Source organism: Rhinopithecus roxellana, chromosome 8 (genome assembly GCF_007565055.1).
Source record: "Rhinopithecus roxellana isolate Shanxi Qingling chromosome 8, ASM756505v1, whole genome shotgun sequence".
In the NCBI taxonomy this organism is placed as follows: Eukaryota; Metazoa; Chordata; class Mammalia; order Primates; family Cercopithecidae; genus Rhinopithecus; species Rhinopithecus roxellana.
In genome coordinates this window covers 57,650,066-57,794,244 of record NC_044556.1, presented here as the reverse complement: position 1 = coordinate 57,794,244, position 144,179 = coordinate 57,650,066, and the positions used below count along the sequence as shown (strand labels likewise).

At 38.8% G+C, this 144,179-nt stretch overlaps 3 protein-coding genes, 2 long non-coding RNA genes and 1 pseudogene across 6 annotated transcripts; 2 read left to right on the top strand and 4 right to left on the bottom strand.

The window, feature by feature from the left end:
- Positions 1 to 41,681: 41,681 nt before the first annotated feature.
- Positions 41,682 to 42,016, bottom strand: PYDC5 (pyrin domain containing 5). The gene is given in 2 exon segments (XM_030934927.1): positions 41,682 to 41,876; positions 41,879 to 42,016. Coding segments are annotated over 2 exon segments (333 nt in total).
- Positions 42,017 to 51,547: 9,531 nt separating this feature from the next.
- Positions 51,548 to 93,831, top strand: IFI16 (interferon gamma inducible protein 16). Of its 2 annotated transcripts, none has more exons than XM_010356742.2 (11): positions 51,548 to 51,827; positions 56,346 to 56,630; positions 57,553 to 57,668; positions 58,220 to 58,387; positions 59,804 to 60,226; positions 61,930 to 62,118; positions 74,766 to 74,933; positions 87,781 to 87,948; positions 90,031 to 90,450; positions 92,195 to 92,386; positions 93,486 to 93,831. In XM_010356742.2, the coding sequence occupies exons 2-11, from the start codon at positions 56,366 to 56,368 to the stop codon at positions 93,564 to 93,566; spliced, it is 2,190 nt and encodes a 729-aa protein (XP_010355044.1). In that variant the 5' UTR covers positions 51,548 to 51,827; positions 56,346 to 56,365; the 3' UTR covers positions 93,567 to 93,831. The 2 variants fall into 2 exon arrangements, with proteins under 2 accessions (XP_010355044.1, XP_030792968.1); XM_030937108.1 differs by lacking the exon at positions 51,548 to 51,827 and adding an exon at positions 52,702 to 52,822.
- Positions 93,736 to 96,855, bottom strand: LOC115899271. The gene is made up of 2 exons (XR_004059009.1): positions 96,293 to 96,855; positions 93,736 to 95,258 (listed from the first exon to the last, which is right to left on the bottom strand). It is a non-coding gene; the product is annotated as an uncharacterized LOC115899271 (long non-coding RNA).
- Positions 96,856 to 101,356: 4,501 nt separating this feature from the next.
- Positions 101,357 to 115,783, bottom strand: AIM2 (absent in melanoma 2). The gene is made up of 6 exons (XM_010356743.2): positions 115,520 to 115,783; positions 112,195 to 112,476; positions 107,512 to 107,645; positions 104,840 to 105,259; positions 102,358 to 102,546; positions 101,357 to 101,591 (listed from the first exon to the last, which is right to left on the bottom strand). The coding sequence occupies exons 2-6, from the start codon at positions 112,454 to 112,456 to the stop codon at positions 101,565 to 101,567; spliced, it is 1,032 nt and encodes a 343-aa protein (XP_010355045.2). The 5' UTR covers positions 112,457 to 112,476; positions 115,520 to 115,783; the 3' UTR covers positions 101,357 to 101,564.
- Positions 102,542 to 104,377, top strand: LOC115899087. Its single transcript, XR_004058701.1, has 3 exons — positions 102,542 to 102,828; positions 103,527 to 103,683; positions 104,125 to 104,377. It is a non-coding gene; the product is annotated as an uncharacterized LOC115899087 (long non-coding RNA).
- A 4,260-nt stretch (positions 115,784 to 120,043) lies between the features above and the next one.
- Positions 120,044 to 120,679, bottom strand: LOC104657034 (annotated as a pseudogene).
- Between the last annotated feature and the right edge of the window lie 23,500 nt (positions 120,680 to 144,179).

Below are 144,179 nucleotides of genomic sequence, written 5' to 3'. Positions count from 1 at the left end.
TTAAGTCTCTAATCCATCTTGAATTAATCTTCGTATAAGGGGTAAGGAAAGGATCCAGTTTCAGCTTTCTACTTATGGCTAGCCAATTTTCCCAGCACCATTTATTAAATAGGGAATCCTTTCCCCATTTCTTGTTTCTCTCAGGTTTGTCAAAGATCAGATGGCTGTAGATGTGCGGTATTATTTCTGAGGACTCTGTTCTGTTCCATTGGTCTATATCTCTGTTTTGGTACCAGTACCATGCTGTTTTGGTTACTGTAGCCTTGTAGTATAGTTTGAAGTCAGGTAGCGTGATGCCTCCAGCTTTGTCCTTTTGACTTAGGATTGTCTTGGCAATGCGGGCTCTTTTTTGGTTCCATATGAACTTTAAAGCAGTTTTTTCCAATTCTGTGAAGAAAGTCATTGGTAGCTTGATGGGGATGGCATTGAATCTATAAATAACCTTGGGGAGTATGGTCATTTTCACGATATTGATTCTTCCTATCCATGAGCATGGTATGTTCTTCCATTTGTTTGTGTCCTCTTTGATTTCACTGAGCAGTGGTTTGTAGTTCTCCTTGAAGAGGTCCTTTACATCCCTTGTAAGCTGGATTCCTAGGTATTTTATTCTCTTTGAAGCAATTGTGAATGGAAGTTCATTCCTGATTTGGCTCTCTGCTTGTCTGTTGCTGGTGTATAAGAATGCTTGTGATTTTTGCACATTAATTTTGTATCCTGAGACTTTGCTGAAGTTGCTTATCAGCTTAAGGAGATTTTGGGCTGAGACAATGGGGTTTTCTAAATATACAATCATGTCATCTGCAAACAGGGACAATTTGACTTCTTCTTTTCCTAACTGGATACCCTTGATTTCTTTCTCTTGCCTGATTGCCCTAGCCAGAACTTCCAACACTATGTTGAATAGGAGTGGTGAGAGAGGGCATCCCTGTCTTGTGCCAGTTTTCAAAGGGAATTTTTCCAGTTTTTGCCCATTCAGTATGATATTAGCTGTGGGTTTGTCATAAATAGCTCTTATTATTTTGAGGTACGTTCCATCAATACCGAATTTATTGAGCGTTTTTAGCATGAAGGGCTGTTGAATTTTGTCAAAAGCCTTTTCTGCATCTATTGAGACAATCATGTGGTTCTTGTCTTTGGTTCTGTTTATATGCTGGATTACGTTTATTGATTTGCGAATGTTGAACCAGCCTTGCATCCCAGGGATGAAGCCCACTTGATCATGGTGGATAAGCTTTTTGATGTGCTGCTGAATCCGGTTTGCCAGTATTTTATTGAGGATTTTTGCATCAATGTTCATCAGGGATATTGGTCTAAAATTCTCTTTTTTTGTTGTGTCTCTGCCAGGCTTTGGTATCAGGATGATGTTGGCCTCATAAAATGAGTTAGGGAGGATTCCCTCTTTTTCTATTGATTGGAATAGTTTCAGAAGGAATGGTACCAGCTCCTCCTTGTACCTCTGGTAGAATTCAGCTGTGAATCCATCTGGTCCTGGACTTTTTTTGGTGGGTAGGCTATTAATTGTTGCCTCAATTTCAGAGCCTGCTATTGGTCTATTCAGGGATTCAACTTCTTCCTGGTTTAGCCTTGGGAGAGTGTAAGTGTCCAGGAAATTATCCATTTCTTCTAGATTTTCTAATTGATTTGCGTAGAGGCGTTTATAGTATTCAATAAAATACTTTCTATACCAGTTGGATCTAGGGTTTCCATGAGAAAGGTAAACAGGGAGTACAAGACACAAGTGATCAGAGTAGACATCCAAATCCCTGCAGAATGAGTATAATACCAAACATAAATTATATTCTACTTTCTGAGTATTTACAGGGTACTGGTTTTAAAACCTGCATTCTATATGTATATGTATATTATCACATCCCTTTTTCATAACACAGTCATGAGAATGCTACTCTTAGCCTTATACATGAGAGAAAACTGAAATACACAGGATTTAAAAATATTCCCCAAGTTTACAAAGATAGTGAGTGTGCTAAATGTAAGTTATATGTACTTTAAGTATCTTTTCTTATTTGTTCTTCGTTACACTGCCTTGATGATGTCATTATTAGTCACATTTCATATTTCTAAATCCTGAGGAAATGAGAGGTTAAATCATTTAAGATACTGCTTTTGAGGGCCAAGATGACTAACTAGAAACAGCTAGTGTGCACCACTCTTGTAGAGAGAAGAAAGTAGCAAGTAAATGCTAGATCTTCAACTGGAACATCCAGGTGGACCATTGAGAACCACCAAGAAAACAGCTTTACCCATGGAGAATAGAGAAGAGTAAGACAAGACAATTGCTCACCTGGGAATGGCATGAAGCCAGAGGAGGCTTCTCGACTGCAGAGAGATGGTGAGTGAGTGAGAGTCTCTGTGGACCCATACCTCTGCCACCCTGGGCTCAGGAGATATTCCCATGAGACCATCCCACTGGAGCCTTCAGACTGAGGGGGGAGCTAAGTGGAGCCTGGGCAGAGCCGCCACTCAGGCATACACGGAACCCTTGGAGCCTTGGATCCAAGTATCCTGGAATTAGCGGCTGCAGCTCTGGCAATAGGGGAGGTCAGGCTGCGCCACAGGCCTTCAGGAAAGGAGCTAATTCCAGGGGGCTAAGCAACACTGGACTGCAAGTCTTGCCTCCACTGCACCTCACAGGATAAAGTCCACTAGCCTAGTACTCCAGGCACCCCCCTGCCTGGGCTCCTGGGCTGGCAGCAGATCTGCACTTCTTTGGCATGGAGCTCCCAGAGGGAGAGGCAGCCCACCACTTTTGCTGTTTCACAGCCATTGTCATGGCTGCCTTCAGGCCCTGGAGAGTGTGTGGTGATTAGGGACTGGCCAGATCCCCAGCACAGCACAGATGCCTCATGAAAAAGTGGCCAGACTGTTTTATACGTGGATTCTGGATGCCAGTTCTCCTCACTGGGCAGGACCTCCTGACTTCAGACTCCAGCTACTCTCTGCCTGGGCTATGGTGACTATAGCATCTCTATAATTCCCTGGGATGGAACTCCTAGTGGGAAAGTTAGGCTGACATTTTTCCTGTCTTGCAGCCCTCACACCAATTTCCTTTAGGTTCTGAAGGAAGGGCAGTGATTGGTGATGGGTGGATCCCCAGCACACTGGAGCCACCCCACGGAGAAGTGGTTGGAGTGTTGTAAACATGGGTCCCTGTTCACATTTCTCCTTACTGGGTGGGGCCTTCAGGCCTAGGGCTAGAACACAACTACCCTGCCCCCTCCTGAACACTTCAGTGGAAAGCGGCTTTGCATTTGTCTCAGGAGAAAATCTCAGAGACGACCCACAACTCCTCCACCATTGCAGCTGCAGTGGCACTGCCCTAACTGCGCTTGGGCCATGAAAGAAACAAAGGATCTGGTCACTACACTGGCACCTCCAGCACACAACAGCGAGCACTGGAGAGGAGTCCAGTCTCTCTTTCCTATGAGCTCCCAGCCCCACTCTTCACCAGACAGGGCTCCTGGCTTTGAACTGCAGAACAGCTGCCCCACCCATGGCTAAGCATAATGTCTGCTAGTGGCTCTGTGTTTCCCTGGGGGGTCCCAGAGGCAGTGGTTCTGCCCCAATCCCCTTAGTCCAAGGAAGAAACAAAGACCCCGAGAGTTTCATCTGCACTTCTAGCATACCACAGTCACCATACAGGCAGTGAGGCAGAGTCTCTTCTCCCTATGAATCCTCAGTGCCCCACTCTTCAATGAGCTGAGCCCCTAGTTGTGGCTAGCAATGTAACTGCCCATTTCCTCGCTGAGCATTCCCTGTAGCAGTGGCTCTGCATTTCTCTGAGGTGCAGCTCCCAGAGGCAACCAAAAGCCCCTCTGCCACTGCTGCTGCAGTGGTACTGCCCTGCTGCCTTCAGACTGAGGAGGAGCTGCAGTTGCCCTTAGGAGAAGAACTCAGTCTGTCTCTCTTGTGATCCACCCGTAGCCCTGCTCTTCACCAAACAAGGACCCTCTGGCTTGGACCCCCAGCACAGCTGCCCCATCTTAGGCCAATTGCACTGGCTGATAGCAGCTCCTCGTTTCCCTGGGGTGAACCAACAAGAGGCAAGTGAAAGGCCCTCTGCCATACCACTGCTAAGGTTTCTTCTGCTGCAGCCTCCAAGCTGGGGAGGGAACATAAAGTCTGAGCTCACCCCAGAGCTGCAGTGTGCCAAACCAAGATCGCAGCCAGTACTCAAGTGGGAAAGGAGCCCACACTTTCAGAGCACTGACAGGGAGCATGCCTTGCATATGGCAGAGCAAGAGTCTACCTACTGACCGGTACACTTAAACGCCACCTACTGGATCACAGCCCAAAACTTCAACGCCAAAAATATTTTGCTAATATAGACCGCTGTGTAACCATGGACAAGAATTTAGCTAGAAATTAAAATCCTGCACAAAGCCTCAGCTCTCTAAAAACATCCAGGAAAGAAGGTTTCTAACTACTCAAAAAAGAAACAGTGCAAGAACTCTGGCAATTCAGAAAGCCAGAGTGTCTTGTTTCCTCCAAATGATTGCACTAGTTCCCCAGCAAGGGTTCTTAGCCAGGCTGAAATGGCTGAAATGACAGAAATAGAATTCAGAATATGGGTAGGAATTAAGATAGTTGACATTCAAGAGAAAGTTAAAACTCAGCCCAAGAAATCTAAGAGTTTCAATAAAATGATACAGGAGCTGATAGAAAAAAATGGCCATCAAAAAAAGAACTAAATTGATCTGATAAAGCTGAAAAATACACTACAAGAATTTCATAATGCAATTGCATGTATTAACAGCAGAATGAAATAATCTGAGGAAAAAACCTCAGAGTTCAAAGACTGGCTTTCTGAAATAACTCAATCAGAAATAAAATAAAGAAAAAAGGAACTAAAAAGAATGAAAAAAACCACTGAGAAATATGGGATTATGTGAAGAGACAAAGTCTAGAACTCATTGGTGTCCCTGAAAGAGACAAGGAGAAAGCAAACACCTTTAAAACACATTTCAGGATATCATCCATGAAAACTTCCCCAACCTTGTTAGAGAGGCAAACTTTCAAATTCAGGGTACATAGAGAACTCCTGTGAGATACTACACAAAAAGACCATCCCCAAGACACATAATCATAAGCTTCTCCAAGGTTGAAATGAATTTTAAATGTTAAAGACAGCTAGAAAGAAAGGGCAGGTCATCTACAAAAGGAACCCTATCGGGCTAACAGCAGAACTTTCAACAGGAGCCTGAGAAGCCAGAAGAGCTTGGGGCCTATATTCAGCATTCTTAAAAAAAAATAATTTTCAATCAAGAATTTCATATACAACCAAACAAAGCTTCATAAATGAAAAAAGAAATGAGGTCCCTTTTAGACAAACAAATGCTGAGGGAATTTGTTACCACCAGACCTGCCTTATAAGAGATATTGAAAAGAGCACTAATTATGGAAAGGAAAGAACATTACCAGACACTACAAAAACACAATTAAGTACACAGAATAGTAAAGCAACCACACAAACAAGTCTGCATAATAATCAGCTAACAACACAATGACAGTATCAAATCTGCAGATGTCAATATTAACCTTTAATGTAAACAGACTACACACTCCACTTAAAAGGCACAGAGTGGCAAGCTGGATAAAGAAGCGAGACCCAATGGTATACTGTCTTCAAGAGCCCTATCTCACATACAATGACACCCATTAGCTCAAAATAAAGAGACAAAGAAAAATCTACCAAACAAACAGAAAGCAGAAACAAAAAACAGAGGGTGCCATCCTAATTTCAGACAAAACAGACTTTAAACCAACAAAGAGTTAAAAAGACAAAGAAGGGCATTTCATAATGGTAAAGGCTTTGATTTAACAAGAAGACCTAAATATCTTGAATATATACACACACAACACAGGAGCACCTACACTCATAAAACAAGTTCTCAGAGACCCACAAAGAGACTTAGATTCACATACGATAATAGTGGGAGACTTCAACACCACACTGGCAGTGTTAGATTGATCATTGAGGCAAAAGAAATAGCAAAGATATTCAGGACCTGCACTCCATACTTGACCAGATGGACCTAATGGACATTTACAGAACTCTCCACCTAAAACAACGGAACACACATTCTTCTTATTGCCACATAGCACACACTCTAAAATTGACCACACAATCAGACATAAAACAATCCTCAGCAAATTCAAGAAAACAGAATCATACTAGCCACCTTCTCAGAACATAGTACAATAAAAGTATAAATCTATAGTAAGAAAATGGCTCCAACCATACAATTACATGAAAATTAAACAACCTTCTCCTGAATGACTTTTGGGTGAATAATGAAGGCAGAAATAAAGAAATTCTTTGAAACTAATGAGAACAAAGATAAAATGCATCAGAATCTCTGGGACATTGCTAAGTCAGTCTTAAGAGAGAGGTTTGTAGCACTAAGCGCTCACATCAAAAAATTTAAAAGATCTCACATTAACAACCTGACATCACAACTAGAACTAGAAAAACAAGAACAATCAATTCGCAAGTTAGCAGGACACAAGAAATAACCAATATCAGAGCTAAACTAAAAGAAATTGAGGTGTAAACAAAACATACAAAAGATCAACAAAGCCAGGAGTTCATCTATGGAAAAAATTAATAAGTTAGATTGCTAGATAGAATAAAAAAAGAGACAAGATCTAAATAAACACAATTAGAAATGACAAAGGGAAATTACCACTGACCCCACAGAAATACAACAATCCTTCAGAGACTACTATAATCACCTCTATGCACACAAGCTATAAAACCTAGAAGAAGTGGATAAATTCCTAGAAACATATAACCTCTGAAGACTAACCCAGGAGGAAATTGAGTATCTGAATAGACCAATAACAAGTTCTGAAATTGAATCAGTAAGGAAAAGTCTACCAACTAAAAGTAGCCCATGACCAGATGGATTCACAGCCAAATGCTATCAGACACATAAAGAAGAGTTGGTATCATTCCTACTGAAACTATTCCAAAATTTGGCGAGAAGGGACTCCTCTCCAATTCATTCTATAAGGCTAGCATCATCCTGATACCAAAAGGCAGAGACACAACAAAAAAAGAAAACTTCAGGTGGTTATTCTTGATGAACACAGACGCAAAAATCCTCAACAAAATACAAGTAAACAAAATCCAGCAGTACATCAAAAAACTAATCCAACACAATCAAGTAGGCTTTATCTCTGGAATACAAGATTACATACACAAAGCAATAAATGTGATTCATCACATAAACAGAACTAAAATCAAACGCTACGTAATCACCTCAATTGATGCAGAAACAGCTTCCAATAAAATGCAACATCCCTTCCTGTTAAAAACCCTAAATACTCTAGACATTGAATAAACACACTTCAAAATAATAAGAACCATCTCCAGTAAACCCACAGCCAACATCATACCTTATGGACAAAAGCTAGAAGCACTCCCCTTGAAAACTGGAACAAGAAAAGGATGGCCTCTCTCACCATTGCTATTCAACAGAGTACTAAAAATCCGGGCCAGAGGAATCAGGCAAGATAAAGAAATAAAAGGCATCCAAGTAGGAAAAGAGAAAGTCAAAATATCACTTTTTGCAGATGACAAAATCCTATACTTAGAAAAACCCATAGTCTCTACAGAAAAGCTCTTTGATCTCATAAACAGCTACAGCAAAGTTTCAGGATACAAAATCAATATACAAAAATCAGTACACATTCCTATAAACCAACAACATCCAAGCTGAGAGTCAAAACAGGAATGCAGTTCCATTCACAATTGCCACAGAAATTGACAAAAATATTGCTTGTATTCATCAAGGTTGGAAATCACCATACAATGTTTTTTTCTAGAGCAGACTATTTGTGGGATGAGAGGGTTTTCTTAGAATGTAGTATGTTTTGTATATTGTCTCTTATGTGATAGCCACTGTGTACATCACTTTGGATCCATTTTTCTCATAATCTTCAAATCAAAATAATGAGGCAATCATTTCATTTTTTAGATGAGGAAACTGAAGCTTGGAGATGTTAGGCAATCACAGAGAGGCTAACCAAGGAGGTAGTTATTGTAGATAATTCCTATCTACAATTAGAATTACAAAACACTGTTCAAAGAAATGAGGGAACACAAACAAATAGAAAAAGTTCCATGCTCGTGGATAGGAAAGATCAATATTATTAAAAATGGCCATATTTCCTAAAGCAATGTACAGATTCAATGCTATTCCTATCAAACCAACAATGACATTCTTCACAGAATTAGAGAACACTATTTTAAAATTTATATAAAACCAAAAATGAACTTGAATAGTCAAAGCATTCCTAAGCAAAAAGAACAATGCTGGAGGTATCACTTTACCCAACTTCAAACTATACTACAAGGTTACAGTAACCAAAACAGCATAGTACTGGTACAAAAACAGACACATAGACCAATGGAACAGAATAGAGAGCTCAGAAATAAGGCCACCCACCTACAATCACTGGATCTTTGACAAAGCTGACAATAACAAGCAATGGGGTAAGGACGCTTTTTTTAATAAATGGTGCTGGGATAAGTGGCTAGCCATATGCAGAAGATTAAAACTGGACCCCTTCCTTACACCATATAGAAAAGTCAACTCAAGATGAATTGAAGACTTCAGTGTAAAACCTAAAACTATAAAATCCCTGGAAGATGACCTAGAAAATACCATTCTTGATACAGGACCTGGCAAAGACTTCATTTTGAAGACCCCATAAACAATTAAAACATACAGGAAAAAATGACAAATAGGACTTCATTAAACTAATGAGCTTCTGCACAGCAAAAGAAACTACCAACAAAGTAATCAAACAATCTACAGAATGAGAAAAAAAAAATTGCAAACTCTGCACCCAACAAAGGTCTGTTATCCGGAACCTATAAGGAATGTAAACCAATTTACAAGAAAAAAATGAGCCACCCCATTAAAAAGTGGGTAAAGGACGTGAACAAACATTTCTCAATAGAAAACATACACATGGCCAACAAACATATGAAAAAATACTCAATGTCACTAATTATTAGAGAAATGCAAATCAAAACCACAATGAGATAACATCTCACACCACAGTGACTGTTATCGAAAAGTCAAAAAATAACAGATGCTGGTGAGCTTGCACAGAAAAGGGAACACATATATACTACCAGTGGGAGTGTTAATTAGTTCAGCCATTGTGGAAAGCAGTGTGACATTTCCTCAAAGAACTTAAAACGGAACTCCCATTTGACCCAGCAATTCTAGTACTGGGCATATGCCCAAAGAAATATAAATTATTCTACCACAAAGACACATGCATGCATACGTTCATCGCACCACTATTCACAATAGCAAAGACATGAAATCACCCTAAATGTCCACCGACGTTAGACTGGATAAAGAAAGTGTGGCACATGTACACCATGGAATACTACACAGTTACAAAAAACAAACAGATCATGTCCTTTGCACCAACATGAATGGAGCTGGATGCCATTATCCTAAGCAACTTAATTCAAGAATAGAAAATCCAATGCCACATGTTGTTACTTATAAACGGAGCTAAACAATGAGAACACAGGGACCCAAAGAAGAGAACAACAGACACTGGGGCCTACTTGAAGAAAGACGATGGGAAGAGGGAGAGGATTAAAAAACAAGTCTTAGTGGGTATCAGGCTTAATACCTGGGTGACGAAATAATCTGTCCACCAAACCCCTGTGACATGCAGTTTACCTATATAACAATCCTGCACATGTACCTCTGAACCTTACAGTCAATATTCAAATCCAGGCTTAATGAACTCTAAAACTTAAGTATTTCATGGTCATATATTGCTTCCAGAGTCAGAATGTAGATGTCAAAATTTCTGAAATATTTTTCTATATATTTAAAGTTAGACACTGTTATGGCTTGAGTTTGTTTCCATAATTCAGGTTCTGCAAGGCTTCTCTTGAGAAATTAGGTAACTGTGACTCACTATCTCATTCTTTGTCTTTCACTGCCATGTTAAGGCCTATGGATCAGATGCCTATATCTTCAGTGAATGGGCAGGCAACTTGAAGCTAAGGTAAAAGGAAAACTGAGTCACTATCCTCCAATCTAGTATATTACCCATTACCAAACGGCACTCGGACCAACCTTCTTTCTGCATCCCTAATACATGCGTACCAGTTGAAGACAGGACTCCTATGTAAGGAGTTCTCATTTTTTCATTTTGTTTTGTTGCTGCTTTTGTTCTTATTGACTGGTCTATTCCAATAATTCATATTTCTCTGTACACTTTCTAAAATTACTATTTGTGGATGGTGATAACAATCTAGCCTCTTTGCCATCTTACTTCAGGTGGTTAGATGAATCCCATTCCTAGTCATTATCAGCTCTGATCCATTTATTCTCTGCTACAACTTTTAAAGACAATCCATTTTCTGATGCATAATGGCTTAGACATAATGGAGTGACAGTTTCTAAGTTATCTTGTCTAAATACATAATACAGCCATTTCTACATTCATAGGAATTATTCTGCTATACATAAAATCCCTTAGATACAATAATTTTAGAAAGAGGCACGTATCTCCATGGCCACCTACACCTAAATGCACCATGGACCTTTTCTGCTTTGGTGACCCACTCAAAGGTTGTCTCACCATTCAATCTATGATTCACCAGCTGAGCAGGAAAGACTTGCCATTTTACTCATTTTGTGTATGATATAGGTTCATTATGCTTTGGGATCTAAACTCCGAAGAAGACAGAAGCATGACCATCTGTCATGACTCATCTAAAGCACAGATCGCAGAATGGCATGAGTCATGATCAGGGATGGTAGTAGGGAGAAATTACTATGAGGAAAATAATCAGCAACTATTTAAATTAATATCCAACCAAAGCTAAGATCTTAGGCATCCAAATTCTGCTACTGTAATGAAAATGTTTTTATTTATATTTTATTATGTATATTTAATTTTTAATGATTTAGGGGGTACAAATGCAGCTGTGTTATATGACTAACTAGCACAGTGATGAAGTTGGGACTTTTAGTGTATCCATCACCTGGATAGTGTATGTTGTAACCATTAGATAATCTCTCATCCCTCACCCTACTCTCACACTTCCATCTTTCTGAGTCTCCAATGTCTATTATCACACTGCCTCTATGTCCAATATCACTTCTTGGCCTTTCCACTAAGATAACTGTAATATTTGATCTTCTCAATTTTGACTTATTTTGAAGAGGTACTTGTTCAATCCACTTTTATCAATGAGATTAGACTACTAACTTTGGTAGAAGGGAATAGAGACTAGCTTATTTAATATTCTCCCCATACCTCCTCAGTGAGATTTTCTACAACTGGGTCAACATAAAGCATAAAATATCTGTGAATAGAGCAAACACACAAACCCTGCATATACCATAACAATGAAAATAATAATGATATTTCTTCTTATTGAGCATGTACTGGATTCTAAAGTAAAGCTATGTTTATTACAAAATTTATAGCATATATTCTTTATTGTATATCCATGAAGATGCAACATATATCCCATTTCACATATGAGAATCATGAGGTTCAAAGCAGTTAGAAATCTCTCCGAAGTTAATAAAGATAATTAGTGTTAGATGCAAGATTCATATTCAACTTAGTCAACTAAAAAGTTTTTGTAGTTTAGGGATTATGTTTCTTCCAGTGTGAGAGTAAATATTAAAATATCTGTAATGTATCAGTAAGCATTTCAAATAGTGTTGAATTTTACATTTGGTTTTATAATCCAGACTCTTGAAGCTTCTAAAACAGGATGAGGTACGCAAGATGACTAGGGTTTGTTGTCCTCACTAGGAAACCATCATAAGCAAACAGATCTTTCAGTACTTTTCTTCCATCTCCTTAAGGACAAAAGAAAAATGCTGTGGAAATCTACAAGTAGAAATAAATGAGGACGATTTGATATTGGAAGTAGAACGTACTTAAGTGCTTCCCTTCGTGACATTAGAGAGAGTCACATATGATTTTCCGGACACCCACTATCCTTACATTAACAAGGTATAAAAAAAGACAGATACTGGGAATGCCCTAGTGAAATCTGGAATGGTTCTGATTACTGTTGGGAATCCTGAAGGATTTTGGATACCTGATGCACCTCACTGGATAACCAGAACCCTGACTGGAACTGTGCTTTAAGAGAGTGCTGATAGCAAAATGAAGATCAGTATGCACAAACAACTGACAGCTGAGATTTCTGGGTCCTGAAGTGCAAATTACAGGAATCCTTTGTGTATTTGCTTGATGAAAATGGCTTCCATCCATTTGGCTAACATTGTTCTGAAACTTCTACCCTTATAACCTAGAAGGTTATTTAACAAAAATAACTCCAGCAGAGGTGCTTGACCAAGTTAGCCTAGACGAGTTTTCACCAGAAACAGAGCCAAGGCCCAATCACACACCTATAGAATTTCAGTCAATAAAATGAAGGATGAATGCCATTTGTGAATGTGCAGGTGAAGAGGTTAGGATATCTAAAGTTATGCTGTTTTCCAGAGAAAATGCATGAGGGATGACAATGTAAAAATAAGAAAAGAAAAAATAAATTTAAAAAAATAAAACAGATGATGATATAGATATAGATGATATAGATAGATATAGATATAGAGGCAGATATATAATCAGGCTTCATCTCATAGTGAAACCATTAATCAGAAAAGTCAATCTTTTCCTCAGAACACAGATGCCAGAGTCACCCGAACATATGACTCCAATAAGTTAGTATCCTCTCAAAAGTGGATAGTCTGCATAGGTAAGCTTCAGGAGTCAGAGAACCTCCAACTCTGAACCATCCTCAGATGTCACAGAAAATGTCACCAACCCCACCTGGTAGTTCTTTAACCAAAGTGCCAGCTTCTTGTTGCCATTCTTTGTGCCTCCCTTTTTTATAATTAAAGGGATAATCAGTATCTTGATAGAGCTTTTCAATCAATACCTGATTAAATACAGTTTTTTATTTTACTGTATTTCTCATTCATCTATTAAGTATGTAATCAGAGATGCTACTAGATTCTCAGATTTTTATGATTTACAAGGGATACATTAATAAAATCATTCCTGACCTAAAGACATTATTGTGATTTATGGTCCAGATATAGAGAAAGAGTGGAGGAGAGTATACAAAGATGAAGAAATACAAGAGTGTGTTCCTCTCTTACATTTTATTGTTCATTCACAGCTTTCCCCTTTGCTTCAGAATCATAACTCACAGTTTATTTTCAACATTCTTACTCTTTCCTATATGCGTTGTTTCATATATGGTACTCCCTTTGTCTGGAATCTTTTTCTCCTATTCCTTCCCTGGCCCTTATATATTTCTGGGCCAGCCTAAAACTGTCCTCAAGCAAGACCTCCTGATAACCCCATCCAAAAATAAGACAGATCATCTCTTTGTGTCCTTCACATGTCCATTTTTTTCCTTTATAATACTTGTCACCACAGTAATTATAGTATATTTTCAACCCTGTAAGTAATTGAGATTACATATACTACCTGCTCAGGTAAGTAAAAACAAGGGTCCGTGAATGAGTTTATGTCTGTGTGTATCAAATCCTATACCACACTACATTTTACTTACCAGTAAGTTGGACTGTGTAATCACCTGCCTCTGTGCCACAGCACCCTCTATCAGCAGTGAACAAGAAGTCAACTTACAGAAAGAAAAGGGGAGTATTAAGTCATTATTCTCTCATTTAGTTTTTCACCCAGGCCCCAAGATCCACACTGACACAGCCTACAGCCTCAATGACTCCCCCACACCTATGAGTTGAAGACAGACTTATTCTTTACAGGAGTTTGCTATATGTGATTGGATTTTTCTTTATTATTTTGTTATTGTTACCCAAAGTTCATATTTTCCTGAAGAGTGTCTACAGATTTTATCTGGTGGATCAGTAAGCAGGCAGTGTGTTTTTGTCATCTTGGCAGAAGTGGCCTCAAATAGACCCCATGCCTAATCATTGCCAGCTCAGATCCATTTTCTCTTATACTATAATGCTAGTTTCTGTGTATGCTGAAATGTGGGTTAAGAAAACTAAATGTATGCCAGCATCCAGAGAGATTAGCGGAGAGAAGATTCTATAAAAAGGGATTTTGACAGACACACACAGACACACAAACACACGTATTACATCCAACTTATATAGGAAACTATTAAGCAGAATAAACAGTTCTTTCTGTCATAAAGTGAAAGACTAAAGTACCCAAATTTATGACTCCAGAAGGATGAAGCCCACCCAGAAGCACAGTCACTGCCTGCAAACTTTAGAATCATCTCACCAACTGTGGCCCCTCCTGTTTCTTCTGATACTTTCACCAACCGCCATCCAGCAGTTCCTTAAATAAGGTACCACCTTTCTATTTCCATTCCTGTACCTCTAAAATATAATTGTAGGGGTAATCAGAGTCTTCAGAGGGATTCTCATTTAAACTCTGACTATATATTATTTCATTATTTTACTACATTTCTCATTCATTTATCAATATATAATTGGACATGCCACTTTATTCTAAGTCTTTCAATACTCACAAAACATGCATTCATGAAATCATTTCTGTCTTCAAGAAGATTACTGTTTTTCACTGGTGCAAATATAGTGTATGTGGGGAGGTACCCAGACAAGGAGAAATGAATACAACAGTATGTTCGTACCTTCCATTCCAGTTTCCTTTCACAATTTTCCACTATGACTAATGACCATAACTTAGGATTGATATTCAAAATCCCTATTTCTTTACATAGCTAGTGTCTTGACATATGCTGCTTCCTTTGTTTAGAATCCCTTACTCTCATCTCTTCATTTGCCCCAATATATTTCTGGGCCAAAATCCCCATTCCTCAGAAAAACACTGCACTGATACCCTCCTCCTGCCATAGAACACATCATGCCAAGGTGTCCTGAATATTTCTCTTTATTTTATTTAGAGCATTTATTAAAATTCTAATAATAGAGTGTTCTTCAACCATACTTGATAATAAGTACAGCTTGTAGATTTCTTGTCCAGGAGAGCATCAGACAAAGGTGAACTAATGAATTCATATCTCAGTGTTCCAATGAAATCCCAGGCTGCTTTTGGCCATGATAGGACCAGTGGAGTCATCTCCACCTAGGGAACGGAAGACTGTGATCTACAGTGAGATGGAAGGTGATGAAAGAGAAAGGCAAGAGGAGAATCATGTCACCACTCTTTTAGTTGAAGACATGTCACCATACAGACTAGTTGAAGACAGATAACCTATATACAGGGGTTCTCAATTTGTGGTAGTTTTTTGTTTGTTTATGTTTTTGTTGTTTTTGATAAGCCCAAGAATCATATTTTCCTCAATAAATTATACATAATTTATTTGTGAATCAAAGCTAGCATGTCCTCTTTAGCCATCTTGGCTTAGGTGACTATGGATGGAACTCCTATGTAGTCCTTACCAGCTCAGACCCACTTTTCTGTTACTTCATAGACATATTTGGACATCCCAGGACTACATTCTGGAAAAGAACTTATTTCTCCTACATTTTGGCTTTGAAGGGACTACACAAAGTTTGCCTACATTCTACCATTTTAAATATGCATTATGGTCTGTTTCTATAGCCATTAGATTTATTTGACTGCATCTAAACCTCCCTTAGCCCAGGAATCCCAGCTAGGGTCCTATGTCTCCTACACCTAACCACTCATCTAGCCATTTCTTCTTTAATATCTAGCACTTCCACAGGAGGCCTGGAAAATACATCTGATTACTTCCTCCGTGTTTCACTAGTTCTGAAAGAAGTCCTTGCTTTTATATATCATAAGTCACCCCAAAGTGATTGTTTGCATTATTAATTAATTATTAATGATTCATTTGTATAAATTTTTCTATGCTTTTGGATTTAAAGTCAAAAGCAGACCATTCTTATTTTTCATCTTTTGTCATGAGTCTCCTAAATCAAAGAACCCAAAATGGTTAGGAAAACAAATGGAGATATTACTGGCTCAGAATTACTATATGAGAAAAAAAGACACTATTAGTTTTATCCCGAATCACTACAACTTTATCTGGGGTTTCCACAAGAGGGTCAACATAAGTCATAATTCATTTGTGGATCAGTCTGACACACAAATTTTGCATAGTTTTTGAAATAGCAATGAAAATAAGATTTTTCTAACTGGGCATCTACTGGGTAAAGCTGGAAGTGAAAGTTATGTTTTTATGTATATGATTGCATTTATTCTTCAATACACCTCTATGAGCACAGTAGGAAGCCCATGTTCCAGGGAAAAATGTATTCTGCTCTAGACAAGTTAAGTTTGAGATTCCCACAGGACATCTAAGAATTATCCATCTGGTATATAGAGCTTGAACTTGGATAATTTTGGCTGGGCCTTTTATGAATTACGTCAGTATAGACATAGTTGTTAAAACAGTGGATGTGACTGAAAGTGCCTAATAGAATAGAAATAATGATGCCTCTCATTTACTGAGTATGCCAAATGACTCAGGCTATTCTAAGGGTTTTTCAATAATTATCTTCATTAATCCTTTATAATCCAATTGTTTCATGTATTAACTCATTTAATTCTTTGTGGTACACAATGAACAGAAGAGGGAGTTAAATTTGAGGGTGGTCAACATAGCTCATAACAGTCCTAAATTACCAAGGATGTCCCTAAGCAAATCAGAACACAAAACTAGCTGTCTTTAGTGAGAAACATCTCTGTGTAGATGGAGATGGTTGGATCTACATGACAAAGTTTATGCTGTTTACCACATATAATCATGTGGGATTCCTGGAAAAAATAAAGGTTAATATTGGAAGGCAAAAAGATCAGAATAAAGGCTAACACATTCAGACACACAAAAACGCAAAGGCTTTCTGATTGTTCCAGTTCTCAGGGCCATTTGTCAAAAGTCCCAAGCCTTCCTTGACAGCAGTTGCACCAGGAATACATTTTGTATGCTCCTCCTACCTTTCTGCCCAATGACAAGTTTTCCTTTAGCCCTTGTCATTGGACACACTAGCTCCTTTCTCTATCCTGTTGTTCCCTGACATCTCCTGCCGTTTCACTTGGGCTTATGCTGGGTAGGAGTGAATATTGCATTTCATGGCCCCAACAGAGGGGGAAGATGTGACTCCAAGGACAGGAATTCATTAAAGGAGATAGGTGAGAATGAGAAAAGAGTCCTTCAGATGGAAATAGAAGAAGAGATGTGGCTCACAGGGAGGAGAGGCAGTGTGATTGAAGAAATAAATATATGACCACCTGCATCTCAACTGGTTTATTTTTGTCTCTTTATGCTTCAAGGTCACCAAGGACAAGGATATCAAACAAATACCATTCAATCTTTATTCCAGTGTGGAAATTTTGCCTGAAGTCCTCCACCTAAAAACCTGATGCCACTGGTAATGATGTTTATGAAGACAAGATCGAAGCACAGAATATAATATATGTATATATATATATATATCTGGTTGAAATACAATATATACATATATATATATACACACACACATACACACACACACACACACACACCAGCTACTAATTCTAGGAAATGGAGTATTAAGGGTGCATTTTATTTCATTAGTTTTACTTTTATGCATTTTCTTCATATCATATTTTGCATTCAGAGTTTTCATAATTTGAAAAAAAAAATAAACTTTTTTCTTTCTAAAAGAATGCTTCCATAGGAGTTCTTTAATCTGTCTGTGAGTTATTTAAAAGCAAATAAACTGTGGCCTGCAAGTCAGGGTGGGGCACACAGATTTATAGTTTGGATGGGATCTTTAAGGAATAGGCCCTGGTCAAGACTGAACTGACTGTGCCCTGCCCAAAGAAACCAGACCAAGGGGGCAGGTAAGGGTGAAATCCAGCCTATGATTCTGTTGCAAGCACTGTGTCCTGGGAAGGAGTTGCTCTAGCCAAAACTAGAGATATCTTTTCAGAATTGGACTCCTGGAGGGGGAATAATTGGGTAATTTGCTTGCCAAACCAGGCACCTTCTGGTGATGTGCATGAAGGCACTTGCCTATGTTAAAGGAAATCCTGGCCCTGTTTGATGTAAATTACCTGGTTCTGTACATTTCCTTCAGCACCAACAGCTCCTCAGGAGCTCTCCAACCATATTTCCTCTTCTCACATTCCATTGTATGAATCCATCAGAAAGTTGCCCCAGGCAGACAGTTAACTCAGGCAAACTGAAGAATAATTAATTTATTTTAGAGTAGAATGGCAGAAAGTCGGTATCTAAAATTACAATGTATTTATAGATCATATATTTGGTACCTGCTACAATTATTTTGTGTCACTTAATCGTCACAGTAGCTCTAGACAGTTGACAGTTTTCTCCTTTTTACTCTCCATATGTAAAGAAAAAAGGGCACAGAAAGCAAATTTACTTTCCAAGTGACACTTAGGTGGTCTTATATAGTCCTGATTTAACATCCAGGCCTGTTGTTCTGGCTTGGATTAGGTGTGCTAATGTTAGGAGAACAGGGATAAGATGCCAATTAAACAATGAATAAGACGGATTCCACCTAAGATGGAGAAAGCTGAAAAGAGCCTCACTCTCACCCTTATAATTATGAAAAAGTAGATAATTGCAAAATCATAATCTTCTGTACTCATCAGAGAACTGTGGTGATCTGAAGCTATATATGCCCAGTTAATCTAAGGAAAAGAGACATTAAAGTTCTGCCTTTATGGTTTGGGACAACAATCCAAGGAATAAATATAGTTGTTTTTTTTTTTCCTCTTGCCCTGCACCTTTCTGATTATGTCTTTTATGAGACATAAAGGTAAGAAGGTATGATAGATTCAGATACCATGAATAAGTTCTTTTAGACATTCTTTGTTGCCAAATATCATTGCTAATATTCATATGTGTGTGTGTGTGTCTGTGTGTGTATGAAATAATTTGATTCATTTGGGAAAATCAAATTTTGAAGGATGTTTTGAAGCCACTGAATTGTTTCCTCATGTGCAGTGAAAAAACTGAAATTCAGAGATTGAGTGAAGTAATCAAAATCACATCATTCAGCTAGTTAGGAAACAGATTTCATCTTGAGAAGATGTCACAAACTGCTAAAACATCCTCCAAATTCAAATTTGACTTATGGACACTGAACAAATAACTGCTTTATATACAAATGATATTGGTATTCTGAGCTACTCAAATACATAATATTCATATTACTTTATGTAAACTAGGTATAATTGACCACTCTTGAGTATGTAGATGATGGTAATTAAGAGTTAGAGAATGAGTCATTTAGGTGCTTTGTCTAATGTGTTTGCTGATTTCTCCCTGAAATTGTAACTTCTAAGGACAGTCATGTCTGTAAATGAGATAAGAAAGGAATTATCTTCCACCCAAAAGAATTAGCCTGTTCACTGTGTTTTAATTTAACCAACTTCAACCTCTAATGCCTTGACCCCACTCTATCTTATATTTTTATATCTTACCACACATCAGAGCTCCTACTTGGGACCACAAGTAAGTGAGAATCTGGGGCTTCCCCTAACTTTGAAATGTGTGAACCAAAGAGAAAGACAGAACAGCTCACAGAGATCTAATCTACCCTCATAGACATTTTAGAGATCGGTTTGTACCAAGTGGTTCTCTGCAAGAGGCAGAGAAATAGCTCTGAGAGGATCTCTAGTGTTTTAGCAAATGATTGTGATTGGAAGAGGCAAACCCAACACTGTCGGCAATATTATTTCTCTAAAACCACATAGTGAGGTATGTATTAGAATTTTATTATGATAAGAACACATGAGAGCAACCACTTAACAAATTTCAAGTTTACAATACAGGATTAGGAACTACAAGCACAGTGTTGTGCAGCAGATCTGCAGAGGTTATTCATCTGGCATATCTGAAATTGTATGCCCATCGAATAGCAGCTTCCATTTCCCCCTTCCTCCAGCCCCAGCCAACCACTATTTTATTTTCTGCTCCTATAAGTTTGGCTATTATAGATACTCTACATAAGTGGACTCATGCAGTATTTATTCTCTTATGACTAGCTTATTACACTTAGCATAATGCCCTCAAGTTTCATTCATGCTGTAACTATTGCAGAATTTCCTTCTTTAAGAAAGAATAACATTCCTTATCTGTACACCTTATTCCGCATTTTCTTATCTATTCATTCAAAACTGGGACATTTAGGTAGTTTTCATAGCTTGTCTATTTTGAATAATACTGTGATATACATGGGAGCACTGGTAATATCTCTCCAACTTCCTATTTTAATTATTTTGCATAAATACCAAGAAGAGGAAATCTTTGGGTCATATGGTATTCATATTTTTTCTTCCAACTTTTATTTTAGATTCAGGGGCTACACGTGCAGGTTTGTTACATCAATAAATTGCATGTCGGCTGGGATTGGCATACAAATGATTTTGTCACCCAGGTAGTGAGCACAGTACCTGATAGGTAGTTTTTCAGTCTTCACCCTCCTCTCATCCTCCACCTTGAAGTAAACCACCAGGGTCTATTGTGCTTCTTTTGTGTCCTTGCATACTCAGTGTTTAGCTCCTACTTATTAGTGAGAACAAGTGGTATTTGGTTTTCTGTTCCTGTATTATTTTGCTTCAGATAATGCCTTGCAGCTGCATCTAGGTTATTGCAAAGGACATGATTTTTTTTTTTTTTAATGGCTCTGTAGTGCACCATGTTGTATATGTACCACTTTTTATTTATCTAAACCACTGTTAATGGCCATCTAGATTGATTCCACGTCATTACTATTATGAAAAGTGCAATAAGCATACACATGCACTTTGGGAGGCTGATGCGAGTGGATCATCTGAGGTCAGGAGTTCGAGACCAGCCTGGCCAACATGGTGAAACCCCGTCTCTACTAAAAACACAAAACCTTAGCCTTTTGTGGTGGCAGGCACCTGTATTCCCAGCTACTTGGGAGGCTGGGGCAGGAGAATCGCTTGAACCCAGGAGGCGGAGGTTGCAGTGAGCCAAGATCGCGCCATTGCACTCCAGCCGGTGGGACAAGAGCGAGACTCTAAACCAAAAAAACAAACTAACAAACAAACAAAATACAATATACATGCATGTATCTTTTAGTAGAACAATTTATATTCCTTTAGGTATATGCCAGTAATGGGATTGCTGGGTCAAATATTAGTTCTGTTTTAAGTTATTTGAGAAATCTCCAAACTGCTTTCAACAGTGGCTGAAGTATTCAGCAAATAGCATCAGGATCACTGGCTAGCTGTATGCAGAAAATTAAAACTGGACCCCTTCCTTTCACCATATAAAAAAAGATAGCATATAATTGGCATTTCCACCAGCAATGTATAAATGTTCCCTTTTCTCTACAACCTTACCAGCATCAGTTATTTTTTGATTTTTTAATAACAGCTATTCTGACTGGCATGAGTTGGTATCTCCCTGTGGTTTTGATTTGCATTTCTCTATTGATTAGTGATATTGAGCATTTTTCACATGCTTGTTAGTTGCATGGATCTTCTTTTGAGAAAGATCTATTCATGGCTTTTGACCATTTTTAATGAAGTTGTGTGGTTTCTGCTTGTTGATTTGTTTAAGTTCCTTATGGAGTCTAGATATTATACCTTTCTCAGAATCATAGTTTGCAAATACTTTCTCCCATTCTGTAGGCTCTTTTCATTCTGTTGATAGTCTAATTTGCTGTACAGAAGATCTTTAATTAGATCTCACTTGTCAATTTTTGGTTTTTGTTATTACATTTGCTTTTGGAGTCTTTGTCATGAAGTCTTTGCCAACACCAATGTCCAGAATAGTGTTTCCTAGGTTTCTTCTAGGGCATTTATAGTTGTAGGTTTTACATACATAAGTTTTTTTAACTTTATATTAAGTAAATTTTTTATATGGTGAAAGGAAGGATTCTAGTTTTAATTTTCTGTATATAACTAGCCAGTTATCCTGACACTATTTTTTGAATAGGAAGTCCTGTTTCCATTACTTGTTATTATCAACTTCATTGAAGATCCAATGGTTGTAGGTGTGCAGGTTTATTTCTGGGTTCTCTAACCTGTTCCATTGGTCTATGTATCTGTTTTGTTCTAGCACCGCGCTACTTTGGTGACTGTAACTTTGTAGTATAGTTTGAATTTGGATAGTGTGATGCCTCCAGCTTTGTTGTTTCTGCATAGTATTATTTTGGTTATTTGGAATCTTTTTTGGGTTCCATATAAAGTTTAGAATAGTTTTTCTAATTCTGTGAAAAATGACATTGGTAGTTTGATCAGAATATCATTGAATCTATAAATTGCTCTGGAGATTATAGTCATTTTAACAATATCGATTAGAATGGAACAATATCCATGAGAATGGAATGTCTTTCCATTTGTTTGTATCATCTCTGATTTCTTCTAGTAGCATTTTGTAACTCTTGTTGTAGAAATCTTTTACCTCCCAGGTTAGCCGTATTCCTAGGTGTTTTATTCTTTGTGTGGCTATTGTGAAAGGAATTATGTTCTTGGTTTGGCTCTCAACTTAGGTATTATTAGTTGTATAGAAATGCTACTAATTTTGGTACATTGATATTGTATCCTGAAACTTTGCTGAAGTTGTTTATAATTTCTGAGAAATTTGGGGCAAAGGCTATGGGGTTTTCTAGGTATATAATCATATTATCTGCAAAAGGAGGTAGTTTGACATCCTCCCTTTCTATTTGGATGTCTTTTATTTTTTTTTCTCTTGCCTGACTGCTCTGGCTAGAACTTCCAGTGCTATGTTGAACCAGGAGTAGTGAGAGTGGGCAACTTTGTCTTGTTCTGGTTCTCAAGAGGTATGATTTCAGCTTTTGCCTGTTTGTGACATGATGTTGGCTGTGGCTTTGTCATAGATGTCGCTTATTATTTTGAGATATGTTCCTTTGATACCTAGTTTGTTGACAGTTTTTAACATGAAAGAATGTTGAATTTATTGAAATCTTTTCTGCGTCTATTTAGATAATCACATGGATTTTTGTTTTTTTTTTTTATGTCATAAATCACATTTACTGATTTGCGTATGTTGAACCAACTTTGCATCCCAGGAGTAAAGCTTACTTGATCGTGGTGGCTTAGCTTTTGCTGTGCTGCTGGATTTAGTTTGCTAGAATTTTTTTTTTTTTTTTTGAGGCCTTTTGCATCAATATTTATCAGGCATATTGTCTTGAAGTTTGTTTTTTTTTTTTTTCCTTTCTGTTTCTGTCAGGTTTTGGTATCAGAATAATACTGACCTCATAGAATGATTTAGGGCAGACTCTCCCCTCCTCAATATATTGGAATAATTTTGGTAGGATTGGTATCAGTTCTTCCTTATCTATCAGGTATAATTCAGATGTGAATCTGCCTGACCCATGGCTTTTGTTGGTTGGTAGGTATTTTATTATAGATTCAATTTCAGAACTTGTTATTGATCTGTTTAGGTAGTCAGTGTCTTCCTGGTTCAATCTTGGCAAGTTGTACGTTTTCAGGAATTTATCTATTTCTTCTAGATTTTCTGGTTTTTCAGCATAGGAATGTTCATAATGGTTTCTGAGAGTTTTTTGTATTTCTGAGAGTTCCATGGTAATGTCCCCTTTGTCATTTCTAATTGTGTTTACTTGGATCTTCTCTTGTTTTACTGTGTATTAATCTGGCTAGTGGTCTATATATCTTATTCTTTCAAAAAACCAATTTTGGTTTTCTTGATTATTTTTTGTGAATTTTCACATCTCAATTTTATTCAGTTCAATTTAGGTTTTGATTATTATTTTTCTTCTGCTAGTTTTGGAGTTGGTTTCCTTTTGTTTTTTCTAGTTCCTATAAATGTGACGTTAGGTATAAATGTAAGACATTTCTGACTTTTTGATGTAGGCCTTTAGTGCTATAAACTTTTCTCTTAACACTGCTTTAGCTGTGTCCCAGAAATTCTGATATGTTTTATTTTTGTTTTCAATAGTTTCAAAGAATTTCTTGATTTCTGCACTAATTTTATTTCTTACCCAAAAGTCATTTAGGAGTAAGTTGTTTAATTTCCAAATACTTGTATGGTTTTCAGAGATCTTCTTGGTATTGATTTCTATTTTTGTTGCACTGTGATCTGACAGTGTGGTTGATATAATTTCTGTTTTTCGAATTTCTTGAGCACTGCTTTATGGCCAAGCATGTGGCCAAAAATGTATGCAGCACAGAGTATGTGCCATGTGCAGATGAGAAGAGTGTATATTCTGTTGTTGTTGACTGGAATATTCCTTATATGTCTGTTAGGTAAATTTGGTCAAGTGTGAAATTTTGTTCCTGAATATCTTTGTTAGTTTTCTGACTCAATGATTTATCTAACACTGTCAGTAGGGTGTTGTATTCTCCTACTATTATTGTGAGATTAGCTAAGTCTCTTCATAGGTCTCTAAGAACTTGTTTTATGAATCTGGTTGTGCCCGTGCTGAATGTACACATCTTTAGGATAGTTAAGTCTTCTTGTAGAATTGAAGCTTTTATCATTATGTAATGCCCTTCTTCATCCTCTTTGATAGCTTTTGGTTTAAAGTCTGTTTCTTTTTTCCCAAAATGAAGGAGCAACCCCTGCTCTTTTTTGTTTGTTTTCCGTTTGCTTTATAGATATTCCTCCATCCATTTAAGTCTGTGTCTTTACATGAAAGATGGGTCTCTTGAAGACGGCATGTAATTGAATCTTGCTTCTTTATCCAACTTACCATTCTGTGCCTTTTAAGTGGAGTGGTTAGCCTGCTTATGTTCAAGGTTAATATTGATATGTAAGGATTTGATCCTGTCATAGTGTTATTAGCTGGTTGTTATGTAGACTTGATTGTATAGTTGCATATTGTGTCAGTGGAATATTTACTTAAGTGTTTTTTTTCTTTTTTGTGGCAGGTAACAGCCTTTTGTTTCCATGTTCAGCACTCCCTGAAGGACCTCTTATAAGGCAGGTCTAATGGCAACAAATTATCTTAGTATTTGTTTGTCTGAAAAGAATTATGTTTCACTTATAAAGCTAAGTTTGGCTGGATATGAAATCATGGTTAGAATTTCTTTTGTTTAAGAATGCTGAATGTAGGCCTTTAATCTCTTCAGGCTTGCAAAGTTTCTGATGAAAGTTCCACTGTTAGTGTGATGAGAGTTCCCTTTGTACATGATTTGCCTCTTCTCTCTTGCTGTCTTTCATATTTTTTATTTGACTTGATCTTGGAGAATTGGATAACTATGTGTCTTAGGGACTGTCATCTTGTGTAATATCTTGCTGGGGTACTCTGAATTTCCTGAATTTGCATTCCACCTCTCTAGTAAGGTTGGGTAAATTTTCAGGGACAATATCTTCAAATATGTTCTCCAAGTTCCTTGGTCTCTCTCCCTCTCTTTCTGTAATGCAAATCAGTTGTAGGTTTGGTCTCTTTACATAAACTCAAATTTCTTGAAGTTTCATTCATTTTTTATTATTTTTATCTGACTTTTATTATTTTTATCCTTTATTTTTATCTGACTGAGTTGATTTGGAGAACTGATCTTCAAGCTCTGATCCTCCATTTCTGCTGTTAGTACTTCCAATTATATTATGAAATTTTTATAGTGAGTTTCCAGCTCTGATAGATTAGTTTGGTTCTTTCTTAAAATGGCTATTTTATCTTTAAGTTTTTGTATTATTTTATTGGGTTTATTAGATTCCTTTGATTGGGTTTCAGCTTTCTCCTGTATTTCAATGATCTTCATTGCCATCTAGACATTGCTGGGTAGCTAGCATGGTAGTTTGGAGGTAAGACACTGGTTTCTACAGTGCCAGAGTTCTTGCACTGGTTCTTTCCCATCTGTGTGGGCTAGTATTTTGATAGTCTTTGCAGTTGCTGTCCTTTGGATGGGGCTCTTTTATTTTATATTCTTTGATGCCCTTGAGTGTTTAACTGTGCTATAACTGTGCTATAACTGTGTTATAAGTTGGGTTTAGTTGATAGGCTTCGGTTTCCGGATAATTTCATGGGGCCAAGGATCAGCTCAGCACTGTTAGGCTGCGTGCTGTACCCCTAGGGATCTGAAACTAGGCCAACACCTTTTTTTCCTGACCACTTGAGGTAAAGGACCTGCTGCACTGAAGGGGCTAAGGTGTTCTCAGTCCACTGGCAAAACTATCTATTTGGGGACATGCTGGCAAAAATGCTTTGGTGGCACAGCAATTGTGGGTCAGTGCAGCCAAGGCCATGCTTCAAGTGGGTGCAGCCAGGCAGAAACTCTAAGAGAGGCCAGCAGATGGGGGCACTCTGATCAAGCTGGCCCCACCCTTTGAGCAGATAGCTCATTTCCATCCAGCCCCTGCAGCCAACAAAGGCTAAAGCCACCTAGAGGAGTATGGCGAGCCTTAAGGGATGGGCATCCATGTCCATGCTCCACTGCAGCCAATCCTGTGCCAAATCCTCTGTCTGTGCAATCTGGAGTTCTGTCTCTGATAACTCTCCTGGCATTTCTCCTAGCCAGCTCAGATGTCTGTGGGAGTTACAGGATCTCCTACAGCTAGGATTCTGGAAGTCCATGATGAGAGTGGGCTACTCTACAACTGTTCCACTGAACACTTTCCCACATTTTTAATTTTTTAAGAAATCTTAATAATGTTTTTTTTAGCGATTATACCATTGTGCATTCCCACAAATAGCATATAAGGGTTACAATTTCTCAACATCCTCAAAAAGATAACACCTGTTATCTTTTTTGTTTGTTTGTTGATAAAAGACATCCTAACAGATGTGAAGTGATGGGATATTGTCAGACAGTCTTCCAAAGTGGCTACAACAATTTACATTCCCATAAGCGGTGTAGAAAAGTCCTAATTTCTCCACATCCTCATCAACACTTGTTATTACATAAGTTTTTATTCTAGTCAGCCTAGTGGGTATACCCAACCTAATAGGTATAAAGTGATTTGCATTTCCCCGATGACTAATGTCAAGCATTTGCAAAAATACTTATTGGTTGTTTGTATATATTCCTTGGATAAATTTCTATTCAGAGTCTGTCTATTTTTTAATTAGGTTGTCTTTATTATTAAGTTGTATACTTCTTTATATATTCTAGATATAAGTCCCTTATGGAATATATGATTTGCAAATATTTACTTTTATTCTACTGGTTGTCTTCTCATATTCTTGATAATGTTATTTGATACATAAAAGTTTTTAATTTTAATAAAGTCCAATTTATATATTGTTTGCTTGTGCATTTGGTATCATATCTTAGAATCTATTGCCAAATCCAAGGTCATGTGGATTGACACCTATGTATTATTCTAAGATGTATACAATTGCAGTTCTTCTTTTTTTTTTTTTTTTGAGACGGAGTCTCACTGTCGCCCAGGCTGGAGTGCAGTAGTGCGATCTCGGCTCACTGCAAGCTCTGCCTCCCGGGTTCACGCCATTCTCCTGCCTCAGCCTCCTGAGTAGCTGGGACTACACGCCCGGCTAATTTTTTTGTATTTTGAGTAGAGACAGGGTTTCATGGTGTTAGCCACGATGGTCTCGATCCCTTGACTTCATGATTCACCCTCGGCCTCCCAAAGTGCTGGGATTACAGGCGTGAGCTGCCGCGCCGCGCCGCAGTTCTTAAATTTAAGAGTTTTGATCCATTTTGAAATAATTTTTTTCATATGATATGAAATAATGAATCCAGTTTATTATTTGTATATGACTATCTCATTGTCCCAGTATAATTTGTTGAAAATGACTAGTCTTTTCTTATTAGAGAGAAAGCTGCAATACCCGTTAATTTTTAAATAGTGTCTTCCTGGCAAATGAGCAAATTAAGATGAAGTCTTTACATTGGGCCTCCATTTCATATGACTATGCCTTATAAAAAGGGAAAATTTGAACACAGAGAAGGACATGCTATGGAGAACACCATGTGAACATAAGAACAGATATTAAGGTTATGCATTGATAAGCCAAAGAACACTGAAGATTTTCATCAAACCACTAGAACCTACTGAGTAGGCACAGGACCGATTCTTTCACAGCCATCAGAAGGAATCAAATCTGCTGATGCTCAAATCTGCTGACTCTTGATCTTGGACTTACAGCCTCCAGAACTGTGAAACCATAAATTTCTGTTGTTTAGGCCACCTAGTTTGTGGTCTTTCCTTTTAGAGGCCCTAGAAAAGGAATAGTTTGGAAAAGTGACATGGGGTACATTGTAACAAATACCTAAAAATGTGGAGATGGCTTTGGAACTGGAAAATTGGTATCAGCTGGAAGAATGAGGTATATAATATAATGGGTTTAAACTGGAAGAATGAGGTATAATATAAATGAGGTGTAGTATAAAAAGTGTAGGTTGCCTTGAAGAGATTATTGGTAAATAGGGACATTAAAGGAGATTCTGGTATGGACTTAGAAAGAAAAATAAGACAGTCAAAGAGAAAGCCTCTATGATCTTTTAGAATAAACGTGTCATCATCAACAGAATATTGCTAGAAATGTAAATGTTAAAGATGGTTCTGATTAGGTCTCAGGTGGAGATGAGGTATATGGGAAGAAAATGGGAAGAAAGGCAATCTTCATTATATAGTGAGAAGGGACTTGGCTCTCTTGGCTGTATTGTGTTCTGTTGTGTAATGAACTCGGATATTTAGCTGAGGAGACCTCTAAGTGCAATGTTGAAGGAATGCCCTAATTTCCTCTTACTGTTTAAAATTAAATGAGGAGAGAGATAAACTGAAGAGAAACATTTTTGAGAAAAATAAATAAGAATTTGAATACAAGCATTTGAATAATGCTTATTCTAGTCACATTGCAGAGAGAGAGACTCTGAAGAGAATACCAAGAGACACCCCCCTTGGGTGTCTGGATTGCCACTTGCTAAAGAGATCAGGTATATAACAAGTGGACACCATCAACCATCTCAGCTGACATGCTGTCAGCTTGTACCAAAGTATGCTAAACATCGATCCAAAGAGCCTTAAACTCTAATATAATTTTCTCCATTGGTTTTTGGACTTGTTTGAGACCTGTATCCCTTTTCTTCTGTCTGGTTCTTCCCTTTTAAAATGGAAATGTCTATGCTATGCCTGTCGGATCATAGTATTTTTAAAAAGATAACATATTTTCTAGGTTTTCAGGTTCACAGATGGAGAGGACTTTTGCCATGGAATTAATCATATCTTGAGTCTCACCCATATTTATTTTGATATTTAGTTGAGATTTTGGACTTAGTTAATTTTAATGAATGAGTTAAGATATTGGGGGATATTGGAGTGAGGTGACTATATTTTGCATTTCATCAGGATATGAATTAGTGAAGGTCAAGAGTGGATTTCTACTGGTTGAACTGTATCCCCCCAAAGTTTGTGTGCTCAATTCCTCACTTCTCATATCTAAAAATATGACTTTATTTGGAAATAGGCTCATTACTGATACAGTAAAGTAAGCTGAGGGCATTAGGCTAATTATTGTCTAATTCAATAATGCTGGTGTCTTTATTTTTTAAAAAGGGAAATTTTTTTAAAATTACAGGTGGAACATCATGAAATGATGAAAGTAGAGATAAGAATAATGCATTCATAAGCCAAAGAACACCAAAGATTTCTGGCAAACCACCAAAAGCTAGGGAAGATACATGAAGCAGTTGCTTTCTCAGAAGAAATCAAACCTACTGACCTCTTGATCTCGGCTTAATTCCTCCAGAGACAAGAAATAATAAATTTCTGTTGCTTAAGGCACCCAATCAAAGATACTTTGTTACAACAACCCTTTAAAACTAATACATTCTTAAAGGACCATCTTCCTTTTCATCAGAACATTTATCCCAGTTTATTGCATTTATTAATTTCCTGCTAAGAAAAATAACTACCTTCCAAGTTCGAGTATAATTTCCGTAAAACTTGGATTTGTTTTTAATTTCTTCTTTTATCTACAGAACCTTAAAGAGTCTCTGGTAGCTATTAAAAACATAATAGAATGGATAAATGGATAAATGGGTGAATGAGTGAATGGCATGCTGGCTTCTCATCAATGCTTCTTTAACATAGCTGTAAAATTTGGCTTAAGTCCCTAGGCTCTATGGCCAAGTTCCATTTCATCATGAATAGTCAACTTCCACTCATGATTTGAACATGACCATGTATCAAGATGGCCAAATTTAATTTTTTAAGGCACTCTGTGACAGAAGAGGATAAGAGAAATTGTTAGATATGGTTTCTGATAGAACATCAGCAGTTCTATCAGAAACTGCTTCTTCAGAGCAGGCTGAAGAAACAAGGTGATCACCTTGCATTTAACAGAAAGAAGAATGATTTAGTTATTCGATTAATTTAATATGACTGTCTAGAGGTAGAATGAGTGTATTATAACATGGAGAATTCTCTCTTGTGACCTTTCTTTTTGGGAGGTCGTCATAGTCTACTATTTCTTTTTTTCTTTTTTTTTTAATTTTCTCAGTTGACAGATAACATTATATGTTTTTATTGGGTACAATATGATGTTTTGAAGTATATATACATTGTGAGGTGGTTAAATCTCACTGCTTAACAAATACATTACCTCACAGCTATCATTTTTGTCATGAGAAGACATAACATCCACTCTCCTTATATTTTTCAGTAATATATTTCATCTTTAAAATATTTCATCTTTAGTTATATTCACGTTGCCATGAAATAGATTTCTTGATATTTATTCCTCCTATCTCACTATAATTATGTATCTTCTGACCAACATTTTCCCATTTCTCCCTCCCCTACAACCGCCGTAGCCTCTGGTTACCACCACTCTACTCTCTACCACTATGAGATCAACTTTTTGAGATTCTACATATGAATAAGTGATATGGTTTGGCTCTGTGTCCCCACCCAAATCTCATTTCAAATTGTAATCCCTGTAATCCCCAAGTGTCATGGGAGGGACTTGGTGGGAGGTGATTGGACCATGGGGGAAGTTTCTCCCTTGCTGTTTTCATGATAATGACTGAGTTCTCACAACATCTGATGGTTTTATAAGTGTTTGACAGTTCTTCCTTCATACACTCTCTCGCCTGCTGTCATGTAAGATGTGACTGCTTCCCCTTCTGCCATGATTATAGGTTTCCTGAAGCCTCCCAGCCATGTGGAACTGTGAGTCAATTAAATCTCTTTTCTTTATGTCTTTTTCGTATACACTACCTAGTCTTGAGAAGTTCTTCAGAGCAGTGTGAGAACAAACTAATACAATGAAATCATGTGATATTTTTCTTTCTGTGCCTGGCTTATTTCACTTAACAAAATTTCCTTCAGGTTCATCCATGTCATCACAAATGAAAGAATTTCCTTCCTTTTTATGATTAAAAGTATCATATTTTGTATATATACATTTTCTTTCTTTTTTGGGGGGGCTTGGGGATTTTTTTTTTTTTTTTTTTTTTTTTTTTGGCATTTGGGAGATATCATCTTCCTTCCCCAGGAGAGGGCAGAGAGAGTTGCCTGGATGTTTACGGGCAAATGGGTGCGTCAAAAGCCCATGAAAGCAAGTAAGATCATTGGGGATCATGTGGTCTTGTGTTCAAGTCTTATGTGGTCCCCACCTTTCTGAGTTTTTAAGAATAACAGCAGAGGTTGCAGTAAGCTGAGATGGTGCCACTGCACTCCAGCTTGGGTGACAGAGTGAGACTCTGTCTCAAAAAAAAAAAGAAAAGGAAAAGAAAAGAAATCATCTTTGGCCACATACGGTGGCTCATGCCTATAATCTTAGCACTTTGGGAGGCCAAGGTGGGTGGATCACTTGAGGCCAGGAGTTCAAGACCAGCCTGGCCAACATGGTGAAACCACCATCTCTACTAAAAATACAAAAATTGACTGGGCATGGGGCAGATGCCTATAAGCCCACCCACAGAGGAGGCTGAAGAGGGAAAATCGCCTGAATCCGGAAGGCAGAGGTTGCGGTGAGCCAAGATGGTGCCATTGCACTCCAGCCTGGGCAACAAGAGTGAGACACTGTCTCAAAAATGAAACAAACAAACAAAAAAACAACAGGATAACAAACACAAACACAAGTCTATTACATAGTTGTACATTTATCAGCTTTGTCTTTAAATGCAAAGGCTGACCAAAAAGCTAGCAGTGCTGCAAATGTGATGCCCACACCAGCACCTCAGGGCTCTGTTCTCTGTTTCCTTTATCAGTCTGCACATGTGTAGACCTGCCTCACTCCATTAGGGCAGTAGGCATATTCCATCCACCTGTGCTAGTTGAGTAAAGCAAATGACCTCTGACCTGGTTTTCTCTACTGGCCTTTCACTTTAGAGCTCAGTAGTGTATGTCAAGTTTGTTCACTTGAAACACACACGCACACACATATACACAATTTGTCTCTGACCAAGGCCAGAGACAGGTACTTCAAAGCAGGAGGGGTGGGGTAAGAACTTTATGCTGAATAGATTGACTAAACATACATATTCAACAGGTTACAGAAAGAGCAATAAATATTCATGAAGGTGGTTGCCCAAAACTGTGGGAGCCCATCTCTCGCATCAGCATGACCTGGATGTGAGACATGGAGTATAACATTTTGGAACTTTAAGGTTTAACGACTGCCCTATTGGATTTTGGACTTGCGTGAGGTCTGCAACACTTTTGTTTTGGTCAATATCTCTTATTTGGAACAAATGTATTTACCCAATGCTTGTAACCCCATTATATCTAGGAAGTAACTAACTTGCTTTGGATTTCATAGGCTTATAGGTGGAAGGGACTCGCCTTGTCTCAGATGAGACTTTAGACTTGGACTTTTGTGTTAATGCTTGAATGAGTTAAGACTTTGGGGGACTGTTGGAAAGGCATGACTGTGTCTTGAACTGTGAGGACATGAGATTTGGGAGGAACTCTGAGCTAAGTGATAAGGTTTGGCTCTGTGTCCCCACCCAAATCTCACCTTGAATTGTAATAATTGCCATGTGCCATGGAAGGGACCCAGTGGGAGGGTAACTGAATCATGGGGACCGTTTCCCCCATGCTGTTCTTGTTATAGTGACTGATTTCTCATGAGATCTGATGATTTTATAAGGGGCTTCCCCCTTTGCTCAGCACTCATTCTCTCTCCTGCCGCCCTGTGAAGAAGTGCCTTCCACAAAGATTGTAAGTTTCCCAAGGCTTTCCAAAGCATGCTAAACTGTGAGTAAATTAAACCTCTTTCCTTCACAAATTGCCCAGTCTCAGGTATGTCTTTATTAACAGTGTGACAAAGAACTAATACAAGTTGGTACTGGGAAAGAGTGGAGTGCTGCTGTAAAAATAACTGAAAATGTGGAAGCGACTTTGCAACTAGGTAACAGGCAGAGGTTGGAAAAGTTTGGAGGGCTCAGAAGAAGATAGAAAAATGTGGGAAAGTTTGGAACTTCCTAGAGATTTGGAAGGCTCATAGATAGAAAGATGTGGGAAAGTTTGGAACTTCCTAGACTTGTTGAATGGTTTTGACCAAAATGCTGATAGTGATACGGACAATGAAGTCCAGGCTGGTGGTCTCAGATGGAGATGAGGAACTTTTTGGGAACTGGAGTAAAGGTCACTCTTGCTATGCAAAAACACTGGCAGCATTTTGTCCCTGTCTTAGAGATCTGTGGAACTTTGAACTTGAGACAGATGATTTAGGGTATCTGGTGGAAGACATTTCTAAGCAGCAAAGCATTCAAGAGGAAGCAGAGCATAAAAGTTTGAAAAATAGGCAGCCTGGTGATGCAATAGAAAAGAAAAACCCATTTTCTGGAAAGAAATTAAAGCATGAAGCAGAACTTTGTGTAAGTAAGGAGGAGTCAAATGCTAATCACCAATACAATGGGGAAAATATCTCCAGGGCATATCGGAGACCATAAAGGCAAACCCTCCCATCACAGGCCTGGAGGTGTAGGAGGGCAAAATGGTTTCCTGGGCTGGGTCCAGGGGTCTCCTGCTCTGTGCAGCCTAGGGACTTAGTGCCCTGTGTCCCAGGAACTCCACCCATGGCTAAAAGTGACTAGTGTAGAGCTCAGGCTGTTGCTTCAGAGTGTGCAAGCCCCAAGCCTTGGCAGCTTCCATGTGATGTTGGGCCTGCAGGTGCACAGCAGTCAAAAATTGAGATTTGGGAACCTCTGCCTAGATTTCAGAGGATGTAGGGAAAAGCCTGGATGTCCAGGAAGAAGTGTGTTACAGAGGCAGAGCCCTCATGGAGAACCTGTGCTAGGGCAGTATGGAAGGGAAATGTGGGGTTGGATCCCCCACACAGAGTCTCCACTGGAGAACTGCCCAGTGGAACTGTGAGAAGAGGGTCACTGTCCTGCAGACCCCAGAATGATAGATCCACCAACAGCTTGCACCATGCACCTGGAAAAGCTGCAGGCTCTCAATGCCAGCTGTGAAAGTAGCCAGAAGGGGGTAAAAAAGTCACAGGGGTAAAACCAATGGGGACCCACCTCTTGTAGCAGCATGACCTGGATGTGACACATGGAGTCAAAGGACATCACTCATTTTGGAACTTTAAGGTTTAATGACTGCCCTATTGGATTGTGGCCTTGCATGGGGCCTGTAGACCCTTTGTTTTGGCCAATTTGTCCCATTCCTAAGGGGTGTATTTACCCAACGTCTGTATCCCCATTGCATATAGGAAGTAACTAACTTGCTTTGGATTATACAGACTCATAAGCAGAAGGGACTTGTATTGTATCAGATGAGACTTTGGACTTGGACTTTTGTGTTAATGCTGGAATGAGTTAAGACTTTGGGGGACTGTTGGAAGGGCATGATTGTCTTGAAATGTGAGGACATGAGATTTGGGAGGAGCCATGGGCTAACTGATAAGGTTCAGCTCTGTGTCCCCACCCAAATTTCACCTTGAATTGTAATCATTGCCGTGTGTCATGGAAGGGACTCAGTGGGAAGTAATTGAATCATGGGGACAGTTTCCCCCATGCTGTTCTTGTGACAGTGAGCGACTTCTTACAAGATCTGATGGTTCCATAAGGGGCTTCCCCCTGTGCTTGGCACTCATTTTCTCTCCTGCTGCCCTGTGAAGAGGTGCTTTCCGCTATGATAGTAATTTTCCTGAGGCCTCCCAGCCATGCTGAACTGTGAGTCAATTAAATCTGTTTCCTTTATAAATTATCCAGTCTTGCATATGCCTTTAGCAGTGTGAGAATGAACTAATCAATGGTCTTGACACATGCACATGCATATTGAACAAACATGCATGTAGCATATGACCCATGTTCACTTTGTGGTGTAGAGTTAACATTGAAATGTATTACAATTAGAACATATACATCAAAGATCTTTTCAGGACACAAAGGTACACAAGTGCACAGTCTCTGCAAACTGGCAAGCCAGTCCATGTTTGGTCATCTTCTTATCAGGATAACAATATTGAAATCAGTCTTTTGTCCAATCAAAGCTGTAGCTATGGCTGATGGAAGAGGGGCTCAGTTAATCAGCACCTGTGAGATGGACGAGTTTTAATAGTTTTAATATTGCTTATTTTAAGGTCAATGCTTGTCTAGTTGCTAGAGATTTAAAAAAAATAACTTTGGCACAAACCATAGTTTATCCTTTTTTAAACTTTTATTTTAGGTTCAGGGATACATGTGCAGGTTTGTTAAATAGTTAAACTCATGTCACAGGGGTTTTGTTGTACAGATTATTTTGTCTGTACAACAGACAAAATTGGGTACCCTAGTACCCAATGGTTATTTTTTTTCTAATCCTCTCCCTCCTCTAACTCTCTACCCTCAGGTAAACCCCAGTGTATGTTGTTCCCTTCTTTATGTCCTTAAGTTCTCATCTTTTAGATCCTGCTTATAAGTGAGAACATGTGGTATTTGGTTTTCTGTTACTATGTTAGTTTGCTAAGGATAATGGCCTCCAGCTGCATTTATGTTCCCACAAAAGACATAATCTTATTCCTTTTTATGGCTGTATAGTATTCCATGATGTATATGTACCACATTTTCTTTATCCAGTCTACCATTGATGGGCATTTAGATTGATTCCATGTCTTTGCCATTTTGAATAGTGCAGCAATGAACATTCACATGTGTGCGTCTTTATGGTAGAATGATTTATCTTCCTTCATGTATGTACCCAGTAGTGAGATTGCTGGGTTGAATAGTAGTTCTGTTTTTGGCTCTTTGAGAAATCACCACACCTCTTTCCACAATGGCTCAACTAATTTATACCCCACCAACAGTGTATAAGCATTCCTTTTGTTCTACAAGCTTGCCAGCATGCTATTTTTTGACTTTTTAATAATAGCCATTCTGGCTAGGGGCAGTGGCTCACATCTGTAATCCCAGCACTTTTGGGGGCCAAGGTGGGTAGATCACCTGAGGTCAGGAGTTCAAGACCAGCCTGGCCAACATGACAAAGACTTGTCCCTACTAAAAATATAAAAAGTAGCCGGATGCAGTGGTGGGCACCTGTAATCCCAGCTACTAGGGAGGCTGAGGCAGGAGAATTGCTTGAGCTTGGGAGGCAGAGGTTGCAGTGAGCTGAGATTGTGCCACTGCATTCCACCCTGGGTGACACAGTGAGACTCCGTCTCAAAAAAAAAAAATTAAAAACAAAATAATAGCCATTCTGACTGTTGTGAGACATATCTCATTGTGGTTTTGATTTGCATTTTTCTCATGATCAGTCCTATTGAGCTTTTATTCATGTGCTTTTTGGCCACACATATGTCTTCTTTGAAAAACATCTGTTCATATTCTTTGCCTGCTTTTCAACAAGGTTGTTTGTTTTTTTCTTGTAAATTTGTTTAAATTCCTTAGAGATGCTAGATATTAGACATTTGTCAGATGCATAGTTTGCAAAATTTTCTTTTATTCTATATATTTTCTGTTTACTCTGTTTATAGTTTCTTTTGCTGTACAGAAGTTCTTACATTTAATTAGATTCCATTTTTCACTTTTTGCTTTTGTTATGATGGCTTTTGGCATCTTTGTTATGAAATCTTTGACCATTCCTATGTCCAGGATGGTATTGCCTAAGTTGTCTTCCAGGATTTTTATAGTTTTGGATTTTACACTGAAGTCTTTAATAGAGCTTGAGTTGATTTTTGTATATGGTGTAAGGAAGAGGTCTAGTTTCAATCTTCTGCATATGGATAGCCAGTTCTCCCAGCACCATTTATTAATAGGGAATCCTTTCCCCATTGCTTGCTTCTGTCAGCTTTGCCAAAGATCAGATGGTTGTAGGTGTACGGCCTTATTTCTGAGTTCTCTATTCTGTTCCATTGATCTGTGTATCTGTTTTTGTACCAATGCCATGCTGTTTTGGTTACTGTAGCCCTGTAGTATGGTTTGAAGTCAGGTAACATGATGCCTCCAGCTTTATTCCTTTTGCTTAAGAATGCCTTGGCTACTCAGGCTCTTTTTTGATTCCATATTAATTTTAGAGTAGATTTTTCTAGTTCTGTGAAGAATGTAATTGGTAATTTGATAGGAATAGCATTAAATCTGTATGTTGCTTTGAGCAGTATGGCCATTTTAATGAAATTAATTATTTTTATCCATGAGCGTGAAATGTTTTTCGATTTGTTTGTGTCATCTCAGATTTCTTTGAGAAGTGTTTTATAACCTTCATTGTAGAAATCTTTCACCTTCCTGGTTAGCTGTATTCCTGGGTATTTTACTCTTTTAGTGGCAGTTGTGAATGGGATTGCATTCCTGTTTTGGTGCTCTGGTTGGCAGTTGTTGGTGTATAGGAATACTACTTATTTTTATACATTGATTTTGTATATTAAAACTTTGCTGAAGTTGTTTATCAGCTGATAGAGCTTTGGGGTTGAGACTATGATTTTTTAGATATTCATGTTATCTGCAAAAAAAGATAGTTTGACTTACTCTTGCCCTGTATTGTTTTTTCTCTTGCCTAATTCCTCTGGCCTGTACTGGAAGTACTAGAACATTGTTTATTCTTTAAGTGTTGGAGTTCATGAATTAATCCTTGCCTGGCATGGCCCTAGGTCCTGTGTATCATTTAGTATTTTTTCACCATGAGGAGTCTGTTCTGTCAGTTTGATGATCTCTGTTTTAACAATGCTGATCAGTTGTTGTGTCTAAACCATAAAATGGAGGCAGGGTATAATGAGGTGTGTCTGACCTCCCACCCAGCATGGCCAGGAACTCAGTTTTCATATTTTCCTTGGGTCCCCTTGGCCAAGAAGGGGTCTGTTCAGTCAGTGAGGAGCTTAGGATTTTACTTTTGGTTGATAGGCCACACGTCTTTCTCCATACTTTTTGTATGTGTGAAGCAGTCTTCACTTACCTGACACCCAGGTGTTTCTAATTTAGGGGTTCATCAATCCTGCCCTGTCAGGTTCTGTAGATTCAGCTAGAACTGGCCAGAGCTGCTGAAAGCATTGTACATAGCCTTCCTCACAAAGGGCCATTTGTCTGGCCACTAAAACCTTTTGCACTGAATGTGCACTGATTCTGCCTGGATGTCCTTTCTACCAAGTACCGTCTTACCCAAATCACACTTTCAATTTCCACAGACTACCCTGAGAGCACAGACCTGGGCTTTCTTCCTCTGTCCAAAAAACAGTTTTATCTTCCCAGTCAAACTGAAACACAATTGTCTATACTCATGTCACATGTTCCAGAAAAGAGTACCTATCTTAATTGAAAACCTTTGAGTAGTGGGCAGCCTTCTCACATTTGGGTGATGACACTTGGGCTGGAACTGATTAAATTTCTGGTCTGGTGTTGACCATATGGAAAGGGTCACATGAACTTGGCAATGAAAGAATCCCATGGTCTGTTCTGCATTCTGCCGTAATGGAAGTTAGCAATGAGGTCCAGTGATTTTTCGTATAAATTTAAGTGCATCTGTATGTCTGTCAGTGTGTGCCTCCAAATATTCTTTATCCATTGATCCACTCATGTACACTTAGGCTGAATCCACATGAATCAATGTGAATTGTGAATAGTGCCATTCATAACTGTGAATGGTGCTGCAATAAATATGAGAGTATAGAGAGCTCTCCAACATACTTATTTCACGTCTACTTACTATAAACCCAGTGGCAGGACTGCTACATCGTATGGTATTTCTCTTTTTCATTTTTTGAGGTGCCTCCATACTGTTTCCCATAATGGCTCTTTACATTCTCACCAACAGTGTAAGGAGCTCCCTTTTCTCCATATCCTTGATGACATTTGTTATCGCTTGTCTTTTTGATAATAGCTGTTCAAACTGGGAGGAGGTGAAATCTCATTATGGCTTTACTTTGCATTACCCAATGTTTGGTGATGTGGAGCATTTTTCATATACCTGGTAGCCATTTGTATGGCTTCATTTGATAAATGTCTATTCAGGCTTTTGTCTACTTTGTAATCAAGTTATTTTATTTTGTTTTTGTTTATTTTATATCGAGTATTGAGTTCTTTGAATTCCTTACATGTTTTGAATAATCACATGAAGAAGAATAAAATTAGACTCAACTCTCACAACATGTGAAAGTCACTCAGAATGAATTAAAGACTTAAAGATAAGATCCAGAACTATGAAACTACCAGAAGAAAACATAGAGAAAATGCCTCAGGACATTGGCATAAGAATTGTTTGAAGAATTGTTTGAATAAGACCTCAAAAGCACAGGCAGCAAAAGCACAAATGGAGAAATGAGATTACATCAAACTCAAAAGCTTCTGCACAGTAAAGGATACAATCAACAGAATGAAGGGACAGCTTACAGAAGGGGATAAAATATTTGTAAACTATATATCTAACAATATATCACTACATTTCAAGCAATAGAAAGTCATAGACTCTGTCAGGGATAGTGTAGAGGAATGTCTACTAAGAATTAGTAAAACTAACTTTCAAAGGTAATTTAGTTCCATGAAACTGGTTTCAGAGAGGTATGAAGATAAAGTCTCCCTTCTGTGTTGAGAGTACAGGAGGAAAAACAGAGTCAAGGGAGGCCAAGGGAATCAGCCTATAGTTCTACCACATCTCATCAGCCGTATTTCATCTTACACACAGTGGTACAAATGCAGTATTTGTGGACGAGTATGTCTGCCCACTGTAAATCTCTTTTTCATTGATAATCATGTGCAGATGTCTCACTTATTATTTCATTTATCATTTTCAACTTTCTATGTTAATCTTACAACACTTTTATAGAATTTGATCATAAGCTCGCTCAGCTTCCTTTTTCCAGGCTTAAATGTGCTCATATTTTGTCATCTGTCTCTCCATCTACTGACCTTTCCCATAAAATAATTATTAATTTTCTTCACTAAAGATTTCTCCAGATCTCCTCTATCTTGCATGAGGTGAGGTCGTGGGTAGAATGCTATACAGTGCTCCATGTGCAGGCATAGCAATGGTTATGCAGAAAGAACTTTCAACAAGGAATGAAAGTTGAAACCTACAGAAAATACAACAAAAAACTGGTTTCCTCCAGGGATAGTTAAGGATAGCATGGGGCACAAATAAATAAATTTGCTATTTTCAAAGTAGGCCTAGGAGTGATCTAGAATAGAAACTTAGAGCTGTAAAGGAACTTAATTGATTTCTGCAGGTCGGGTAGTTGCTTCCGCACATTATGTGAAGTTACTGCCACCTTCTGGCAATACCTAAGCACTACACTTTCTGACTTTATAATGCATAAGACAACCAGCCCTTTCACTAAAGCGCCTTAAATATTGCCTAACAGTTTTTATCTGTATAGAACTATGGCTTATATCATCACTTACACGGTCTCATCTCGCCTTCATAGAAATCATGTGAACGTAGAAACCATGTTATCCATGTTGCGTGCCTGCGTGCTCGCGCGCACGAGCGCCCACACAAACACACACACACACACACACACACACACACACACACACACACACAGCAAAAGATGTCATAGGTTTTGCTGTTAGAGTTGAACTTAAAAATCTCTAAATTGTTACATTTGGAGGCTCTCATTTTGGGGGATCCTTGTGTGAGATGCTCCTTTGTTGGTCAATTTTAATCATACAGACATAAATAAAGGATATATTAATTGCACATAGAGAAAAAAATCAGAAATGTAAGCAAAATGCAGATAAGATGGAGACATTCAATGATTTGTCCAATGATATAAAAACAGGTTTTGTGTGCGGGTAGCTTATGTTGTCATTAGTGGAAGGAAATAGAAGGATAAATAATATTTGAATTTGAAAGAGCGGATGTATGAATACAAGACTCCCTTGAAGAAGAAAGGATGGTCTGGGACCACAGCAGGCAGGGGACAGGGAGAAGAATGGGCAGGCTGTATGGGAGAACAAAATGACCTAGTATCCCCGTTTATTTTTTTCCAGTGCTATGATTTCTTTCCTTTCTCTTCAAATCTTTGGTAAACCGTGTAAAGGAGGTTTTGAGAAGTTAAGATTGAAATTCCAAGTTCATGTTCGCTGCAACTGAACTGGAGAAGAGAAAAGATGACTAATGGAAGTGGCAGCCTAAGGGCTGGAACAAGAGATGCAAACAAAGGCTGGGTTGGATTTGTGGAATTTGTAAAAAACACTTCCTAGGAGTGATTTTTCCGTAAAAGAGGGTAACGAACAAGGCTAGTGTACTAAGTTAGCAAACAAATTCCAGCAGCGTTCCCTGGGGGACTTTCATGCTGAAATGCAATCCCTAGTGTTGGAGGTGGGGCCTGATGGGAGGTGTCTGGATAACGGGGTGGATCCCTCATGAATAGCTTAGTGCCATCCTGTTTCCCTCATCAATAATTCCCAGAAATGCCATGAAAGGAAAGGCCAAGTCTTAACTGAGATGTGGGACTCCCACATATACCCGTTTCCACCTCTTCCCGAAGACTTTTTGCCACAAGCATATAATTCAACTTCTGAAAAATACGGTCTTCCTCACTGCAGACACCAGGCCAGCATTTTAAATCATCAAGTTGGCTACTTGTGCTCTGTTTCCAGTGTGTAGTTTGCCTGTGGCAATATTAAACTCATCTGGAAGAAAGAACTTACAGCTATCCAGTTCCTCATCAGTGATGTTATCCAGGCGGGTTAGCAAGAGTGTCTCCTTAATATTTACTCTCCATCTCATGACTTTTGGATCAGCTTATAAGGAATCCAAACTATGTAAGATTATGCCACCAAAAGTGATTCAACGTTCAAAATAAAGCAATGTGAGCTGTTACTATTTTTTAAAGGGAAAATAAGATATTTATAGTATACTAAAAGAGATTTTGGTGAAATATAAGAAAGATCTTTTTAAGCAAGTTAGTCCTTCTTCCTGGGAAAGACATCTTCAGAGGGTACAAAACACCTCCGGAATTCTTAGAAAATGGGATCCATTTTCCTGATATTTTTAAAACAGAGTTATTCAGGTGTAACTGACATACAACACAATGCATATATTTCAGGGGTACAATTTAAATTTTTTGACATGTATACAGTAGATAAAGCTCAATTTTTCAATTTCTTCTTTCATGGATCATGTTTTTGGAGTCATATTTATATGGTTTGGATATTTATTTTCTCCAAATCTCATGCTGAAATGTGATTCCCAGTGTTGGAGGTGGGGCTTGACGGGAAGTGCTTGGCTCATGGGGGTGGATCCCTCATCAATGGCTCAGTGCCATCCCCTGGTTGATGAGTCAGTTTTCCTCCGAGTCACATAGATCTGGTTATTTAAAGTGTGCAGCACATTGAAGACCTAATGTGACTAGTAACCCATTAGAAGAAAACAGGATAATCTCACTATGTTGAGGTAAGGGACGGTGCCTTAAGCACAAAAGGTACAAGTCAGGAAGGAAAAGTTTATTAAATTTGACTGCATGTAAACTCTAAATTTCTTTATAAAAAAGAAAAAATAAACATAACAAATACTTCCAAATCCTGAGAGAAAACATAGGCAATGTATATAATTCAGATTGCATGTAGAACTACACATTGCCTTATTTGTACAGCACATGTGAAAAATGGACAATAGATATGAATAACCACATGACTCAAATGCCCAACACACATACGAATAGGTGCTCAAAATTACCAGTATTTAGTAATTTTACTTTAAAAGTAGCAACCTATATGGTAGAGGACTTCAGCCAAGAACAAGAAAGGATGTTTATGAACTGAAGATAACCAACTGTGACTTTTAGGGGAGGCTCCCATTGATAGACAATGTTAATAAATTCTGAGTTATTACTTTTAATACGAACTTATTATTTTTTCCTATAGGCAGGTGATAACTAGAGAAACTCCACTTATACATGTAGAATGTATAAGTGAAAATGGAAAGTATTATAAGGAACATTTTCAAAATAAGGAACACATTTCAAATACTTAAAATGATTAAACCACCTGAACGTTCCAGTCTTACCAGTGAAAGAAAAGAAGGAAATTTGCATTTCCTGAGCATCTATTATACGCTAAACACAGTCAACTCAGCATGTTTCCTACTTATCTTTAAGAATGCAACCTTCCTATAATCCTATTATGTGCTAACATTCACATATCAATAACAATTTATATATAAGAAAATTGAGACAGCTTTTATCACATAAATATAAAATTTACATTTTATTCCATGATATCTGTTTACTTAAAACACATTTTAAAGTATTTGCTATAGGGTAAAATGTATACCCAAAGAAAATGCAGACAATTGATTTGGTGACTTCATGACCCAGGGGTGTACACACTGTAGTTGAGAAGCATGGCCCTGTACCATGCATAATAGCTGACACTGGATAGCACCTTACTGTGTACAAAGTGCTTTCACACAGAGTCTGGAAGATACAAGGAAAAGAAAACCTTGAGGGAGCATATAATTATCTCTGGATGGGGATGATAATTCCTATCTCTGGGTTGTAAATACACAGCATGGTATGCCTGATACAAGACAGTTAGCATTTATTATAGTCTCCCAATTACTACATTTTAAATTAGGTGGCATGAGTTACCTGAAACCAAACAGCTAGTAAAAGACAGTACAAATTACCGATTCAAGTCTTCTGAATCCAGGAGCTCTGCTTTTTCTTATGCCAACTTCCTGCTTATCATACAGAGAATATGGAATGATTCCCTATTTAAAAAATTTAAAAAGGAAAGAAAAATAAAACTAGTGTTATTTGCTTCCAAAACACCAACCCTCAGATATATAGTAGTCTTATAATTGAAGCATTAGCAATTCTTTTCTTTGTCAAATCATTTATTTCTTTTCACCTAGAATATTGGCACAGCTTGCTCCTTCACTCTGTTCAGATTTCTACTTAATTGTTTTTTTCTAAGCTCAACCTTCAATGAACGCATGCTGCACAATAGAACATGATACCATTACTGTCTATTACCTCATACCTTTTATATTTCTTCATAGTACTTATCTGCTTGTAATATATAAGCATTGTATTACATATGACATTATAGTATAAATGCTATTGCTATTTGTTTATTGTTTAATAGCCAGCCTACTGAAATAGAAGTACCTTGTGGTCAAGGATTTGTGTGCTTTTTATTGCTGTACTCCTACCGCCTAGAGTAGTATCTTGCACATAGTAGGTTCTCAATAAACATTTGTTAAATAACATATGTTGAATCAACTCTCTAGGCATCCCATCTAAGACTTCAGCCCGGGGAATCTCTAATTCCCAGGCTCCATTCATCCATATGGCTTGATTACTCAAGAGCCAGAGTTGCCTGAGAATGCATAGAGCAAGTGTCCTCACTGCACATTCCTGAAGAGGGATGTTCAAGCCAGAAATAGCATAGATAAAAAGCAGAATTATAATCAAACTGATTTGTTTTTCTAAGACCAACAGAGCAGGGCACAAAAGAACCAGCGGGTAGGCAAGGGTAGGAGCAAAACTGCAAATTTATTTTTGGTCACCTAGCTTCAGGGGAAGAAGGTGGGTAGGGAGAGGTCTGTCGGCCTCCGGCAAAGAAGGCGGACAGAGTCCCCGGTGGGGCTCTCCGGCGGGGTTCCTGATACAGTCCCGACATCCCGACAGGAGTGGGGCAGGGAAGTCAGCTTGGCTCACTGGCCGGGAGCGGCTTTTCTAGGAGTGGGAGGGCAATAGGCGGGGCACAGGCGTGTCCGGGGCATTCCGCAGGTGCGACCAGGTAAATCTTGGTCTCTTCGGATTGACGTCACCTGGTGCATGCCCGGTTGGTCTGCACCTTCCCTGGGCGCTGGCTGCATTTTTGCGCACGCGGGAAAAGTTGGTGATGAAGAACCCGGAAGTGCACCATCTTGCCTCCGTTCGTCCAAACACAAACCACATCTATCTACTTGTAGAATAATTTCAAAAGAGAGCAAGGTTAAGAAGGCTTTTAAAAATCCAAGGGATTATGCCAAATATATAACATATATATAATAAACGTGGAAAATTTAGAAACTTCCGTCTCTGGTGGGAGTAATCCAACTTCCTATGGTTCCACTGTGCAAATTACTCTAGATTCTAAGAGGGAAGTAAAACATGGTGAATTGCAAGGAAACTTCAAGTAATTGAATTTGTGTGAACTTTCAGACTAAGCTGATAGAAAAATGCGTGGTTTATTTTAATGTTTCTGCTATTAGTTATTTTTTTCACGGCAATTTAACTGGTGAATCCAATATCTATTTAGACAATAACTGTACTTTTATTCTGGCTATGTCATTAATATTCTGCAATTACAAAATCACATAATACTTAAATTACTGCCATAAAGCTAAGAAGAAATAACTTGCCATATTCCAAATTTCTAAAGGAGCTTGATCTCTGTTCCCTTCTCTGTTTTGCTCTTTTGTGATTCTTAGGCTGGAATCATGTTTTGGCTCTATCAGCCTAAGGAGCAGTTAGCCACCTGTTACTGAGTTAGGGAACAAAAAGACCAAGGCGATAGGTATTTGCACCATTAACTTCTCCCATCTTGTATGTCCATAATTCTGTACTATTATTTTTATTTTTGAGACGTAGTCTCACTCTGTCACCCAGGCTGGAGTACAGTGGCACGAGCTCGGCTCACTGCAAGCTCTGCCTCCCCGGTTCACACCATTCTTGTGCCTCAGCCTCCCGAGTAGCAGGTACTACAGGCGCCTGCCACGCCCAGCTAATTTTTTGTATTTTTAGTAGAGACGGGGTTTTACCGTATTAGCCAGGATGGTCTCAATCTCCTGACCTTGTGATCGGCCCGCCTCAGCCTCCCAAAGTACTGGGATTACAGGCATGAGCTACTGCACCTGGCCAATACTGTATTATTTTGCGTTTCTGACACTCATGACTTGATACCTTAAACATTCAAACATATAGAAACACTTATTTGTGTGAACAGCAGTTTCTTTCCTTCAACCAAAGATTGTCAATCCTTAATCTAAAACATGAAAGGAAATAAAATTCAAACACTGCTTCTCCATTACTTGTAAATTTTATTTCTCTCTTCTTAATATATTAACACCCAAATTTGAGCAAAAATATTAAGGATGGATGTGGTGGCTCACGCCTGTAATCCCAGCACTTTGGGAGGCTGAGGTACGTAGATTGTTTGAGCTCAGGAGTTCGAGATCAGCCTGGGCAACATGGCACCACTTTATCTCCAAAAGAAAAAAAAAAAAAAGTTAAGAAATCAAAATTTCAATTAATTTTGCCCTTATTGCTAAGCAAATCTGAGTAAATTATAGATTTTAGTAATTTGGGGTAAGAATTCCCAAAACCAGCAGGGCGCCGTGGCTCATGCCTCTAATCCCAGCACTTTGGGAGGCCAAGGTGGGTGGATTACTTGATGTCAGGAGTTTGAGACCAGCCTGGCCAACATGGTGAAACCTTGTCTCTACTGAAAATACAAAAATTAGCCAGGCTTGGTGGTGCATGGCTGTAATTCCGGCTACTTAGGAGGCTGAAACAGGAGAATCACTTGCACCCGGGAGGCAGAGTTTGCAGTAAGTCAAGATCGTGCCATTGCACTCCAGCCTGGGCAACAGAGCAAGACTCCATCTCAAAAGAAAAAAAAAATTCCCAAAACCAGATGTTTAGGAGTTCATTATTGACAACAGTAGAGAATCTCATCTTCAATTTTAGCGATAAATTATATCAAGGGAAATTTTGACAGCCAAAAGTGAAGTCCTGAAATGAAACAGAGCAAAGAAATTATCAATCTAGTAAAGATCCTCAAACAATGCTTTCTGGAGAATAGTTTTAGATAAAATAAGCAAATAAAGAATGAAGATAGCAGAGATAAAGCCGGAGAAGTAGAAACTATCAATGTTTTTTACTCCCTTCAAAAATAATGTTGAAACTTAGTACCCAATGCAACAGTGTTGGGAGATGGGGCCAAATGGGAGGTATTTAGATCATGAGAGTTTCACTCACATAAACGGATTAATGCTACTCTTAACAGGGGCTTGTGGGGGTGAATTCACCCCATTTGTCATTTGAGGACACAGCAAGAAGGGCCTCACCAGTTACTGATGCCTTGAGCTTGGACTTCCACCTCCAGAACTGTGAGAAATACATTTCTGTTCTGTATAAATTGCCCAGTCTATAGTATTCCATTACAACAGCACTATACAGACTAAGACAGTGGGAAAGTATGCGTGTCCATTACAGGGAGGGTCAGAGAACAGTTTTCATGAGGCAGAAACTTTTCATTCATATTTTCTCCATGTGACATGCAATACACATGAGATGACTGATGCCAACTCTGGCTGTGTACAGTAGATCATGACTGGTTCACATCACTCCCAAGGTTTCCATATGTATTCACTCTCCTCTCCCACCTCAACACTGAGTCTCTTTCTTATTCCATTCCAAAGTAAAGAGGTCGACCCTAGAACTACAGAAGCCCTTTCAGCCAACAGAGTTGTCTGGAGTTTATGGCATTAGTTTTGGGCAACCGGAAAAGTAAAATACAAAACTGCAATACAGAAACTACAAAATTTCAAGTAAGGACTGGCTGAGAGAAGCATTCAGATTGGAGAGGAAGGAATGGCATTGTTGTGAAAATGCGTTCTGGGAACTGACCTCAAATTGAGTTATAGGAGGCTGCAGTCCCACTGGAAAATGCATACTGGCGCCAAGATAACTGCTGCTTCCAGGAACATCCTCCCCCTCCTTAGCAATGTGTAACAGATTGAAGGAAACTCAAACAATCCCTTTAAGCAGGAAGTAAATAGATTAAGAGAGCAACCAGATGGCTTAAGGCACTATCAATATAGCTATCCCCACCCCTCAGCCCCCTACTGGCTTTTCCTTCCTCTTTTTTTCTCATTGTATGAAAGACTACTCATACTTGCATTGCGGAGGAGGAGATCTGCCTTCTCTTACTCCCACTTAAGACTGCCTCCTATGTAAGTTTCTCCTGACTAGATCTTTGACTACCAACCAGCGTGGAGTGGTCTGCCTCTTCTTTGGTCTGAGCTTGCCTTGTGCTTATATAGGGTGGTTCTTAGTCCAGCAGGGCATTTTCCCAACAGCCACCTAACTATTTAACTACATTCACCCTTGGTGCAAGTACCAAAAAAAAAGAAAAAGAAGAAAGAACCAAGGCGATAGGTATTTGCACCATAAACTTCTCCCATCTTGTATGTCCATAATTCTGTATTATTTTGCATTGCTAACACTTATCTCAGTTTGTCTATAGAATTGAATTGGCCTTTAGCCCTATCATATAATAATATACTTTAATTTTAATCACAAAATACATATGTTAAGTAGAACACAATCTGGGACATACAAGATAATACAGAAAAAAAAAAAAAGGATGTAGTGGGGAAAAGGAAACAGCACAAAACCAAGTATGATGAAAGAGATAAACTTTGACTTCTAATTTCAACTGAGAATCAATGGACAAAACATCAAAGCCAATATCTGAAATTCATGGTTTCATTCATGTAAGAGTTGGAGAGACAAATGCTAGTATTCCAAAAAAAGAAAATAATTGAGTTTAGGCTTTGGGAAAATCAGATTCCTGTGTTTTAACCGCAAGTGTCCAGCCCCAGCAGGAAGCATGAGAACCCAAACAATGCCCTTGTGCTAATACTGTTAAGTGAAGAATCTGTAAAGAGATAATGAAGAAAATGACATTCACATAAGCTTAAAAGGATATGGGTGTCTTGCTAAAGAATAAAATGTGTGTAGAAATTAGTAAATCAAGGAAGAAATTTTGCTTAGCGGTCAAGTGCATGGGCTTTGGAATAAGATGGATCTGGTTTGAATCTGGCTCCAACACTAGTCGCTTAGTTTTTGGAAAATAGCTTCAATTATTGCTACACACTGGATTACGTTACCCAAATTCTATGATGAAGCCATAACCTCCCAATGTGATGATATTTGAAAGCAAGGCCTTTGGGGGGTAGTTTATGAGGGTAGGGTCCTCATAATGTGATTAGTACCCTTATAAGAAGAAGCATCAGAGGGTGCTCTCTCTCTCACCACGAGGTGAGGACCTTGCATAAATATGGCCATCTGCGAGCCAGGAAGCGGGCTCATACCAGAAATCAAATTGGCCATCCTTGATCTTGGAACCCTCAGAATCCAGAAGACCCAAGTCAACTAAGATAGTAGTCTTCTCTAAAAAGGGGAAACTTTGCTGCATAGGGTTGATTTGAAAAACAAGTGAACAATGCATGTACCACAGTCTATTGCATCATGAAAAAACAATATGCAATAGGTCTTATTGTTCTTAGCAAGGTAAAGACATTTGCAATACTGACAGGAGAAATGTCACCTACAAATACTCCAAAGTGTGAAGTGACATAAATGTTTCTGCACAACTAAAACTCTGGTATATGTGGAACAGTATGGAAAATGAGGCCAGAAAGGTAAAATAGTAAGCTGCTTTTTGTCATAAAGAGGGAAATTGAACCCTCAATTGTTAAAAAAATAGGTACACAATTGAGAGATTTTATTCAAAATAATGCCTGATTAATATAAATTTAGTCACTTTAATAATGTAGCTACATAATTTATACATATATATTCACACATTTTCACTTTATCAGAAATTTTTGTATATTTTTCGCTTTATCAGAAATTTTTGTATATTTTACTAATGATTTTTCTGTATGATAGCACAAATTACCATTGTTGGCCACTGCCACAGAGTAGGGGAAAATGCACATTTTTAAGCATTTCTGTCTTCATCTATGAAAATTTCATCTTTGCCATATGAATTATGAAGCATTGTCCTGAATTGCCCTTATTGGTGACAGCAATTTGTGTGTTGTATGCTGGAGTCCCAATTGAGGACATTACTGCATATAAAATGATTATAAGTAAAAGGCAGAAAATGTTTTGAATGGTCATAACTTCCAAGGGTCCTCTACCCTTTGACTTCTGGATTGGGGTTCCCAATGACCGCCCTAATATCCTTCTCTACCTACTGCCTTAAGGCCAACTCAGTGTATCCACATGGGCATAACACCTACTGCCTTAAGGCCAACTCAGTGTATCCACATAAAGAACAACCTAAAGCCAGTAAAAGATCACCATGAACACCCAGAGGTGTTTATGGCTGTCATTCCAGATCCTCTTTGCTTTTTCTTGATTTATTCCTTCTTTGATAAAGTTATTCATGTGGTTTCAAATCCAGAATTCAGCTATCCACTTCATGGCCCTAGTTTGGATTAAAACAATCAGCTTTCTCTTGCTCTGTAGATGGCCTTGAATAGTACATATTAACTGTCAATGGGGCCCCTTTTCCACTCATGACCACATCCTGCTTGCAGATCTGCTGCTGGGTTAACACCACATCATCTGCTAGTTGACGCCATTTAGTTAACATCCGGGGGTTACAGCACTCTAAAGGGCATCCATTGTCCTTAACAGAGAAAAATGCACTGCTGAGCAAAGGATTAAACAGGCTCCTCATGCTGCCAGAAGTTCAGTGCATTTTCCGGGATTTTCAAGGCTTCGATGCTGTCATATTGTGAGCCCACTATCCACTTGTGTTTATCCATGAATAATGCAGAAAACATGAGCAATCATGAATCTAATCATTGAAGTAAAGTAACCTAGTCATAGTCAAGAGGACAGCTAGTGTTAAACTCCTTCATATAAATTTGAGGAAGGGTTTACATATTCTCAATGACTTTCTGATCTGGAAATCCCCAGGTTTGTCAGTTATTAAAAATTGGATGAATAATTCAGGTAGTATTTAAACAAATAGCGATTTCATAGCAGATGTTTCCCCATCCAGAAGATGCAGTAAAGTATTGGTAGCAATAGATGCTCCTACCAAGATCTCCTCCTGCCACTGCCACTCTGTGCACAGGAAAGGAGGGAGAAGAAGCCACCTTCCTTCTCTTATATTTGAGCATCTTTTAAGGGAATATAGGTCTCTAATGACCTACATGTAAGTCTGCTGGGTAAGGAAGTTCTAATGTTGGAATTCCTTTTAGCTATTTAATTTTGTGGAAAAAAACTTATTTATTTGTATTTATATACATTTATGAGGTACAACTGTAATTTCCTTACATGGACATATGGCATATTGGGGAAGTCAGAGATTTTAGTGTACACATCACCTGAAAAATGTTCACTGTATCCATTAAAGTAATTTCTCAACCCCCACTTCCCCTCACCACACCCTCTAGCCCTTGCCAGCAGGAAACTGTTCATTTTCTCTGACTAACAGAAACGAAAGCTAAAAACACTGGTGGGAGGAGTCTCCACATTGCTCCTATTCCATTCTCTCTGGGGCAATAGCAGAATAGGAGCAAGCCAGCACTAGTCAGCTAACTGACTCAATCAAGGCCTTTTTTCCTTGTTATCTTTGCACATACTTCATTTTCTTGGCGTTTCTGAAGATTACAACATCCTGCGGTTCCGTTTCTGGGAACTTTACTGATTTGTCTCCCCCCCTCGCACAAAATAAGCATTGTTTTCTGCATTGCTGAAGATCTCAAGATCTGGACTAGTGTTGAAAAAATTTCCAGTGAGGTGAGTACTGTTGCTTATTTTGTAAATGTGATCTTTTTCCTTCCTTGAAGTCCCCAAAATCACAAGGGGACAATCAGTGTTCGTTATTCAGGGTCATGGGATGATGGGAGTAGGGCTGGGTATTCAGAAAAGTTGCCGAGTTGCTTGATATGAATCCTTCATTTACTTAGGAAGATAACAGGATTCTTTTGTTCCACCACAACTGAGGACTGAACAAGAGAAAATGCATTTTGACCACTGCAGATTTTAAAACTAATTCTCTGAGTGTGTATTAGCGTAAGTTGGTACTTAGAAGAGGGCTTTGGTTATTTTGGCTGGAAGAAGCATTGGAAACTTGGTAGCTGTGGTGGGTTCTCAAGATAGTGATGTGAAAAAAGTATCATGAAAGAATATTAAGTAAAAAACACATCTGAACATAGAGGTGTATTATATGACATCATCTCAATTTTACAAAACATGAGAACAAATGTACACATAGAGTAGAAAATTTTTTTAAGTTTCACAAACACAGTTATTCATGGTACATGGTGTCTTAATATTTTCATAAATATGTTGATCTTTTACTTTAGCTCCATTCTACAGCGGGAGCTAGGGGCAGAATTTCAGTCATTTTGGAATTACTCTCTGCCCTCCTGAAAGTTAATGATTTTTTTTTTTCCTTGTGGCAGGGTATAGGGGAGTGGAGGGGAAGTCAATTAGGAAAAGGTTACTATTGCTTACTTTTCAAATTTTTAAAAGATGTTTTCTATAGCCTGGTACAATGTTCATGTGTGCTTAAATGGAATGTGAGATTTTTAAATGTTGATTTCAGAATTTTATTAGATAAATGTTAAGTTTATTAATTGCGTTGTTCAAATTTATTATGTCATTACAGATTTTTTTACCTTGTTCGTTTAGTAATTGAAACATAAACTGAAATCTCCTATTATAAAGTTTGCTTTTTCGGCCAGGCACAGAGGTTCACGCCTGTAATCCCAGTACTTTGGGAGACCAAGGTGAGCTGATCACTTGAGGTGTCAGAGGTTCCAGACCAGCCTGGCCAGCCTGGCGAAACCCCACCTGTATTAAAAGTACAAAAATTAGCGGGGTATGGTCGTGCATGCCTGTAATCCCAGCTACTCAGGAGACTGAGGCAGTAGAATTGTTTGAACCGGCAGGCAGAGGTTGCAGTGAGCCGAGATTGTGCCACTACACTCCAGCCTGGGCGAGTGAGCAAGACTCTGTCTCAAAAAAAAAAACTGTTTTTTTTCCTTGTAGTGCTCTCACAATCACATATATATGTGTACATATAATATACATTCACACACAAATATATGTATATATAATCATGTACACAAACAGGTACATACATATAAATATATGTGCATGTAGTGATGTCTGTGCATGTGTGTATACGAAGAGAAATATATACTAATTATAGTACCACGAAGCACTATAAAATAATAAATAATATCATTAGATAAATTAGATAAATTCATAACTAAAACTGTTATAATTTCCCAGGCATTGAACCTTTTATCGTTATGTGGTATCTGAAGTTACTTTTGGGCTTAAGGTATATTTAAAGTTACACAAACATAGATAAACTGGCTTTCTTTATTTATTCTTTGCAAGATAATTTTTAACAGTTTTTTTCACTTTTTGTTAAGAACATGTATGTAGATTTCTTAAATCAAATTTGATGAAAGTTGTCAATTAACAGGTCAGACCTTTTAGGTATATGCTGGTAATTAACAATCTGCTATTTTTTCTTCAATTTGTGACAAATTTATATCATCTCACTATCTAAGACAATTGCTTTAGTGTATTATCATGTTCTTTTTCTTTCTTCCCTTTACCATGCTGTTGGAATTTCTGTTTCTCTTCTCTTTGATCAGGGCTTTCTTTTTAAGGCATTAGGAGCACCTAAAAAAGTTTATTTTTCACTCTTTTTATCTTTTGGCTGGCAGCATTTTTAATTTTATTCATTGTTTTCTTATTAAATATTATTTCAATAGATGTTTTCTTGTGGCATGAGTCTTTGTCTTGCAAAAAGACTGCGGCCCTGAGTATCACAAAATAATTTTTGAGACTCTTCTATTTAAATATCATTGTGCCTAAATTAAAACTCTAAATGTAAAATTCTATTTTCCCTTAAGACAAGATGAAAGCACCTCTTCTGTGCAATGGAGCTAGATACATTTTGAAATTAAGAATCTGGAGGCTTCAGAAAGGCTATTTAGTGTATATATTCTAGATACTGTCTTACTGGAAACTCCACTGGGATATAAATAATTACTCCAAAATCAAAAACACTAATATTGCAAAACAAAACATGTGAACGTTCACATTTAAGTGAAATAAAGATTATACATAGCCTACTGTCATCCCAAATCTGGTTTTATTTTGCAAATAAATCGTGCTGTCACACTTGTTTAGAAACATGTGCTCGGTGCCACAAAGAAAAACCAGCACTTAAACAGGAAATTTCTCAGCAAAGCGTATTTGCTTCTACAGAAGGATGCTGCCTGCGTCAGTCACAACACACTGTCTAAGCTGACCAGATTGGCTACTGCTTTAAATTGTACAGGGCTAATTAGGCAGGAAGGAAGAGACTGTCCCTTAACAATTAGGCGGGAAGGCATGTCTGGGGTGCGGCAAAGGAGGGAAGGGTTGTTTACAGAACAAGAAAGAACAGGAAAGTTTGAAGAGGATCTTATTGTTTCTAGCACACTCACAAAATAAGTCAAAACTTTCCACTGAAAATTTTTTTTTTGGTTTTGCAATTGATATGGAACTTTGGACCAGTATTATATAAAAACGATTCCATTGTCCTGCTTCGGACAGTTTTGATGTAGCGATTCACTTTCAATTTGATTCTTGAATCTTTGTAGGTGATCTATGCCTCATCTGAAGGCTTACAGAGTAGTTTTGTTTATTATATTCTTCAGTTTGACTATAATGTGTTTTTGTATAGATTTTACCTTCATTCTCTGGACCTTTTCAATCCGAGGAGCCTCCTGTTCTCATAAGAATGGAGCAATTTTTTTTTTTATGGAATCTCGCTCTGTCACCCAGGCTGGAGTGCAGTGGTACAATCTCCGCTCACTGCAACCTCCATCTCTTGGGTTCAAGCGATTCTCCTGCCTCAGCCTCCTGAGTAGCTGGGACTGCAGGCGTGTGCCACCACACCTGGCTAATTTTTTGTATTTTCAGTGGAAATGAGGTCTCATGATGTTAGCCAGGATGCTCTTGATCTCTGGACCTCGTAATCCGACCGCCTCGGCCTTCCAGCATGCTGGGATTACAGGTGTGAGCCATCGCGCCTGGCCCAATTAATAGCCCCTGAAATTTAAATATCTTGGTTATACAAAAGATACACAAAGACATCATTCCCAAACTTTAAAAAATTCATTAATTAAAAATTTTTGGAATCCATATCTTGCACTGTCATCATGGAAGTGTACAGGTGTTAAGAGGTCAAGAGGAGTGACACTCTGTCCGTAAGGGGACTCTGAAAAATCTACCAGGAGACAAAGCCTCAGTTGAGTCTTAAGGTTGTATGGGAAGTAGTCAAAGAAAGAAATGTGGGAATGGCTTTCAGGGCAATAAGAAGGAACTAGAAAAGTCATGAGGCATGAAGACGCAAGGCGTCCAGCACCTTTGTGAAGCATAGATACAAGGAATACAAAAGTACTAGGAGCAAAAACGATGCAGCTTATTCAGCACTTTCTGAGACAGTATAGGAAGCAAGGAATTTTTGGAAAGAAAAAGGAGAAATATTGAAGGATTTCAGCGGAATATAAATGTGGCTTATCGAGAGAACACTGGTTGTGCAAAAAGAAATAATTAGACAAATCAAGTCTGAAATAAGAAAAATAAAACAACCAATAAAATAATTTCAGTGAATAAATACTGTGATGCTGCACTAGAAAGCATGCGGATTTTCAGCAAAGTGATGGTTTTATGGGTACGGAGAACAGAAGCCATGGTCTAGCACCAAAGAAGGGAGGATGCTAATGACAGCCAACTAGGGAAGAGTCAAGGAGAATAGTGTCGGTGCCGCAGCATGAAACTGTAGCGCTGTAGCAGAAGGTTATTCACATAAGGTGGGAGGCTGCAGCCCATTTACACCTAGGCCACTCCAGTCATACTGGGTGTGGGAAGATTTAAGAAACAAAAGGTGGGATCTGGGGAATAGGCTCCAGCCCTAGTAAAGGATAAGAAGAGGAACCAAGGGCTTTGACACTGCAGAGCTCACACACTAAACACTGAGACAATTGCTTGTTCTCAGACCTCCCTGTAACAACTGGACCCAACTCAACTATTCTCATTCAAAGGGAAGAATTTCTTAGACATTCCTAACACAGCAGTTCTCCACTCAATTTCTACAGTAACACATTTGGTCTTAGTAAGTCCCTCTTTATCACACATATTCATGAACAACTCTTTCATATGGGCCACTGACTCACATAGGCATACATCATCTTTTAAATTGTCTTATACACGTGTAACACTGTATACCATTTTCTCTTGTAGGCTCACTTATATCTGTAAAGATGGAAAAAAAATACAAGAACATTGTTCTACTGAAAGGATTAGAGGTCATCAATGATTATCATTTTAGAATGGTTAAGTCTTTACTGAGCAATGATTTAAAACTTAATGTAAAAATGAGAGAAGAGTATGACAAAATTCAGATTGCCGACTTGATGGAAGAAAAGTTCCGAGGTGATGCTGGTTTGGGCAAACTAATACAAATTTTCAAAGATATACCAACACTTGAAGACCTGGCTGAAACTCTTAGAAAAGAAAAGTTAAAAGGTAATTGGGAAGAGGGAACACCCATTCCCTGCAACCATCCCCAAACCCTCCCCAACCTTGATTAGACCCCCACCTCGGCCATACTTGAGATGTGTTTTCCCCAGTTTGTGACTCAACTGCTGAGACAATGTGGGTACTTCAGAGGCCAACAAGTTGACAACTTAGGGCATTCCATTACTGTTGTGGATTGATGGATTTCAGCGTGTCTATTTGGGATCAGTGAAAGAACAAAAGTGAGAGGGAGTTGAAGGGGGACTGAGACTTCTAGTACATTAGAAAGCTCATATAATAATAAAATCATAAAAATTGTTGTTTAAATTCAAAATATGTGCATTTAGTCAATTAATGTATCTGTTCTATTGAGACTATTTAACCCTTTATAATTTAAAAAAATGCAGTACTTAAATGTGAGCCTGCCTCTCAGAAGTGTGATCTCCCCTCTTGTTATATCAAGTTAAAAAAAAAAAAGGATTTAAAAAAGTCTAAGTTCAAAATCAGTATATCCTACATCATGGAAACCTTTGACTGGTTTCTATAATTTAAATAGCTTACCTGGGGAATGTGACCTATCAGTCTGTGTCATGAAAACATTTGTTTTTAAAAGGAAATGATAGGAGAACTACACTGTGAAAGGGTTGACTGAAGCACATGGAGTTCAGAGAACAGGAAGCATGTGCTCAGTGCACAGGGGAGGAGTGAGGAAAGTGCTGAGGAGCATGAGTCAGTGCCTGTGCCTATCTTGTGACTGCTGGCCTCCTTGAGGCCAGGCTGGGCTAATGCAGTAGAGGTAGACTGAAGCACAGCTGAACCCTCAAGCAGGAACTGAGAGCAAATTGTATTGAAACTGCTTCAGCTGTCGGAGATCGTTTATATGTCGTCTTTTTTTCTGCATTGGTTGTGAATAAAATTGAATCTATTCCAGCAAAACAACTAGCCCCATCAAGAAAGAGGAAGAAGGGAGTCGATCCTGCTTCACCTGCACCCTCCACAAGTGGCACTGTCAACACTGAAGGAGTAGAGGCAACTCCTGGAGCTCAGGTAAGCTTCAGGGAGAGGAGCAGGCTTCCAGTTCCACAGAGGAAGCTCTGCTATGGCTCTTCCACTCAACTTCTCCAGCAGGCAGTTATTTCTTCCATGCTTCCCATCAAGTTTCAGATTTACCAAATTGTATGATAACTTAACATCTTTTTGATGATCAAAGCAATGAGCCAAACACATGAATAAATATAATGTAAATATATATAACATAAATGTGATACCTTCGTTCTTGTAGAGTGGAGTGTCAACGTGACAGTCAGGTAAGTAAATACTTCGTCCATGTGTATAAAAACCTAGTTTTTCTAATCCCAAGTCAGCACATCCCGTAACAGAAATAATTAGAGAAATAATGTGTATAACATTCTCCTCTTTCTTCATTTAATGAAACCATCTATGCCCACCTCTTACAACTGACCAGAGATGGGCAGCAAGCTCTCAAGTTTCTAAGAAACACCTTCTTAGGAATAATGAAACCACTATCCAATAACGAAAATGTGCTCTACTTCAATTGGCACTGAAAACGAATAACAGAAAAATCAAACCACTTGCAGAAAAGAAAAAAAACAACCAAAGAAAAGGCTGGAACGAAAGGGAGTAAGATGTCCGAGAAGCAGACTCAGCCTTCCTGTCCTGCAGGAGCCGGCTTGTCCGCAGCCGTGGGCCGTTCCCCACCTCCCAAGACCTCATCATCAGCTCCACCCAACACTTCCTCAGCTGAGGTACACTATTCCTGGTCCCGTTTTGCTTTGTTTTTTTCAACCCAAAGTAAAGGACTGATTTCATCTGTTACTTAAAAATTGCATTGATAATTTGCTAGTTAATCAAATGTTCGTATTGAGAAATCACTACATTTTGATCTTTTGCTTCCACAGGGATACTTGATGAACTTGACATTATCTGTGACTGCAGGAAGTTTTCTGTTCTGTGTTGTCTGGGGAAGGGAGAGAGAGCTGTGGAGTACAGAACTGTCAGCTGTGGGCTCGCTGTCTACTGTATTCTATGTCAGACCTCTCCAGCACCTGCTAGTTTGTGAATGAGGTTATCCATACCTTCAGCACTTTTTCTTATAGATTAAACAACCCTCCTGCATTAAAAGTGTTCTATTGCAATTCAAGGAGACTGAGATGTTAAAGAGAAAATACGTTAAAGAAAACCCACTCTGAGCCCCAGGTTTCTGTGAGCATGCTACCTGCTAGAGCCCTGACACTGAGAAAGGCTACGGTAGTGGGAATGACACTCTGCAGAGTGTCTCCAGTCTGAGCCTACTGAGAGGATGGCATTCTGAGGGGTTTATCACACATGTGTTCTCACCCGCTGTAAGCTAACTGAATCTTGGGTAGAAACACTACGAGATGTGCTCTTAAAATTGCCCTGTCTACACTGGTGATAACTGAACACTCTTCATGTCTGTAGTTTGTAGTGGGCACCATTTTTCATTTTAAGTGTCATTTAACTTTGTCTATTTTTAGGCTCTGGCACTTTAAGCTGGTAAGAGAAATAGTATAAGAAATTATTTCATTCTAAAATTTATTATTTATCTATTTACTGTTGTTGTTGTTGTTGAGACAGAGTCTCGCTCTGTCACCCAGGCTGAAGTGCTGTGGCACGATCTCGGCTCACCGCAGACTCCACCTCCCGGGTTGCTGGGATTACAAGCGCCTGCCACCACACCTGGCTAATTTTTGTACTTTTAGTAGAGCCAGGGTTTCATCATTTTGGCCAGGCTGGTCTCGAACTCCTGAACTCAGGTGATCCACCCGCCTCGGCCTTCCAAAGTGCTGGGATTATAGGTGTGAGCCACCGTCCCTGGCCCTAAAATTTATTTTAAGTTACTTCATGACACTGGCTTTCAGTATCCACTGGTCTTATGTTGCTCTTATGCTTTATTTCTTAAGGATGATTCTGTTTAGAGAAAGGTCGTCTTTTCACTATATGGTCTCCTCTATTACTTCCTTTTGCTATTATACCAGTTTAAGGTATCATCTGCCCTGGCTAGCAATCCCTGTCTATCCTGACTCCAGCTCTAAACATCCGTGCCAGTTTTGGGGCCCTATGTTATACTGAGTTCACTGAATAGCAGTTCTGTATTTCTCAATTAGACATTTTTCTTTGTTCTCCTGTGCTATCATACGCAGAACCCGAAAACAGTGGCCAAATGTCCGGTAACTCCCAGAAGAAATATTCTCCAAAAGGGCCCAATGATAGTGAAGGTACTGAGTACAACGAAGCCATTTGAATACGAGACCCCAGAAATGGAGAAAAAAATAATGTTTCATGCTACAGTGGCTACACCAACACAGTTCTTCCATGTGAAGGTTTTAAACACCAACTTGAAGGAGAAATTCAATGGAAAGAAAATCATCGTCATATCAGATTATTTGGAATATGATAGTCTCCTAGAGGTCAACGAAGAGTCTTCTGTATCTGAAGCTGGTCCTAACCAAATGTTTGAGGTTCCAAATAAAATCATCAACAGAGCAAAGGAAACTCTGAAGACTGATATTCTTCACAAACAAGCTTCAGGAAATATTGTATATGGGATATTTATGCTACATAAGGTAAGTCCTCAAAATTTTTTTGTTTCATTTTTCCACCAACACCTGAAATTAAAAGCCTTGATGTGTGAGATGAAGCTTCGCCTATAAACTGGATATTAGAATCCAGGACTCTGAAGACGAATGGCAGGTGGATAAAGCCTTCTCTGAAGATAAGACTGGGATTAGGGGACCTGTTAATGTTTCTTTCCCAAGTTCTCCATCCCAGAACACTAAACTTTAGTCTTTACAGTAATGTTCACTGAGAAACCTTAAGACTTTATCAGTTGTTATTATCTATGCTAAGTGATCAAGGACAGTGTGAGGTCTACATCCATACACATGTAATACTAAGTTTATCCCTTTGGTTGTTATCTCTACTGTCATAAAAATCACATTGTTTTTATTTTGAATGAAGTATTGTCCTCTGAGGCTTGAGTTCTGGTTGTGACAGTCAGAATAAGAAATAAATTGACTGGAAAACTCATGACTGGAAAACAAATGCAGAAAGTAGGTAGGACAATGTTCTGACCAAATGAAACTAATTCATCATAAAGAAATGGAACAATTGGGAAATACGAATTTGGATGATACTTGGAAAATCAGGTAATCTAAATTTGTCATTTATATATAAGTAACCAAAAAAATAGAGCACAGAGTGCTTTTCCTGAAATGCTCCAGTCCAAATTCATGAAACTAGTTAGCATGAGATATTCAACCCCCCAAAAAAGCATCTATCCTCTGCTATTGATTCAAGCAATTTCTTATCTGATCAATATTCACTATCCATTATATTTGTTTCCTAGAACAAGCCATTTAACCTGCATTACTTTCTGTACACATTCTTTTTGTTTGTTTGTTTTTTGAGACGGAGTCTGGCTCTGTAGCCCAGGTTGTAGTGCAGTGGCGCGATCTCAGCTCACTGCAACCTTCGCCTCCTGGATTCAAGCGATTCTCCTGCCTCAGCCTCCCGAGTAGCTGGGACTATAGACGTGTGCCACTACGCCTGGCTAATTTTTTGTATTTTTAGTAGAGATGAGGTTTCACCATGTTAGCCAGGATGGTCTCGGTCTCCTGACCCTGTGATCTGCCTGCCTTGGCCTCCCAAAGTGCTGGGATTACAGGCATGAGCCACTGCGCCCGGCCTATGTACACACTCTTAAAAAGATGATTCTTATAAACCCAATTCTAGAATGATGAGTAATAGCGAAAAGCTGGAATGTTTGAGCTCAAGGACTTGGTTTCAGGAGGGGGTACAAATATTGAAAGAGACTCAGTAAACGCAGAAGGTAGAAAAAGTAATTAGAGAGTTACTAAAAGCTTGCTTTTTCTTACAGATTCCTCATCATTCACTGAATAAACAGTTGTAGCAGATATCCATTGTTTTTGCATAGGGCCAGAGACCTAAAAAGGCTATCAGAGATTTCAGCTTCCTCGGTATCAAGGTGCTATGGGAAGCATAGCTGCCCTGGAGGTGAAAGCAGTAGAAATTTGGAAGAAAACTCATTGTTCTAGAACTCTCATAGAAATACCTCAGATAGGAAAGACTTAAACAAAAAGGATATTGAGGGAGGGCTCTCTGCAAAGATCTGGCCTAAGATATATGCATATCTGTACTAGGAGTTGCTCTCCTGCATCTTGTTTAACTCTCTTACAAGGGACTTTAGCCCATATGTGGTTGTTATTAATTACATTCTCAGGAACAGAATATTAATTTTCTGTTACAGAAAACAGTAAATCAGAAGACCACAATCTATGAAGTTCAGGATGACAGAGGAAAAATGGATGTAGTGGGGACAGGACAATGTCACAATATCCCCTGTGAAGAAGGAGATAAGCTCCAACTTTACTGCTTTCGACTTAGAAAAAAGAACCAGATGTCAAAACTGATTTCAGAAATGCATAGTTTTATCCAGGTGAGAATTAAATAGGCAAATATTAGTTTTCCAAAGTGGAAATGATTTGCTTTAAGTTTTGGTAAAAACAAATTTGTAGATTTTTTTATAGAGTTCAGCAGGAGGCATGAGAAAACAGATGTTCTCCTTGTACTCACATTTCCTTTTTTAAATTATTTTTTTTCTGGATGGAATGATATGATAGGAAGGATACAATTTTAAAAAGAAAGAAAAGCTGAACTTTATTGAAGAAATTAAACTCTGAATTTTATATAAACTTTTAAGTGATTGTAGGGTTGGGATTTAAAATTACATGTTTTCCATTTGTGAATTCGAAAACGTCGTGTGTGTGTATGTGTGTGTGTGTGATACTTTCTAGTTTGTAACATTAAAATACACATATGTGTGTATTTAGTGATCCATAAAAATACCTAGTTTGAAAATTAAAATTATTTGCAGTGATCAAAATTATGTCCCACTGACAAAGTTGTATACAAAGGAGGCTCTCTAATTTGTTAATTTGAATTCAAATATTTACCTGTTAAGTTTCCTTACAGTACATGATTTTACACTGTTGCCATTTTGAATGTTTTTAATTATTTATTTCAGTAGGTTTTTGAGAAACAGGTGGTGCTTCGTTATAGGAATAAGTTCTTTAGTGGTGATTTGTGACATTTTGATGCACCTCGTCCAAGCAGTGTACACTGTACCCAATGTGTAGTATTTTATCCCTCACCCCCTCCCACTCTTTCCCTTGAGTCCCCAAAATCCACTGTATCATTCTTATGCCTTTGTGTTCTCGTAGCTTACCTCCCACTTATAAGTGAGAACATACAATGTGTGGTTTTCCATTCCTGACTTACTTCACTTAGAATAATCGTCTCCAATTCCATCCAGGTTGCTGTGAATGCCATTAGTTTGTTCCTTTTTGTGGATGAGTAATAGTATTCCCTGGTGTATACATACCCCATTTCTTTATCCATTTGTTTACTGATGGGCATTTGGGCTGGTTCCATATTTTTGCAATTGTGAATTGTGCTGCTGTAAACATGCATGTGCAATGATCTTTTTTTGTATAATGACTTCTTTTCCTCTGGTAGATACCCAGTAGTGGGATTGTTGGATCAAATGGTAGATCTGCTTTTCAGTTGTTTATTTATTTATTTATTTATTTATTTATTTATTTATTTATTTATTTTTGAGATGGAGTCTCGCTCTGTCGCCCAGGCTGGAGTGCAGTGGCGCCATCTCAGCTCACTGCAAGCTCCGCCTCCCGGGTTTACGCCATTCTCCTGCCTCAGCCTCCCCAGTAGCTGGGACTACAGGCACCCGCCACCTCGCCCGGCTAGTTTTTTGAATTTTTTAGTAGAGACGGGGGTTTTCACCGTGTTAGCCAGGATGGTCCCGATCTCCTGACCTCGTGATCCGCCCGTCTCGGCCTCCCAAAGTGCTGGGATTACAGGCTTGAGCCACCGCGCCCGGCCAGCTTTTCAGTTCTTTAAGGAATCTCTACACTGTTTACTACAGTGGTTCTACTAGTTTACATTCCCACCAGCAGTGTAGAAGTGTTCCCTTTTCACCACATCCATGCCAGCGTCTATTTAAAAAATTTTTTTGATTATGGCCATTCTTTGCAGGAGTAATGTGGCATCATTTTGTGATTTTGATTTGCATTTCCCTGATCATTAGTGATGTTGAGCGTTTTTCCTTATCTTGTTGGCTATTTACATATATTCTTTTGAGAACTGTCTATTCACGTCCTTAGCCCACTGTTTGATGGGATTGTTTGTATTTGAAATGCTTGTTCCCCGGTGCCATAAAGAAATAGTATTTGAATATAAATTTAGTTTTTTCAGCAAGGCCATTTTTATAGTTTTTGTAGAAAGGGTACACTAGCCAGCAGTTTTGCCACAAGAGTATACCAAACAAAGGAGACAAGGTCATTTATAACCAGATGCATCCACCCTACTGCTGCATTCAGTTTCCATTGGCTGAGACGGGACCTCACATTCTGTATTTATCCCAACTGGCTAGCAACTTAGAACTTTTTAAAAGAGGCAAAGGCAGAGGAGAACAAAGGAAGGTGGAAGTAACTTGTGGAATGTTGAGAAAGGTAAAAAAGCCTTTAAATAAGGAAGAGGAACAGGCTATGACCTAATGCTTGTTTGGATCAGTATAAGCGTGTTAGGTCAAATATTTAGGCTAAATTGTGAGAGCTAAGAACATAAAGTACATTGATTTTTTATTACAGCTAGCAGATATTTAAGAATGTTAGTACAGGTCTTTGAATACATTTTGCCTTTAAGAGAAGTTACTATTTATTTCTAATTAGATGGGGAGGAAAATTTTTAAGGAGGAACCTCTACTTTTTTATAATTTCCCCTCTTCTTATTTCATAATTCTTCTTTAAACTTGTTTAATATGTTTTGACTTAATTGTTTTGTTTGTCCTTTTAAGAGAAGTCATTTTTCAGAAGAGGGTGGAAGACAGTTAGGAGCTACCTCTGTAAGAGTAGCAGAGATAAGTTTTTGTGTAAAATTTCGAAGGCAGGGAATAATATAACAGCCTACAAGAATAAGTACACCAATAACAAGAGCGAACAAGGTGAGAATTGAAGTTAAAAATTTTTTTATCCACTGAACCAATGTTTTATTATTTTAGAAAAAGGGTTATTTATTTTAGAATTGTTGGCAAGTTTATCGGATAGGGCTGTTAATCCTTGTAACACTTTTGTTATAGTTTTATCGGGGCAGTATTTTTAGGAACAAAGGTATAACACTGAGTTTTAATTATGACCCAAACATCTTCTTATTTTGCTAATATTATATTTAAAGCTATTTTATTTTTCTGGGCCATCTGGCTGGTAGGTCCTAATTGCTTAGCTTTCTCTTTGATGGCGTCCTCAGTGTAATTTATGAATCGTTGCTGATCGTAATAGATATAGTTTATTTAGTCTACTTTTTATTTTTATTTTTATTTTTTTATTTTTTTTCTAAATAAACATTAAATTTTATTGAAGAATGGAAAGAAAAGCTACTCTCGGAATCACTAATTGTTGGTCCCTTAATTGTATGTATTTTTCTTTTTTTTTTTATTTTTTATTTTTTATTGTACTTTAAGTTCTAGGGTACATGTGCATAACGTGCAGGTTTGTTACATATGTATACTTGTGCCATGTTGGTGTGCTTTTTAAAAAAATTTATAGTTACTTACCAGAACAACGTGGATTTAAATTCTGCAGCTATTTGATTTTGTGCTTTACACTTATTTGGCACTTCTCATAGGACCTTAATAGTATTATGTAAACCTAAGGATTAAAGGACTCATGAGGAGTTTCCTTTGGCCTGCCGTGTCTTGTTTTTACTTTTTTTATTTTAGATTGGTGAAATACCAGGGTGAAGGGGATAGCCAATTGATTAGAGCATAAGTACTGCTCCAATTATTTGGCAGAGTGTCTAGTAAAGGTCCTCTACAGTACCACCACACATTTGCTTGGGGATGGCTAAGTGTGGACTGATGGACAAGCTCTTGGAAAGGCTTGAGCTCCTTGCATCATTTTATGCTTCTAAGGAACACCAAATTTTCTTCTTGCCATGAGAGGCAACTAATAAACCTGGCATTCAGAGGTGGAAGCCAGACTGCCCTCGGGGACAGACCCCCAGGGTGTTGAATTTCAGGAAATAGCAGATAGAGAGCTCGGCATGATGGATTATCCTAAGTCATGGGATTTTGCAAGACAGCCACCATACAGTCCATTTCTGATCGATGAGGAGACCATCTGAGTAGAAAGGGGATAATCTGAACCTCTGGCCTTCTATGCATACAGGCATAATAATCATTTTTGTTTAAAGTGCAAACAGAATATTTAATTCATTCCAGCCAGGCATTTGCATCTTGATATATTGTCTTGATGACTAAAGTCTGTCTTAGATCCCTTATTTTTACAATAGACACCCTAGTTTTATTATTGATATAGGAGCAACCATTGTGGGATCTAGAACAGAGCCTACCAAAGAAGGGGAAGATGGGGGAATAACGCGTATTTAAAAAATACCTAGGGGGTCTTTTTCATTTATGTTAATCCCCGTACCATAGAAGCGACTAACGGCAGGTCTAGAGTTAGTTAAGGTGGAGGTGGTGATAAAGAGAAGGACAGGGTGCCAGTTAGAAGGGGTAGCCCTTTTAGTGAAGTAGATGAAGGGTTTTAGATCTGCACAAACCTTTTTTGTGGAAGTATAACTTTGCTCTTGAGTAGTTTAAAGGATGTAGTCCCATTTATTACAAGGTTGCCAGGCTGTAGGAGCAGAAAATCGGTGTCTTGGCTGCAGGTGATCACAACGTTGAGTGCTATGGGTAACTGTCAATTAGAGGACCGGGACATAAATATTTGTGTGAAAAGGCTAGCTGTCGTTAATCTTTGTTATTTCCACAAAGTATGACAAAACAAGCATTAAAGGCAATGGTCTAAGGTGAGTTAGACTTAGTTACATTTATAACAAAGGAGCTAACAACAAATTTTAAAAAGAAAAAACAATAAAAAAGATATATTTAAATGAAACTTTCTTTAACTTTAACTTTAACTTAGTAGGGCTTAATCTTAGTACGGTAAACCATAATTCTAACGAAGAAGATGTTTTCTTGACTCGAGTATGATGGGTCCATTCTTCCTCAGCTGTGCAGATGGCAGTCTCAGTGGTTAACAACAAAAGATAGGGTCCTTCCCAGGCTGGCTCGAGGTTTTTTTTTTTTTTTTTTTTTTTTTTTTTTTATCTTTTAATAAGAACATGGTTTTCAGGCTGGTGCTGGTGTACTGGAAATTCTAGGGGTGGTACCTGTGCTAAAAGACTTTTAGTTCTGAGGGAAAGGAAAGTGGAAAATAGGTATATAATTTTTGTTGCATATCCCGGGGCTTGAAGCCCCATGGTGACCCTTTCCACTCCATTCTTGCTCAGGGCCGCCCAAAGGTTGCCGTGGCCCTGCCCCGTCTTGAGGTCTTGGCCTTCTTGTGGCCTTTACCACCCCTGCGTGCTATGGCCTTGGGGATGAGGGGTACTGTGATTTACCCGGCCATCCTTGGGACTTAAAAAAAATAAACACCTTTTTATATTTGACTATTTTTTGTGTACTTTTATACTAAATAAGCTAAATTTTACCTTTATAGTAATGTGCTATTAATGTTAAATTTAGTTTTAATAATATCTTGTAGACATCATTTATTCAATTTTAATGTCTGACTATAAAGTAAAACTTTTATAGACTCATTTTAATTTTTTATATTTGTTTTTTTCTTACTGATTTGTTTGAAATCTTCATAGATTCTGGATACTAATCCTTTGTCAGATGCATAGTTTGTGAATATTTTCTCCCATTCTGTGGGTTGTCTGTTTACTGATTGTTTCTTTTGCTGTGCAAAAGCTTTTTAGCTGAATTAAGTCCCATCTATTCATCTTTGTTTTTGTTGCATTTGCTTTTGGGTTCTTAGTCGTGAAGTCTTTGCCTAAGCCAATGTCTAGAAGGGTTTTTCCGAAGTTTTCTTCTAGAATCTTTATGGTTTCTGGTCTTAGATTTAAGTTCTTGATCCATCTTGAGTTGATTTTTGTATAAGGTGAGAGATGAGCATCCAGTTTCATTCTTCTACCTGTAGCTTGCCAATTATCCCAGCACCATTTGTTGAATAGGATGTCCTTTCCCCACTTAATGTTTTTGTTTGCTTTGTCAAAGATCAGTTGGCTATAAATATTTGAGTTTATTTCTGGGTTCTCTATTCTGTTCCATTGGTCTATATGCCTATTTTTATACCCAGAACCATGCTGTTTTGGTGACTATGGCCTTATAGTATAGTTTGAAGTCAGATAATAGGATTTTTCCTGATTTCTTCCTTTTGTTCTTTTTCCTTAGTTTTGCTTTGGCTATGTGGGCTGTTTTTTGGTTCCATGTGAATTTTAGGATTTTTTTTTCTAGTTCTGTGAAGAATGACAGTGGTATTTGGATGGGAATTGCATTGTATTTGTAGATTGCACTTCATCAAGTGTATGTATATGCCAAAATTTATCAGATTTTATACTTCCAATGTATGCACTGTGTTGTATGCCAGTTATGCCTCAATAAATCCATTTTAAAAACAACAGGAAAATGTATCCTGTTTTCTTCTTTTGTTTTGTTGTTTTGTTTTGCTTTGTTTTTGACGCAGTCTCGCTCTTGTCCCCCAGGCTGGAGTGCAATGGCGCGATCTCAGCTCACTGCAACCTCCATCTCCTGGGTTCAGGTGATTCTCCTGCCTCAGCCTCTTGAGTAGCTGGGATTACAGGCACTTGCCACCACGCCCAGCTAATTTTTGTATCTTTAGTAGAGACGGGGTTTCACCATGTTGGCCAGGCTGGTCTCAAACTCCTGACCTCAGGTGATCTGCCTGGCTCAGTCTCCCAAAGTGCTGGAATTATAGGCATGAGCCACCGTGCCCGGCCAGTATGGTCATTTTCACAATATTGATTCTACCCATCCCCGAGCATAGGATGTGTTTCCGTTTGTTTGTGTTGTCTATGATTTCTTTCAGCAGTGTTTGCAGTTTTCCTTGAGAGGTCTTTCACTTCCTTGGTTAGGTATATTCCTAAGTGTTTTGTTATTTTATTTTATTTTATTATTTGCAGCTGTTGTGAAAGTGGTTGAGTTCTTGATTTCATTCTTAGCTCGGTTGCTGGTGGTGTATAGCAGAGCTACTGATTTTCATACTCTAATTTTGTATCCTGAAACTTTGCTTGAAACTTTGCTGAATTCGTTTACCAGTTCTAGGAGTTTTTTGAATGAGTCTTTAGGGTTTCCCAGGTATATAATCATATCATCAGCAAACTGACAGTTTGACTTCCTTGTACTGATTTGGATTTCCTTTATTTGTTTCTTTTGTCTGATGCTCTGGATAGGACTTCCAGTACTATGTTGAATAGAAGTGGTGAGAGTAGTCATCCTTGTCTTGTTCCAGTGCTTATGGGGAATGCTTTCATTTTTCCCTGTTCAGTATAATGTTGGCTGTGGGTTTGTCATAGATGGCTTTTATTACCTTAAGGTGTATCACTTCTATGCCAATATTGCTGAGGGTTTTAATCATAAAGTGATGCTGGATTTTGTCAAATGCTTTTTTTGTGTGTGTCTACTTAGATGATCAGGTGATTTTTGTTTTTAATTCTATTTGTGTGGTGTATCACATTTATTCACTTGTGTGTGTTAAACCATCCCTGCATCCCTGGTATGAAACTGACTCGATCATGGTGGATTATCTTGACATGCTGTTGGATTGTGTTAGCTAATATTTTGTTAAAGATTTTTGCATCTATGTTCATCAAGGATATTGGTATGTAGTTTTTTTGTTGTTGTCGTTATGTCCTTTCCTGGTCTTGGTATTAGGGCGATACTGGCTTCATAGAATGATTTAGGGAGGATTCTCTCTTTCTCTATCTTGTGAAATAATGTCAATAGGATTGGTACCAATTCTTCTTTGAATGTCCGATAGAATTTAGCTGTGAATCCATCTGGTCCTGGGCTTTTCTTTATTGGAAATTATTTTTTATTACCATTTCAATCTCACTGCTTATTATTGCTTCATTCAGAGTTTCTATATCTTCCTGGTTTAACCTAGGAGGGTTGTATATTTTCAGGAATTTATCCATCTCCTCTAGGTTTTCTACTTTATGCATATAAAGATGTTCATAGTACCCTTGAATGATCTTTTGTATTTGTGTGATATCAGTTGTAATATTTCTCATTTTGTTTTTAATTGAACTTATTTTGATCTTCACTCTTCTTCTCTTGGTTAATTTCACTAACGGCCTATCAATTTTATTTACTTTTTCAAAGAACCAGCTTTATGTTTCATTTATCTTTTGTGTTGTTCTTTGTTTATCTGTCACAATTTCATTTAGTTCTGCTTTGATCTTTGTTATTTCTTTTCTTCTGCTGCATTCTGGTTTGGTTTGTTCTTGTTTCTCTGGTTCCTTGAGGTGTGACTCTAGATTATCTATTGTACTCTTTCAGGGTTTTTGATGTAGGCATTTAATGCTATGAACTTTCTTCTTAGCATCACCTTTGTTGTATCTCAGCGGTTTTATAGGTTGTGTCTCTATTATCGCTCATTTCAAAGAATTTTTTAGTTTTCCTTTTGATTCATTATTGACTCAATGATCATACGGGAGCAGGTTATTTAATTTCCATGTATTTGCATGGTTTTAAGGTTCCTTTTAGAGTTGAGTTCCAATTTTATTCCACTGTAGTCTGAGAGAGTACTTGATATAATTTCAATTTTTTTTTAATTTTTGAGACTTGTTTTGTGGCCTATTATATGGCCTATCTTGGAGAATATTCCATGTGCTGATGAAAAGAATGTATATTCTGCAGTTGTTGGGTAGAACGTTCTGTAAATATCTGTTAAATCCATTTGTTGTAGGGTATAGTTTAAGTCCAAAAATTTTTGTTTGTTGACTTTCTGTCTTGATGACCTGTCTAGTACTTTCAGTGGAGTATTGAAGTCAACCAGTATTATTGTGTTGCCATCCATCTTATTTCTTAGGTTTAGTAGTAATTGTTTTATAAATTTGGGAGCTCCAGTGTTAGGATTGTGATATTTTCCTGTGGGACTAGTTCTTTTAGCATTATATAATGTCCCTCTTTGTCTTTCTTAACTGCTATTGCTTTAAAGTTTGTTTTGTCTGATGTAAGAATAGCTACTCCTGCTCCCTTTTGGTGTCCTTTTGCATACAGTATCTTTTCCTACCCCTTTATCTTATGTTTATGTGAGGCCTTATGTGTTAGGTGAGTATCTTGAAGACAGTAGATACTTAGTTGGTGAATTCTTACTCATTTTGCCATTCTGTACGTTTTAAGTGGAGCATTTTGACCATTTACATTCAGTGTTAGTATTGAGATGTGAGGTACTATTCTATTCATCATGCCATTTGTTGCCTGAATATCTTACTTTTTTAGTAGTGTGTGGTTGGTTTATAAGTCCTACAACATTTATGCTTTAGATGTTTTATGTTCTATTTTGGTGTATTTTGAGTATTCATTTCAAGATTTAGAGCTCTTTTCAGCAGTTCTTATAGTGCTGTCTTGGTAGTGGCTAATTCAGCATTTGTTTGTCTGAAAAAGACTTGATCTTTCCTTCATTTATGAAGCTTAGTTTCACTAGATACACATTCTTGGCTGATAATTGTTTTGTTTAAGAAGGCTAAAGATAGTACTCCAAACCTTTCTAGTTTGTAGGGTTTCTGTTGAGAAATCTGCTTTTAATCTGATAGGTTCCTTTATAAATTACCTGATACTTTGCTTCACAGCTCTTAAGATTCTTTTCGTCATCTTGACTTTAGAATGCCTGGTGATTATGTGCCTAGGTGATGATCTTTTTTGCAATGTATTCCCTGGGTGTTCTTTGAGCTTCTTGTATTTGGATGTCTAGATCTCCAGGAAAGTCAGGGAAGTTTTCCTCAATTAATCCCTCAAATATGTTTTTCAAACTTTTAGATTTCTCTTCTTCCTCGGGAATACCAGTTATTCTTAGGTTTGGTTGTTTAACAGAATCTCAAACTTCTTGGAGGCTTTTTCGTATCTTCTTTTTTTTTTTTTTTTTTTTTTTGAGACAGACTTTCACTCTTATTGCTCAGGCTGGAGTGCAATGGGGCGATCTCGAATCACTGCAACCTCCACCTCCCAGGTTCAAGCAATTCTCCTGCCTCAGCCTCCGTAGTAGCTGGGATTACAGGTGCCTGCCACCACGCCCAGTTAATTTTTTGTATTTTTAGTAGAGACGGGGTTTCACTACGTTGGCCAGGCTGGTCTCGAACTCCTGACCTCAGGTGATCCACCTGCCTCAGTCTCCCAAAGTGCTGAGACTGGAGGCGGGAGCCATTGTGTCCAGCAGCTTTGTTCATTTTTAATTCGTTTTTCTTCATCTTTGTCAGATTAGGTTAATTCACAAACCTTGTCTTCAAACTCTGAAGTTCTTTATTCTACTAGTTTGATTATATTGCTAAGACTTTTCAGTGTCTTTTGGATTTCTCCAAGTGGGTTCTTCATTTCTAGAAGCTGTGATTTTTTTTTTTTTTTTATGCTATCTATTTGTTTGGAGATTTTTCCATTCATTGCCTGTAACATTTTTTTTTAAATTTATTTAAGTTGGTACACCTTTCTCTGGTGCCTGCTTGGGTAGTTTAATAATCAACCTTCTTAATTCTTTTCTGACAATTCAGAGATTTCTTCTTGGGTTGGATCCATTGCTGGTAAACTAGTATAATCTTTTGGGGGTGCTAAAGAACCTTGTTTTGTCATATTACCAGAATTGTTTTTCTGCTTCCTTCTCATTTGGGTATACTATGTCAGAGGAAACATCTGGGACTCAAGGGCTGTTATTAGGATTTTTTTTTTGTCCCACAGGGTGCTCCCTTGATGTGGTGCTCTCCCCCCTTCCCCAAAGGATGGGGCTTCCTGAGAGCTGAACTACAGTGATTGCTATTTCTCTTCTGGATCTAGCCACCCAGCAGATCTACTGTGCTCCAGGCTCCAGGCTGGTACTGGGTAGTGTCTGCAAAGAGTCCTGTGATGTGGTTCATCTTCAGGTCTCTCAGCCATGGATATCAGTACCTGCTTCAGTGGAGGTGGCAAGGCAGTGAAGTGGACTCTGTGAGGGTCCTTGGCTTTAATTTTGTTTATTGGGATAGTTTTGTGTTGGTTGTCCTCCAGCCAGGAGTGGAGCTATTAAGAGAGCATCAGCTGCAATAGTATAGGGAGGATACAAGCTTGCCTTAGGGTCACTTGGATAAGATTTGGGTTTCTCAGGTGGTGGGTGGGGCCTCAGAGCTCCCAAGAGGTTCTGTCCTTTGTCTTCTGGCTACCAGGGCAGGTAGAGAAAGACCATCAGGTGGGGGCAGGTTCAGATTCCCCTTGGACAGGGATAGCTGTGCCTGCTGTAGGGGATGGGGTGTGATTCTCAGGCCAATGGATTTATGTTCCCAAGGGGATTATGGCTGCCTCTGCTGTGTCATGCAGGTTGCCATGCAAGTGCTGGAAAGCTGGCAGTTACAGGCCTCATCCAGTTCCCACACAGCCTGAAAGGCCGATCTCACTCCTACCATGCCCCCACCAACAGCACTGAATTTATTTCCAGAGAGCAGGTGAGCAGAGCTGAGAATCTGCTACCAGCCTCCCAGCCGAGAAAGCAAGCAGGACTTTCTACCTGCCCTGGTAGCCAGAAGACAAAGGACATAATCTCTTGGGAGCTCTGTGGCCCCACCCACCACCTAAGAAACTCAAATCTTATCCAAGTGACCCTAGGGCAAGCTTATATCCTCCTTGTATTATTGCAAGTGATGCTCTCTTAAAAGCTCCACCTCCTGGCTAGAGGACAACCAACACAGGGAGGTTTCAAGCCTCCTGCCTGCTGTGGCTTCTGTGCTGGTGTCTGCACTCCCAGTTCACCCCCTCCCCTGGGTTCTGTCCAGGAAACGGTGTTCCATCGAAACTTCACCTGGAAGTTTTCTTCTCCCTGTGGTCTTTCCCCAATTCCACTGGCAGCCCTCCTGAAGGACCTTTGTGAGACAAAGTCAGAAATGACTTCCCTGGGGACTGAGAGAGCCCACAGGGCTCTTCCTGTTACTTCCTGTACCCCTGAATTTTGCTCAGCTCTCTAAATTCACCTCAGCTCCAGGTAAGGTCAGATCCTTCTCTCATGATCTAGACCTTCAGGTTCCCCACTGAGGATGTATGTTCAGAGGTGGATGATCCCCTTTCACACTTTCACACTTTGGGCACTCATGGTTTTTTGGCCGTCTCCTGGAGCCTGCAGCAGCAATCCATTTCCTTCAAAGATGCCATTTTGAATATCTTCACATTTAAATAGAAAAACCTATTAAGATATATTAAGAGAATGATGTTCCTAATAGGCTTCAAAAGGATATAAAACTCATGGTAAACAATAAAATATTTGAAGAAATTAGGAGGGTGGGGAACCAATATAATGCAGTGGTCCAAAGCAAGGGCTTTGGAGTAGGACAGACTTGGTCCACATCTGGCACATTAGCTTCCTGATATTGGGAAAATAACTTAAATATTTCTCATAAGATTGGTTTAAAAATTAAGTGAGATAATGGATATACATTTCTTATTCCATTGCCTTGTACGTTATGGGAAATCAACATGCAATAGGTCCTATTGCTCATAGCAAGATAAAGACGAGCATTGGAAAGATTTCTAGGGAGAGAAGATATCACATGCAAATGTTAAAGTGTGAAACAGCATAGTGAGTTCTGTATAACATTGGTATATGTAGAAAGATATAGGAAAATGATACAAGACAGGTAAAAAGCAGCCCTCCAACAAGCTGGCTTTTGTCATAAAGATAGGAATGGAGTCTCCAATGTAAATTTACTCCAAAGTAAATTTACTTACTCCAATATTATCAGTAAGTAAATATTGAAAGATTTTAGGAAGAAGAATGCTTGATCATTTCACATTTCAGCAAAAAAAAAAAAAATTCTGACAATTGTCTGGAGGGATACATTAGAGAGAGACCATGTTTGGAAGTAATCAGACCTATTAGAATCTAATAAAGGATGGTATTCTCACAAATGAAAAGATGTTGTGCTTCCTCTAATATTGAAAACCATTAAACAGAAAATGAATACTTTCAGGTAAAGAAAAAAACAAACCCAAGAAACAATGACCCCAAGAGCATGAAGCTACCCCAGGAGCAAAGTCAGGTTCCAAATCCTTCAGAGGCCAGCAAAACCTTCCCTGAGAGCCATCTTCAGACTCCTCAGATGCCACCAACAACTCCATCCAGCAGTTTCTTCATCAAGGTACAATTTCCTGAGTCCCATACCTCATTTCTCCCTATCATAATTTACAGGGATCATTAGACTGTTGGAAGAGCTACTGCTGTAATCTCTGTCTGCAATCTTGGTATGAAATTATGCCACTCAATCATTTGTTGAATTCGTACAGTGAGATAGCACCACATCATAATCTTTACTATCTAAAAGGCATTCATTTATATAATGATTTCTAACTTTAACAGGATTATTCTTATATTGCTCCCATTGTAGAGAGGGTAAGAGAGAATGGCCAGGCAAGCAGAGATGAAGACAAGAGTGTGTTCAGATCCTACATTCCAGTTCCTTTTACCCATTTCCTCTTTGCTTATTAGTAATGTTTCTGATTTTACTTTCATAGTTCCAAGTTCCTACCCCCATTACGTATTTTGACACATGCTATTTTCTTGATGGGTATCTATTTCTCCTATATCATCACTGGTGGGAATCTCCTCAAATTTTATGTGCCAACTTAAATTTTTTCCTCTGGCAAGTTCTCACTGATACAAGATACTGGAACTGATGAGTCCTCCCATTCTTTGCTTTCACCGGGTCTCCTGTCAATGAGATTAAATTACTAATTTCATAGACGTGAACAGAGACTTACTTCATAATGTGTTCTCCATACTTCCTTGGTCTGAGATTTTCCTTAACAGGGTCACCATAGCTCAGGTTATATCTGTGGACCAGAGAAAACCTACAAATTCATCCTAGAACATAGAGTAACAATGACAATAATTCTATTTCTACTTTTTGAGCACTTAACTAGATGTTGGTTCTCATGTGTTGTTCCTGATGTACATTATCTCATTCTCTCTTCATAACCATTAGGAGGAGGCTAATTCTGCCCCAATTCACAGAGAAGGAAATAGAGGTACGCAAAGGTTAAAAATCTTCCTCAAGCTTTCAAAGAAAGTTAAGAGTCATTATTCGTATCCAGTCTTATTTAAACCCAAAACTTGAAAAATTAATGATTATATGTGGCTTTAGATGAGGAATTTATATATCCCATATCAGTAATTTATTTACTGGTTGCATAATGGTTGCATAGCACACACTTTGCAAACCTTCTGAAAACAAATGTGGTGACCATGGTGATCAGAGTGTGTTCTAATAAGTAAACCACTCTCCAGAAGTAGAATCCTTTCATTCACCTTTCTAACAGAGTGCATTTTCTATATTACATAACTGAATGACAGAAGTGATAGAACTATGGAAATTAAACTAGTATTAATAAATTTTTAAAAAGATTTAAAAATAGTGAAAATAAAGGAAGTTATACTTCCTTGCCCTTGGTAAAGAGTATTTTTAAAAAATCACTTACTTGGTAATGCTAGGGTAAGTTCTTGCATATTTCTAAATACATTTGAGAACTCTGAAGGATTCTAGCTGGCTGATGCAGACTACAAAATAGCAGAATTCTGCATCTGCAATTGTGAATTTTAAAGAATGTTTCTAGCAAAGTGATGATCAAAACATCTAAAGCAACATAGAGAAAGAGTAATTTTATCAAATAAAATTTATGTGATTAAATTTCTCACTATTAATTAAGTATATTCATTGAGACCCTACTAGTCTCTGTGTCTTTTGATGTTTACAAGGTATGCGTTCATGAAGTGCTTCCTGACTCAAGAGGATTACTGTCTTTTGTTGATCTAGGTTTGGAGAGAGATTGTGGGAAAGTAGCCAGATGGAGGAAGATGAATACAAGAATATGTTCATTATCTTTATTCCAGTTACCTTTCATCCTTTCACTTCGTTCATGACCACATTCCAGGTTTTATTTTAAACTATCCATGGTCTTTTGAAAATCAGAAGCTTTGCACATAGATTGCTTCTTTTGCTGGGATCACTTTCTCCAGTCTCTTCTCTAACTCAACTCTCCACAGGCCCCAGCCTAAATCCCTTCCTAGAGCAAGTCCTCACTGGCACCCACATTTCAGACTAGATGAGATCCTCCCATTGTTGGTTCTCTCTGGTTCTCCATTTATGAGCTTTCCTAGCTCCCTTTACTTTTCCTAATAGCATTTAAACAACTGGAATGTGGGAGTGATTTTCTCCTTTTCTATGCCGTAAGCTCAGATGGTAGGTAGCATCTACCCCAGAGGAATACAAGACAAGAGGGGAAAAAGTCAGTTCATGCTATGTACATCAATTCTTATTCCAGATTACCTTTTGCTCAGCAGTGATATGACCCTTGTAGTCACCTGCACTGAGGGTTCAGAAGCCTGTACCTGTGGTGAAGGGGCAGGAAACTTGGAGGAAAAGCAAAAGGAATTAAATCATTATTTTTTACAGTTGTTTCTCACCCAAGCCCCAAGCTGCATTCTGACCCAGTGGCAGATACTTGCAGCCATCATGTACACGTCTTGGAAGAGAAGCTTCCTATATTTAAGGATTCTCTATTTTGATTTTTGTTTGTTTGTTTGTTTGTTTTCATTGTTGTAATTTTTAGTTAGCTTCAAAAAGCTGTATTTCCCTCCATAGTTTATGCAGGTGTTGTTTGAAGAACAGAACCTACGCCTTTTTGCCATCTGGGCACAGGTGGCTATGGAAAGAGCCCTTGCTCAGTCATTGCAACCTAAGATCCATTTTATTTGTGCCTTTTCAATGACTTAAGTGGCATCTCCAAACAACTATGCTTTTATCACTCATATTTCTTTGAAAGGATTATGTGAGAATTTCTAAGTCCCACCTGCTAAAATATGAATCACAATCCTTGCTACAGCTGTACAAATGATTGTGCTGTATGTGAACTTCCCTGGAGCACAGGAATCCCAGGAGGATCGTATGCCTTCATGGCAGCCATGTATTCTTGGGTGTCCAGCTATCGCCTGTAAATACAGTGTCTAACTACTTTCTTGGTGACTCCTCAGATGAGCATAGTCTTGTTCCACTGATCATCGGGTTTCCTCAGATTTTCTGTATGGTATATGTTCTATATTCATTGAGATTTAAAACCAGCAGCCTACTCTTATCATTGATTTTTTTCTGTTCTGTACACCTAAAGCAGGAAACACAAATTGACATGAATCAGGAGCAGGAATGGGAGGGGAGATAATTACTCTGAGAAAAAAATTACATAGTGATTTAAAATATTATTCGACCAAAGATTATATTTTTCTCATCTAATTCTACTCTTGTTACGGGACTGTTTAACTGAAATGAATCTGAGAAGATAATACTCCAAGGTGTTCTTGCCAATAAGTGGCAGAAATGAATAGAGAAATTCCTTTAATAAAAAGCTTCCCATACCAATTCGATCTAAGGTTTCTGTCAACAAGGTAAACAGAATAGGAGACAGCAGTTAATCAGAGCACACATACAAATCCCTGCAGAGACAGTGTAATAACAGTAACAGAAAGCGTATTTCTACTTTTTAAGCACTTACTAGGTGCTGGTTTTAAAACCTGTGTTCTTTATGTATATTATTACATTCTTTCCTCATAACAGTCATGATTGATGCTATTCTCAGCCCTCATTTTACATAAGAGACAACCAAGATAGAGTTTTAAAATATTCCCCAAAATTCACAGGCAGTGAGTGTGCTAAATGTAAATTATGTGCACTTTATGTACTTTTTCTTATCCATTCTTCCTTACATCACCTAGATGATGTTATTGTTAGTCACATTTCACATTTCTTAACACCAAGGATCTTAGAGGTCAAAACTTTACTCAAGATAATAATGATTTTTAGTGTTAGAGCCAAGATTCAAATCCAGCCTTAATGAACTCTAAAGTTTCAGCATTTAATGATCACATATTGCTTCCAAAGTCAGAATATAGATGTTGAACTGTCTCATATATTTACATATATTTAAAATTAGACATTGTTTTTGTTTGGATTTGTTTTCATAATCTAGTTTCTGCAAGGCTCCTAAGGAAAAATTACATGCTGTAAGTCTCTGTATCATCCTGTGTTTTACATTGCCGTGTTAAGGCCCCTGTGTTCATCTACACCCAATAATCAGATGCTGTATCTTCAGTGGAAGTCAAAAGAAAAATTAGATGACAATTTTCCAAGCTAGTGTCTCATCTAGGTGCCACTTGCACTGTGACCACACTGTTTTCTAATCACTCGTCCCTGTGTACCAGTTGAAGACAGGTCTCCCATGTACAGAGTTCTCAATTTTTCATGTTGTTTTGTTGTTGTTATTGTCCTGACTGGTAAATTCCAAAATGCATATTTCCCTATATACTTTCTAAGAGTTTTATATGTCGTATAGTGCTACCTATCATGCCTGTTTGCCATCTTGCTTCAGGTGGATAGATAGAGGCTGTGCCTAGTAGAGTCATTATCTGCTCTGATCTTCTCTGCTATTTTAAGGACAAAATGGGACACCTCAAGACAGTCAGTTTTCTGATGCATAATGACTTGAAAGAAAGTTAGTGACAGTTTCAAAGTTCCCAATTGCCTAAACATGTGATATAGCAATTTCTGCAGCCATAGGAATCATTATGCTGTGCCTAAAGACCCTAGGACAGGGATTCTAGAAAGAGACACATGTCTCCATGGCCACCGATGCTTAATAACACAATGCATTACTTCTGCTTTGGTGACCAGCCCACAGGTTGTCTCACCACTCACTCTAAGATTGACCAGCTGAGCAGGAAAGCATTGTCCTTACTCATCATGGTTTCTCCCAAAGATTTTGTGTATGATATGGGTTCATTGTGCTTTTGGATTCAAAACCTGAAGAAGACAGAAGCATAACCTTTAGTCATGACTCCTCTGAAGCATAGATCACATAATGGCCTGAATCATGATCGGGTATGGTAGCAGGGATTAATTACTATGAGACAAACAATCAGCTACTATATTAAAATATTACTCAAGCAAATCTATGATTTTAGGCATGCAAATTCTGCTGAAATAATGAGAATATTTGTTTCAACTTATTTTGAAAAGAAAATTACTCAAGACAGTTTTATCAATGATATTAAGCTGCCACATTGTACAAGAGAATAAAGAGGCTTTTTTGGTAATCCTCCTATACCTCCTCAATCAGGAGCTCCCTATAACTGGGTCAACATAAAGCATTAAATATCTTTAAATAGGGCAGACATTAAGAAAAAACCTGTACAGAACATAAAATAACAATGAAAACATTTTTCTGCTTATTGAGCGTTTATTGGATGCTGGTCTCTGTTCGTTACAAAATTATGTCATATATTCGTCACTGTATCTCCATAAAGATACAATTTTTATCTCATTTCACATATGAGAATCATGAGATATCTAGAGGTTAAAAATACCATTCAGGCTAATAAAAACACTGTTAGAGTAAGGATTCATATCCAGCTTTAGTCAACTAAAAAACTTTGGTAATTATGCAAATATATTTCTTCCAGTATGGGACCGTATATATTAAAATTTCAGTCATATATCCACAAACATTCATATATGTAGTGCTGAATTTTGCATTTGTTTTCATAATCCAAATGCTACAAGCCAGAATAAGGTGCATAAGGGGCCTATAGGGTTGGGTGTTCGAAGCTGTAATCAACAAGCAGGTTTTATAGCCCCTTTTTCAATCTATTTAAGGACCAGAGAAATATATTTTATAGATGAGTCTCTATATATTGGAGATGGTTCTCACTCTGTTGCCTAGGCTGGAGTGCAGTGACTCAATCAAAGCTCACTGCAACCTCAAACACCTGGGCTCAAGGCATCCTCCTGCCTCAGCCTCTCAAGTAGCTGGGGCTAAAGGTGCACGCTACCAGGCCTGGCTAACTTTTAAAAATGTTTTGTAGAGATGAGGCCTCACTATATTGCCCAGGCTGATCTTCACCTCTTGGCCTCAAGTGATCCTCCTGCCTCAGCCTCCTGAGTTGCTGGGATTACATGCGTAAGCCACTGCTTGCAGCTTAAATGTTCTTAAAAGTCTTTCATTAGTGACATTAGAGGAAGTCACACATGATTTTCCCGACACCCTCTATCCTTACTTTAACAAGATGTAAAAAGACAGGTGCTGGGAATGCCCTAGTGGAATCTGGAATTACCCTGATTACTGTCGGGAATCCTGAAGGATTCTGAATATCTGTTGCACACCACAGGACCAACAGAATCCCACCCCTGGAACTGTGCTTTCAGGGAAAGCAAAGGGAGGATCAGTGTGCCCAAACAAGCAACACATGAGTTTCCTGGAACCTGAAGTGCAAATTACAGAAGTCAATTTGTGTATTTGCTTGATGAGAATAGCTTCTATCACTTTGGGTAATGTTGTTCTGAAATTTGCTGCCCTTATAAACTGGGAGGGTTATTTAGCAAAAATAACCTCAATGGACGGGCTTAACCAAGTTGGCCTAGATAGGTTTTCAGCAGAAATAGAGCCAGGACCCAATCACACACCAATAAAATTTCAACCAACAGGATGAAGGCTATAATACTGGTTTGTGAGTGTACAGTTGAAGGAGTTAGGATATCTAAATTTACACTCTTCTTCCATAGAAAATACCAGACAGATGACAGTGAGAACAGAATAAAAGGAAAAATAAGAAAACCAAACATATACAGATGTAGACATGGATATATTAGGTTTTTGTTTGTTTGTTTGAGGTAGAGTCTCACTATCACCCAGGATGGAGTGCAGTGGCATAATCTCGGCTCACTGCAAACTGTGCCTCCCGGGTTCAGGTGATTCTCCTGCCTCAGACTCCCAAGTAGCTGGGACTACAGGTGTGCACCACCATGCCTGGCTAATTATTGTGTTTTTAGTAGAGGCGGGGTTTCACCATGTTGGCCAGGCTAGCCTTGAACTCCTCACCTCAGGCGATCCTCCCGCCTCGGCCTCCCAAAGTGTTGGGATTACAGGCGTGAGCCACTATGCCTGGCCGGGTTCTATCTCATTCTGAAAACCACAAGACAGAAAAAACTCAATCTTTTCCTGAGAACATGGAGGCCAGAATCAACCCAATTGATGACTTCAATAGAATAAAGTCTTCTCAAGACTTGAGACTGCATCTGCAAACTTCTGGCTTCAGGAAACCTCCAGGAGTGAGCCATCCTCAGACTTCACAGAGAATTATGTAAACCCCATCCAGCCATTCCTTAGCCAAATCACTAGCTTACTATTATCATTTGTGCCTCCTCAAAGGCGTATTTGCATTGTATGATGCAATGGAAACCATTGCTGAAGAGGTACAAATTAGTATAAGCATTTTGAAAACCAATTTGGTGCTATCTTAAACCTGAAAACATGCATACTTGCCAATGCTGCAAATCATATGAATGAATAAAACGTATACAGATAGTCACAGCAGCATCACGTGAACTGGAAAAATCTTGGAAGAACCCATAACCTACGTCAAGAGAATGGGTAAATTAGGGAACATGATGTTGAATTGAAATTAAACAAGCTGCAGATGCATGCATCACAGATGCATATGAGGCATATAATAATTGGAAAAAGCAAGTCACAGTAAATTTTAAATAGTATAATAACATTTTTGTAAACTCTGAAACTAATAAAACTAAATATCATATTGCTTGAGAATAAATGCCTTGTGTGGTAAAAGCTGTTTTTAGAGCTTTTCATCATGATTCAAGACTGTCCTTACCTCTGGGAGCTAAAGCTGGTGGAGGATGCGTTCAGAGAGAAGCATGTTGGTAATCTTTTCTTTCTTAAATTGTTTGAGTGTTTTCATAGCTACTCATGCTACCAAGTATGTAGTTTTAAATGCTGAACAAAAAATTTTATGTTCTAAATTTAGAAATATACTCCTTTCAATAAGATTCCATTACTACATGTGGCATACTTAAATAGAGAAACATTTTTAATAAAATGATTTTCATCTTACCTTGATCTGGGGTATCCATCAACAGAGTCAACATAAAGCATGGAAAATGTGTGCATCAGGCAGAAATTCAAATACTGCACAGGCCATTATTAACAATGACAATAATTATATTTTTGCTTATTGGGCATTTACTAGGGTCTAGGCTCTAAACTTATTAGTTATGTATATTACATAACTTATTCTTCATTACAACACCATAAATATGATATTGTTAGTCTCAATTCATATATGAGAACACTAGCATTCATAGTTTTGGAATAATGTTTCTTCCAGTGTGAGAGAGATTTAAAATTGTCTCTAGTATATTTATATGTATGTGTACACTAACATTTCAGAATAGACGTGTCAGGCTTGGGTTTGTTTAATAGCCTGAACTCTGCAGTCTTTCAGTGATGGAGGAGATGCACGAGAGTGGTTAGAGGCTGTTCCCATCAGAGAGCCACAGCACTGCAGCAGGCTCCTGCAGCCCTCTCACCTACCACTTTTTCGGCAAATGGTGCAATAGAATTATATTAGTGAAAGCCAGAAGTGAGAAAAACAATGACAAATGGACATCACATGTAAATGGTTAGAAATGGGTTTTCACGCCGGGCGCGGTGGCTCAAGCCTGTAATCCCAGCACTTTGGGAGGCCGAGACGGGCGGATCACGAGGTCAGGAGATCGAGACCATCCTGGCTAACACGGTGAAACCCCGTCTCTACTAAAAAATACAAAAAAACTAGCCGGGCGAGGTGGCTGGCGCCTGTAGTCCCAGCTACTCCGGAGGCTGAGGCAGGAGAATAGCGTGAACCCGGGAGGCGGAGCTTGCAGTGAGCTGAGATCCGGCCACTGCACTCCAGCCTGGGCGACAGAGCAAGATTCCGTCTCAAAAAAAATAAAAGAAAAGAAAAGAAAAAGAAAAGAAAAGAAATGGGTTTTCACTATTATAATTAATGGTAGTCAAAGTATATGATTTTGCAACACTCTGACCTCACTTGAACAAAGTATAAGAAGCCAGCTACTGGGAATTCTCCAGATGGAACCTGGAACCCCTCTGATTTCGACTGAGAATCTTGACGATTTCAGTTTGCCTCATGTAGACAGCAAGGGCAACATAATCCTGCCTCTGGAACTGTAGCTTCGAGAGAATCCTTGCAGCCAAAGATCACTTTGCTGAACAAAATGGTGGAGAGGTTGGTGTATTAGAGCCTGAAGAGCAGATAGCTGCTACCTGCACGTGTACTCATTTGATGAGACAGGTTTACCTATAAGTACTCCTCATTTTGGCTGATTTTCCTCTGATTCATGCTCCCCTCATCACCAGGGAGGATTATCTACCAAAAAATGACACTAAGAGGTGTGCTAACTAAGCGGTCTCACATCAGCATACAACACAGATAGATCCAAGAATCTAAGACCAGTGAAAGAAACTTCAGTCATCTGAGTCTTGACCATTTCAGACTGAAGACCATAATCCTGGTCCTGTGTGTGCTGAAATATGGGCTGAGGAAACTAAATGTCAGTATAGTATACAGAGATATTAGCAGAGGGAAGAGCCTATAAAAAGGTAGATTTTGAAAAAATCATATATGGAGCCCATACCTACTTGTTAATAGTTCAAATCCATTTTTTTTTTTTTTTTTTTTTTTTTGTCTTCTACTTCAAAGACATAAGTGAATATCCCTGGAAAATTCTGATTCCTCATACCTACTGGCTTAAAAGGGACATGTGATGTTTTCTTAGGTCCAACCCTTCTAAAATAAGCAATGTGTCCATTCCTGTAGCCATAGGAGTTATTCTGCTGCACCTAAACCTCCCTTAGCTTAGGAATCTTAGCCAGGATCATATGTCTTCTACCTCCAGTACAGCCATTTTCCTCTGGTGTCCAGCCAGCCCCACAGGAGGCAAAACCTGTCTGACCACTTGCTACATGATCCAGTAGCTCTGCAGGAAATCTTTATTCTTACTGATAATAGGTTCTCTCACAAATTTTGTGTGTGATACAGATTATTCCTGGTTTTGATTAGAAACTAGAAGCATAACTTTTTATATTTGATATCTTCTGCCATGTCTCCCTTAAAATAAACAACACAAAATGGTTTGAAATATGAATAGGAATAATTGCTATTTTTTCTGAGTAATAATTCCCCCAGTATTACTATACCAATGTGTTCCTCCTCTACATTCCAGTTTTTTTTCAATCCTTTCTCTTTTGCTGTCTTACCATATATCAGAGTTTAGTTTCAGTATCCATGCTCTTAACCACAGCAGGGGTTTTGATACTTCCTTTGATGTCAGATTTTTCCATCTCAGTTCTCTCCCCAAATATCTTCAACCACAAGGTACCAGTCTAATCTATTCCTTGAGTAAGTTCTCACTAATACCTTCCTCCCAGAATAGATCTTATTTTCTCACTGTTTGCCTTCATACGTACCTTTCTATTTCTTTACAGCATTTATCATAGCTATAATAAACCTATGACTTCCTTCCCTACTCAGCAATAAAAGTAGGTTATAGGTACCCTTTCCTAGAGGAAGACAACACGGGTGGGAGAGGGAGTTTACACTTGCGTGTATCAACTCTTATCCCAGCTTGTCTTTTGTTCTGCCCTGATTATCACCCCCTGTATTACCTACAATCCAGCGCTATGTGGCCTATACCCAAGGCGAATGGGCAGGGAAGGAATGGGCAGGGAAACACTGACCCACAGCAACTTGAGAGCTAGGAAACTCTAAGATTTACATTACTATTCTCCAATGTCGTTTCTCGCCCAAGCCCCAAGCTGCCCCTGGCCCAGGTTGCAGACCTCAGCACCACTCCACACACATCAGTTGAGGACAGGCTTTCTCCATGCAGGTTTTCTCAATTTTTATATAGTTTTTTTTTTAGTTATTAATTTCAAGAATTCATATTTCCCCTTATATAGTCTTTCCTGGTTCTTTGTGGGCAGAGCTAGCTGCTTGTAACTGTTGCCATCTTGGGACTTGCCATCAAGGCCACAGGTAGAGCCCATGTGTAGTCATGAAAACCTCAGGCCCACTGTCTCTCTGTTACTGCAATGACATATATGGACATCATAAGACAACTACTCTGTCCATACATACTGGCTTGGAACTTTCTAAGACCTTGCCTGCCTAAATATGCAGCACAATCATTTCTACTTGCATAGGAATCATTCTGCTGCTCTGAAAGCACAGGATCCAAGGCAGACTCATCCACCTAAACACCGTGTAGTCATTTCTTCTCTGGGATCCAGCCATCTTCACAGGAGGCCTGCAAAAATGGTGTCTGACCAGTCAGTCTGTGATTCACTATGTAACCCGGAAATCCTTGCTCTTATACATTGCAGCTTCTCCCAAGTAGTTTTTCTATAATAGAGTTCCTTTTGACTTTTTAATTCAAAGTCAGAAATAGATTATTACCTTTGATTTATGCTGTTAGGTGTCCTGAAGTGAACAGCACAGAAGGGCATAATTCACGAACAGAGTAGGGTGGAGGAGGATTTACTCTGAGGGAAAACAAATGCTTGCACTTTTAAAATATTATTCAAACAAAGATTATAATTTCATCATCCAAGCCGGGCTATCATGATGACAGTTTTAAGATTTCATTTATTTTTAAAAGATAATATCTCAAGACAATCTTGTCAATAAAATTACATTGCTACACATGGCAGATCTGAATAGAGGGGCTTCTCTCATATTATGCTTCCTATATTACCTCCATACAAGGTTTCCATCAACAAGGGCATCATAAACATGAAATATCTGCTCATCAGAGCAAACATGCAAACCCCTAATAGATGGTGGAAAAATAATAGCAACAAAGATTTATTTATTGAGCATTTACTGAGCTCTGGACTCTAAAGCCCATTCTTTGTACACTTTACCTAATTTATTGTTTATAACATCATACACAAATGCTATGGCTAGTCCCATTTCACATGTGAGAAAACTGAGGTGCAAAGAAATCTTCCTCAGGGTCATACAGATAGTATTAGGATTCGAATGCAGCCTTATTGAACTTAAAATGTTAACATTTAAAATGTGAACATTTAATGAGCATAGATTGAATCCACAGTAGGTGTGCAAATGTTAAAATGTCTGCAATTTATTTTTAATCAATTTTGAATATACAGTGTTTTGTTTGGGGTTTATTTCCATAGTCCAGGTGCTCAGTGGTGGTCAGAGACTGTTCTAATCAAGAAGCTGTTCTCCATGTGAGCTCACTACAAGCAGTTCTTTTGTGTACCTCTCTATCAACAATTGCCACTTAAAAAATTAGGTTACTGAATGGCAAAACTGCTAAAAAAAAAAAAAAAAGTGCCAAATTGGCCAAATAGGATGAATATTTTTTGGACTTCCATTAGTTTAATTAAAGGTAGTCAAAGTATGTGATTTTAGAGATATTCCCCAATCTTATTTGAAAAATGTATAAAAATGTGGCTAATGGGAATGCTTTAGGTGGAATATTAAATTGTTCTGAATGCAGCTAAAAACCCTGAAAGATTCTGATTGCCTGACCCACACTGTAGAGATCATAGAACCTTGCCTGAGGAATTACGAATATCAGAGAATCTTCCTGTTATGGCTATGATCAGAGCTCCCTAAAGATGGAGATCTGGTTTTCTTGTATGCTGAAGAGCACTTGAGAGAGACTGGTTTGTGTATCTAATTGATGAGAAAGGCCTAGTTAATAAATGTCCATAAATGTAGCCAACTTTATTGTAAGTCATGCTGCCCCCAAAATAGCCCTAAGAGTTGTACCTGACCAAATAACTTAGTCCAGTTTTACAGGACGTGAAGACTGAGTATTCCATCCCCAAACAATGCAATTTCAGTTATCTAAGTTTTTAATCCTGATTGGGATGAGAGAAGGCTGAGTGATAGAAGAGTCTGAATATGTGCTATTAGTCCTCCTCGAACTCAGGGAAAAAAAGAGAAACTGGCAAAGTGACCATCCTATTTAAAAAAGAAAAAAGGAAAAGATGTGTTTCATTTGATCTTGAAAAACATTAACTAGAAAAAAAGAACAAACATCTATTTTCCTTTAGAAAAGTGAAGACACAATCACCAAAATGAATGACCTCATGAGGATGCAGATACTGAAGGAAAAGAGTCATTTTCCAGGACCATTCATGACCAGCATTGGCACAGCTGAGAGCCATCCCCACACTCCTCAGATGCCTCCATCAACACCAAGCAGCAGTTTCTTAACCACGGTACGAGTTCCCTCTTCCCAATATGTCCCCCTTGCTACAATATAATGACAAGGATTAACACAACATTGAAAGCACTTCTCACCAATCCCCTACTACATACAATGCTTTATTTAACCAAGTCAGTCATTTATTTATCAAGTGTGTATTTTGAGGTCCTATCCAAAATTAAAATTCTATTATTATCATCTCTATTCCATAGCAGGTATAATTAGATGTTTGTTTAATTTTATTTTTCTTTTGGCTTACATTTCTGTTTTTCTCTCAATACACCATGAAAATCATACCTTAAGGTAGAATAAGGTGGGAAGAAACAGAGCCAACCATAACACTATCACTGATTTTTTCCCTTTCATTTATTATAACTCAAACAATATCTTTAAAAATTTAGGAAAAAAGATACATAAGCAAAAATAATTAACTTTTAACTATCAGAAATCTCTATCTAATGCCCCCTTTCAGTACATGGTCTTTCTGATTTTATACCTTTCATTATGTATATACAAAGAGTCTTATTTTCTGTCAGAGTAAATCACACTCATATATTTTTCCATAACCCATTTTTTTATTAATATATCTTGAACTGCCATTCAGTCATACAATATACATTTAAATTATTTTATTGCACCAGAAAAATTGCAGTTATTCCATACATTATAAAATGATCCTACATTATTTGGCTTTATGTTGTTTCCAGTATTCTGTGTATTTACAATGAACAGTATAAGATCACATGCCTCTCAGATCTTTCATTGCCCTCATAGTAGCTTTATAATTATTTCCTTACGTCCTGTGCACCTTGTGTCAGGGTACTGATGTCATGGCTATTGTGAGCTGATTTGATACTAATTAACTTCATTGGGAATGGGTTTCCTAATGCTATGGAAAATTTGCCACATTGATGAGTTCATTAGAGTTAAATCCATCAGAGAGTTAAAGCCATCACTCACAGGTGGCCGATATAATCTTCCAGGTCAGGTCACATTGCTGGTCTGTGGAGGCAGCCATCCTGCCTCCATGTTCTGGTCTCTAAGGCTCCCTTGATCCCTTCTTGCCTCCATACTTCATCTTCCAGATCAGCAGCCTACCCTTCAATTCAAAGTCCTCTTCTACAACTCAGAAATAGTGCAGGCTACTGTGGAGACAGGAGGTTAAAGAAAAGTCCCCTCCTGCCTAATTTTCCAAGTCCATGACTCTTTTTAGTTCCTGCCGTTATTCAGATTGGACAGCATCTAACCTGGACCCCTTCAGATTAGGGAAGTTCATGGAGTCTTCCAGTGGCTGCCTCAATGACGTTTTTGCAACAGAGTGCTGCTTCATTGGAAAGGGCTTTGTGATTTGGGTCTTTAAAATGCCCCTATCTACTAGAATGAGTCCCAACTGAAATCTCATGAAATCTAAGGTTTGTGATTGAGACTATTCCTTACTCTGACTGCTATTAATAGTGATTTTTTTCTCTATGTTTATTTTATTTTGTCGCTGTCATATTAGGCAGGAGGGGACTTTTCTTTAACCTCCTCTCTCCACAGTGGTCTGCACTATTTCTGAGTTGTAGGAAAGCACTTTGAATTGGAGGGGCTGCTGATCTGGAAGAGGAAGTATTGCGGCAAGAAGGGATCAAGGGAGACCTAGCGACCAGAACATGGAGGCAGAACAGCTGCCTCCACGGACCAGCAGTGCTCAATGTGACCCGACCTGGGTAGAAAGAAGTAAAATTGAGATTCTTTTAAAATCTCATCTCTTTTGGGAGTCACTTCATGGCAGCTTTGCCTTTACCCTCTGCTTCCCCATACCTCTTGATAGGGGATATGCATTTTCTTCATGGGTTAATTCTCATCAAAAAAGAAATATTCTTCCTTCCACTCTCATAAAACAATGACGATGATAAAATCACTCCTTAAATCTTTTTCATTTCTTCCGTTGCCTTAATTATACTATCTCAGTGATCTCTGTCTAGTTTTCCCTACTTCACCCAGTTAAGGTGATACTTGATGACCAACACTGAGACTGGGATGACTCTCACTAGAGAGTGACCCTGTATTTCCTGTTTTAATTGTGCCTGTGTTTTGGTCTCTACATTCTAAGTTGAAACCAAGACTGAAGATTGACCCCAAAGAAGTTTCCATAGAAGACGGTGTCCGGAGTGACCTCAAAGAAGTGATGGTGCTGAATGCAACAGAATCATTTGTATATGAGCCCACAGAGCAGAAGAAAATGTTTCATGCCACAGTGGCAACTGAGAATGAAGTCTTCCGAGTGAAGGTTTTTAATATTGATCTAAAGGAGAAGTTCACCCCAAAGAAGATCATTGCTATCTCAAATTATGTTTGCCGCAGTGGGTTCCTGGAGGTATATCCTTTAACAGTTGTGGTTGATGTGAATGCCGACCGAAAAATGGAGATCCCACAAGGATTGATTAGAAGTGCCAACATAACTCCTAAAATCAATTATCTTCGCTCACAAACTAAAGGAAGTTTTGTGAATGGGGTGTTTGCGGTACATAAGGTAAGCCCACACCATTGTTTTATAAAGTTTCTCTTGAAACCCCAAATTTTTAAAGTCTTGTCAACTGGAGTTTGGTCAACTTACTCAACACAGGAAATCAACCCCTTCACCCCTCTCCCAGCACTAGAGATAACTGAATAGAGTTCATTTCAGGATATGGGGTACGTTATATCTCAACATTCCTCTTCTTAAGGTGTCACCATGCAAGTTATTTAGAAAGACAGCACTAGGCCGGGCGTGGTGGCTCACGCCTGTAATCCCAGCACTTTGGGAGGCCGAGGCGGGCAGATCACGAGGTCAGGAGATCGAGACTATCCTGGCTAACAAGGTGAAACCTCGTCTCTGCTAAAAATACAAAAAATTAGCCGGGCGTGGTGGTAGGTGCCTATAGTCCCAGCTACCCGGGAGGCTGAGGCAGGAGAATGGCGTGAACCCGGGAGGCAAAGCTTGCAGTGAGCCAAGATCATGCCACTGCACTCCAACCTGGGTGACAGAGCAAGATACTGTCTCAGAAAAAAAAAAAAAAAAAAAAAAATGAAAGACAGTCACTAGGGAACTTGGCATTTTATTAGCTGTGATGATCTATTCACAGCCACCCTTGTCCAGGGCAGTGCAGTTTATATCAACACACATATCCTTAGAATTTTGTTTCTTTGAGTTCTGCTCCATCTGCATCAATGACAACTTAATTTAATTGTGAACAACAGAGTTGCTCTCCCAAGCCTGAATCCTGATTGTGACAATCAGAGTAAGAAATCAAATAGACTGCTCTGCTTTAGAATGCAGCTATGTCTAACAGTTACCTAAAATTCTGATCATTTGGACTTTAAAGTGTTCTTGCCTCTTCTCATTCATTAATTCATCAGGAGATTGTTGACCAACTGACTTCAGCATTAAATAATAAGAAAAATACGAAAGCAAAAAGACTAGAAAAGTCACATAGCTTAACTGTTCAATTTATAAATAGGGGCAATAAAATGCCAAAAAAAAAAACTTGGTGAATTCTTAGGCTTACAGTGTGCCTTTCGGTTTCAACACATCATGTAAATATTACGCTTAGCGGATTTAACGTCTTGTTTGAAGTACTGTTTCGTACTCCATTATATATGTCTTCTAGGGTGGCTTACTTTTAATTGTGCTGTTTTCTGTACACTCTGTTTAAATGACTGTACATATGTATGTGGTTGTAGAATTAATGAATGAAGTAATGAGCTACAAACCAGAACAATGTGACTAGATGGATGATCTAGATTTGAGATCTGGGCAGATTGGCAAAGAGTGACTATCTGGAGAAGAAAGAAGGAGTTACATATTGAAATAACAGTCTACTTAATGAGAACTCGCAACATTCTTTCTCAAACTTGTACAGAGCCATGAAGAGCCTCTATTATCTGCTCTTGGGCAGGTGTGAAAGATATCTACCAAAGTAATCAGATTTTTCTGTATCCAGGCTCCTTAAAAAATCCCAGCTATGCTGATGTGGAAAGAGGAAAAATTAGTAATCAATTTTTTTCCTAGAAAAACTCCAGCAGATAAATAAGTTCAACAAAAGAGGCTCAAGAGAGGATTGGAAAGACAGGATTCACAGACCAAGTGTCTGAAGCTATTTGGTACCTGTCATTCAGGACCTCCAGCTCTATTTACTCTATCAAAGACCAAAGTTTCCAGAAACACCCTGTATTTCTCATAGATTGGAAAATTATTGATCCAGTTTCAGAAGATAAGTGTCAATTTTCTTTTGCAGAAAAATGTAAGGGGTGAATTCACTTATTATGAAATACAAGATAATACAGGGAAGATGGAAGTGGTGGTGCATGGACGACTGACCACAATCAACTGTGAGGAAGGAGATAAACTGAAACTCACCTGCTTTGAATTGGCACCAAAAAGTGGGAATAACGGGGAGTTGAGATCTGTAATTCATAGTCACATCAAGGTTGGAACTTTATGGGAACATCATTTTTCCAAAGTGGCAAATCGTTTTGTTTATACTTTAAGAAAACTAGACTGCTACTATTACATGGAGAGTTTAGCAAGTGGGAAAGGAACAAAGCCTTGCACTTTACTGGGTGTAAACTTTCCATCATTGTTTTTGAAGAAGGATACTTGTAATCATAATACAAAAAATTAGAGAGACTTTCAAAGGCTATGATACCTAAGTTAAATAAGAAAGAATTGGTTACTTTTACCACAGCATGGAGATAATTTAACAAGAATTTGGGTTTGGTTAGGGCACACTTGTTTCAAATGCTGGCTCTGTGATTTTCTAGTTGACTAAAGATTTATCACTAGGAACCTCAAGTTCATCATTTGTGAAATGGGAGAAATATTGTCTACCACAGAGGGTCATCAACTTAGCTCACAGCAGCCCTAAATTACCAAGAATGCATCTGAGCAAATCAGATCACAAAGGTACCTGCCTTTAGTGAGATAGATACACTGGTTTACATCTGACAGAGGTAGTTGGGTCTACATAACAAAGTTCATGCTTTTTGCCACACTGACACACACGTACATGTGGGATTCTTGGAACACTAACAAAGGCTAATATTGGAAGGCAAACAGTTCAAAACAAAGGCTGACATATTCAGGCACACACATGCTCTCAGATTGCTCCATGTTCGAGAACATCAGTCAAACATTCCAAACCTTCTTTGATAGCAATTGCACCAGGAATACCTTTTGTACTCTCTTCCTTCCTTTCTGCCCAATGAAAACCTTCCCCTTAACTCTAGTCAATGGGTGCACCAGCTCCTTTCTCTCTTCTGTTGTTCCCTGACATCTCCTGCTCTTTCACTTGCACTCATGCTAAGTAGGAGTGAATATCTCATTTCACAGTCCCAATTAAAGAGAGAGGCATGACTCAAAGGTCAAGAATTTATTAAAGGAGACAGATGACAGTGAGAAAAGAATCATTTAGAAAGGAATAGGGGAAGAGATATGGTGCATGGGGAGGAGATACAGTGTGACTGAAGAGAGAAATGTGGGATCACCAGCATCTCAACTGGTCTGTCTTTATCTCTTTCTCCTTCAAGGTCATCAAGGCCAGGAAAAACAAGAAAGACATATTCAATCCTGATTCAAGTATGGAAACTTCAACAGACTTTTTCTTCTAAAATCTGAATGTCATTGATGGTAATGTTTATGGAGATAAGGTCTAAGTGCCTAAAAAATGTACATATACCTGGTTGAAATACGACACTATATATACACACCACTATCATATATACCAGTTGTTAATCCTATGGAATGGGGTATTGGGAGTGCTTTTTAAATTCTTTATAGTTTTTTTTTTTTTTTTTTATAAAATGGCATATGTTGCATCTTCAACTTCTATAATTTGAAAAAAAAAATAAACATTACCTTTTTTGTGAAAGGAAATTCTTCCCCAGCAGTCTTTTTAATCCATCCATGAGTTGCTTAAAAGCAAATAGTTTGTGGTCTGCAAATCAGGGTGGGGCACACAGGCCTCAAGCAATATTTGGATTTATACTTTGGGTGTGATCTTTACAGGGTAAAGCCCTGGTCAAGAATGAACAGGCTGTGTTCTGCTGAAAGAAACCAGGCTGAAGGGGTAGGTAGGGTGAAATCCAGCTTGTGGTTCAGTTGCCAAGCGCTGTGTTATTGTTTTAGCCCAGAGCAGTAGATACCTTTTCAGAATTGGTCTCCTGGAGGGGGCATATTTGGATAAATTTTCTGCCAAATAAGGTACCTTCTGGTGATGTGCATGAAGGCACTTGTCTGTGTTAGAGGAATATCTGGGCCTGCCTGATGTGAAATATCTGGCTTTATGCATTTCCTCAAACACCGACTGCTCTTCAGGCACTTTCAAACCATATTTCCTTTTCTCACAGTCCACTATAGTGATCTGATCCATTAGAAAGCTACCCTAGGAAGAGCTGCATTATGCAAACACTGAAGATAATTAATTTTATTTAGATCAGAATAGAATAGCAGAAAGTATGTATCTAAAACTAAAATTTAGCTAAATTTATTGATTATATATTTGGTACCTGGTACTTTGCAATTATTTTGTGACATGTAATCTTCATATTAGTTCTAGAAGGTTGATTGTTTTCTCCTCTTTACTCACCCTATAATATGTGACAAAGACGGAATAGAAAGGCAAAGTCACTTTCTTAATAACCCTTAGATGGTAAATTAGAGAGCTTGATTTAGAACCCAGGCTGTTGTTCTCGTTTGGGGTGTGTGCGTGTTAGGAGACGGGTGTGGGGATGTGGTGGAAGCTGTGAGGGATGGAATGGGGAAGTCTACTGTTGCAGGACTTTTCCTTAGTTCAGGTAGACATGGGAGTCCTTATCATGTGGCCATGAAAAGTTAGGCTCACAGACAATTTGAAGCATGAGGAGGGGAGAGTTTATTGGGTGAAAAAGAAAGAGGGAAATGGTCCCTCTGCAAAGCCAGACTCCCTGCTGGTGTGCTTCCCACCTCGCAGTTTGAATTTCAGGTTCCACCCAGGAAGAGGAGGGGCCGGGCTCTTCCCCACTGCAAATGGCACAAACTTATGGGGCTCCACCCCAGTGGACACTCCTCTCAGTGTACAGGCTGGAGTTTCTCTGGGGACCCCTTCCCACCTGGCTGTCTCATTGCCCCCTCTAAAGAAGTGCATCTAACTGCCATTAGAATAAGGATAAGGATGAAGACCGATCTCAACTGCTTCCTGCTGACAGGGGGCGCTATTTTGGCAAAACAGCAGTCAAAGTCCCTTAGAGGCCTATTTAAGGGTTCCCAGCAGAAGGGGCCATTGTCCGCCTCTCCAGTTTCATGACTGTTTGGAGTTTGATGGCCTGGGAAGAAGAGACAAACTGTATTATCAGAAAACATGTATCTAAATAAGGGGAGGGGTAATGACAGCTCAAAAATCCTGAGGCCTTTTATCACTTTGCACAAGGAGAGGGAGGCCACAAGCCCAACCTGGTTTAAAAAAAAATTTAAAAAAAACAAAAAATCTTTACCCTTTAGCCGGCATGTTGGGCTTCTGGGTTCCCTTCCCCTGAGCTCCATCCGAAGCTGACCAGTTTAAGGTTTGGGAAATTAACTCTTCCCAGTTTGGAGGATGCATCTGACGGGAGTGTCCCATAGTACGGAGACACAATTGCCTATCAGTGAAGAGAGAACTGAGGGGGAGAAAGGAAAAATGAAAGGTATTTTTTCAAAGGAGTCCTAAAGGTTCAGGATGCTTCAAAAGGGGTACAGACTGAAAATGAATGGTTACTCATCTAGAAAGAGGGGAGCAGGCATCCCTGGTTCCCGTCTCTTCCTAGCAGATACCCGGGGTACATGAGGAAGAAAAGGAAGAGCATCCTCTTTCCCTCTTCCATCCTCACATCCCCAAGTCCCAGCAACCTTGGCAGGCACCACCATGGGTGGTAAAGCGGTTTGTACCCATGAAGCAGGGGGGCCTAGGGATAGGAATTATCTGTTCTACCAATGTACACCCTACCTCCCCTGCTGTCAATAGCCTTGATTCCCTAGATCTCATTTATGAATTGAGTTTGGGACAAAAATGTGTCTTGAGGGATGTTGCATGGACTCCTTATCATAAGCTGAATGCTAAACTGAAATTGTGGAATTGAGTCCTCCTGCAACAAGGAAGAGAAAAGGATGTCTTGTGACACACCTAGATAACTGGTGGCTATAGTTATGCTTGCTAGGATTTGGGTGCATGGTGCTTGGCTTTGGTTAGCTCCCTTGATCTTACTTTCCCAAAAAGGAAACTTTCACATGATGGGCATCCTATTTATTCCCATCACCTGGCAGGATTTTGCAGGATTATTGCTCAGAACTAGGATGCTGATCGAGATTTTAACATTACCCATACCTTTTGTACTTTCTGAGCTGTAGCTGGAGCTTGCTGGTTGGTTCACAGGAACAAGCAAGGTTCATCTAAAATGTAGGTAAAAACTTAAAAACAACGAATGAGTTTAGAATTTAATGGCAAATGTATGATAAGTTTTGAAACACAATTTCTCTCTCTCCGTTCTCATTTTTGGAAAACAAAAACAAAAACAAAACAACAACAACAATAAAAAACATAAATCATGATAGGACTGAGTTGTTTGCAAAATAGATTGTAGTCTTACACTTGGTCCGATTATTTGCATAAAGTGCAAGAAGAATAATTATTTCTACATAGGCCTTTTGGATTGGATTTGATGGAACTCTGTTTCACAAGGAGTCTCAGATAAGACCTTTTAAAGCCAAGCCCAGTTATGGGTTTGTATCCTCAAATGCCTCTGAGGTGAGTGATTCTCTTCTCTTAAGGTCCCAAGATAAACTTGGAGTTCTTGGACCTGTTAGAAAGTGACATTCTTAGGCTGGGCACAGTGGCTCATGCCTGTAGACCCAGCATTTTGGGAGGCCAAGGCCGGCGGATCACTTGAGGTCAGAAGTTCAAGACCAGCCTGGCCAACATGGTGAAACTCCATCTCTACTAAACATACAAAAATTAGCCAGGTGTGGTGGCACATGCCTGTAGTCCCAGCTACTTGGGAGGCTAAGGCAGGAGAATTGCTTGAACCCGGGAGGCGAAGGTTGCAGTGAGCCGAAATCATGCCACTGCACTCCAGCCTAGGTGACAGAGCAAGATTCTGTCTCAAAAAAAAAAAAAAAAAAAATGGAGTGTGAGATGAAGCTGGCCTCCTTGACCTGGGGAGGAAGAGACTCCATGGGGCCATGGCAGAAAACACAGCCAGATGGGAGGCTGAGGCAGGAGAATGGCATAAACCCAGGAGGCGGAGCTTGCAGTGAGCTGAGATCGGGCCACTGCACTCCAGCCTGGGCGACAGAGCGAGACTCCGTCTCAACAACAACAAAAAAAAAACAAAAACACAGCCAGCCACCTGGAGCGCCTTGGGCTCAGTGTCCCAGCCTCAGCAGGGAGGGGAGGATGGTGAGGAGCCACTGCTCACCCGTTCATCTGTAAAAAGGAAGTAAAAGGCCATGGAAACTGAGGTCAACTGTTCCGACCCCTGGAAGCAACGAGGGTGGGGGCATGATTTCCCCTATCCTCAGAAGTCTGAGGATGAAAGGCTCAGAAAGGAGAGGGAAAAAGTTTCCTTGGTCTGCATCTCACTAACCAATTCTCAAGCCCCACTTTGGGCACCAAAAATGTGGGACTTTTCCTTAGTTTAGCTAAAGACAGGGTCCTTATCACATGGCCATGAAAAATTAGGCTTACAGACAACTTGAAGCATGAGGAGGGCAGGGTTTTTTGGGTGAAAAGGAAAGGAGGGAAACAGGGATGGTCCACAAAGCCAGGGTCCCTGCTAGTGCACCTCCCGCCTCACAGATTGAATTCCAGGTTCCATCCAGGAAGAGGAGGGGCCAGGCTCCTCTCCACTGCAAATGGCGCAAACTTGTGTGGCTCCATCCGACTGCACACTCCGCCCAGTGTGCAGGCTGGAGTTTCTCTGGGGACCCCTTCCCATCTGGCTCTCTCTCTGCTGTGAAGGTCCAAAGCTATCAATGCCCAATAAGGAAAAGAGGCATTAAAGTTTACCATTGTGGTCTGCGTCAAAGAGTGAAATAATAAAAATGTACTGTTTTACACCACCTTTCTGCTTACGTGTCTTTCATTATAGTAGGCTTAGATGCCAATTAGTCATTTTTATATTTTTTTGCCCAATGCTATTCTAATATGTATATACACACACACACACACACACACACATTTATCTGTGTATGTATATGTGTGTGTATATGTGTTTAAGATTATCTTGCTCATTTTGGGAAACCATATTCTGAAGAAACTTCAGATGCTACAGAAGCCAGTTTTCTCACCTACAGTGAGAATACTGAAGTTCAGAGAGATTGAGTGAAGTGGTCAAAATCACAGTATCACTCAGCTAGTAAGGAACAGACATCATCCTAAGATGTCATAGACTGCTAAAACTGCCTCTAAATTCAAATTTGACTTAATGAACACTAAGAAAAGGACTGCTTTATACACAGGTGATGTTTGTATTCTCAGCTAGTCTAATATTTCATATGCATATCACTTGATGTAAGCTTTCTGTAATTGCCTATTCTTGAGTATGTGGATGATGGTGATTTGGAGTTAGTGTCATTTAGGAGGGCTACTACATCCTGGCCTTTGCTTACTTTCCTTAACATCATGCTGATTCCCCTTCGAACTGTACTTTCTAAGGACAATTTATGTTTAAATGAATTAAGAAAAACATTACCCTCTGCCCAAAATAATTTGCCTCTTCAATTTTGTTTTCACTTAAATAGCTTCATCCTCTGATGCCTTGACCGCGCTGTGTCATATTTTTCCACCTTACCACATATCAGAGCTTCTCCATGGGACTCAAATCAAGTAGATGAGAAGCTGAAGCTTCCCCTAGATCTGTAGTGTGTAGACCAGAGAGGACAGAACAACTCATAGCGATGCTAATCTGTCCTCATAAACATTTTACAGACCAGTTTGTACCAAGTGGTTTTAAGGTATGCAATAGCGCTAAAGCCGACATTTTAGGTTAAATACCTGTATGTGGAATTACTGGGTCAAATAATATGAACATAATTACTAATAATGTTGCCAAACTAATATTTCAATTAACACTTCTGAGGACATTTTCCTTAATCATATCATCATCACATTCACAAATCCTGGACATTATTAACCTAACGGATAAGGAATATTCATTGTTTTAAAGTCCCTGATTTCTGTGGGTCTCTTTAAAAAGTGTCATCTTTCTTATTTGTTTTAAAAGCAATAGGTATTTATTCCAGAGAAATAAAAAAAATCAACAGAATATCAAAAACATCCATAATTCTATCTTCCAACTTGATGCATGTTTTCCATGTTTATCATGGCATAATCTACAATCATACTTACTCTTATTAATGGAAATTTCTGTGAATTTTTACAAATGCATGTAGTCATGAAACTACCACAAAAGATAGAGAATAGTTTCATCATGACAAAAATTTCCTTCCTGCTGCTTTGTTGCCAGCCTTCCTCTCAACTCCAAGCTCCTAGAAACTACTGATCTAGTCTTTACTATACTTTTGCCCTTTACAGAATGTCATAAAATGAAATCAAAAATGTAGACTTTTGAGTCTGGCTTCTTTCACTTAAAGATCTATCCATGTAGATGTGTGTGTCAGTAGTTACTCCTTTTTATTGCTGAGTACAAGTCAATTATGTGGATCTACAAAAGTTTGCTTATTCAATTTTCAGGTGAGGGATAATTGAGTTTTTTACATGTTTGCATAATTACAAATAAACTTTCATGAATATTTACATGTAGATTTTTGTGTGAACATACATAATTATTTCAAGTGGATAAAAAAACTTAGAGCAAGCTCGCTGTGTCATGTGGTAAGCGTATGTTTAAATTTATAAGAAATGTCCAAACTCTTTTCTAAAGTGACTGTAAGACTTTTCATTCCCACCAGCAATACATAAGAGTTTCAATGGTTCTGTATCCTCCTCAGACCTTAGCATTGTGGATGCATATTAAGTTTTTTAAAATGGACAAACTCTTTTGCATAAAGGTTATACCATTTGACATTTCCACCAGCAGTGCACGACAGTTTCAGTTTTTCCAAATCTTTGTCAGCATTTGGTATGGATAATCTATTTTAATTTTAGCTGTTCTAATAAATGTATAATGGTATCTCACTGTAGTTTTAGTTTCCATTTCCTTAAAGATGAATTATGTTGAGTGTATTTTTATATGCTTATTTGACACCCACGTATCATCTTTTTGCCCATTTTAAACATTTAATTGGATGTTCTGCAATTATTGAATTTTGAGTGTTCTTTATAAATTCTGGATAGAGGATCTTTTGTTTTTTCGAGACAGAGTCTTACTCTGTCACCCAGGCTGGAGTCCAATGGCGTGATCTCAGCTCACTGCAACCTCTGCCTCCCGGGTTCAAGTGACTCTTCTGCCTCAGCCTCCCGAGTAGCTGGGATTACAGACGCCCACCACCACGCCTGGCTATTTTTTTTTTTTTTTTTTTTTTTTGGATTTTAGTAGACACGGGATTTCACCATGTTGGCCAGGCTGGTCTCAAACTCCTGACCTCGGGTGATCCACACACCTCGGCCTCCCAAAGTGCTGGGATTACAGGCGTGAGCCACTGTGCCTGGCCTGGATACAGGGTCTTCAGCAGCTATATGACTAACAAATATTAAGCCACAATCTACTGTTTGCTTTTCAATGCTCTTAATGGTACCTTTTGAAGAACAGAAGTTCTTCATTTTGATGAAGTTCAAATTATTAAGCATTTATGTTATATAGATTGTGCTTCTGGTGTGATATCTAAAAAATCTTTCATCTTTGCCTAGACCAAGATCACACAGATTTTCTCCCATGTTTTCTTCTAGAAGTTTTATGGTTTTAGATGCTTATGAAAAGCCAATGATCTGTTTGGACTTTATTTTTGTATGAAGAGTGAGGAATGGCTCAGATTTGTTTTTTTAAGTACAGGTATCTAATTGTTCTTGTACTTTTTTTTAGTCTTTTCTCCATTGAACTGTGTTTGTACTTTTGTAGAAAATCAATAGACTGTAAATTTACAAGCCTAGTTTTGGCTCTCTAGTTTTCTGTTGGGCTTTATGCTTATTCTTTCTCCAATAACACAAATTGTCTTATTATTTATATACCTTTTAAAATATTTCTAAATCATTGCCCTATGGGACAAAATATACATTTTTAATTATGCAGTATCTACTTTCAAATAATACTGTGCTGCTTCACATGTTGTACAGGATCTTCTAACAGTATACTCCTAATTCTTCCCTCTTGTATTTTGTGCAATTGTTGTCACGTAGTTTACTTTTAAATTTGTATAAACATGTAATACATTGATAAAGTATTTTTGCTTGAGACAAGGGATTGACAAACTAAATGAGATAGTGGGACTGTAATGAATGAGAAACAGATGTTTATTGTGATCATCTGTTGATATTCTGAATTTGTTTATCCAGCAATTATCCTATCCCAATTTGGTGGAAAGAGGAGCCTGTGAACTGCTGCTCTCAGGTAACTTACAATCTGATTGAAGAGGATGTATTACGTATTCTTCAATTAAATGCTGCTTAGACCAGTTGGCTTGAATTGGTCCTTTTTATTTCTCTATGTTTTTTTACTGGCCTTAATAACCTGGATGGAGAAAAAAAAAAATGCAGTCTGAGATGCGGTCAATGAGGGGCTCCTCCTCTGTTTGCAGTCACTATGGCCTTCTAAAGTGTATATCATCTTCTGATAAAATTATTTTGTTCCCACCCTTCTATACATTGGTCTATCTTGGATCATACTCCCAAAGTGAATATCTGACCTGAGAAATACACTCCAACTTAGCAAGGTCATATATGCATATATGCTCAAGTCTTGGCCTCCACTCCTACAGAGACAGCAGGCAGTGCAACCGACACTGAGACTTGGGGAAGAGCACCAACTAGTGGCAGGAGATGGGTAGGAGGGTGTGGTGGAAGGTCAAGAGTAGGGGTTTACATGGACTCAAGTGCCCTGAACTATGGTAGGTACAGGCGTGGTGGGACTGGCTAGGGAAATGTGTCCTCAAAGTATCTATTGTCTGTCTACTTTCAAAGACATTACTCAGAATGACTTTTCCAACTCTGGGCAAGGTTTCTGCTTTAGACTTGTAGTGTTACTGAGGAGCTCTTTCTTGGGCTCTGTGTGCATAACAGTATGCGCCTCTGCCTTGAAAAGCCCATGTTCTCTTAACTGTGTATCTAGAATACGTGTTTCCTAAGAGGGAGGTTCCTCAGTTCTGGGAGATGGACGTGTACTAAATATCAATGTCTTCCATTCCATATCCTGTTCAATGGCTCCAGTCCAGCTTTCTGACAGAAAGCAAAAAATATCACCCCCTTGGAGAGTTGACTTTGCTCCATGCAGTTCCCACCTTTATGATGCCATGAACTCCAGATGTCAGCTGTAGTTTTTCTCCATTTTTTGACAGTGTGAAGAATGTAAGTCGAACCTTATCTCCTTCCTTACATTTCATTGTGTCCTCGTTTCTAACCACCAATACTTCCATTTCCCCAGTCTTATCACTTAGGTCAAATAATAAATTTTTCTTCTTTTCTGTTACCTGTAAAAGAAAATCAACACCCAGCCTCTGATAATCTGATTAAGGAATGCCACATCAGTCACACATCAGACATGCCAGAAGAAGGCTCTAAAAAGAAATACAGTTAATTCTTGAACAACACAGATTTTACCTGTGCAGGTCCATTTATATGGGAATTTTCCTCTGTCTCTGCCACCCCAAGACGGCAAGACCAACCTTCCTCTTCCTCCTTCCTCCTCAGTTTACTTAACATGAAGACAGTGATGAAGAACTTTATGATGATCTACTTCCACTTAATGAATAGTCAGTATATTTTCTTTTTTATAATTTTCTTAATAACATTTTTCTCCAGCTCACTTTTTAAGAATATAGTATATAATGTGTATAACATAAAAATGTGTTAAGTGACTGTTTATGTTGTCTGTAAGGCTTCTGGTCAAGAGTAGGCTATTAAGTAGTTAAGTTTTTGGGGAGTCAAAAATTATATGCAGATTTTCGACTGCTCGGGGTCAGCAGCCCTAATCCCTACATTGTTCAAGGGTCCACTTGAAGAAAAAGTTTCTGCTTTGAAACTAGCAGGTATATATCTAATAGATGTTAGCAAGTTCACACAGAGGAGGCAGACGTGTCTCACTTAGAATATGCTGTCTTCTATGCCCATCTTTCCAGTCCCAAGCTCCCTTCCTTTAGGAGGAGGCCAGGGTGGCCCATAGAAGCAACAACTGCTGGATAGAGAGGATGGAGCTTCTCCAGGGCCAGCAGCCAGATTAGTCAGGGGAAAAAAGAAGACCCTGAGGTTGGAAGAGAGCTATTTTTTTTATTTTTTTATTTTTTGAAACAGAGTTTCGCTCCTTCACCCAGGCTGGAGTGCGATGGCGCAATCTTGGCTCACTGCAACCTCCACCCCACTGGGTTCAAGCGATTCTCCTGCCTCAGCCTCCAGAGTATCTGGGATTATAGGCCCTACCAATACACCTGGCTAATTTTTGTATTTTTACTAGAGACAGGTTTTGCCACGTTGGCCAGGATGATCTGGAACTCTTCAACTCTAGTGATCCACCCGCCTTGGCCTCCCAAAGTGCTAGGATTACAGGCATGAACTGCCGTGCCCAGCCTGAAGACAGCTATTTAAAACAACCAGTCCAGGAGAGACATGAGGTAATGATGCAAGACCCAGCCGAGAGTCTAGTAAGTAATCAAAGACAAGAAATAATTCACAATCAAGTCTAGATCAAAAGGAAACAGGAGGTTGGTCAGTTATTTAGGAGATTGATCGTATTTAGCTTTAATTTTATGGACTAAATCAATATATGTTAGTGGCCAGATTAGAAGCTGAAAACTGGGATAAAGAACATGACTTTCCTATCCAAGGTCATTTTACACTTGAGTTTTCCAGGAGGACTGGAGAGTCTTCCTATCAATTCCTTCTAAAACTAACCCAGGGCAGCAGAGGTTGTTCTGAGGCTCTGAATGCAGGGGCAGCAGGTTCCCTCTCTATGGTTCTTCAGGTCCTGCCCTAGACCAGAAAAAGTCATTCCACAAGGCTAGTTCCCTGAGGCTTAGAGTCATAATACTTTATTATTTCTCACTTCTATTAAGTCTCCTCAAGGAGCACCTCTGCCCGGCCACCCCACCGTCTGAGAAGTTAGGAGGGCCTCTGCCCGGCCGCCCCACCATCTGGGAAGTGAGGAGGGCCTCTGCCCGGCCGCCCCACCGTCTGGGGAGTGAGGAGCGCTGTGCAACCTTGCAAGTGTGAAGTGACAGCCTTGTATGTGATCTTTTCTGCCTTCCCCAAGTTTGCATTTTCGACATTAAAGTTTACTTTTAATTAAAAATAAATAAATAAATAAGTCTCCTCAAGCTAACTCTTTCTTCTGTTTTCTTCATTTAATCACATTAATCACAGTTCTTTAATCCTGCCTTGCATATTGGTTTTTCAGGTCAATTAATCTGGTTGATTACTCAACTACACTTATTTTGCATTCACAACAATAGTCACTTAAAATAAAGATAATACGGACAAAGTACAAAAATAACGCAGAAATAAAAATTATGTGAATGAACTAATTCCTTTTTCAGAGGCTACTGCGATAAGAGTAAGTTGAAACAGGATTGTGACATTTTTGACAATAAAAACAATTTTTGAGTTTTTGTATTAATTTTGGCATGTTAACTCTGCAGTTCTTTAGAACTTTGTATTTTTTTAGTTTGTCTATATAGAAAGACATTAAAACCATTTCTAAAGTCTCTTTAAGATCAGATGGAAAATACGTTATTCTTACTAATCAATATGAAATTAGATATGAAAACTTACCTTCTGGACTACAAACAACCCATTCACAATTGTTCCAAGGGGCTGAGTTTGAAGCGTGTTGATCTTTGGGGTTTCACCAGCTTTTCTGATAATGTTCAGCGGGACATTAACCTTTTGGTCAGATTTAGCATCTAACACACATGAGGTGCTATTTACCTCTAAGAAACCACTGTGCTGATAATATCTTGATATTATAATCATTCTCTTTGGAATGAATTTATCTTTCAGCAGTGTATTAAAAACTTTTACAAAGAAGAATTCCTTCTCTGTAGCCACTGTAGCATGAAACATCTCTTGCTTGCCTTCTTGGGTCTCAAACGTGAAGGGCTTTGTTGCTTTCAGTACCATAACCGGCAAACAGTCTTTCTGAAACCCTTCTCTGATAGATTCCTGCTGGGCCACCCTCTGTTCCTGCTCAGGCTGAAGACAAGAGAAGAAAGATATCAGCTGTGAGTCAAAAAGGTACTATTGAGAGGACCTTCCTTCACCCACAGTGCTAAGCCTCAGGAAGTCACAGAAGACAGGTGGAATCAAGGGAAGAGACACAGAAGGAATAAGAAGAGACTTGAGGCCTAGAATGATCTAGATGGAACAGAGAGTACAGAAGGAAGATTTCAACTCCTGTATTCAGATAAGACGGTGTAACATGTTTTGGAGGTAGGATCCCTGAAACTAAATCCTTGCTTTGCCATGTGCTATATAAAAAGACTTCATCAGATTTCTGAAATATTGCTAAGCCTCGGGGTAAATCTGATAAATCTGATTCCATCTTCTATGATTCCATTCAGGCATAATATATCCTTGTTTCTCTATCCAATACTATCCTAAACATTCATTTTACTGTGGTATAAAAGTAAGGGAGCTCAGTGACCTGCACAGGGCTCCCCAAATTCCTAGGGAGGTGTTGTACGTAACAAAATGTAGATTATGTTTAATGTGAGTTAAGGGGGAGACCTAGGTCAGAGATCTTACAAGTGAGTTAAAGGAGAAATTTAAAAGGAGAATTCATACTACATTTATGGATTTACCCTTAAATAATGAATTATGCACTAAGGTTTACATTTAAAAAATACATCTTATTATTTGAAATTATAAAAAAAGAAATAATTTAAACATCTAAAAAATAGATTTGGTTAAACAAAATATGGTATAGTCACAAATAGATTACTATGCAAATATTAAAAATGCTTTAGAGAAATAATATGATAAACTGTTATAACTGACTCAATAAAGGGAAAGGTCCTAAACAGATAAAAAATCTCTTTCTTTTTGGTTAAATAAGTAGTTAAAGCACACACACAAACACAATACAGAGGTATTTACCAACATCAATATATTTTTTTCCTAGATGATACAATTATAGGTAATTTTATTCGCTTCTGTGTGTTTTTTATTTTTCTGAATTAACAGAGATAAGATACCTCTTTTGGTTTGTTTTGGGAGAAAATACTACTTTTTAAAAGCAACCTGCCATCTAGAACCAAATGGAAATACAGGGAAAAACAAACAGAGGCATAAAAAGTCAAGTGTAGGAGTCTCTGAAGGCTGTCTCCGATGTGACCTGAAGCTTGGGCCAGTGGAGCTTGGGCCAGTAAGGGGCCCTGATGGGCAGTATAACTGACTGCATGTGGATTAATGCAGGGAAAGGTCAGCTCCACTGAGTTCCACTACAAAAGTCCTTCTCTTTGGTCCATGTATCTTTAGTTGAGTCTTCCAGACTGAATAATGCATATTTTCATTACTGGTGATGGAATCACACCATTTATACTTGAACCTTGTTTTCTGAAAAATCCAGAAGTTTCTGGGCCAAACCCAGAGGAAATGGCTCCTCTAGACAAAGAGAATGAAGTATGTGTCATCAGTTTCTAGAGCTCACACAGTTATAAAATGGTGTAACACCTGCTTCATAGGAAATGAAATTGCATGTGTGGTGGATTCTGTGTTGAGCCTTTCCGATATTGCCTGCCACTCCCTCAGGACTAAAGTGATCATTCTTACCAATGAGACTCTCCAGGCACTACTCTCTCAGCTAAACAGGGCCACCTCACCTTGTCCATGCAGGTGTATAAAGGGCTTTTTTACATTACTTTTAAAAAACAATTTGCTGTCAAGAACTAAGGGAAAATACAGGGGAAAATGAACAGAGGCATGCCAGGTCAAGTGTAAGAGTCTCTGCATTGGATCTCTGATGTGACCCGGAGCCTGGGCCTGTGCAAACCACAGAGTCCCCCACAAATCTTGGGAGCCCTGAAAGGCATTCTCAGCTCCTGAGCTCCCAGTGGGGTAGGCCAAGGCCTCTATTGCAACTACTTTGGACTTGACATTCTTCCTCTTCTACTCCTTTCACTTCCTCACAGATATTAATTCTGAAAGTGTTCTAAAATAGACTTCCTGTAAACAACTGTCTATCTCAAAGTTTTCTTCTTATAGAATCCAAACCATAACGGAGTGTTAATGTGTCCAGGCCCTGACAGAGATTAGAAGCTCAACAGGTGTTTAATCTGATTAATCAGAGGTAGTTCTTGTTTTTGTGACTCAGAGTGTTTTTCACACTGTGGCCTTAATTCCTTTATTTGCATTCTGTGAGATAAAGAACAGAGAACAATGTGGGAAATGACAGTGACAGTGATGCTCTTACAAGGACAAAGACCACTCCACTCTCCTCATCCTACCTTAACATGAGGAGAGACTTTTGGTGCAGCACGTTGCTTTGTGACATCATTTCTGATGGCTGCAGATGCAGCAGGACTCATTTCAGCTTGACTTAGTGGCTTTGGTTTTGTTACCGATTTGTATTTCTTATCAACTGATTAAAAAATGAAAGACATGGCCAATAAGCATATAAACATATGAGCAGTGCACATTTTCAAATGTCACCAGAAATAAATACTAAAACCATATTAAGGTATCTTCAAGAGCAGTTAATTTTTCTTAAAAAAAAAAAAAAATCTTATTTTAAAATGAAAGAAACTGGACCTGGCACAGACACCTGTAATCCCAGCACTTTGGGAGGCCAAGGCTGGAGGATCGCCCGAGGCCAGGAGTTTGAGACCAGCTTAGTCAACATAGGGAGACCCTATCTTTATAAAAAATATTTTCAAAATTAGCCAAGTGCAATGTCACATGTTTTTAGTCTCAGCTACTTGGGAGGGTGAGGCAGGAGGATAATTTAAGCCCAGGAGTTCAAAGCTCCAGTGAGTCGTGATCACACCACTGCACTCCAGCTTGCATGACACAGTGAGACCCTCTCTGTCTCAAAAAAAAAAAAAAAAAAAAAAAAAAAAAAAAAAAAAAAAAAGACAAGAAACAAAAGAAACTATGAAGTCTTAGTCTTAAATTGGTATAACACTTTGGAAAACGGTTTGGGACACTATTTATTAAAATTCAATATCTACTTACCTTAACATCCAGTAATTACATTCACAGGTGTACAGTCAAGAGAAACACACATACAAATACAAACATACAAAGGTAAGTACATAAGGCTTATAATAAATATTCATAGCAGCATTTTTCACAATGGCCTCAAATGACTAAAATAACAATCAAAAATAGACCAATTCTCTCTCTATATATGTATATGTATATGAGTTTATATGTGTATGTAATTATCAATGAAATGGAATCTTATGTAGTAGTGAAAATGAATAAATTGCTGCTATGAAACAAGGGCTGATTTCTTTTTTTTTTTGAGGTGGAGTCTCACTCTGTCACCCAAGCTGGAGTGCAGTGGCCCAATCTCGGCTCACTGCAACTTCTGCCTCCCAGGTTCAAGTGATTCTTCTGCCTCAGCCTCCTGAGTAGCTGGGATTACAGGCTCACGCCACCATGCCTGACTAATTTTTGTAGGTTTTTAGTAAAGACGGGGTTTCACCATGTTGGTCAGACTGGTCTTAAAACTCCTCACCTCGTGATCCGCCTACCTCAGCCTCCCAAAGTGCTGGGATTACAGGCATGAGCCACCGCACCTGGCCACAGATTTCTAAGTATGTTCTACAAAGCCTTGCCTTGTCCTTCTATTGAGGGACCCCATCCTGCCCTCTGAAGACTCTCTGTACTCCAGCCATACTGGCCTTCTTTCAGTCCTCAAGCAAGTCAACCCCTGCTGTCACAGGGATTTTCACAGTGTTCCCTCTGACTGAAGCTACCTTTAACTCCTATGCATTTTTCTTAGTGCAAGGTCGCTTAGTGCTTAGTGCAAGGGTCGCTTCCCTATGGAACCCACTTTGACCAACACCAACTCTAACTCCTGGCTTATGTTAATGCTCCTTTGACACATGCTGCTGAAGAATCATCTTCCTTTCCATTAGAGCATTTGTCTCAGTTAATTACACTCATAAATTTGCCTGTAAGAAAAATATCTACTTTCCCTTTAAAGTATAAGCTGTATAAAATTTGGATTTGTTTTTAACACCTTGTTTTATCATAAGAACCTAAAAGCTTTCCTTGTACCTACTAGCAATTCAATAGATATTTACTGAATGGATGAAGAAATGGATGGATGGGTGGCATGTTGGCTCCTCCCTAATGCCTACAAAATGCAGTTGTATACTCTGGCTAGGCTCCTCCATGTCTATGGTCAGGTTATATGTTATTGTGAAAAGCCAACTCCTAGTCCTGATTTTTAAAAAGACCATGTAACAAGATGGTGGTGTTTGATGACTTAAGGCACTCTCAGGCAGAAGAGGGCCTGAGAAATTATTAGATGTCATTTCTGATAGAATTTGAACAACTCTGGGCTGAAATAGCAAGGCAATCACTTTGATTTTACTAAAAAGAGAAATGATACTGTTTTATGAGGTAGTAGGTACCCTGTCATTACCTTTCAAAGACCAGAAAGTGCTTGACTGTCTGACAGGGATATTGTAGCAGGATCTCTGCTCTAGAAAGAAGTTACACTAACCTTCCAATGATAAGTTAGTTCCATGCAACTGGTTTCAGAAAGGTATGCAGATAAAGTCTCTCTTCTATGTTCACAGCATCGGCGAGAAAACAGCATCAAGGAGGCCAAGGGAATCAACCTACCATTCTACCACATCAAATCAGCCATATTTCATCTCACACACAGTGGTACCAATATTTGTGGACAAGCTTGCCTGCCCACTATCAATCTCTCATTTGCCTTAATAATCAGGTGTACATTGTTACTGATTATCTCATTCATCATTTTCAGCATTTTATTTTAATCTTGCAGGACTTCTGTAGACTGTGATCACATTTTCTCTTAGCTTCCTTTTTCTATGCTTATGAGTCCTTGTATTTTCTCATCTTGCTTCATACAAAAGCTTCTCCTGTCTACTAATTATTGCCTCTGTCTTCATGAAAGATTCTCCAGGTATCTTCTACCTTCCATGGGGTGAGGTTGTGAGTAGAAGAGCATATAGCACTCTACATGCAGACATGCAATGGCAACGGAGAAGGATCACTTAACCAAGAATGATAGTAACTGTTCAAAAAAATAAAACAAAAACTTTTCCTACAATAATAGAAATAGCATGGACACACAAAAATTTCCTACATTCAAAAGAGGCCTAAGTATGTCCACGGATGGAATTTGAGAGCGATGAAGGAACTCAGTTGCCTTCTTGTAGAGCGCGCAGGAAGCATACTTTGTGTTTTGTTGTTGTTGTTGTTGTTGTTGTTGTTGTTGTTGTTGTTTGAGACAGGGTCTCACTGTTGTTGCCCAGGCAGGAGTGCAGAGGCGTGATCTCAGCCTACTGCAACCTCTGCCTCCCGGGTTCAAGTGATTCTCGTGCCTCAGCCTCCCGAGTAGCTGGCATTACAGACGCCCGCCACCATGCCTGGCTAATTTTTGTATTTGTAGTAGAGACAAAGTTTCACCATGTTGACCAGGTGGATCTCGAACTCTTGACCTCAAGTGATCCACCTGCCTTGGCCTCCCAAAGTGCTGGGATTAAAGGCATGAGCCACTGCACCTGGCCCAAAAGCATACTTTGAATCCTACAACTGTTACATTTGGAGACTCTCATTTGGGACAGCCTCTGGATGATCTCTCCTGAGTTTCCAAGTTAGTCCCAAACTGGATCTTTTTTAGATAAGTAGAATAACAAAATCCCAGAATCATTAGAACAGCAAAATGGGGAGAAGATTGTAGCAGGGGAAATTTTGTGCTATCCTGGTCAAAGAGAAGAATTAATTCTTGATTTATTGCCAAAATAAAAGATATTTCTAAATATCTCAGCCTATGTTTGCCAATATGCCTAGATTCCTGTCTCATCCCAGATAAGAAAAACACAGAGCAGTTGGTTACATGGAAGTAACATGGGTAGTTACTGCCATCTAAGGGCCATCTTAAAGAACTACACCTTCTAACTTAACAAAGCCCGGGAAAACAACCACTCCTTTCTCTTTAGTGCCTTAGAAACTACCTAACAGTGCCTTAGAAACTGTATAGAATTATGGACGTACATAGTATCACTTACGTGGCTTCATTTAGCCTTCTTATAAACTATGTGTGAGAAGCCATGTCACCCGTGTTGTACACCCACAAATGCTATTAAAAGCTGTTGTAATCTTTGCTGTTACGGTTTTACTTTGAATCCTAAAACTGTTGCATTTGGAGACTCATTTGGGACAGTCCTGGAGTGATATGCTCCTTTGTTAGCTCTTTTTTGTTCTTCAGACATAAAGCCGGGACGTTATCAATTGTTCTTAGTAAACAAAATCAGGAATTTAAACTAAATGTATATAATTCGGATGGAGATGATGAGTGATTTATTGAATAATGTAAAAAAAGTCTTTTTGTTGTGGGTAATTTATACTGTCACTGGAGATAGAGAGGAGAGAAAATCCCTGAAGGAGGATTCTCCTTCGCTGAAGGAGGAGGAGATCATCCCCTAAAGAAAGAAGCATAGTCTGGGACGATAGAAAGCTGGGAAACAGAGAGTGATAAACAGACTGTGTGAAGGAAAAAAGGTGCTCAATATCCTGGTTTACAGTTTTCCAATGCAATAATTTATATTTTCAAGGCTTCAGTAGAATGTGAGAGCATTACATACTGTGGAAATGGAGTTGGGAAAAGTTAACTTTGAAATTCTACATCCATATTCACTGTAATTGAACGGGAGACAAAGATGGGCAAGGAGAAAAGATGATAAATGGAAGTGGTAACCCTAAAGGCTGGAACAAGAGATGCAAACAAAGGCTGGAATGGATTTGTGGAATTTGTAACAAATACTTCCTACAAGTAAAAGGGGGCAAAGAGACAGGTGCACTAAGTTAGCAAACAAATTCCAACAGCGTGCACTGGGGGTCATATCCCAGGGACGCCATGAAAGGAAAGACCCAGGCTTGGCAGAGAAAGGGACGAGGCAGGTGCGGAACTACCACATTACCTTTCTCCTTCTCTTCCTGAAGACGTTTTGCCAAAAGCATGTAATTCAACTTCTGAAAAATATGAATGGTCTTCATCACTGCAGACACTGCACCAGCATTTTGAATCATCAAGTTAGCTACTTGTATTCTGTTTGCACTATGTAGTTTGCCTGTCGCGATATTAAACTCGTCTGAAAGAAAGAACTTAAACCTATCGAGTTCCTCATCAGTGATGTTATCCAGGCCCGTTAGCAAGAGTATCTCCTTATATTTACTCTCCATCTGACGACTTTGGGATCAACCTATAAGGAATCCAAAACATGTAAGATTACAACACCAAAAGTGATTCTACATTCAAAATAAAGCAAGGTGAGCTATTAATATTTTTAAAGAAAAATAAACAAAATGTTTGCAGTAGTAAAAGAGATTTGAACGAGACATAGGTAAGAACTTCTTAAGCAAGGTGATCCCTATTCCTGGGAGAGACATCATCAGAAAGTATACAACCCCTTTGGAATTCTTAGAAAACAGGATGCATCAGCTGGGCATGGTAGCTCACGCCTGTAATCCCGGCACTTTGGAAGGCTGAAGCAGGTGGATCACCTGAGGTCAGGAGTTTGAGACCAGCCTGGCCAATATGGCAAAACCCCATCTCTACTAAAAATACAAAAATTAGCTGGGCATGGTGGTGGGTGCCTGTAATCCCAACTACTCAGGAGGCTGAGGCAGGAGAATCGCTTGAACCCAGGAGGCAGAGGTTGCAGTGAGCCAAGATTGCGCCATTGCACTCCAGCCTGGGCGACGAGCAAAACTTTGTCTCAAAACAAACAAACAAACAAACACAACAACAAAAAGGAAACAGGATACATTTCCCTTTTATATTTAAAATAGATTTATCGAGGCATAACTGGCATACAACACAGTGCATACATTGGAAGTATACAATCTGATAAATTTTGGCATATACACATACCTGATGAAGTGCAATTAATCAATTTGTTCTTTCATGGATCATGCTTTCAGTGTCTTATTTAAGAAATATTTTCCAATCTCAAGATTAGAAGATTTTATGTTTTCCTCTAAAAAATTTACAGTTTAATCATTTTATTTGGGTGTATGTACTGTTTTGAGTTATTTTGTATATGGTATAAGCTATGATTCAAAGTTCATTTATTTTTCATATGAATATGAAATTTCCCAGAACCGTATGTTAAAAAGACTATCCTTTTTAATCACTATTTTTACCTTTGCAAAAATCAGTTGTCCATATATGAGTGAGTCTATTTCTGGATTCTTTATTCTGTCCATCAACCTATTTTTGTATCTTGTTGCCAAAATCACATTGTAGTAATATAGTTGTTTATGTATAGTACCCAAAATAATACACAAAACATTATAAATAATAATTCAAAAGTTTATAACTATAAGATTAATATGCAGAAATGCATTCCTTTATTCTAGCACCACTGCTAGAGAGAAAAAAAATCACATAAAAAAGTAATTTCCAATAGCAACAAAAATACAAAGTACATAAGAACATCTAATACAATATATTTAAGAGTTTTAAAGGGAAACTTATAAAACTTTATTGGGAGATTTAAAAGACCTATTTAAGTGGGTGTATGTGTGATATTTTAAATGGGAAGATTTGATAAAATGAAGACAGCAATGTTGTCAAATTAATCTATAAACTCCCATCCAAAATCTCAAAGGGCTTTTCATAGAACTTATCAGAATGATCTTAAAACCTAAATGAAAAAAATAAAGACAAAAACCTGCAAAACACGTTGAATTGTTTATTAGCATGTAGCATCCCTACTACTAGGTATCAATACTTACTACAAATGTACAATAATTAAATCGATATGGCAGTGGCATAGAGAAAAATGAACTAATAAATAGAGAGTGGAAGCAGGACCACATGTAAGTTAAAGCATGGTATATAATCAAAGTGGCATTAAAAACCACAAGGCAAGAATGGACAACTATAAAAAGTGTTCAGACAAATGACAGTATTCGGGGGATGATATATTCGGCCTTTCTCTTATATCATACGCAAATATATATCTGGCTGGATTAATTATCTAAACAGAATAGTAATGATGTTGAATAAAACACAGAATTTCTCAATACATTGAAGTAGAAGGAAGTTTCTTAAACAAGGCACAAAAAGGACAAGCCAGAAAAAAATAAAAAAAAAAAACTTTGTCAAATGTGATTGCATGCATATTCTTAACTTCTTTGTAGGAAACACACACACGCATGCACACACACACACTAAACAAAGTGATTATACAAGGCAAAAACTGGGCAGATACCTGCAATATATATATATTTATATATATAGCTAATAGAAGTTTTGCTTTTGGAATACATGGAGAACCATGAATCACTAAGAAAGCAATAAACAGTCTATTTGAAAAGTGTGCAAAAGATGTGAATGAGCAATTTGCTCAAATATCCAATAAACATAAAAAAGATGTTTGACATTATTAGCAATTAATGACTTCCAGAGCAGCAACATATAAAGTGGAAGAAATAAGCCAAAGAACAGGAAAAGATGTTTATGAGTTGAAAATAACTGATTGTGAATTTTAGGGAAGCTTGAATACCCCCATCAGGAGAGTCAATGTTAATAAATTCTAAACTATCACTGTTAATGGCCTCATAATGTTTTTCCTTATATGCTGGTAAGGGCTGGACAAACTCTACTTATACAAGTAGAGTTCATGAGTGAAAATTAAAACTATTATCAGGACCATTTTCAAAATAAGAAATACATTAAAAATATTTGTAATGATAAAGCTATCCAAATGCCCCCATCCTACTGATGAAAGCAAGGAAGGACACTACCTTTGCTGAATATCTACAATCAGCTTGGCATGATTCCTGCTTTCCTACTTGTCTATAAGAAACTAATCTTCCTATAACCCTCTTATATAATAACAATCACATTTTAATCACATTTTATATAAGATTGACTCATCATTTTCTCTGAAGTTATGTTGTCTTATAAATGAAAAACTTGCATTTTACTTCATAATATCTGTTAACTTAAAAAATGCTTGTATTTGCTATTGGCATAAAAGTCAGTCTTACAAACAGGCTGATAGATAAACCCCAACGGAATCCGAAGCTTAAGGAACACCAGCTCAGAGACACCAGAGGACATGGCTAAAGTGAGTAAAAGATAAATGAACTCATCCTTTCAGAGCTCATGTCCATTTTCCCAGGTTCAAGTTCTCAGAGGGGTGCATAGCATGGCTGGCCTTTCCTCAGTTTTCTTTTTCGGCAGAGAAACGGTTCAGTCTCTCGTCTCTAACCCAGCTCCTCCATGGTGCTTACCTCCTGATCCCTGGGGCGATCAGCAAACCGGGTCTGCCACCTTCTCTTCAGAGAGCTTAACTAACAGAGGGCTCAGGAGAGCATGCCCAAATAACCTAGATGACTTTCAAAGCTACAAAGACTCTGACACTTCTGAACAGCTTCACACGTACCCCTAATAAACACTTCCCGTCACCCCCAGGCCCAGTGTGGGTAGGAGTGACAACTGGAGCTCTCATTGGCTGAGCTGGTTTGGGTTCTCACTAGCAGTCACAGAAGAAAATTTCTATAGAAACTTGTATCTGAGTCATGCCACATAGTTACACTGATCGGAAACAGAAAGTGGCTAGGAAACTGTAAAAAATGACCGAAGATGACTTAGTGATATGCTTTGTGACTAAGGGGCCTGGTGATGACATTTTTTCTGGTATAAACAAGCACACTGATCTCAGAGGGTTTCTACAAGCGTTGCCAGTACGCCAGTGCAGGTTCTTGTCTTCAAAGCATAAGAGAATCTGGAAATGAGACCAAAGTGAAAGTACAGACATTCTATTGTGGAGCAAAAGCAAGGATACCCTCAAGGGACGAGTGCAGGCACTCAAAGATTGAGTCACAGGCAATGTGGTTCATGTACTACATGAATAAGCACAATGAAGGTATGGAGTACTCTATAATAAAGAGGAAGGCTTTTCTGGGAAATGGGCGGGCAATTCCCGGAATCAGGGAGCCACCCTTTTCTTGACTAAAGATGGTTAATCCGGAACTGTCATGGCGTCAGGTGCATGATGGGAGTGGGAATTTTCCCATGGAAGTTTTATGATATTAAGGGCACAATGAAGCTAAGGGTCAGCAGTCAGCCAAGTTTTCGACCATCTTGGCTTTAACCAGTTGCAGCCGGTTTCTTCTGTGTTACATTCTCATCTGTGCCTAAGTAGGAAGTCTGCAATCTGTCTTCGTTGTCACAGCCTGTTGTAACAGTTCCCGTCTACCAGTGGGGCAGTCCCTCTGCTAACCATTTTGACCCCATTTTTATTGCTTGTAGCCACATGCAAGTAATCATGCCTCATTCCCTCACTGACTGCTTGCCTCAAAAGCATATATAGAGTCTTTCTTCCTAACCAGGCTCCTAACCCTAAACTCAGAGATTGAGGGCTTGATTCTAGTCTGCAATCTACTTGAGGTTTTCCTTTTTTATTCATTGAATTAACAATTATGCACTGAACATCTAATATGATGTATTAGATTCTGAGAATATAAAAGTTAATAAGACAAAGTTCCAGATGTTCAGCGGCTCTGCCAAGTCATGGAAACAGACATGTAATTTAATAATTACAACAGGACATAATGATAAGTGTTATAATTAAAGCATGCTCAAGATGCGATGGGAGCAGAGGAAGAGCACCTAACCATGCCCAGGTAATCACCCAGAGCTGCAGGACCTCCTTCACTTTCTGCTGCAAGGCTTGTTTCTACACTTTTGCCAGCTGTCAGCTCAAATAGCACCCTATCTGTGGGGCTTCTCTGACTAGCATGTTCTCTACCTCTTCCCTGCATTATTTTTTCCCACACGTGTTACTGACCACCATCTGACATACTGCATATATCATTTGTTTGTTTATTCTCTGGCTCATGCTCCTAAAATGTGAGGCACATGAGGGAAGAGATTTCTGCCCACTGGCTCACTGCATCCACTTCACCTGACACAGTGCTAGGCATAGAGAAAGTGTTCAGAAAATATTTGTTGAACGAATGAATGCATGAATGAGTGGATCACACAAGGCAAAAGAACACCAAAGAGAACAGTAAGTAAGAATTAAAAAGCCACGAAGTGTATGAATTTGGTAACCTACTGAGTAAATGAGAGAAAGCTCCCTGCTGAGGGAGAACCCAACAAGCAACACCCCGGAGAGGCATAGTGATTTGAGGCTTCAAGTTCTGTAAAAGGTGAGTTAAGTGATTAAACTGAGGAGTGGTCTCAATGAGGAGCAGGTACACTGCCGCACCCAGGGCAGATAGACAAGTGCTCATCCTTCAGCTTTGTTTTACCAAGAAATTTGATCAGAGAGATACCCGACTGGGTGACACAAGACAAAGAAGGGAAAGGAGGCAACTGTGCTGAAAAGGGAGGTTTGTTAATAGTCTCACAGAGAAAAGTGGGATCCCCAAGCCCTTTCCCCACTGACTCCTAGAGTACTGAAAGCAAGGTTTATGCCATAAGCAGAAGACTGGAGGATCCCACTGTAGCGACTGGCCCAAGAGGGGAAAAACTCCCACTGTTACTGACACCTTGAGTTTTTCCAGTATGAAGACTCAGGCCCTTTCGTGCTAATCCTATATTTAAACTAACTCATAAATAAACCAGACCAACACAAAAAGAATTCAAGTCAGTTTTGTGTGTATATATGTGTGGACATTTCTTTCTTAAATATGAGTAAACAGTTATAAATAACATTCAGAAAAGCCTCCAACTTAAAAAAAAAAAAAAAAAAAAAAAAAACAGAAAACAAATCAGAAGAAGGAATTTAAACAAGGACAAAGCAGAGGGTAGAAGAAGAAATATATATGGTTATCAGAGAGATAAGAAAAGACATTGCATCCATGAAACAAAAAGACAGTGCTAATACTTGTAAAAAATGAACAAATTAACAGGAGAGATTTTATAAATATATTTTCTAAATGTGATAGCAGAACAGTTTTAAAGCTAATAGGGTGATAAAGTTGAAGAGCTCTTTCTAAAAGTATACCTAGAAAACAATAAAATGGAAAAACAGGAGAGAAAAGATAAGAGATATACTGGTTTATGCCAGGATGAATAATAACCAGTTAATAAGTATTTAAACAAGAGTGAATGGAGAAAAAAGAAAGTTATCAAATAAATATCAAATGTGATGAATGAGAAACAACCCACACAAAAACATGTCATTTCACATTTTTTTCCAGTTTTTTTTTTTTTTTTTTTTTTTTTTTTTTTTTTTTAGTAGACTTTATTTTTTAAATCAGTTTTAGGCTCACAGTAAAATTGAGCTGAAGGCACAGGTTTCCATATACCCCTTTCCCTCACACATGCACAGCCTCCCCACTATCAACGTTCCCACCAGGGTAGACCCTGCATGGACACATCATTATCACCCAGACTCCACAGTTTACATTAGGGTACACTTGGTGTTGTACATTCTGTGGGTTTGGACAAATGTATAATGAGTATCCACCATTATAGTATCATACAGGGTGGTTTCACTGCCCTAAAATCCTCTGTGCTCTGTCTAGTCATCTCTCCCCATAAATCCTGGCAACCACTGATCTTTTTACTGTCTCCATAGGATTGCTGTTTCCGGAATTTCGTATAGTTGAAGTCATACAGTATACAGCCTTTTCAGACTTTCACTTAGTAATCTGCATTTAAGATTCCTCCATAGGTGTTCGTGGCTTCATGGCTCATTTCTTTTTAGCATTAAAAAATATTCCATTGTCTCCATTTATCTCAGTTTATCCATTCATCTACTGAAGAACATGTTAGTTGCTTCCAAGTTTTTGCAATTATGAATAAACCTTCTATAAATATCTGTGTGCATGTTTTTATGTGGACTTAATTTTTCAACTTTGGGTAAATATCAAGGAATGCAATTGCTGTACTGTGTAATAAGATATAATAAGAGTATGTTTAGTCTTGTAAGAAACCACTAACTGATTTTTTTACACATTGATTTGGTCAAGAAATGTTTATGGGCAAACGGAAGGTATCTAATAAGTACTGCATTGAACAGTTTTAAGAATAAGGAGAAAATCTATGACTCTGAAAACTTTTATATCTTGTCCACAGATTTCTTAAAAAGATATACTTAAGAAATACATCATATAAAGAATTGTTCAGACTTGTTTAGTGATGCTTCAATTTCAGAACTTTTGTAAAGAAATCACAAGTAAAAGCAAACACCTCAAGGCAATTAAATGCTAATTTTAAAAAATGTATCTCAACAGTGATTTCCAAACTTTAGCATACATCAGAATTTCTTGGGGGAAACTTGTGAAAATGCAGATTTTAGGCCTCACCCGCAGCATTTCTGACAAGTTCCTGGGTGATTCTGATGCTGTTGGTCTTGGCACAACACTTAGAGAACCACTGCTTTAATATCTAATCTCTGGCATTTAAACTAATAAGCAATGTCCATATGGCTTTGCATTTTCTAATAGTAAATAAACAAAAGAACAGTTCTGATATGTCTTCAACAACAACTTTAAATCTTTAGACTCTTGAAATGTTCTACTTAAATAGAATAGAACCTATAACTTATTCATCTTGGCTCACAATGATTCCCATGAGTTCAAAAGAGCCACAGGACAGTCTAATACCAGATAATCTATGACTTCATGAAAGCATTTGTTCACAAAATACATAGCTATTAGGGTATAGGGACCTTGCTTTTATCTTCTCCATGCATCTTCTCTATAGAAAATTCAATAAGAAATTATGAAGATTTTTATACTCAGAATGAGAACTCAACTTACCATGAATGTACACATAAACATCACAATGAACCATCATACTCAAGCCTCAGATTCAGGAACTTCTTAATCAGGGCAACAGTAATATTCCACAAAACATATTTGCCCCTATTCATTCTAATCACATACTATAATGAAAGAAATCCTGTTTTTTGTGTGAATAAAACACCTTGCAAGATAGGACTAATGCCTTTGTAAAGGGTATCAGCAAAGAAATCAAATCTGTTGACCTGGGTCTGATTACAATGAAATGCTTGCATCAAATAAAAATCTTTGGAAGTAAAGTTGCAAACTTTCTAAATTTCCAAAAGTAGATAACCTGAAATAATGCTTGTCAGGAGACATGATAATCTGTAGGACCTCAGTCATCACATCCAATTTGGGAAATGCTTCAGAGCCCCTCTGACTGCAGAATAATTTTATTAATAACATTGGTACTGCAGAAGTCAAAATCCAGAGGCTCCTCAGGCTCTTGAGTATTGATTTTGCAGACTGTCACCATTCCTCCTTCTTCCAAAAATAGCATCTAAGGGTCACCATAACCTTGGTAATACATTCAAAGTGCAGTTAAAATCCCTGGCATAGGATTTGATCCAAAAATAAACAGTCTAAAAGAACAATTAAGTTAATTTTAAAAGTAACAGACTCTTCTTGATACGTAAACTCTTAAAATACTCCAGCCTTTGCAGTGTGACCCAGATGCTAGAGAGCCCTTCCTAGCCAAGTCCCTGGAGAAGTAAGCTCCAGCTCCCTGAAAATAGGAGGAAGTGGAGCAGCTCCTGCCACTCTTAATTTTTGTTTTCAATTTCATTGATTTCAGATCTAATTTTTTAAAACTATATTTTCTTATGCTTACTTTGCATTTAATTTACTCTTATTTTTCTAGTTTCCTAATATGGGAGCTTAGATGATTGATTTTTAGGTGTTTCTTTTTTTCTAGCAACATGCTTTTAAAATTACAAAACACCAAGGAGAGAGAAGATTCTAAAAGTTTCCTGAGAAATAATAGATCATATCTGAGGATTAGGAATAAGAATAGAATTGGCATTCTTGATAGCCACACTAGAAGCTAGAAGAGAGTGGAGCAATTCCTTTAACATTTGAGGAAAACTATTTTCAGCCTAGTCTTCTACACCTAGCTGATAATTATAATTACATGTACATGTAAGGAAGGAACAAAACTATTCAGGAATCTCCATGTCTTAGTTTGTTTGGGCCTCTATAACAAAAATACTATAGACTAAGTGGCTCATAAACAATAATTTATATACACATTTATTTCTCACAATTCTGGAGGCTGGGAAGTCCAAAATCAACATACCAGCATATTCAGTATCTGATGAGGACTTGCTTCCTGGTTCACAGGCAGCCATTTTTTTTCTTTTCTTTTTCTCTTTCTTTTTTTTAGAGGCAAGGTCTTGCCATGTTGCCAAAGCTAGGCTCTAACTCCTGGACAGCAGGTGAGCGTCACCACACCTCCAAGATGACGGCTTTTTGCTGTGTCCTCACACGGCAGAAGAGATGAAAGTGCTCCCTGGGTACTATCCCACGTAGTATAAGAGCACTAATCCTATTCACGAAGTCCATACCCTCAAGATCTAATCACCTCCCCAAAGCCCCACCTCCTAATATCATCACATTAGGGGTTAAGATTTTAACATATGAATTTTGGGGGTAACACAAACATTCAGTCAACAAGGATGATGTCACCCCAGGAAAATGGTGACCAGAAGCCCTTGAATTTTGACTTGTACAGAGCTAGACTGAAACTTGTTCTAAGCAGGGGGACAGAAAGCTCAAAAAAGAATATTTCCTAAGGAAAAAGTGTGTGAGACATATGTATAAGTGTTGCAGGTAGTGGGTGGTTGCAGAGAAATTACCTGAATTTATTTTGAGAGAAATTTTACTATCTTGGATTTCTTAAAATAATTAGAGATAAGCACATCAAGATGGAATAAATTATTAAAGATGTGTCACTGACTTCAGAAAAATATAAAGATGCATAAAGAAGGAATCTAAACATGCTACATGGCTTAACTATTAGTTTTATCTAGAGAGTTATGGTAATTTAAAACACCAAACAGTGATTTAATCAACAATTGTGAAATGACCATATTGGGAAAGTGGGAAGAGAGACAATGCACATGTATTGGTAAGATGTAGGGTTCCAACAATGTAAGAAAAGAGGTGTAAGAAAACTAAATTTGTATCTTCTATTGCAGCAAATCAATAGATAATGGAGTGGCTAAAATTGAAAACTGGGAAGATAACATATTATTATGAAAGGTTAAAAAACGTTGCCTCAAGTGAGTGGGAATTGGGAGTGGGAAGGTATGAGACAGGGAACTACTTACTCTTTTATTACCATCCTTGTAATATTGTTGAATTTCAATCAATAGTAATATATTAATTGAATGAAAATAAATTTAAAACATAAATAGCTCTACTAAATGCTCACTGAAGTATCTTCCTATTCTAAGGATCTATATTCTATACCATTTAGCTCTACTAAATTTTAGCTCTACTAAATGCTCACCAAATTATCTTCCTATTCTAAGGCTCTATATTCTATACTATCCTAAGGATCTATATTCTATACCATTAATCCAAATATGATCTATGATAAAATATAATAATATTTCAGAAATAGAATTCATTACTTCCAGCCAAGTGAATTTGGAAAGGTCCAATTAAAGAAAATAATAGCACTTGGATGATTCCTATTAGAAGGAACAAGAGTTTTAACATATGGAAATACAAAAAGTGGAATTCTAGGCCAATGGAATTGAATAGTCAATAGTTATGGACCACCTATATGTAACCAATTATTGATACATTCTCTAGAGTCCCTGATTGCCTCTGGCACAGAGAGCTAACCTTTACCACTCAGCCAGTAAGCCAATAAGTGAGAGATCTTTTTCACAGGTTATCTCATGTAACCCTACCACTCTATGTGGTAAAAATATTAACTGCAACCCATAAGTGAGGGAACAGAATTTAAAGAAGTTAAGTCATTTGCTCAAGAGTACCCTGCTAGTATGTGGTAGAGTCAGAATTTAAACCCGATTATTTTCTAAAATTCCAATTCTCTTTCCATCACTCTGCCCTGTTTTTGGCATATTTGTACATAATTTATATATTCTATATAATGTGATCAAATGAAAAAAACCCTGGAGAGTCAGGGCCTTATCTCTTCCAAGCCCTTATTTCTGGTTCTCCCTTAACACATCCTTCCCTTCTCCTTTCACACAGCTCAAAACACAGCTAGACTTTCTATTGGAGAGAAAGCACCGATCTTGAATTGCTCAAGATTCCTACTGCAAACAACATAAGCTATCTTTGCTAGTTTCAGGAGACAAAAACTTTATTAAAAATATTAAACCCAGGCCAGGCACGGTGCCTTATGCCTGTAATCCCAGCACTTTGGGAGGCCAAGGCGGGGGGATCGCTTGAAGCGAGGAGTTCAAGGCCAGCCTGAACAACAAACAGTGACCTTGTCTCTCCAAATAATTTTAAAAATTAGCAGGGCGTGGTGACACACGCCTGTAGTCCCAATTACTTGGGAGGCTGAGGCAGGAGGATCACTTGATTGTCTAGGAGTTTGAGGCTGCAGTGAGCTGTGATCACACCACTGTACTCCAGCCCAAGTGACAGAGCAAAACCCTGTCTGAAATACACACACACACACACACACACACACCCCTCAGAGATCACTGGAGAGTCTGAAGGACTGAAGGAACAAAGTCAAGACTAAACTCACAGAATAAAAGGAAAACAAAAAACAAAACTGTGTTTCCCACACCTTCTCCCTCCACCGACATGCACACACACCAAACCAGGCAACAAAACTATTCTGAGTAAGTTCACTGTTTCTGCTCCCTAAACATATAATGCCAAGAACTGACTACACTGCAATTGCTCAATCTACAGTACAAATGCCACTTCCGTATGTACTTTGCAATTGCTGCTATTGCCTAAAACCCAGATGGATCTGAAGCCAGCCGCATCAGCAAGATGGAAACTCCATGGAGAGCCAGGTTCTCATGTTGATGACTTCTAAATCAAGCCTCCCTTGGAAGCATCCGACAGGACAAGCGTAGGTCACCTGTGTCCATCTGGGTTGCAAGAAAAACTGAGAATTTGACTCCTGTCTTCTGCATTGGGGACATGAGAATTATTACATGTGAATTATTTAAAAGATTCTGGGAAGGCACAAACATGACACATGGCCACTAAAAACTCAGTCAAGAGAGATAAGGATTCCAGAATTACTCCCAGATTTCTGGCTCAGGAAAGCAGGTGAATGATAGTGTCATTACAGAGACAGGGAGCACCTAAGGAGGAGCAGGTCAAAGTAAGTGAGGAAAATGTGGGTTTAGCGCTGGAGGTGTTGCGTTTGAAGTGCCCATGAGATATGTAAATGGAGATGTTTAATTGAATATATGAGCCTGGAGCTTAGACGAAAGGTCAGAACTCCAGACAGTAACGTGGGCAGCATCCAAATACAGATAGCAGCCGATACTGCAGAACAGGATGAGACTGTCAGGAAAGGCCACCACGAATGAGAAGGGGGCAGGCCTCCAAGCCACGTAGAGCTCAGATAGCAAGTGATTGGGCTAAAGAGGAAGAGTCAACAAGGAAGACTTACAAAGCAAGGTCAGAGCAGTAGAGAAAAGAAGCCAGACCTGGTGGAGTGCTGGAAGGCAAGGCAAAGAGTATTTCAAGGAAGACGACACTCAGTGATGTACTGTGTACTTGAGTATTGCTAAGAGAGTAGATCTTAAATGTTCTAACACACACACACACACACACACACACACAATATGTGAGGTGGCAGACATGTTTATTAGCTTGATTATAGGATCATTTCACAATGTACACAAATATCAAAACATCACATTGTATACTACAAATATATACAATTTTTATTTGTTGATTATACCTCAATAAAGCTGGCGGTAGAGTGTGAGGGGAAAGAAGGATAGGGCTCAGATCTAGCAAATCCTGTTTCAGATCTAGGAAATGTCCAACAGATAATTATTTGCTTCCACCAGATTTTACCCATCATTCTATGATGTTTAATTTGCTTTCCTCTACTTATATTTGATCTCAATGTACTGAAACAGGGAGCAGGTAAAAAGGCAACAAGGGTGAGGCAAAAATATTAATAAAAGCCAGATAATAGATACTAAAGCTCTTCCAGCTTCTGAACCACTTATCTTTGTCCTCATTGTCAGTGTCTCTCCCCTTTCCACCTCGTAAACATGGATGCTTTGTTTGTGACATGAGACTGTCTCTGTTTTCCTTTTGGCCAGCTCATCAGAGAGCTCTGGGGCCAGGCCTTTCCTGGCCTCCCTCTGCCCACATACACTAGGCTCCAGGAGAATCTGAACATACCTCACCCTCTACTTCATCCTCCTCCCCGATCTGGCTAATTCCTACTCACCTCCAGGTCTTTCTTTATATCTCACTTTCTCCAAAACTATTTTCAAATCCTGCAAGCCCAAGTCTGAGTTAAGTGCTCCTGTTGTTTATTTTTCCATCATCTCCGGGACTTTCCATCACACCAAAAGTGGAAAGAAGTAAATTCACAGGCTTGGGCACCATACCCATGCAAGTTAAAATCCCTGCTCCACCAACTTGTGTGGCCTTGAGCAGGTCTCTTAATCTATTGAAGGCTGACAGTCCCTAATCCTAGAAGGTGTTGTGAAAATTAAGAGTTTACACATTTAAAACACTAAGCAAAGTAACTGAAAGATAGAAAGAACTCAGTAAACTCTATCTATTATTATTATGACTATCAATATATTGTTTTATGAGGTCTAATGTCTTGTCTGCCTTTTTCAGTGAAGTGTAAACTCCTTGTGGGCAGAAACTGAATCTGTATAAAATAATTGCAAACTTGAATCACCAAGACTCACCACCTTAAAACTCCAAGTGTACATTTAAAACCTTGTACTACACATTTTTATTTAAATGCATAATGAAAAATTCAACCTTTACATATCCTAAATCATTGATTGTCTTAGGACTCTAAGTACTTTCTCATTCTTACTTCCCTTTTACTGTTAATGGAACCACAACTCTCCCACTGACCTAGGCTCCCAACCCAACAGTCTCTACTTCTTCCCTTTTCCTTGACCCCTACACTACTCAATGTCTTTTATATGGAAAATTCTAGTGATAGGGCTGAGTCAGGGGTGATGGTAAGGATGATGGCAGTCAGGTGAGGTTGTAATAAAAAAAAAAACAATGATCACCATGGTTGAGACTAAGGTAACATTTAAATGTCAGTGGAAGGAACCGTATTTGTGCTGAACTGTGGAAGCATACCTGAAGACAAGGACGGGGGGATCAGGAGGATGATTCTGGTATTTATAGCCCAATATTTATATTAATCAATTATTAATAAATTCTTAAGAACCTATGATGCCATCTGTGTGTTATAAAAAGCAATGCCAGGCTTCTCCTTTATTCTGGAAAGTTTTTTTTTTTTTTTTTTTTGAGATGGAGTCTTGCTCTGTCACCCAGGCTGGAATGCAGTGGCGCGATCTCGGCTCACTGCAAATTCTGCCTCCTAGGTTTAAGTACTTTTCCTGCCTCAGCCTCCCAAGTAGCTTGGATTACAGGTGCCCACCACCATGCCCAGCTAATTTTTGTATTTTTAGTAGAGATGGGGTTTCACCATGTTGGCCAGGCTGGTCTTGAACTCCTGACCTCAAGTGATCCACCTGCCTCGGCCTCCCAAAGTGCTGGGATTACAGTTGTGAGCCACCGTGCCTGGCCAAGTCTATTTTTTTAAATGTAATAGTGATAAATGGCAGAGTTTGGTAGATTTCTGCATTGCCAGAGTGATCTTTTGATCCCTAAGTTTTTTTGCATAATTAAAAAATTTTCAGTTTATTCTTACTTCTTTCCTGTTTCTCATTTAACAAAGTAGATGAAGGGAAATTACAAAATAGCGGAAAGATTTAATGCAACTGGTGATAAGTTGGGTCTCTAGGTGGAACATTGGGTGGACAGAAAAAGAGGAAGAGGCACAGATGAGGCACGGGATAATTTTGATGTTATCTGGCCTGCTTGAGGTCTGAGGGTGACTGAAGTGCCTCTGGAAAATGACTTTGAGGTATGTGACTGTGAGATGTGAGACACAAAAGTTGTGTCTCTGACACTTGGATCCTACATCTTCCTGAACATGTGGCCAAGATGTTTTTTCAATAAAAAACATGCCTTAGAACCATCAGAGGAAGGAATGCCAGGATTCAGGAGCTGCATGACTCAGCTGGGCCTGATGTTTGCTGCTTCATAATGTCAAGGGCATGACTTACAGCTTCAGTCTGGTTTTCCCCAATTCAATATCAAAACATATGCCTCCATGGAGGCAAATGATGTTCCTCCACCAAGCCCCATCTTCAATGAAACTGCAGTATCTAAATAACTGCAGCTTTTTCTTTCTATATATTGATGTCTGATATGATTTAAATATTTGTCTCCTTCAAAACTCATGTTGAAATTTAATCCCTGATGTGGTAAGATTGAGAGGTGGGGTCTTGAAGAGGTGATGGATCATGAGGGCTCTGCTCTCATGAATGGATTAATGGCTTAATGGACTAATGGCTTATGATGGGAGTGGGACTTGTGGCTTTAAAGGAAGAGGAAGAGAGACCTAAGCTAGCTCACTAAGCTGCCTCTCCACGTGATGCTCTCTGCTGCCTGGGTACTCTGCAGAGTCCCCACAAGCAAGAAGGCCCTCACCAGATGGGCTCCTCAACCTTGGACTTCTCAGCCTCCAGAACTGTAAAAAAAAAAATTTCGTTTCATTATAAATTACCCAGTTTCAGGTATTCTGTTATAAGCAACACAAAATGGACTGCAACAATGACTAAGAGCAGCTGTGTTCACAGGTATCTCCATTTTCACACTTTAACTTTGTTCATCACCAAGCCCATTACATCTTCCTGCCTTCCTTTATCCTTTATTCAAATAAAACACTGACTAGTTTCTTAAGAAAACTTGGTTAAGGACTGTCATTCGTATGAGATGGAAAAAGTGTCTGTAGCCCGGGAGACCATTTCTGGCATGAGAGACCAGCTGTGAGCTTCTGACCTAGGTGCTTACAAGCATTATTTCAATTTAATATTCCAAACAATCCTGCACAGTGAGTACTGTTATTATTCTTATTTTATAGATGAGAAAATAGAGGCTTAGTGGTGTCGTGTGAATGGACCAAGGTCATACAATTAGTGAATGGTAGAAATAACATTTGAACTTCACCTGGCATAACCAAAGCACATCCTCCTAAGCACTACAAAACACTGCCCCCTGGTGGCAAAATGAAGAAGTTCAACTCCATAACCAAAAGGATAAAAACCACAGTAGATCAGGAAATAGAAGCACAGAAAGTAGACACACAACATGTCACTTGCTTGAAGAAGCCCCTGTGTTGGATTGTTTGTTCAACCCCCTTACCTACAGGCTTCCCTGCTTAGTTTCACTATCTGGTTCTTCCCTAAGAAGTTTCTTTCCTAGTTTCACTCTTTTACTCTCAGGATAGCTGAATGCAAAACAAAACAAGCAAACAAAAGGAAAAAAAAAAAAAATACACGGGATCACTCTACTTAGTTCTTTAAATTATGTACCAGTCAAAACAAAAATGGCCACTCAAAACATGTACCCTGACTCCCAGAATCACATGATCACAAGAATACACACATGGTTTCCTATGACAAAGTTATTCTTCTAGGCTTTCCATAAATCACTGCTCTTTCATCTCTGCCCTGCCCATTCTATTGGTTTTTAGTTTTAGTTCAGTAACTACTTGTTTTCAGTAACTGGACTGAAGGCTGTTACCATCTAGATCCCTCAACCCGGCAACCAAAGTGCCTATTCTCCCAGCTGCTAGAAGTGTTAGAGCTGACATCTGACTCTGTGTTCCAGGACTGCCCTATGCTGAAGGGAACTGCCTTCCCCAAGGTTGCATCCTTCTGTGGAGAAAGCCTGAAGCGAAGGATTGGTCTATGAGGAGGTTCAAGGTCACAGCCTTCTTGCCTCACTTAGGCATAACTAGAGGCCATCCCAGTTTTAGGGTTCCCAGGGGAATTGGCTGCAGCCCTCACTACAATTTAACTTCTCCCTCTGCCCAACCCATTTTCCCTCTCTCCTTTATAGGTGTTCCCAAGAGCATCCTCTAATAAACTTCTTGCAGGCAAATCTAACAGTCTGTTTCTTGGGGACCCAACATAAGACAATATTTCAACTCTTAACTTCAGTCATATTCACAATTACTGTCACTTTAAATAAAGTGCAGGAATGCAGTGTAAAGATACATACACCAGAAAAGGATGTGAGTATAATGTGCAAAAATATACCACAAGGTAAAAATAATACACGAATTTAAAGTCTATGAATCAGTCTCTCTCGCATGCTGCTAGAAAGTGTGTGATTGCTTCACATTTCATAATTTTGTCATTATAATTGTCACCATGCCACTAAAATTCCATGCCTTTCAATGTTGTTTTTGTTTTTATCTCTAAATAAAAATGTTTAATTAAATGTCTTCTATGGACACTTCAGACCAAGTCCAAAACTTTACCTTAACGTGAAAACTCTATCTTTCTTACAAGGTTGTGTTTGGGAGGTTATTTGTCTTTTATTTTTTACCATGAGCTGTTTGTCTAGTCTACTGACATGGTAACTGAAGACACAGATCCCTCTGTCAGAATCAGCATCAAACATGTGTAAGGCATGTTTTGACTCTAGGAAACCATCAGGGAAATAATTTTTGATCATTCTTTGAGTTAAAAATTGTCTTTTACATTGATGCTAAAGACTTTCCCTAAGCAACCTCTACCACATTAGCATAAAATGTGTGAGTTTCAAAGATTCCACCTCAAATGGCTCCCTTGTGTTCAGTACCATCACTCCCTCCTGGTATCTTCTTCCTGTGTAACTTCCTATTGGCCTCTCTTCTCTTTCAGTCTCTTACTGAAATGGAAATATGAGAATGAAGGGGCAGGCTGTATGTGGGAAAGATGAATCACCATTAAAGAAGAAACCGCAATCCTAATGCTAGACTTGTAGAAATTGGCTTGTATGGTCCTGAGAATGGTAAAAATAATTAATAAAAATAACTTTAAATGTTACTTAATAAAGTAACAGATAATACAGCTAGAAAAGAGAATTATGGGATAAAGGTTACATTTTTTATATTGAGTCATTCTTGGTCTTATAAGTATAGAAGACAGAAAAGCTTGTCTCCATTCCTATTAATTCCTTAAAGCCATGTGTGGCATTACAACCATTGAAAAATGCTGGGTAGAGTCAGTCCACAATGACATACTTGTCACGATGTGCTTTGGCAGGCTCTGCCTTTCCCTTTACTTATTCTAGGCTGGGTCCCTTTTGACTACTGTCATCAGTGAAGAGGAGGAGAAACTTCTCTGATTTCTGAAGATTCACAAGTTACAAGACTATCTTACATGCTTGAGGATGGCCAGCATGTAACTGGTGACAATGAATAAAATTATATACTTATAAAGTGCAATCGTTACATTATCCTGATCATCTCTGTGTTCAAAGCAATCTGTAGGATGGGATGAATCAAGGCAGCCAGCTGAAGTCCTGCCCTCTGGGTGTCCTTGGGGGAAGGTATTTGGAGAGTAACTCAGGAGGTGATGTGTAAGGAAGTGGTAAGAAATGTTATGAGTGTGTGTGTGTTCACTGACACACCAGCAATTGCCAAAGCAAAAACGGTGGCTTTGTCCCTCTCTACTGAAAAGGGCCTGCTTAGAATGGGGACGCTTCAACTGCCGTCACCTATAAAAACATTCTAGCATGAAAGGGGCCTCAAGGACACACAGAACAGAAAGTAAATGGTATCCACTGGAGTCAGCAATGTAGCAGGGCCAGAAGAAACAAAGGGTGATTGCCCAAGGGCATGCACACCCTAAACATAGCCCTATTTCTAATGTTCAAATTAAGGAAAAAAACAATTAAGTGAAATACTTAGGTGAGTCATCTTATCATGAATTAAAAATTATTGAAATAAGAGGCAATTATAACCTAACAATTCTAGTTCCTGATATTTACTGTAGGAAACAAATATATAAACTCATTTAAATAAATGACTATTCACAATTTTAACAGTAAAACAAGAAAATATTATCTGAACATGCAAAACTAAGAGACTAACCACCAAAGAGACTCAGGAAATGATTCATCATGTTGCATAAGCTGAAAACAATTAAGTTACTACACAATATGTAGAAGATGACCTAAATTTTATAAATATATATGCAGCAGAAGTTTGTAATAGCAGATAACAATTTTAGCCCTAACTATGCATAAAGTTAAACTCCAAAATACATACTCTGCAATTACACAGATTAGAGACTGGCCCCTGTTCTTGACCCAGTCCACATTATCAGACTGAAGGATGTTAAAGCTTATCTTTTAAGGAAAAGGAAGAACACAGTGAAAGGTAAGGTGGGAGAGGTGGAGAAGCACAGGCAACCCCATGTCAGGAAGTGGAGAAGGAGGTGAATCTCATGTCCTAAGTATTCTCTAGGCCCAGCCACAACCCGAGGAATAGGAACAATTGTTACCCACGTTCAGACAGAGAAACCAAGATGCAGAGGGAAGAGGATAGGTTACTTGCCTGAGGTTACAAAGCTGTAAGTAGAGGAGTCAAAATTTGATACCAGGGCCTGGGCACACCGGCTCATGCCTGTAATCCTACAACTTTGGAAGGCGGAGGTGGGTGGATCTATTGAGGTCAGGAGTTCAAAACCAGCCTGATCAACATGGTGAAACCCTGTCTCCATTAAAAATACAAAAAAAATTAGCTGAGTACGGTGGCGGGCACCTGTAATCCCAGCTACTTGGGAGGCCAAGGCAGAATTGCTTGAACCCAGGAGGCGGAAGTTGCAGTGAGCTGAGATCACACCACTGCACTCCAGCCTCAGTGACACAGTGAGGTTCTGTCTCAATAAATAAATAAATAAATAAACAAATAAATAAATAGATAAACAAATAAATAATTTGATCCCAGAAAATGTATTTCCAGAGGCTGAAATCTTAATCCCATACCAACCGGATTCTGCAAAAATAAAATACTGATAGCACATTAACCCATACAAATACACGAACACACACAACTTCATGACACTTATGAATGGAAAAGAAGTACTAATGACAGCATATATATAATTCTACAAGATCTAGCACGATACTTCAATTCCCCTTCCCAGCTATATAATCTTAAAAGGCATCTAAATCTCCTGAGGGTCAGTGCAGTGACGTAGCCAGAACACATTGAATTCTGGGAGAAAAATTGGATTTAATATTTCCTACAGATTAACAAATAGGAAATATTACTCACTACTGGTAGCATAGGGAGATACAACTTATTTGGAACATAATGTTATATTATCTATTAATTTTGAAGATGCATACATCTTAAGACACAGCACTCCCAGTCCCAGTGAAACTTTTAGCAGCACTGTTAAAGCCAAAAAAGGGGAAAACTGTCAAAGGGACAAATAAATTGTGGCATATTCATGGATATTAATGTGCTGGAATACATTACAGTTGTGAAAATGAACTGCAGTTATGACATAAATGAAGATCAGCAAGTTACAGAGGAATGTATGTAACATTTTATTTATTTATTTAAATATTTATATATTTGAGACAGAGTCTTGTTCTGTCGCCAGGCTGGAGTGCAGTGGCATAATCTGGGCTCACTGCAACCTCCACCTCCCAGGTTCAAGTGATTCCCCTGCCTCAGCCTCCCAAGTAGCTGGGATTACAGGTGCCCACCATCACGCCTGGCTATTTTTTTTTTTTTTTTTTTTTTTGTATTGTAGTAGAGATAACCCTGTTGGCCAGGATGGTCTTGATCTTCTGACCTCGTGATCTGCCCGCCTCGGCATCCCAAAGTGCTGGGATCACAGGTGTGAGCCACTGCATCTGGCATATTTAAATTATAAAAATGTGTAAAAACTTAATATATTGTTCATTGTTATAAAACTTAAAAGAAAAGCAGAGAGATAATAAGACACAAAATTTAGTTGTAACTTCAGGGAAGTGGAAAGTGGCTAGAAACAGAGGACACACGGGAGCTTCAGAAATGATAATATTCTATTAGGTTGGTGCAAACATAATTGCAGTTTTTGCCGTTTAAAAGTAATGGCAAACACCACAACTACTTGTGCACCAATCTAATACTAATATTTCATAAATTGGGTGGTAGGTACATCACTGTTCGCTGAGCTGGTGTACTTTTACACCTTAAACATTGTTTAAAAGTATTCTGTATGCAGTATTCAACAATTTTAAGAAATCAAGGCGGTGGCTCAGGCCTATAATCCCAGCACTTTGGGAGGCCGAGGCAGGTGTCTGAGACCAGCCTGGCCAATATGGTGGCCAGGTCTCTAATATGGTGGCCAATATGGTGAAACCTCATCTCTACTAAAAATATAAAACCTTAGCTGAGCGTGGTGGCATGCACCAGTAATCCCTGCTACTTGGTAGGCTGAAACTGGAAAATTGCTTGAAACTGGGAGGCAAAGGTTGCAGTGAGCCAAGATCGCACTACTGCACTCCAGCCTGGGCGACAGAGCGAGATTCTGTCTCCGAAAAAAAAAAAAAAAAGAAAAAAGAAATCAAATGTTCTCACTGAATTTTTTTAAGTATTGGTAACTTAACATACCATAAAAATTGTTTGCAATGATTTATGAAGATTTACATTTAAAAAATCAACTTTCCAAAACTCAGAATGTCATTTTACCTTTTTGCTTTGTATGTCTAATTTATTTGGGGCCAATTATTCCTAGTCTAGGCTGCTTATGCAAAAAAGGTTAAAAAAAAAACCTGAATATCAAAATGTATTATTTATTTTATTAAGGCCATTCCTTTTTGTCTGTTACAAAAGCAATTTAAATCGTTACTGAAAAAAAAATCCAGAAAAGGTAGCCAAACAAAAGCAGACAAAGAACAACACTCATAATCCCACCATCCAGAGAGAGAAGTACTACAGGTATTAACTCTTCTGCAGAAATCCTTTCAGATCATTTTCATCGCTATCCATAAATTAATGTAATTACGGGAAGTGCTTATTTTTGTTGTACATGCTCTATAATCAAGCATTAGAGTCAGTCTAACTCAAAAGGAAGAAAACATTTAAATCTATCCCTTCTCTCTTTGTCTCTGTATCCTAAGAGGTTTGTGAAATGATTCAGCCGTTTCCCCAAGGCAGGAAAAAATATAAAGCACGGATAGAGAATAGTTTTTGTTATAAATGTCAACTCGAATCAATTTGGTAGTGGTTGCATGAGCTCTGTTTTGAGACACTTTGTGAAAATGTACCTGAGCTATGAATTCTCAGTGCTGAGGGCTCAGGAAGAGAAAGGTGAAGTAGCAGCACTGGGATCTTGAATCTGCCACCCCGGCCTACAGGGCCTCTGCTTACGTGACAGCTCCCTCTGTTACCTCTGTTTTCCTGGCTACATGCTCAAGAATGCTCTCTGCTATGTTCTGCACCTTTTTCTTGGCCTTCCTCCTTTGCTGAAAGATACCTAGTTTACTCTGTCTGATATAGAAAATGTATGTAAATTAAGCATTTTAAGGTACCACGCTTGCCTTGAAGTGAAAAAAATAAATACTCTTAAAATATTATAAGGGATGCTTGGAAATCTGTAGTGGTTAGAAGCATTTAACATTTTAGTCTCTTAATTGGCAATATCATACACTATATATTATCAAGAATTTCCTAAGAAGGTAAGACCGCTAAAAAGGACAGCCTCAAACTTTTAATTCGATGCCTTATACTGGTGACTATGGATGTTCATTTTCATGTCAGGATATTATAGTGAAAGGAGGGATCAAATTGAGAAGAAATTGCAAAGAGTATGGAATTAGACTAGGGTCTCATATATTAAATCTCAATAAAATTTGAGTCATCACATAACACAGGTCCATTTTCACAAAATCTCATGTTACCACAAGCCAGATTATAAACTGTCTTGGTAGAGTACATCTGGGCTTTGGGATGACTCCACCACCAGAGACAAGGGTGCTGTTTCCTGATTCAACATAAACACATGCTACTGTATGCTGAAAAGATCCTTCTTTAATTAGTTGCCCCAACCTTCTCCTTTGTGCTTCAAGAGAGGCAACTTTGTATAGTAGAAAGAGCAGACACTTAAACATTTTTAATACATCTTCAAATCCTACTTCTTCATTCACTAGCTAGTTGCCTTTAGGAGGGTTACTTAGCGCCCCCCCCCCCCCCCGATTCTTGTCTGTAAAATAAAAATATAATGCCTATCTTGCAGTAGTGTTGTGAAGAGAAACAGGATAATGTGTAAATCGCCTAGCACAATGAATAGCTCATAGTCTGAGCTTAATAAATGTTGGTTGTGTCATGTACACCAGGGGAATAATAATCTAGTATTTAATAAATAAATTGCTATTTATTTTCACTTAAAAAATTTATGGATTTTGGTGCTCTATATATACACGGGATCCTTTTCCAACTTTAAGAGACAATTTAAATTTATTTATTTGTAAGACTGCCTCTCTTAAGTTTTTCATAATTTCTGTGGCTTGCCATTTCTTTCCTGAGGTATGATCATAGACAGAATTGCAAAAGGCACTCTCAGGGCAGACACACTATGGCTCAGTAGAGTCAGAGCTAGGACCAACCAAGAAGAATAATGTCTGTAACTATTTGTAGGTACCAGCAGGCTGGAGAGCAGAGGTATGACATGAGCTGCTTCAAGACTTAGAGGTAACTTTCATTCCCCGAGGGTGCAGGATGATGCGGGGGATGGGGGGTATACAGAGACTAAACTGGCCTTTAGTGACAAAAACAAACAAAAAGTATTCCCTTCATCCTTCAATATTGTCACCTGCTTGTGATCTAGGTGATTTCCTACTCATTAGGTTACTCTGAGATTTAGGCAGCTCCAAGGTACAGAAATTCTGGGATAGTAAGAAAGAAAATAAAGTCGGGGAGTAGGCAGATCCCTACCTCTCTTTCACCCCTATAAGGGCATGAATTCTTCAACTGCAGGAGACAGAAAAGTCTGAATTCTGCCCCAGTCTCAGGCAAACCACTAAGTCTTGTAATGGTGTAGTCTCTGAGACCTTACATTCCTTACTAGCCACTGTGCCAGTACATCAGATTCTCAGTCCCTGCCCAGGATGGAAGCCCTTTCACATACACATTTCATGTAATTTTAATAATAAAATTAGGTAATATCTCACCAAATTTCATAATAGAATAAATTAGAAGGAATTAGAAACAGAGGCTTCTAACTCCAAGGTGAATTATTGCCCCCTGGGCCATAGCTACATCCTCCCACTCTTTATTCCTTCCAGTCCCCTCACCTCTCAGCCTGCAACCCAAAATCATTATCTTTAGGAAATTCTCACCACATGTGGACACACACAGTTTCACAGTCATAATGAAGTATAGAATTGTGCTAAAAACAGAGAGATAGTACAAGATAGTACAAGTAATTATACAGTAGGCAATCCAAGTGAGAATGGATTTTGGAACCAGAATGCCTGGGCTCACATCCTCATTTCTCCACTTAACTAAGTTATCTGAAGTAATCCTGGTCAAGTCCCTTCCCCTTCTATGTTTAAATTTTCTTATCTATCAAATGGAGATAATAGCAGTACCTATTTAATGAAATTGTTGTGAGGATCACATAAGTTAATGTATATGAAACACTTAGACGAATGCTTGTTATATGACACAAACTGTAAGTATTAATTCACATTACCAAATCAGTAAATCAATTTTCTAACTCAAGAATTGCAGTCACTGAAACCACTCAGCCACAAAGTAGAAATAAAGTGAAACTCAAAGCCATTCTGAGACAGTGTTACATTCCCAGGAAGGGTCTTCATTTTTCTCATTTTGTGTATCTCCAGACAATTTATGAAAATACATTTAAAAAAACTCTACGGTATAGTTCAGAGTTGAGTCAGAATAAGCAATTTCTACCATGAATTCAGATATCTTAAGCCTACCAGCTAATGCTAGCTCATAGCTGAAGACCTTTCACATACCCAATAATGATCATTTAAATATCTTAAATCCATCAGTGTAGATATCCAAATCCTTTTGAGACAGAATTTTTTCACATTGAACTTTCATCTCGCCATGGAAAAGATCAACCACTAAGAGACGCACAATCTACAGATTATGTGCCCAACTTTCTTCATATTGGCGGCACAAGCCAGGCACTGTGCTGGCCCTGAGAAATACAACAGAGAGCTATATAGACAGCCCCTTACCTCACAGAGCTGAAAAATGGACAGTCGTGTGTGCTCTCCATATATGGTTGCCACTAACCATATATGACTATTTCAATTCAAAATTAATTAAAATTAAATATTAATAAAAGTAAAAATATATTTCTTCAGTCATGCTAGCTACATTCCAAGTGTTTCATAGTCATGTGAGCTTAGTGGCTACTGTACTGGACAACAGAGATATAGAATATTTCCAGCATTATGAAAAGTTCTATTGTGTATTGCTGACCTAGAGAAAGATGAAAATAAGTACAGAGGCAATGAGAATACGGTGTGAAAATGCTATGATGGAAAAACACGGGATGCTGAAGGAAAAATCTATAAAGTCAGACTTGGTAGGAGATAGGGACTAGAGAAAAATTCCTGGAGTTAGTGACATCTAAGCTGAGACTGTTTGTTTAACAAACATCTTCTGAGCATGTGCCATACTCCATATGTACCATGTGCTGGAGATACAGGAAAGATTAAACAAAGGCTCTTTCTGATAGAGCTTTAGTGGAGGAAGATAAGAAACAAATATACTCCTGAGATAATTTCTGGTTATGATGAGTGCTATGGAGAAAAAAACAGGATGACAAAAAGAGGCTACTTCAATCCACTGAAAAGGCAGGACTCGGTTGAGTTTGAGAGTCTTAAAAACATAGTGGCACAAGCTTCAAGGTTGTGTGACTCTTTTTTCCATCAGTGCTCAGTCACCTTGAGAAAGTTCAAGAAAGTCAGACTGTGGGGTCTTCTAACAGTAGAATGGTGGGTCCATAGAATTAAGCATATGGCAAGGGTTATTAACACTCTGGACCATGAAATTCAACTTTAACAGAAAAGGCAGTGAAGGCAGGTGGACTAATACACACTGAGAAAATAGACAGGTTGAAAACTGCAGATTTGAATGGGGCAAGAGGAAACAAAGGGCAGGGACAACTGGCCACAGGATTGAAAGGACAGTCAGAGCCAGGCAGGCAATAGTTAGAGAGCAAAATGTTCAAATTTTACCGTTCAGAGAAGAAAAGTTCCAGGGAGTAGCCACAGAACTGGGTGGACAAAATAGACCAGAGGTGAAAGCAATGCAGGTGAAAATGTACAGATGTGAGATTGTGACTTGCCCCTTAAGGCACCACTCAGGATTTAATCCACAAGGTCACCATAGACCTACTTTATTTTTTCCCTCCCAAAGACTACTAGACCTATCACATCACTCTGTGCCCATTTCAGAGTAAAACTTTTCTTTTTTCAAGTCACCTGCTTGGATTGAAAGCAGGAACATAACTACATCTCCTAATGGGCTGGTGTCTGCTCAGATCAGCAACCAAGTACCCAAATTCCCCAGCTGGAATTGATTCTCCTTGATAGAGGATGCCCTACAGCTCTAGGATCCTCCCATGTTACCAGCAAAAGCCAGAGGATCACTTAATCTTGGCTTTCAGGCCTAACCTTACCTCTAAAAACAAGATCAGTCTAAGAAAAGGGAGACTCATTTAAAGAGCCGCAAGAAAATCCCCCAGCCTCAAATAATTCCCCCAACTGGGTTTACATTTGCACATTGGCTTTAATAACTGCCTTCTCTGGCCTTAAAAAAAAATGAGAGCAAAATGTTGTTCTTACTTCCAGCCTTATCCCCTCATTTTAGCTTCTACCACGGGAAATGTCTGTGCTTCAACCAAGGCTGTATGGTCTGCAATCAAATTAGGAACCCTGACACCATGCCCACAATAAGTGAACTGACAGATAAAACCTGGCAAAATCATCATGCAAAATAAACTTTCCAGAAACATGGTCTGCCCTTTCACTACCTTATAATGCTTAGGGTATTCCTACTCACACTTCCAGACCTTGCTCTTTTGACTCTCCATGTTAATGAAGACTTTCCCAACCCTTAGCCACCTTCACCTATAAAACACTCTCTCCTATATGACACTACTATTTCTCTACTGCAACTTTAAAAAGATCTATCTGGCCCCCTTATAAAACCATTTGTGAACAAGGGAAATGTTTTTTTAAGTTCATCTTTATTTTTCTGGTTCTTCTGTAATATCTAATACATCAAACGCATGTAATGAATATTTTTGGTAGAAAAGAAGAAAAAGCAGGACCAAGGGAAAGAGGGAGGAAGGAAAGAAAGAGTGTATGAAATCAGGAAGGAGAGGAACAATGGGTCAGTTGGAGAGAAATGATGAAATTCTAGACGTTCCTATTACAAAAGGTGGAGGCAGGAATAAGTAGAGAAGTGGCTATGAAACCCATCTGAACCTAAGCCTGCATTAGTCTCTAGGGTCTAGAAAGTCTATAATGTTCCTTTACAACAATTGAATCTGCATTCCTGTGTCCTTTGTCTTACATTTTCCTGTAGAGGAAAGCAAAGCTTAGTGGAGAGGAGGCTAAAGTCAAAGACCTGGTTCTTGGTTGTATGGCTAGTTGGTCCTATAACCCCAAATGAACCACTTAAACCCCTGAATCTCAGTGTCAGCAGGCTAGTCATATCTGCTCTATGTTCTTTTGGGGAAGTTCAAGTGAGATAATGGAAGTGAAAAATCTTTGTAAAATCTAAAGGGCACTGAGAATGGATGAAATTACTGTCACTGGATTTATATCTACATGGCTCCCAGATCTACCATCCCCCAGGCCGAAGTATAGATTCAGTTGACCCAGGGTCTCATCTACATACAGAACAAGAAGTACACCTTGCTTTCATCATAGGTAAGTTAGACAACATCACATATATGATATGGTTTGGCTCTGTGTCCCCACCCAAGACTCACCTTGAATTGTAATAAGCCCCACGTGTTGTAGGAGGGACCTGATAGGAGGTAATTGGGCGGGGCGGGGTGGTTTCTCCATGCTGTTCCCATGATAGCAAGTGGGTTCTCATGAGATCTGATGGTTTTATGTGTCTGGCATTTCCCCTTCTGGCACTCATTCTCTCTCCTGCTGCCCTGTGAAGGGGTGCCTTCTGCCTAGATTGTAAATTTCCTGAGGCCTCCCCAGCCATGCAGAACTGTGAGTCAATTAAACCTCAGTCTCGAGTATTTCTTCATAGCAGCGTGAGAATGAACTAATACGGTAAATTGGTACTGGGATAGTGGGGCACTGCTGTAAAGACACCCGAAAATGTAGAAGCGACTTTGGAACTGGGTAACAGACAGAGGTTAGAACAGTTTGGAGGGCTCTGAAGAAGACAAGAAGATGTGGAAAAGTTTGAAACTTGCTAGAGACTTGTTGAATGATTTTGATCAAAATGCTGATAGTGATATGGACAATGAAATTCAGGCTGAGGCAGTCTCAGATGGAGATGAATAACTTCTTGGGAGCTGGAGCAAACATCACTCTTGCTACGCTTCAGCAAAGAAACTGGCAGCATTTTGCCCCTGCCCTAGAGATCTGTGGAACTTTGAACTTAAGAGAGATGATTTAGGGTATCTAGTGGAAGAAATTTCTAAGTGGCAATGTGTTCAAGAGGAAGCAGATCATAAAAGTTTGGAAAATTCGCAGCCTGACAATGTAGTGCAAAAGAAAAACCCATTTCCTGTGGAGAAAATCATGCCAGCTGCAGAAATTTGCATAAGTAATGAGAAGGCAAATGTTAATCACCAAGTAAATGGGGAAAATGTCTCCAGGGCATGTCAGACACCTATACAGCAGCCCCTCCCATGGTGGGGCTTGGTGGTCTAGGAGGGAAAAATCACTTCCTGGTCTGGGACCAGGTGGCCACTGCTCTATGCAGCCTTGGGAAACAGTGCACTGCATCCCAGCTGCTTCAACTCTTGCTGTGGCTAAAAGGGGCCAATGTACAGCTCAATCCAGTGCTTCAGAGGGTGCAAGCTCCAAGCCTTCCACGTGGTGTTGGGCCTGCAGTTATGCAGAAAACAAGAATTGAGGTTTGGGAACTTCTGCCTAGATTTCAGAGGATGTATGGAAATGCCTGCATGTCCAGGCAGAGGTGTGCTGCAGGGGCAAAGCCCTCATGGAGAACCTCTGCTAGGGCAGTGTGGAAGGGAAATATGAAATAGGAGCCCCTACACAGAGTCCCCACTGGGGCACTGTCTAGTGGAGCTGTGAGAAGAGGGCCACTGTCCTCCAGTCCCCAGAAAGTAGATCCACAAACAGCTTGCCCCAAGTGCCTGGAAAAGCAGCAGACACTCAACACCAGCCCGTGAAAACACCCAGGAGGGGAGCTGTGCCCTGTAAAGTCACAGGGGCAGAGCTGCCCAAAGCCATGGGAGCCCACCTCTTGCATCAGCTTGCCCTGAATGTGAGACACGGAGTCAAAGGAGATCATTTTGGGGCTTTAAGATTTGACTGCCCCACTGGATTTTGGCCTTGCATGGGGCCTGCAGTCGCTTCTTTTTGGCCAATTTCTCCCACTTGGAATGAGTGTATTTACTCAATACCTATACCCCCATTGAATCTAAGAAGTAACTAACTTGCTTTTGGTTTTACAGGCCCATAGGGAGAAGGGACTTGCCTTGTCTCAGATGAGACTTTGGACTTGGACTTTTGGGTTAATGCTGAAATGAGTTAAGACTTTGGGGGACCGTTGGAAGGGCATGATTGTGTTTTGAAATGTGAGGACATGAGGTTTGGGAGGGGCCAGGGGTGGGAAGTTATAGTTTGCCTCTGGGTCTCCACCCAAATCTCACCTTAAATTGTAATAATTCCCACATGTCGTGGGAGGTACCCAGTGGGAGATAATTGGATCATGGGAGTGGTTTCCCCTATGCTGTTCTTGTGACGGTGAGTGAGTTCTCATGAGATCTGGTGGTTTTATTTTCTTCTGGCATTTTCCCTGCTGGCACTCATTCTGTCTCCTGACACCCTGTGAAGAAATGAATCCACCATGATTATAAGTTTTCTGAGGCTTCCCCAGCCATGCAGAACTGTGAGTAAATTAAACCTCTTTCCTTTATAAATTACCCAATCTTGGATATTTCTTCATAGCAGTGTGAGAACAGGATAATACATCATAGTTTTCACAATTCCCACATTTTTTTTTTTGCATCTACTATGTTGGTATGGGTTCACAATATTCCTCAGCTTAGTGTTCATCTCAGAAATACAGTCGGTCACAGCAGCAAAACCTGCTCTAGGTCAATCTGGAGAGACACCCATCTCCTCTTTCCACCTCACCAAGACAGGAATTAGAATAAGGGTAGGTGGAGGAAGATTTTCATGGTCCTCAACCCATTGCTTTTGGATCTAGGCCTGACATACATGAGCAAGGTGACTGAAATAATCATTTTCCTTATTTTTAAGGTGGCGCTTACCATTGACTAGAATACAAGACAGATACACTCACTCCTGAGTCTTCCCTTTTTCCACTGCCTTGCACACCTCTCCTTTCTTCTCACTTTCACTTCCATAGCCTTCCTGAATAACAAAACTGCAATAGAAAAGGAAATTCTAGGGGGAGTTTCCTCCTTTCTGTTTCTGACAAATCACTTTTCTCTCCCAAATTCGCCCATGCCAGCCAAAGGAGGATGTAAGGAGATTTAAAAAGTAATTGCAGGAGCTATTTTGGAACCTCATTAAGTAATGGGGTTTGGCATAAATCTGTCTGGCTATTATTTTCCCCCAGGATGGGTCATCCCAAATTTTCTGACCTAGTAAGCAGAAATAACAGGAAAAACCTACACTTTTTATATATATATATATATATATATATATATATATATATATATATATATATAAAGTTTCACTTTCCCCAAGCAGGTGGTATGGTCTGTGTAAACTGGGGTATTTGACAACTAATGCTGAATATAAGGATGCCAATATTAGGGGCTAAATGTCAGAAGATCTGAAAAGCCCACGAGAAGAAGATGGAAAGAGACTATCCCAGGGTAGGGGAAATGGGGACAGAGCCACGGCGACAAGAGGGCTTCTCCCCTGATAATGAAGCAATCTGGCATCATGGCTGCAGGCATGGACTCCGAACCCACACTGCCCACAGCAGCAGCCATAAGCCACACATAGCTCTCAAACATCCTAAATGTGCAACTGAGGAACTGAATTTTATATTGTATTTAGTTTTAATTTAAAACTCACATTCAATTCAGTTACTGAAAATAAGTATGACTGAAATAAATTAAATATGTAAACCTTCATTTCCAACTAAATTCTATGAAATCTAAATACTAATGAAATATTTCTGATTAAAATTTATCATTCAAATTGAGATGTGCTATAAGATTAAAATACACACCAGACTTCAAAGACTTAATACAAAAAATGTAAAATGTCTTATTAGTGATTTTTATAGTGATTACATGTTGAAGTGATAATATTTTGGATATATTGGGCTTAATGAGACATATTAAATTGACTTCATTTGTCTCTTTTTACTTTTTTGAGGTAGCTACTGGAAAATTTTAAATCACACATGTGCTTGCATTATATTTTTATTGGACAATGCTTTTCTGGAGCATGGAATACATGGGTTCAAATTTCATTTCTACCACTTTCTAGCTAGGAGATGTGCTCAAATGTGTTTTCTGGGCCTTTTATGAAAAGTGGGCCAATAATAGTACCTACGACACAGAGCTGGTGTGAAATATAAGTGAATTATATGTGTCACAGGATGTTTCAGGGGTTGTTTCACCAGCCAGAAACCCCAGTGGCCTGTGGCACCTTTGCCTGAGTTTTGCTGGGGTCTGCTGGGCTCATTCCACCTACTCAGCCTGGCAGGCTGTGCTTGGCCCGCACTACCAGCCCAGATCCCATGCCTGCTAAGGGTCAGCCAGGCACAGATCAGCAAGGGGTATGTGAGCAAGCAAGTGTGGGGTCCAGCCACCGCACACAGCCAGGCACTCCAGCTGCTGCGGCAGGGCAGGCAGCTTCAGGCGCCAGCATAGGCACTGGCTCC

Excerpts from the sequence above, each read along its gene's own strand:
- IFI16 (XM_010356742.2), top strand. The coding sequence starts at position 56,366 with ATGGAAAAAAAATACAAGAACATTGTTCTACTGAAAGGATTAGAGGTC. Across the intron at positions 56,631-57,552 it reads TAGAAAAGAAAAGTTAAAAG|CAAAACAACTAGCCCCATCA; the intron begins GTAATTGGGAAG and ends AATCTATTCCAG. Across the intron at positions 60,227-61,929 it reads GGATATTTATGCTACATAAG|AAAACAGTAAATCAGAAGAC; the intron begins GTAAGTCCTCAA and ends TTTCTGTTACAG.
- AIM2 (XM_010356743.2), bottom strand. The coding sequence starts at position 112,456 with ATGGAGAGTAAATATAAGGAGATACTCTTGCTAACGGGCCTGGATAAC. Across the intron at positions 107,646-112,194 it reads TCAGGAAGAGAAGGAGAAAG|TTGATAAGAAATACAAATCG; the intron begins GTAATGTGGTAG and ends TTTTTTAATCAG. Across the intron at positions 105,260-107,511 it reads AAGTCTCTCCTCATGTTAAG|CCTGAGCAGGAACAGAGGGT; the intron begins GTAGGATGAGGA and ends TCTTGTCTTCAG.